The 144,179-nt window shown below is 44.2% G+C and overlaps 1 protein-coding gene across 2 annotated transcripts; it reads left to right on the top strand.

Annotated features, from left to right (window-relative positions):
* Nucleotides 1-596: 596 nt before the first annotated feature.
* On the top strand, nt 597-107,171 carry LDLRAP1 (low density lipoprotein receptor adaptor protein 1). Of its 2 annotated transcripts, none has more exons than XM_058195438.1 (9): nt 597-961; nt 43,961-44,103; nt 51,737-51,849; nt 66,285-66,399; nt 74,422-74,494; nt 81,927-82,007; nt 92,965-93,083; nt 98,718-98,752; nt 104,045-107,171. In XM_058195438.1, exons 1-9 carry the CDS (start codon nt 877-879, stop codon nt 104,193-104,195), a joined length of 915 nt encoding a protein of 304 aa, XP_058051421.1. In that variant the 5' UTR covers nt 597-876; the 3' UTR covers nt 104,196-107,171. The 2 variants fall into 2 exon arrangements, with proteins under 2 accessions (XP_058051421.1, XP_058051420.1); XM_058195437.1 differs by having other exon boundaries at nt 602-961; nt 92,962-93,083.
* Nucleotides 107,172-144,179: the final 37,008 nt, after the last annotated feature.

Here is a 144,179-nt window from a genome sequence, read left to right on the forward strand (position 1 = left end):
CAACTGAGCCCAAAATTTCTGTTGTTAAGTGAGACATTTGTTAACTGAGTTTTGCCCCATTTCACCACCTTTCTTGCCACAGTTCTTCACAGCAGGGGTCTCCAACCTTGTCCATTCTTTTCAGACTTGTGGACTTCAACTCCCAGAATTCCTCAGCCAGCAAAGCTGGCTGGGGAATTCTGGGAGTTGAAGTTCACAAGTCTTAAAGTTGACAAAGTTGGCGACCCCTGGTTCACAGCAAAGCTGGCTGGGGAATTCTGGGAGTTGAAGTTCACAAGTCTTAAAGTTGCCAAGGTTGGCGACCCCTGGTTCACAGCAAAGCTGGCTGGGGAATTCTGGGAGTTGAAGTCAACAAGTTTTAAAAGTTGCCAAGGTTGGAGACCCCCGCCATAAACAACCATAGGAGACGAACTCCTGCTCGCCTTGTTCTGTCCGGGACAACAAAAGCAACCGAAGGCCCCGAAAGATCGGAGAAGGCTAATCCGTTCCCTCGGCGCCCGGCTCGCTCAAGGCCCCCAGGGAGCTGACCCTGCCCGGCCCGGCGTAACTGGAAGCCGCTTCCTGCTGGCGCCGCCGCCGCCGTCAAGCGCAAGGCCGAGGAAGCGCTCGGTGCCTCCCGCCGCCTGGCACCGACCGGCCAGAAGCGGAGGAGATCGACCGACTGACCGGCGGCTCTGAACTCCAGTTCGGGCAGGGTTTTTCAACGCTGCGGAGCCTCCCGCCAGCCTCTCTGGGCGAAGGAGGAGCGAAGGCGGGGCGGTCCCGGAGCGCGCAGAGAGAGAGAGAGAAAAAGAGACAAGAGGAGGGGGGAAAAAAGAAAGTTTTGCCCGGAGTTTGTGCAGTGGCGGCAAAGGAGCGGCCGGGCATCTTGAGAGGATGGACGCCCTCAAATCCGCCGGCAGGGCTATCATCCGCAGCCCCAGCATCGCCAAGCAGAGCTGGGTCAGCGGCCGGCACAAGAGTAAGTCCGCGGGGGCGGGAGCTACGAGACGGAGCCCTTTCGCCTGCCGGGCTGCCTTCCCCGGCTCACCTCGGGGCCTTCGTGCTCCCCAGCTCCGCATCGCCGGCCATAGGGACGGCCGGGCAGGAAATCCGAAGCCTTTTTTTTTCCTCCAGGGAGGGGCAGCGGATAGGACGACGATGACGGCATTTCGCGGGGAAGGGTGTGGGGAGGGGGTAGAGGAAAGGGGTTTCCCCCCCACCCCGGTGGTCGGGGATCCCCTTGGATGGGGCCGAGAATCCCAGCGAAAGCGGAGACGTGGTTGCAGCTGAGGCGCCGCGCGCCAGCGAGTAACTTTGTGTCAGCCAACTTTTTTGCAAAAGGAGCCGGCGGCGGCTTTCCCAATTGATTTCCCGGCGCCCAGCCCGGAGTCAGTGGGGAGGTTTTTTTTTTAAAAGCACTTTCCGATTACGGAGGTGTCGATGTTTCTCGGCCTTTTGCAACTTTTAAGAGGCGCGGACTTCCAACTGAACCCCGCGCGCCTTAAAGTCACTAAAGGTGGCGGAACCTTGGCTTATATTATCGTTCTCTTTAACTTTCCGATTCTGTTTCTCTTCACACGCACACACGCCGCCGCCGCTCCTCCTCCTCCTCATGCGTTTTGGACTACCGTTCCCAGAATTCCTAGCAAGTGACTCTCCTGGCTGGTTATGCTGGGACTCGTAGTCCGCACCTGAGGGAAAGCGGGGTCTCCTTTCACAGGTTCTGCCATCGGGGCGCGCGTTCTTTCGAGCTTTAAAGCAGGGGTCTCCAACCTTGGCAACTTTAAGCCTGGAGGACTTCATCTCCCAGAATCCCCCAGCCAGCTTTGCTGTGAACCAGGGGTCTCCAACTCCCAGAATTCCTCAGCAAAGCTGTCTGAGGAATTCTGGGAACTGAAGTCCACAAGTCTTAAAAGTTGACAAGGTTGGAGACCTCTGGTTCACAGCAAAGCTGGCTGGGGGGTTCTGGGAGTTGAAGTCCACAAGGCTTAAAGTTGACAAGGTTGGAGACCCCTGCTGTGAGCAACTGTGCCTGTCATAAAATGGGGCAAAACTCAGTTTTGCTGGTTGGGGAATTCTGGGAGTTGAAGTCCTCCAGGCTTAAAGCTGATAAGGTTGGAGACCCCTGCTTTAAAAAGTTCTTTAAAAGGGGTCATCATTCAGCTGAAAAGTGAGAATGCAGAAACCGGACGTGTCAAAGAACCCAGCCTCCCTCTCCATTTGCAACCAACGTAATTGCCTATTGCATGAATGAGGTTGCTGTAATTTCTCTTGTTTTGCTTTGTTAACATTTCTACTGTGGGATTTTTAAAGCAGGGCTTTATCCTTTTTTTTTTTTTTGTGGCTCTCTGATTGATAGGACGGTATACAAATATTAACAAGAGTTCTTTGCCACGCTGAGTTCTCTGCTTGTCTCTGTGAAATATAAACGACTCTTTAAAGGTGAGCGATTCAAAGCCTCCTTTAGCCAGGGTGAGATTAAGCCACCATTAACCCCCTAACAGGCTAGGATTCTACACAATCCTTACCTGGAATCTTCCAGATTTACTCCATGTTTAACTTCCAGAACTTTGGAATCTGGGTTCTTGACATCCAAGGCATGGGCTCACAAATTCCCAGTTAAACAATTTTAAAAGAATTCTGTGAAAAGCAATCCATGGGAGTGAGTGAGCGTTTGATGTTATGAAATCAGACAGAACTTGGTTATCCCACAATGCCTATTATTCCTGGTTAGCAAATGGAGGTTTCCCGTTCATGAGAGCCAGCTGACGGTTGTGGTGGCTGGAATAGCAACAGATATTTCTGTATTGGAATTAAATGCTACTCCAGTCAGAAGTGAATCTTAAATGGCTTACAATGCTTCCAAACAGTAATAGGATTAAAAACAAAATGCAGCAAGTAATGTGCATTATCCAGACACCCAGGAACAACCAAAACAGATAGATGTTCATTCTCCTTAATGGATCAAATGCAACCTTGAAGACCCACTCAAGCAATCGGGATCTGCCTTAATTGTTTTCCCAAAAATTGACAGTGGTGGTCTAACCTGGTATCTGGGGAAGATAGCGCTTTAGAGAAAGGGGTATTTATGTTATTTCTTCTTCTGTGGGTTCTTATTATGGGCCTCACCCCTGAACTCCAATGATTGCGCTGATAAATTGTTGTTGTTAGTTGCGAAGTCATATCCGACCCATCGCGACCCCATGGACAACATTCCTCCAGGCCTTCCTGTCCTCTACCATCCTCTGGAGTCCATTTAAGCTCACGCCTACTGCTTCAGTGACTCCATCTAGCCACTTTGTTCTCTGCCATCCCTTTCTTCTTTTGCCCTCAATCTTTCCCAGCATTAGGGTCTTCTCCAGTGAGTCCTTCCTTCTCATTAGGTGGCCAAAGTATTTGAGTTCCCTCTTCAGGATCTGGCCTTCTAAAGCAGGGGTCTCCAACCTTGGTCCCTTTAAGACTTGTGGACTTCAACTCCCAGAGTTCCTCAGCCCGCTGGGAGTTGAAGTCCACAAGTCTTAAAGGGACCAAGGTTGGAGACCCCTGCTCTAAAGAGCAGTCAAGGTTGATCTCCTCTAGGACTGACCGGTTTGATCGCCTTGCCAGTCCAAGGGACTTGCAGGAGTCTTCTCCAGCACCAGAGTTCAAAGGCCTCAATTCTTCGGCGCTCAGCCTTTCTTATGGTCCAACTTTCACAGCCATACATTGCAACTGGGAAAACCATACCCTTGACTATATGCAATTTTGTTGGCAGGGTGATGTCTCTGCTTTTTAGTCTGCTGTCTAGGTTTGTCATCGCTTTCCTCCCCAGGAGCAAGCGTCTTTTAATTTCTTGGTTGCAGTCCCCATCTGCGGTGATCTTGGAACCCAGGAAAATAAAATCTGTCCCTACCTCCAGTGATAAATAAGGACAATGAAATAAACAGATTGGAATCCAGACAGCTGTGATCTTCATTCAACTGAATAGATCTAGTTTGAAAAGAGCAGGCTCTGTTGATCAGAATGATGTAATTCAGACTTTTCTATTTATAAAACCATTCGGTGTTGTCCTTCTTTTGATGTGTGATGTATTAATATCTAACAAGTGGCGACTTCTTGTGACTCTTGAGGATGCAAAGAACAATGGGCCATCATGCCCAAAATGTCCTGCAAATCTGAAAGGGTTATGAGCTAATGTTGCTAATTTATGTCTTTTGTTTTGTGAAAATGGATGGAAATAACATGAATTGTCCAGATTTCTTTTGGGGAGAGGGAATACAAATGTTGTTGATTAAAAGACAAAAGGAAATATGAAATCTTTGTTTAATCCAGGGCTCTCCAAATTTGACAACCTGTAGACTTCAGCTCCCAATTCTGGGAGTTAAAAGTTCACAAGTTTTAAAATTGCGAAGTTTGGAGACCCCTGATCTATAGTATTCAGAGCCCTGCAATGGTTTGCTAACTGTTAGCGTATTTTTTTAAGTTCATTTTTTTTAGACATGGGATGTATTTATCACCTAAATAGTAGGACTCAAATTTCAAACAATAACATGTAAGTAAGATAATGCTGTTGTTGTTAGTTGCAAAGTCGTGTCCGACCCATCATGACCCCATGGACAACATTCCTCCAGGCCTTCCTGTCCTCTACTATCCTCTGGAATCCATTTAAGCTCAATCTTTCCCAGCATTAGGCTCTTCTCCAAGGAGTCCTTCCTTCTCATTAGGTGGTCAAAGTATTTGAGTTTCATCTTCAGGACCTGGCCTTCTGAAGAGTAGTCAGGGTTGATCTCCTCTAGGACTGACTTGTTTGTTCGCCTTGCAGTCCAAGGGCCTCGCAGAATCTTCTCCAGCACCAGAGTTCAAAGGCCTCAATTCTTTGCCACTCAGCCTTTCTTATGGTCCAACTTTCACAGCCATACATTGCAACTGGGAACCCCCCCACAAAAAAAAGATAATGTAGTGGACATTAATAAAACCATTTGAGATCAGTGATTCCATCCTGATTCCATCCTTCTGAAAAAGCACACGCTTTTGAAGGCCATGACAGTGGGAACCCCCTGTGCCTGGGGAGTGTTGGGGGGGCAGACTATTTGAAAGGAGAGATGTTCCCATAGAAAGCATTGGACATCAAGTTCCCTCCCATCACATCTCTCAGGTGTTCCCTTTGCACAGCAGATGATGATTCAAGGCTTTGTCTCTCTCTTAGTCTCATCTTTTTCACATCTCATATCCTCCCGCTCCCAGCAACCAGATACATTGATTCAGACGGATAACAACCACCTTTGGAAAAGTTACTTTTTTTTCTGAAAAAACTTCTGCTTCCTAAAACCTCAAAATAGGAATCACCCTTCCCACCCATCCGTCCATATCTTGGTGTTTTGTTTTGTTTTTACTTAGCAAGTTATAATTAAATCTAAGTGAGCAGCTCTACTGCTGTGTGTCATATAAACACAGTCTTGATGACTGTAACCTATTCTCTTCCTGGAGATTTAAATGGCCTCCCTCCTCCTCTTTTTCATTCCCTCTCTCTTCCTTCTTCCCTCTCCGAGAGACATGAGTAGTTAAGAGTAGTATAAATAAATAAATAACATTGATTTCCTGCTCCTCTTCCTCATTATCTACCCTTCCTCCTCCTCTTCCTTCTCATTCTCCTTAAATGAAAATGAGAACTGCAAATTCATTCTGCAAAATGAAAATATACAAATAGAATGAGACTATTGCCTTATACATTGTAAGCCGCCCTGAGTCTTCGGAGAAGGGCGGGGTATAAATGTAAACAAAAAAAAAATGACACAGTATTTGGGGGTGTGACTAAATGTGGGTCACATCACGCACCCTGAGACCCCAGTGCTCCTCCCCGTCATTCATTTATAATTCAGTGTATCATGCAAACCCAGCTAGATCAGGAGTAAAATCCAGCAGGTTCTGACAGGTTCTGGAAAACCGGTAGTGGAAACTTTGAGTAGTTTGGAGAACAGGCAAATACCACCTCTGGCTGGCCCCAGACTGGGGTGGGACTGGGGATTTTGCAGTATCCTTCCCCCGGAGTGGGGTGGGGCTGGGATTTTGCCCACCAAGCCACGCCCATCATGCCACACCGCACCCCCCAAGCCACACCCACAGAGCCCGTAGTAAAAAAATTGGATTTCACCACTGAGCTAGATGCATTACTTGAATAAGCCATGATTAAGTTATCCCTGGGTATAACTTATTTATTTATTTATTAAATTTTTATACCGCCCTTCTCCCGAAGGACTCAGGGTGGTGTACAGCCAAAATAAAACGAAATATATACAGTTAAAACAACATTTAAAAAAAGCAAATTATAAAGGCTGATAATTAAAAATTTAGATTTAAAATTTTAAAATATTAAGAAAACCCAATTAAAATTCATCGCTAATTATGCCAGTCCCGCTTTAATGAATAAATATGTTTTGAGCTCACGACGGAAGGTCCGAAGATCAGGCACTTGACGCAGGCCAGGGGGAAGTTCATTCCAGAGCATCACTGCCCCCACAGAGAAGGCCCTTCCCCTGGGGGCCGCCAGCCGACACTGTTTGGCGGACGGCACCCTGAGGAGACCCTCTCTGTGAGAGCGTACGGGTCGGTGGGAGGCAAAAGGTAACAGCAGGCAGTCTCGTAAGTACCCGGGTCCTAAGCCATGGAGCGCTTTAAAGATGGTAACCAAAATCTTGAAGCGCACCCGAAAGACCACAGGAAGCCAGTGCAGGCTACGGAGCAGCGATGTCACATGGGAGCCACGAGCGGCTCCCGTTACTACTCGCGCAGCCGCATTCTGGACTAACTGCAGCCTCCGGGTGCACCTCAAGGGCAGCCCCATGTAGAGAGCATTGCAATAATCCAGCCTAGATGTAACCAGAGCGTGAGTGACCGTGCATAAGGCATCCCGGTCAAGGAAGGGACTTGACTATAACCATGATTAAGTTATGCCAGAGACAGTCTAGGTCTAGGTCAGCAAGGAAGGTTGGTCTGGAGAAATGTTAATGCTTGGAAAGGCCAAAGCAGCCAGCTCTATAAAGTTTTCATGTCATAGTAGTTGCTGGAGCCATTGGCGAGTCTCAAAATTTGAGGGGATTAGAGAACTTTTACATTTTAGCAGGGGTTTTTGGGGCATGATAATGATGGCTGACATAATACCTATAGATTTAATAAATGTAGGTTTGGTTTAGTTTAAGAAGCCTAGTTCTATAGGTTATTATCAAAGGCCCTTCTTGTCGTCTGAATAGTGAAGGGTGTGTTTTTTTTTCTTTTCTCCTGTAGTGGAGCTTCCAACAAAGACTCTTTCTGCCCTCTATAATGTCTTCCTACATTTATGTATTCAATGTATATAATCACCCATCCAAACTCACGGCTCTGCGCAGCTTACAAGAAGGACAAATACAATCTTAAAACATATGAAAGCATATAAAATCAATGCAGTACAAACGACCATCATTCCAGCTGAATAGCTGCTTTTGTATTCCGAGACTTGATAGCGTGTCCCGATTGTGCTCTTTTGATTAATTCTCCTTTTGCAATTTGCTGCTTTCACTTACCGCCACGCATTTCACATATATCTATTGTTATTTGTAGCTATCCTGATGAATTGCTTGAGTGGTAGAAGTTAAATCATGCCAGTAGTTTTTCTAAATGCCTTTTAAAACAGTGTTGTCTCATTGGCCCTATCTTTTAGCCTGTGTCTAAAGAGGGACGCTAGATGTGAGATTTTATAGCACAAATTAGCTGGGGCCAAGTTCCTGAAAGATCATTTCCTTCCATAATTGTTTGCCTGGAATGTAAGATTATCTTCATCCACATATCTTTTGGTTGCCAAGTTGGGGGAAAAAATCCCTAAAAGGATTGTGTTAAATATACTTACCACCTGTTTAAGATGCCTGCAGTCCAGGAATGGATAACCTGTTGCCTGCTGTGCTTTGTAAGACTAAGTCCCACAATGCTTCCTCATTGACTGAACCTGATGAGGCTACATTCAGAAATCTGGGCGTCATTATTTAATCTCTCTATGCCTTTATTATGCCCCATATTACTGATGGGAGGGACTTTATTAGTACAGTACAAGTGAGATTCAAACTAGAAATTTCCTGATCTTCCTGTTCCGGTTTTTAGTCACCTTGCTGTAATTTATAAGCTTCCTGTTTGGTTTTACAACGTAGCAGTTAATAGTATAGTCATAAAAGCAAATACATTATGAAACTCAGCTTCTGATTTTTCTTTTTTGCTGTACTACATGTATAACTTTTGAAGTGGTTTACAAAGCTATAGGTTAGCCTGCGAAGATTTTTAAAAAAAATCCAGAAGAATGGAGAATCACATCCTGTGGTACCTTTAAGAAAAAAAAATATTGTAGAGGCTCTAAAAATCTGTAAGTTCTTTATAAAACTGGAGTAAATGGCCAAACCTGAGACAATCAGTCAATGTTTCTTGAGTCTCAGATCTCTAGATTTTTAGTTAGTTGGATTCAGTTTCATGGCAATTTTTGCTAAAAGGAGTTTTGCTGTTCCTGTTCTCTTTTTCCTGTTCCCTCAAAAAAAAAAAAAAGTCATTTAAAATAATCTGGTGTGCGTTAAAAGTTGATATTGGAAGTCCCAAAGGTGCTTTTTTCAAGAGGCACCTGGACTTTCTGGTTTCTCTTTGAAGACATTTCGCTTCTCATCCAAAAAGCTTCTTCAGCTCTTTTCTTCTTCAAAGGAAAACCAGAAAGTCCAGGTGCCTCTTGAAAAAGCACCTTTGGGATAACCATGACCTGGATGACTGAGAAGATGTCTCCCTAGTGATATTGGAAGGCAAATTATTCAGACTGTATGCAGGTAGTTCTCAACTTACAATCTTTTGCTTAGCAGCCATTCAAAGTTACAACAGTTACTGAAAAAAAAGTGATTTACAACCGGCCCTCATCCTTACAACTGTTGCAGCCCCCAAAATCACATGATCAAAATTCACACACTTGGCAACCAGCATGTATTTTCATAATTTCATAATAACAGAGTTGGAAGGGACCTTGGAGATCTTCTAGTCCAACCCCCCCGCCCAGTCAGGAAACCTTACACCATTTCAGACAAATGGTTATCCAACATTTTCTTAAAAATTTCCTGTGTTGGAGCATTCACAACTTCTGCAGGCAAGTTGTTCCACTTATTAATTGTTCTGTCAGGAAATTTCTCCTTAGTTCTAAGTTGCTTTTCTCTTTGATTAGTTTCTACCCATTGCTTCTTGTTCTACCCTCAGGTGCTTTGGAGAATAGTTTGACTCCCTCTTCTTTGTGGCAACCCCTGAGATATTGGAACACTGCTATCATGTCTCCCCTAGTCCTTCTCTTCATTAAACTAGACATACTGAGTTCCTGCAACCGTTCTTCATATGTTTTAGCCTCCAGTCCCCTAATCATCTTTGTTGCTCTTCTCTGCACTCTTTCTAGAGTCTCAACATCTTTTTTACATCGTGGCGACCAAAACTGAATGCAGGATTCCAAGTGTGGCCTTACCAAGGCATTATAAATATAAACCATTTACGATGGTTGCAGCATACTGGGGTCTCACAATCCCCACCTGTGACCATCGTAGGGGGCTTCCAACAAGCAAAGTCAATGGGAAAAGCTGGATTTGCTTAATGACCACCTGAGCCACTTAACGATTGCTTAACAAGGGAGGGGGGAGAAAGCCATAAAATGAGGTGTGACTCACCTAACAACTGCCTGGCCTAGCAGTGAGAATTCTGGTCTCAATTGTGATCGGTTTGTATTGATTGGTCTCAATTTGCTTTCAGAACTACAGGATGTTTTTACTTTTAAGTATACAGGCTTAGATCAATCAGCTTGTGTTTTGAGTACATGATGCTCGGCTACGCATGCCTATAGTCATAGCCGGATCTAATGTCCCTGCTCTCTGGGGTTGTAAGAATCACTCACAACTGCTTTGTGACTCTTCCTTTCTTATCATGTATTGGATGCGACAGACTTCCAAGATTAAAAGTCTTGCCTTGAATTGTGATTCACATCCGTCGCTTCTCATTCTCTTTCCCTTCCTTTGCAGCTGACAATATGATCTGTAAAAGTTTACTGTGTGCTATGACACACAGTAGTTGTTCTCTGAGAAGTATAAAAAAATAATCTTGAGGACGTTTAAATTGTGCTCCTCCCTCAGTGCAGGATTTACAAGTGCTGGGTACCACTGTGAGCATCTCTGACAAGCAACTGTTGTGGCTTAAATAGATAAGCCACATTTAATGGCTTAAATCAGGAGTCACCAACCTTTCTGACTTCAGGGACCACTAAATTCATAATTTTAAATCCCGAGGACCACTAATATGATTTTTTAAAAAAAAGATAAATAGTATTTAGTGCAATATAAAAAATGCAAATAATTTTTCTACGGACCACCAAAATTTTCTCCCAGACCATCAGTGGTCCATGGACCACTGGTTGAAGACCATTGGCTTAAATGGATAAGTCACATTCAATGACTTAAATGTGTCTTAAAAAGTCCACATTCTGGACAGAGACGACTGCATGGCTTGGTGGGTGTGACTGGGGAAGGATACTGTAAAATCTCCATTCCCTCCCCACTCCAGGGGAAGGTTACTGCAAAATCCCCATTTCCTCTTAATCATCTGGGATTCGGGAGGCAGAGAATAGATGGGGGCGGGGCCAGTCAGAGGTGGTATTTACCGGTTCTCCAGACTACTCAAAATTTCCACTACCGGTTCTCCAGAACTGGCCAGAACCTGTTGAAACCCACCTCTGGATCAAAGAGGCATCTAAGATTGAATAGCCCTCTCTCAATGGAGGGAGAGCGATATAGACACCACCTATCTCCTGTCTACAACACAATACAAGTAGGCTCCACACCCATTTGCACTATTCAGGTGACCTTGAGGCAGGAGTGAAATCCAGCAGGTTCTGGAGAACCGGTAGTGGAAATTTTGAGCAGTTCGGAGAACCAGCAAATACCACCTCTGGCTGGCCTCAGAGTGGGGAGGGAATGGAGATTTTGCAATATCTTTCCCCTGGAGTGGGGTGGCAATGGAGATTTTGCAGTATCCTTCCACTGCCATGCCCACCAAGCCACACCCACCAAGGTACATCACGTCCACCAAGCCACGCCCACAGAACTGGTAGTAAAAATTTTTTTGATTTCATCACTGCCTTGTGGGCACAGATAAACCTCCCACTGGCCTCACCAGCTCTCAGAAAGAGTATTAACAACCAGATGACTAAGGAATATAAATCCTTCCATCCTCCACCATTCAGTCCGAACTGAAGAAGCTTCTTGAATGAGAAGGGAAACATCTTCAAGAAAAAAATAAAGCCCAGATGCCTTTTGAAAAAGCACCTCTGGGATAACAATGGCCTGGGTGATTTGAGAATCTCCATGGACATTTGGGGCTTAAACCTTTCTAGCAAACAATACTTTCCTATTGATTCTACTGTAGCCATTTTGGGCAGTGTTTCTCCAACTTAGTAACTTTAAAATGTGTTGACTTCACTTCCTAGATTTACTAATTTCTTGCTAATAGATTTGAAATATATTTGCGGGGTGGGAGAGACAGAAATGTGGAGCTTTAACATTTAGCATCTGTCCTTAAAATTACAATTGTGCGTGTAATTGGTGGGTTTTAGCAGGTTCTAATCAGTTCTGGAGAACCGGTAGCGGAAATTTTGAGTAGTTCGGAGAACCGGTAGTAAAAATTCTGACTGGCCCCTTTCCAATCCATTCTCTGCCTCCCATGTCTCAGCTGATCGGGAGGAAATGGGGATTTTGCAGTATCCTTCCCTTGGAATGGGGCGGGAATGGAGATTTTACAGTATCTTTCTCCTGCCATGCCCACCAAGCCACACCCACCAAGCCATGCCATGCCCACCAAGCCAAACTCACAGAACCGGTAGTCAAAAATTTTGAAACCCACCACTGGCGTGCATGTTTCAAAATGTACACCTTTCCCTCCCCCACTTTAACATTGTTATTATTACTATACTATGTTTTTGATTTGATGATGTTTGTTTAAAAGAAGAAAAGAAAGTAAATCTGGTATGCATACTTTCATATTGTCATTATTATTATTATTATTATTTGCATATCCATGCACTTACTATGATCAAGTAAAAGTGAGAATTGCTGCTGTGCATAGCTCAATATTACAAAACAGTTGTTGATACAGATCAGGAATCTTAACTTTCCTTCTTCAGACACTTTGCACAGCCAAATATTCTAAAAAAAGGATAATTTCCCCACATTTTTTTTTTTTTTGTTTTAAAAAGTTTTATTTTGACATTCTTATCCAATAACATATCCAATAACATATTTAATGTACCCTCATATACAATTAATCGGATCTGCCTGGTCACCACCCCCTTCCTTTTCCTTTTACTCTCCTTCTTTACCTTCTTCTACTTTCCATAACCATCCTCCCCCTCTCTTATCTACATCCTCTCCTCTTTCCTCCCTATTCCTTTCTTCTCCCTCTTCCCCTCTTCCTTCCTTCCTTTCCTCCTCCTCCTCTTCTCTTTCCTCCTTCTCTCTTCTACTCCTTCTTTCCCTTCATTCTAAAGTAGTAACCAGGCAGGTCCGATCTTACATTAATTATACATCTTCAATCATCTTTGTACATTAACTATCAATCCATTTTCTACCCCTCCCCTCCCTTCCCTTCCTCCCCACCCCCAGGACTTCCGAGAACCGAGTACAGGGTATAAAACTAACAACAAAATTAAAATCTAGCACAAATCATAATCCATAGTCGTTCCTTAAAACCTCCACTCCTTCCAAAGACAAAGAAGATACTTTTCTTCCACTCCATTATATATCAGACCATTCCACTCCTAGAATTCTCAAAGTTTCCAATTGAGTTAGTGTTTATTCTTGAATAAAGTACGTAGTTTTAATATCCAACCTTCATCAATCAATATCAAAACAACGTTCCATCTTCCAATATTCACCAAGGTTTCTTCTAAAATGTCTTTCTTCCTTAGCAATCTCTCAAAAATAGTTCATATTTCCAACTTAGTTTCTTTAATTTTTCTGTCCAACCTTCAGGGGTAAGCAATAGTCCATCTTTTCACATCTTTAACATTTATATATACAACAAATAATATTACAAATATCCAAAGTGTCAATTGTAATAATTAAAATCTTCACTTTACCTTACTTATGTCAAATAACATTGTTAAAATTACACCTATATCATCCACAATATATCTATTATAACAATTACATTCTAATTAACATTACATCCATCTCTTAAATATAATATTTAATCCAAGTTCCTAAATTTTACTATCTATCCTCCAAAATTAAACAATATTCCATCTTCCTATTCCTTTATACCTTTAATATATCATATAGTACCCCTAAAATTACACATTTATATCCACAATAAGTCATTTACAAAAATTAACCATAATCATATTTAATAAAGTTAAACATTCTCCTCCTTCTTCTATCTTACACATTTTCAACCATCTATTCACCATTCAACTTAACATCTGTTAACAAAGAATTCCCAATCTTTAATACATTAGTATAAAAATCTCGTGCTTTACAAATTGTATTGAGAAAATACTTTTTCCTTTATAATTCAGTGTTAAACCTGCTGGAACCTCCCATCTAAAATATATCTGATGTTTCTTAAGCTCATCCACCAGAAAGGCAAATTCTTTTCTCTTTCTTAACATTTTAGGAGGAATTTCCTTCATCATTATTATATCTTGTCCTAATATTTGAAATTTATTTTTATAAAATGCTTGCAAAATTCCATACCTAATCCTCTTATTTGTAAAATAAATAACCACATCTCTCGGTAAACACTTCTGCCTTGCCCACCAGGAATTAACACGATAAATTTTTCAATATTAACTTCAAAATCTTCTGGTTCCATTCCTCTATCTGGGCAAAGGCCTGAATAAAAATCTCTTTCAAATTTTCCTCTTTAAATTCTCTTAAACCCCTTACCCTTATAGCATATTCCATTAATTTATATTGTAATATAACCCTTTCTTCCTCTGCCTTATCAGCCTTAACCTGAATATCATCTATTTTATTTTCTAAATTCAAATTAATTTGAACTTCATCTATTTTCCTTTGCAAATCTAAATTAATTTGGTTAAATTCATTCAGTCTTTCTTCTGTCTGTGTACTAGATAACAATAATGGAGTAATTGATTCCTTTAATTTTTTCATCTCCTTACTCTGCTCTTCCACCAAATCTTTAAAATCCAGTATTTCTTTCTCCATTTCATTAAATTTTTGATCTATTTCTGAAAGATGAGCCTCCATAAGCTCCTGTAAAAAATTCCTTAGACTGTCTTTAATATCTTCTTTCAATTTCCGTACCTGAAGTGAAGATATTTCCAATAATTTAGAAGTGGTTAAATCTCTTTGCTTAAAAGCCATTTTTAAACTAAGTAATATCAAGAAGAAGAAGAAGAAAAAAAAAAAGAGGGAGGGAATAAAAAGAAAAAAAAACCCAATAAATTTTTCTTCTTAAACACTGTAAAAAAAAGATAATAAAAAAAGAAATAGATTTTTTTTTTTAAAAAAAAGAATTCCATTTAGAAAAAAAAAATCTTGTTATTTTCTTCTTAGAGGTTCCACACCAGCAATTGTAATCAGCATTTCCTTAGCTTTCACTTTCAAAACACAAAACGCCATCTTTCTTCATCTCCACTCTTCAAATAACTTCTCTGTCAGGGAGTTAAAATCATCTTACAAGCAAATGCCAGCCTTCCTGCTTTCGATTCTTCCGTGTTGAAAATTTATCATAAATCCTCTTCAGTCACGGAGATGGACGCTGCGTTTTGCTCTGCTTTTTGCAGAGGCGTTCTGGACTCTGGAGACTTCCGGTTTGGCTCCGCTGTGTTAATGGCGGCAATTTCAGTCCGCCCGTTCTTTGTGATTCTGTGAGAGCTGTTTAGACAGTGCTAATCTTCTGTCAACAGCTCGTAAATCTCTGCCTCGGGCAAAGAGGGGGAGATGAGCATTTGAACTGAAGTTTGAGCCCCCAAGAAAAGCCCCAGAATGATTTCTGGTGGTTTGATGGGAAACGCTCCTTCGATAGTTTATAATTTCCCCACATTTGATGCTTTTCAGATGTATAGAGTTACAGCTTCCAACATCCTTACGCCACGTGTCATTTGGCCATACAGGTTGCAGGTCATGGAACGTATAGTTCAAGACACCTGGAATAGTCTGTATTAAGGTTGTGGCTCTTTAATTGATTAGAGGTCTTCAATTTAGGGATACAATTGGGGCCAAAACTACATTGCTAAGCAAGGCAATTAAATGAGTTGGGCCTAATTTTATGATGGGTTTTCTTTTTTTGCCAAGGTTGTTAAGCAAATCATTACCGTTAAGGGGATCATGCAACTGTGAAACAAATTCAGCTCCCCCTACTGACTTTTCTTGTTGGAAGCTGGCTGGGAAGGTCTCAGGTGGTCTTCCCGTCATTTCAAGAGGCTGCAACCGTCATAAATACATGCCAAGCGCCCAAATTTTGATCATATGATTGTGGGGATGCTGCAGCGGCCATAGGGGGGGAGGACTGTTCTTAAGTCAACTTTTTCAGTGCTGTTGTAACTACCTCAAAGAATGGTTGTTAGTTGAGAACTACCTATACAGAGAAGAGGGATTGTTGCAGTTGTTTGCATCGGACCTTTGCATGTTTCACAATGTTTTATAATGTTTATAATGTTTTAATAAGGTTTATAATGTGTTAATATGTGATAGTTGTGTTAATATGAAGGGAAGATGTTATAGTTGCTTGCATTGGAAATTTGCATGTTTCACAATGTTTTATAATGTTTATAATGTTTTAAATAATATAGCGTTTTATATCATTTTAATGTATATATAATGCTTATAAGGTTAATAAGGTTTTATAATGTTTTAAAATGTGATAGTTGTATTAATGAAAAAGGGAAGATGTTACAAGGGTTATGTCTGCAGTCTTGGCAGGATTAGTTTAAAGATGGATTCCTTGACTCTGCCTTCAGCTGCTCCTGTGAGGTATTTTCCGGTTCCTGTCATATGTAGATAATGTAGACCTGTAATGATGGCTTGTTGTGCGTCTTTCTATGATTAAAACTACTTGAAACAGGGATCTGGGGTCTTTGTTAGTTCTTTTGTCTTGTCCAGCCAACTCTTATCCAAGTTATTTGCAGCTCATTCTTACAAACAAGGAGGCTCAAAATGTTTGGCTGTGCACTGTTCTTTGGCTGAGCCTGTTTTCTGTGGCTCTTGGCAAAGTTTAAGAAGCTCATGAATCAGAGTTCTGAAATTATAGGGTGGCCTATGATGAGTTGTGCCAGTGCTTAGTAAAAGGGATCCTTTTTAAGAATGGAGATTTTGCTTGATTGTAGCAATAGCACTTTGACTTATATACCGCTTCACAGTGCTTTACAGCCCTCTCTAAGCGGTTTACAGAGTGAGCCTATCACCCCCAACAATTTGGGGTCTTCATTTTACCCACCCACCTACCTTCCTTCCTTCCTTCCTTCCTTCCTTCCTTCCTTCCTTCCTTCCTTCCTTCCTTCCTTCCTCCCTTCCTTCCATTCCTCCCTCCCTCCTTTCTTCCATTCCTTCCTCCCTCCCTGTTCCTTCTTAGCCTGAATTAGGCATGAATGAATAACTATTTTTCTGCCAAGAGCTACATTCCTCAAGCTGTTTGAACAAGTGTGCCAGAGACAGGAATGGACTTTTTTTGACATGTTCCCTCCTCTTTAATACTGATTTATCTTACCTGTTCACTTGGTTTATATCCTTTCCTTCAAGAGTGGTATGGAGAACATCCTTTCCTCAGTTTCTCTATGCAGCAACATGTGTGATAGGTTGGGAAAGACCAACCAAAAGACCCAGCTATGGAGAATTGTAGATTAAGTTTTGAGATTTGAACCTTTACCTCCACACATATATTCTAATATTTTTACCACAACATCAGCCTGATTTCTTTCTCTACCTTTTGCTTTCCTTCATTTCTTCCTCTCAGTGGGTATCTAACAGAAAAGGCAAGTAGATTGGTTTCTTGCAAAATATTCATAAATTAGGCTGAAGGCCATGTTTCTCTTTTTAAATTGGTTTTAATTTTTATATTACTTGTTTTACTTTGGCTGTAAACCGCTCTGAGTCCTTTGGGAGAAGGGCGGTATAGAAATTTAAACAATCAATCAATCAATCAATCAATCAATCAATAAATAAATAAATTTAATAAGTCTTTAAGTTGCCCATCTGACTTAACATCCAAGACTAAGATTGGTAGAATAGAATAGAATAGAATTTTTTATTGGCCAAGTGTGATTGGACACACAAGGAATTTGTCTTGGTGCATATGCTTTCAATGTACATAAAATAAAAGATACCTTCATCAAGAATCATAAGGTACAACACTTAATGATAGTCATAGGGTACAAATAAGTAATCAGGAACTAATCAATATAAATATAAATAGTAAGGATACAAGCAACAAAGTTAAATCATATAGTCGTAATTGGAAGGAGATGGGTGCTGGGAACGATGAGAAGATTAATAGTAGTGCAGACTTAGTAAATAGTTTGACAGTGTTGAGGGAATTATTTGTTTAGCAGAGTGATGGCATTTGGGAAGAAACTGTCCTTGTGTCTAGTTGTTCTGGTATGCAGTGCTCTGTAGCGTCCTTTTGAGGATAGGAGTTGAAACAGTTTATATCCAGGATGTGAGGGGTCTGTAAATATTTTCACAGCCCACTTTTTGACTCGTGCAGTGTGGTAAAGAACATGTCCCCACTGAGATGGGGTTTGTATATGTTAAAAAGACACAAATGTTTAATTTTTAAGGTTATTGTGTTTCTGTTCTGTACCTTGTTGGGAATAGTTCTCATCGATCGAGTGGCATCTTACATTTGTGAATGGTATAAAAGCAGAGGTCCCTATTCCCCGGACTACAGCCCACTACCGGGCCGAGGCCTAATCACAACTGGGCCGTGTGCTGGTACACACAGGTGTGTGTGCAACTCAAGTCATGCAAGTGACAAGTCGACACGCATGTGCATGCAGGTCAACGTGTAGTCCAGTTGCGTGTGTGTATATGTGTGCCGGCCTGCTGCTTGTGCAGCCCAGTTCCCTTCTCCCTCAGCTGGGCCACCATGCCACAAAGGTTGGGGCCCACTAATATAACTGAAACCAAATGGCCCTTCATTTACTCGAAGAAAGATGCACACAGGACAAATTTTAAGCATCTCGTGATCCTGCTGGGTAAATTGCCTGTTGACCTTCAAAGGGGACCTGGCTCTGTTTCTTTTGAGAGTCTTTGAAATGTCACTTCTGGTGGGACGCTTGAGGAAAGGACAAGGACGTGCAATAAAGGGCCTTCAAAATCAATCAGCCAGATGTTCTCTTATCTTGCAAACTTCTGTTGTTTTCAGTCCTTGAGGATTCTTCAGAAGTTTTAGCCGCCTTCATCCCCGTCCTCAGTCATGTGCTTGTGCTGAGCCAGAGCAAGCTGGGCTATGGTAGGCTGCATGAATTGGAGCTGGTTAAGAGGATTGAATTCAGAGCCACAATCTTGCACAAGCCAGACTGAAATGGCTGCTCATTGTGCTGGAGCTTAGGTTGGTCCAGGTTTGGCACAAGAGAGGAATTTCCGCTGGATTAAACTTTCCTGTTCATCAGAATCCGGGCTTTATGCTTGGAATTGAGATTGTACCGAAGAAAGGTTTAAGAAAATGCCTCTCGCCTTCCCTTGCGGCTTTATTTCAATATACCGAAGAAGCACAAAGGCAGTAGGAAGAGTGGTGCAAGTTCTGACTGGTAGTGAGAAGTTAGTTTTTAAGAGTTTCCTTTTCTGCCTGCCTCTCTTTGGAAATACAAAAAGCACCTGTGCCTTTAAATAGAACGTTGGTATGCAGGGAACGTGCTGAGTCAGGAATCTTTTTAGCGGGCATGCTAGGGATGTGTCTGTAGTCCTCTCTACCTTTTCCCCGTCTCTGCAGAAGTTTGTACACTAAAATCTTAGCATATTGGTCAGAAGAAAGAATATTCTGCAATTTCCTGTCTTTGGTCGACTCGACAACGCATGGAGGCTGTTGTACCCAAAGCCAAAGGAAAGTCTTCTGCTGGTCTTCTAAGCAATAAACAACATACAATCCTCCCATTGGTATTTGTGTGTCCAAAAGTCTTTTCAGCCTGGCTGCTTAACCTTGTGATATAATATTTAAGCAGCAAATGTGTATTTTTGGATGCTTAAACGTTGGCCTTCTGCATCATTCTCTCCTTTAGATGGTTGGGACTATTACTTTTAGAATCCCCACCAAAAATATTGTCAATGAGTTCTAGGTTCAGTTGCTAGGGAGGGAGGGCCCCAGCCTTGAGAAGATTATGGTAAATCACCTGCAAGTCTTACTTCAAGGATTATTTTGTGAATTAAGGCAATGGATCAGCCTTTGGAAGTCTTATATGGACAATATATAATAAAATAATATATTATATAATATAATAATATATTATTATATTACATATAATATAATTTATATATACTATATAATAATATATAATATATGATAAAATATAATGTAGCGTGCCTACTGTCCCTGTCCTACTGTCCCCTTTTATTTGTAGTCATTTTATGTGCTCATGTCCATGTTTATACTTATACCTGTTATCTCATACATGTTTGACAAACTAAATAAATAAACAAACTAGTCTTCCACTGCATGGCAGTCAAGTTGACTTGGATCAAGGAAAGGACCATAAGAAAGAAAGATACAAGGCAAAGCTGATGGAGTCATTTCAGAAATGAGTGAAATTCCCTGTTTCTCTAGGAGCTGTTGACTCAAATTTTGTTAACCTCCATAAGGGAGTAAATAGCAATCAGAAACATTTCAGGGCTTATTAATTCAGACTAATTGGCATAACTACAATTTCTAGTCCTGAAATGCATGCAGAGTTTGTTCTTGGTTAGTATCTCTTTGGCTGAAAAATTGCCACATTATGAGATTCACGTTCAATTTTGGGAATGCAACCTGTTTAACACATTGCCTGAATTGCTTGCTGCTTTGTCTGCGCATAAAAACAGACGTTTTTATATACACGCCTCCCAATGCTCAGTCTTCCAGAAAGCAACGCAATGAAGTGTTTCCCATGAAAATGTGACTGGCAATGGGTTCATTATTTTCTAAGCAACGGGTTCATTATTGCTGCAGTGCTGTTGGTTAAAAGAAGAGATGCGGGAGTTGGGTACATCTTGTTTAATGAAGAGAAGGACAAGGAGTGACATGATGGCAGCGTTCCAATATCTCAGGGGCTGCCACAAAGCACCTCAAGGCAGGACAAGAAGCAATGGAGGGAAGCTATTCAAGGAGAGAACCAGCCTAGGAGAAATTTCCTGACAGTTAGAACAATTAATCAGTGGGGCGACTTGCCTCCAGAAGTTGTGGGTGTTTCAACTTTGGAGGTTTTTAAGAAGAGATTGGACAATCATTTGTCAGAAGTGCTTGAGCAGGGAGCTGGACTAGAAGACCTTCAAGGTCCCTTCCAATTCTGTTATTCTGTTAAAAGGGCAAAGCTAACAAAACAAACTACTAGCAAAAGTGGCATTTGATCACACGAGTGATGTCAAGCTGGCCATGCCCATCCTGGCTACACCCCTGGCCCCCGAGGTCAAATACAACCCTGATGCGGCCCTCAATGAAATCGAGTTTGACACCCGTACTCTAGTCCAACCCCCTACTCAAGCAGGAGACCCTATAACATGCTGGACAAATGGCTGTGTAGTCTCTTCTTGTTGTGTCTTGCCCGCCCTCAGAGCAGCCGGGGCCTTCTTATCTGCTCCCGAACACGGAGGAATGTATGCCTCCCGTCCCCAGTCCTGGCTCCATGCCCAGACAAACTGCAGAAGAAGGAGCACCTCCCTGCCCCAGCCCTGACTCCATGCCCAGGCAAACGGAGCAGCTAGACCCCTCCCCCTCCTCCACAGCATGTGAGCCTGAGGAGGGTTTATTACCAACAGCTGATTGGAGTGACCCTCGCATCAGAAGACTGGATAGGCGGAGGCAACAGAAGGAAGGGAGGGGCAGGCCTTAATGAGTGCTGAGTCATGGAGCCACACCCCATGGCCTATATAAAGGAACTACTTTCTGGCAGTCTCTGAGTCAGGCAAAAGTCGAACTTATCTTGCTGAAGTCACTTACTGGTCTCCTGCCTGCTCTGAGGACTTTGCTAGGACTTTGGGCAGAGCTGCAGAGGCAAGCCTGATTCGGATTTCCCTGACCCGGCCGTCAGCGGAGGAGTGGGACACGACACTTCTTGAAAACCTCCAGTGATGGACCATCCACAACTTCTGGGGGCAAGCGGTTCCTTTGATGAATTGTTCTGTCAGGAAACTTCTTCTTAGTTCAAGGTAGGATCTCTCTTTAAGGATTGTTTTTTTGTCCAGCCTTCAGGTGCTTTGGAGAATAGACTGACCCCCTCTTCTCTGCGACAAGTATTGGAAGGCTGCTTTCATGCAGCGGTGGGATTCAGCCGGTTTGGGCCAGTTTGGGCGAACTGGTAGTTAAATTGCTGGCTGGCCCCTTCCCTTCCCACCTCACCCCTTCCAGGAGTCCCCACACGCCCATTTTTGGCTCCCAGGAAAGTGCAAGGAGGCCTACTAGGCCTAAAAAGGAGTGTGGGGATATGCGGTGCCCCCCTGCGGCCTGTTTTCACTCCCAGGTGACTGCAGAGAGGCCTACTAGGCCCAAAATGGGGTGCGGGGGAGGTGCGGTGTGCCCCCTCATGGCCTGTTTTCGGTCCCAGGGAGGCGCAGGAGGCTGAGTGCTGCCTGTCACACCCACTGGCCACGTCCACCATGGCCACGGCCTAGTGGTGGGTTTCAAATTTTTTTACTACCGGTTCTGTGGGGGTAGCTTGGTGGGCGTGGCATGGCTTGGTGGGCAAGGCAGGGGAAGGATATTGTAAAATCTCCATTCCCTCCCCAATCCAGGGCAAGGTTACTGCAAAATCCCCATTTCCTCCCCATCAGCTGGGACTTGGGAGGCAGAGAATAGATGGGGGCGGGGCCAGTCAGAATTTTTACTACCAGTTCTCCGAACTACTCAAAATTTCTGCTACCGGTTCTCCAGAACTGGTCAGAACCTGCTGAAACCCACCTCTGCCACGGCCACACAGCCAATCATTAGGGCAGAGAACCAGTGGTTAAATTATTTGAATCCCACCACTGCTTTCATGTTACCCCTACTCCTTCTCTTCGTTAGACTTGTCATATCTAGTTTCGAATGTATAGTATCTTCTTCTCTATTTTTCAGGAATCTGCTATGGTTCTCTTTTTAAGTTGCCCCATCACCAATATTTCAAAATCCTTTCCCATCACGTTCTCACTTTTCACTCTTTTATCCAGCGATCTGTGGTTACCGTTTGGATTTACATAATTGCATTGAGCCATGGTTTAAACAGGAGCGCTAGTTAGCTGAGTTTGCACAACACATAAAGCTACAAACTGAGCAAATCACAAGATTGCTTAGCAGGTTGCATGAAGCTAACAAGACTCTGATTTTCTCTGTATTAATTGGTTTTCCGATTTATGACCACAGAGGTCTGAAACTCTGGGCCGAATGTAGTCTTTTGATTCTATTTTTGCAGCCCTGTCACTATCACATTACCTCGCCATGCAAATACGTATTATTGATTCTAAATATAGGACTTCCTCTCTGAACCTGCACAAAAGTCTTAACAGATCTCTGTTTAGCACCAAATATTCTTCTCTATTCCTTCTATAGAAGATTCACTTATATTCATTGCATTTTAATTCCCAGCATTCCACTCCACTCTATATATATATCTTTTCCTTAGTTTTTTAATATGATATGGATGATGTATGATACTCAGCATTTATGGATAATAATTCATCTCACTGAATTATTATGCTGCTTTCCCTAATTGGCTGCATAATGTTCTTGTATATGCCTATTGTAATTTTAGATTTTCACAAGTCAAACTGAGAATTTGTCGATGAATGGAAAGGACGAAATGAATATCAAAAATTAATGCAAGCCGCCTCTTTATCTTCTCTACAGACAGGCCTCTAATTAATGTTTAGTAATAGCTCAGACAGTTCTAGGTGAGTGAGAGAGAAAAAATCTTCCATGTAGAGGTGCAGAGAACTACTTGAAAACTCTTCTGCTCAGGTTTAACTTTTCAAAGCATTTATTCATAACCAGGATGGAAACGGTTGACATAACTTCGTGGAGTTGAGGTTGCTAATGGGAGGAAAATGAATAAGGCCTCATTTTTTTTAGGGACGGGGCTTAAACTTCTCCATCTACTTTATAGCTCTGAGAATTGCTGGGGGTCTTGTCTAAGTGCTCACAGGGATATCCGGCTCAGCTTTTTGCAGGGGTGGGCTCCTGGGGGTTCGGCAGGGTTTGGGCAATCCTCTAGCCAAGGATCACTGGGGTTCACTGAACCCCCAAATGCCACCCCTGGCTGGCCATGCCACGCCATGCCAACCCCACCCCATCCCTCCACGCCCCTCCCCTCCCAGGAGTCTCCACACGGCTCGTTTATCATTCCAGGCAAGTGCAGGGGCTGCGCAGAGAGTCTGGGAGGGCAAAAAATGGCCCTACCAGAGGTTCCGGAAGTTCAGAAACGGGCCTGTTTCAGGCCTCCGGTGGTACTCCGGCCCCAGGGGAAGCAGTTTTCGCCCTCCTGGAAGCTCAAGGAAGGCCTCTGGAGCCTGGGGAGGGTGAAAAACACTCCCCCCCCACTGTGGCGCAGGCAGCTGATTAGGCTACGCTCACCATGGCCATGCCCACCAAGCAACGGGGAAGCGAACCCATTGCTAAATGATCTGAAGCCCACCCCTGGCTTTTTGGAAACCCCCTGTGTTGAAGGCACTAGGACAAAAACCAGGAAACCATGAATTTTAATTCTACTTTGGGGCAGGAAGCCCACCGAGTGATCTTGGTTGAGTCCTTTTCTCAGTCCTGGGAAGGAGGCAATGGCAAGCCACTTCTGGAAAACATTTGCCTTGCCAGAAAAACTGTAAGAACTTCTCCAGGCAGTTGCCAGGAGTCAACACTAACTTGAAGGCGCCCACGTGTGTGCACACACACACACACGCACACACACACACACACACACACACACACACATTGAAGTGTTCCTGTTGGCTGGTTTTGCTTTAATTGTGATTGCTGCCCATTGTTGACCCTCAATAAATTCATTATTCTTTTGCTTTGGCAGTCCTTTCTTTCTCACTTTGGCAGGGAGGAGATGGATTAGGATTTATGGGCGGTTATATTATATCTGCTTAAGTTTCTAGTTCTGGTTCTCCCCCCCTCCCCCAGTACAGGTCTAATTAAATTAATAAACCAAATAACATTTCACTGATGGAGAAGGCAGCAGCAGCAGCAGCAGTAGCAGCGGAGAGGCCAGGCCAAGCAATTATTTTCTTTATTAATTTGGTTACGGAAAGGATGCCCCAACTTTTCAGCAGACAGGATCAAAGGGGCTCAGATGGCTGTAAAAAGATTAGAGGGCATTGCTGGAACTGGGGCTGTAGGTTATTCCCCTTTGCTTTGAGTAGCGTAGTTTGAAAACTTAGTTTTTGTTTTTCTAGCACCCTGGGGCAGGGGTGAAATCTACTTACCTTCCTTACTGGTTCGGAAGTGCTCACATGCGCGCATGCATCACATGCATGTGCAGACCTTCTGCGCATGCGCAAAACCTTCAGCGCATGCGGAGAAGGTAAAAAACACATTACTTCCTGGTTAAAACCAGGAAGCAATGACGCCCGGGCGGGTGGGCGGAGCTTTACTCCGCTCTCGCTACCGGATCGCCGAATTACTAGCCATGATCACTACTGGATTGCACGATCCGGTCCGATCCGGGAGCATTTCACCCCTGCCCTGGGGTTATGTTTATCTTTACACCCCTCTTTTATAATGTGCAGGGTGTTGTGGGTGGAACCCCTTTGCACATCCAACTGAAGGGGTATGTGGCAAGGTGTGAGTCCTTTGCCATGATTTCTGCTATCAGCAGTCAAGATATACGAGGAATGTGGTTGCTCTGCCCTATTGTTGCAGCATTCTTCCCTCTGTGGCCTTCCTGTGTTGAGCATTTCCTGCAGTGAGATCACATTGAAAGGCTCTGAATCACTGGCTGGCTTTCTCCATCTGCATTCGGCATCCAGCTCCTGGATGTCCATGCTGAGGATTGAAAACTTGAGAGGGACGAGCAATAAAATGCAATGATTAAAGCGCTTCCATTTCGTTGTTGTCAAGGTTGTTGATGACTCCATCCTTCCATCCTTCCGAGGTCGGTAAAATGAGGTCCCAAATTGTTGGGGGCAAGATGCTGACTCTGTAATCTGCTTAGAGAGGGCTGTAAAGCATTGTGAAGCCGTGCATAAGTCTAAGGGCTATTGCTATTCTGTTCTTTATTTTCCGTGAAGGTGCAAGGATCTACTAAGGCCACCAATCCTACCTCCCTTAACAAATGCATGAAGATTGGAAGAGGGCTTAGGACTTTGATGGCGAACCTATGGCACGTGCACCAAAGGTGGCATGCAGCACCCTATCTATGGGCACGCAAGCCGTTGCCCCAGTTCGGGGCCCCCCTGGGGTGGGGCGCATGTGGGGACCACATGTGCCAGGGTGGTGTGCGTGCAGGGGGCTGCATGTGCATGTGCAGGGTGTGTGTAGGGGGTGCATGTGCAAGCACGGGAGAAGGCATGCAGGGGTCCCATGTGCGCATTGCATTTTGGGGGTTCGGGGGTTCACACATGCATTTGTGCTCGCACTTTGAGCACTCGGTCCAGAAAAGATTGGCCATCACTGGCCTAGGAGGTTTTTGAATGGATACTGAAAGTAACACTTTGTTCTATTTAATCTTTAGTAAGCTTCTCTGAACATTAGATGCTGCTTCTGGTACATAGGATAAAAGTGTCTTAAATAAATAAGAAATGTTAATCAGAAATCAAGGCCAATTGAGGCCTTTGAACTCTGGTGCTGGAGAAGACTCTTGCGAGTCCCTTGGACTGCAAGGTGATCAAACCAGGCAGCCCTAGAGGAGATCAACCCTGACTGCTCTTTAGAAGGCCAGAACCCGAAGATGAAACTCAAATACTTTGGCCACCTAATGAGAAGGAAGGACTCACTGGAGAAGAGCCCAATGCTGCGAAAGATTGAGGGCAAAAGAAGAAGTGGACGACAGAGAACAAGGTGGCTGGATGGAGTCATTGAAGCATGAGCTTAAATGGTCTCCAGAGGATGGTAGAGGACAGGAAGGCCTGGAGGAACGTCGTCCAAGGGGTTTCGATGGGTCGTACATGACTTAGCAACTAACAGCAACAACAATCAGAAATCATGCAATCCAAATATAACTTTACTACTCCAGTGGCTAGAAGCTAGATGCCACCGGGGTGAAATTGAAATGTCTGTATGGATAAGGGGAATGAAAAAAATAGCTGAAGTATCTTTATATTAATTGTCAGGATCCAGCCCTATTAAATATTTCTTCAGTCTTAGTCTGTTCCCTCAGCTTAGATTATTTTGTAGTTCTACTAAAATGCATTGTTGGGGTTTACTTTCAGCCATAAAGACCAAGATTTTCTAGACAAATCTCCAAATCACTAATGTATTTCCTTTTTTTTTTTTTTTTGCTTTGTTGTAGTGTGCATCCTTTGCTTGATCTATTGCTTTCACACATCCAGCTCCCCTTCCTAGGCAGGGGAGGAAAATCTGTCTGTTTTATATTTGAATATGAATTCAGTTTTGAACTGAAACACAGTTATTATACTTCAGAAATGATTCTTTTCATGGATTATGCTAAGTAGATTGTTCAAAAATGCCTTAAAAGCATATGTTAAGGATAATTATACAAACAGAGTATACTTATCAAAACAGTGCATAAAAAGGGAAAAGCTCAGAAATACATACATTGGGTAAAATTCTTTACAAAGATGCCCATGTTAGAATAAAATACTGATAAAAGGCATAGAGAGGTTTGGTGTAGGTTTATTGAAGGAAACGCAGAACTAAGATGACAGAACAGTATGTTGTCTGTTTGTTAGGCAAAGCTACCTTTCCTATGGGAAAAGTTCCCTAGTTGGACTCTTTCTTCGCAAAAGGATTTATTTCAGATTCTCAATATTTGCTTCTCTTCAAAAGGTGGAATACAGGAAGTCTTCAACTTCCAACCAGCAAAAAGGATGATGAGGGGCTCAAGCATAACAAAGAACAGTTGCAGGAATTGGGAATTTCTAGTCCAGTGAAAAGAAGGACCAGGGGAGACACAATAAGTCTTTCAATATTTGAGGGGCTCCTACAAAGATGAGAGAGGGGCGGTCAACCTATTTTCCAAAGCACCGGAAGGCAAGACAAGAAACAATGAATGGAAACTAATCAAGGAGGGAAGCACCCTGGAACTAAGGTGTTGTGTCTGCGCCCCCTGAGCTGGGCCCCCTGCCAGAAAGTGACTTGGAAAGTGAGGGGGAAGGGCCATCAGGACTTAACCTCTGGAGCACCGGCTTCCCTGGCTCAGCTCCAGGAGCCAGAGGCAGGCCAGGTGGAGGAGATAACGAGGCTTCCGTCCCCTGACTCTTCCCCCCCCACAGGCCATGCCTCCAGACCCAGCTGATGGCAATCAGGCCTGGCTGGACCCTAGGTTTCGTAGGCAGGAGAGGCGGGAACAACAGAAGCAGGGGTGGGGCAGGCCTAGGAAGTGCTGAGTCACGGAGCCACACCCCACAGAGTATATAAAAGCAGTCCTGGCTGCTCTTCTGCTCCATGACAAGCAAAAAATTGAGCTGAACTCTTTGACTCAGAGAAGTGAGCTGAACATTCCACCTGGACTGCTGACTTCCTGGTTGCCTGGCAACCCCAAGATAAAAGGGAGACTTTGGCAGGCAGCTGCAGATTCCCTGCCAGGACTGATAGCAGCCGTGAACCCAATTACTGGCTCATTTAACCAGCTCGCGTGGCTGAGGCCGGGAGGGGACGGAACATGAGAAATTTCCTAATGGTGAGAGCAATCAATCAATGAAACCAACTTGCCTTTAGAAGATGTGGATGCTCCATCACTGGAGGCTTTTAAGAAAGGATTGGACAGCCACTTGTCTGAAATGGTATAGGACTGTGATGGCGAACCTATGGCACGCGTGCCAGCGGTGGCATGCAGAGCCCTCTGTGGGCACGCGCACTGTCGCCAGCTGCTTTTCTTGTTTCCGGTGCACAGATGTGTGCCATCCAGCTGGCCTTTGCGGGTGCTGGAGCACCAGAAAACAGCCTGAAAAACGGCCAAAAAACAGGCTGGTTTTGGGCTGTTTTCTGGACCATTTCCAGGCCATTTTTCAGGCTGTTTTCTGGGCCATGTTCTGGGCCATTTTCAGGCCATTTTTAGGCCCAAAAAACCAGCCTGAAAAGCGGCCCAAAAATGGCCTGAGAAACAGCCCAAAAAACAACCTGAAAACAGCCTGAAAAAGGCCTGAAAAACAGCCAAAAATCGCCAAAAAATTGGCATGCTCTGGTCTTCGAGTTTCCGGTGCTCTGCTGTGCGCACATGCACACATGTTCCGGTTTGGGCACTAGGTGCCGAAAAGGTTTGCCATCACTGGTATAGTGATCTCCTGCTCGAGCAGTGGGTTGGACTAGGACAGAGGTCTCCAACCATGGCAACTTTCAGCCTGGCAGACTTCAACTTCCAGAATCCCCCAGCCAGCAAAGCTGGCTGGGGAATTCTGGGGGCTGAAGTTGCCAAGGTTGGAGACCTCTGGACTAGGAGACTTCCAAGGTTCCTTCTGACTCTATTATTCTATATTCTATGTTGGCACTGGAAAAAAGCGACTTACGACTGGTCCTCACATTGTAGCATTCCCACGGTCACATGATCAAAATTCAGGTGCTTGGGTAACTACCATATATTAATGATGGTTGTAGTCAGTGGTGGGATTCAGCCAGTTCGCACCACTTTGGGAGAACCGGTTGTTAATTTTCTGAGCAGTTTGGTGAACTGGTTGTTGGAAGAAATCATTAAGGCAGAGAACCGGTTGTTAAATTATTTGAATCCCACCACTGGTTGTAACATCCCAGAGTCATGTGATCACCGTTTGCAACCTTCCCACCCAGCTTTGGACAAACAAAGTCAATGGAGGAAGCTGGATTTGCTTAATGATGGCTTGAGTCACTTAACAACCGCAGCAATTTGCTTAACATCTGTGGGGGAAAAAAAGTTTCGATATCGGGCATGGTTCGCTTAACAGCTTAGCAATGGAAATTCTGATGCCAATTGTGGCCCTAAGTTGAGGACTACCTGTCTATCTCTGGAATTTGCCGGTTTAATCATAAAGAGTCAGAAGAGAGTTGGAATCCTCCAAGTCAGGGGTTTTTAAAGTTGGCAACTTTAAGATATGGGGACTTCAACTGCCAAGCTTAAGAAACTGTGTAGTCGCAGTGTTTTTCTCAACCGTGTCCATTTGAAGATGTCGGGACTACAACTTCCAGAATTCCCCAGCCAGCAGGGCTGGCTGGGGAATTCTGGGAGTTGAAGTCCCAACGTCTTCAAGTCTGGAGAAAGTGCCTACTTCTTCTCTGAGTAGGATCTTCCACTGCTTAAACAATCGTTGCCATCAGAAAATACCTTTTTGTATTCAGCCTTTGAACTTATTTTCTTTTAAATTAAGCTAAAGTATCTGCATTGGGTTTGGATAGACTGGGTGACAGCTGGTGCAAAACATGTCAACCTGGAGATTCACAGAACTGTCACAACAGTTGTTGGCGTACACTCCTGTAAGATGGAGAATATGTGACAGTGTTCAAGTGAAGATAATCGAGGTAATAGCGGAATATCACCTGTGTCTTCTGCGCCTTTTCTCAAAGAACGTTAAACAAATCAAGTTCATGGCTCACCGAGCATCATCTATCTCTTCCAAATGTTGGGAACAAATCATGATTCGCTGTAGTTGTTGAAGTCTTAGTGGACAACCAATTAAATATGAGCCAACAGTGTGTGGCAGCAGCCAAAAAAGCCAATGCAAACCTAAATTGGATTAACGGAGAAATACAATCAAGATCAAGGGAGGTACTAATAGAATAGAATAGAATAGAATAGAATAGAATTTTATTGGCCAAGTGTGATTGGACACACAAGGAATTTGTCTTGGTGCATATGCTCTCAGTGTACATAAAAGAAAAGATACGTTCATCAAGGTACAACATTTGCAACACAATTGATGGTCAATATATCAATATAAATCATAAGGATTGCCAGCAACAAGTTATAGTCATACAGTCATAAGTGGAAAGAGATTGGCGATGGGAACTATGAAATGATTAATAGTAGTGCAGATTCAGTAAATAGTCTGACAGTGTTGATGGAATTATTTGTTTAGCAGAGTGATGGCCTTCGGGAAAAAACTGTTCTTGTGTCTAGTTGTTCTGCTGTGCACTGCTCTATAGCGTCGTTTTGAGGGTAGGAGTTGAAACAGTTTATGTCCAGGATGTGAGTGATCTGCAAATATTTTCACGGCCCTCTTATACCAATCTATAAAGCCTTAGTAAGACCACACCTAGAGTACTGCATCCAGTTTTGGTCACCACACTATAAAAAAGATGTTGAGACTCTGGAAAGAGTGCAGAAAAGAGCAACCAAGTTGATTAAGGGACTGGAGACTAAAACATGCAATGAAAGGTTGCAGGACCTGGGCATGGCTAGTCTAGTGAAGAGAAGGATATGATAGCAGTCTTCCAATATTCGAGGGGCTGCCACAGAGAGGAGGGGTCCGGCTATTTTCCAAGGCACCCGAAGGCCAGACAAGGAATAATGGATGGAAACTGACCAAGGAGAGATTCAACCTAGAAATAAAGAGATTTTTTCTGACAGTGAGAACAATCAACCAATGGAACAGAAATTGCCTTCAGAAGTTGTGGGAGCTTCATCACTGGAAGCTTTCAAGAAGAGACTGGACTGCCATCTGTCAGAAATGATGTAGTAGGGTCTGCTTGGGAAGGGGTTGGACTAGATGACCTACAAGGTCCCTTCCAACTCTATTAATCTGTATCTATCTATTCAAGGTGATATAAATAAAACAAGGCTTTAGGTGGATAGTTTCTACTTCTAAATGTGTTGTCAAATGTAAAGGAGGAAATTTTGGTCTATGATAATTATACCAGACCGTGAAAAAAGATAACGCATGTAATCTTCCCGTTATGACTACAATAAGTGAGGCAGTTGTTAAATGAGTCATTCCTGATTTTATATCTTTTTTGCAAATAGTTCAACAAATCACTGCAGCTGTAAATTGATTCATGTGGTTTAAGGGGCTGCCATAAAGAAGGGGGGCGGTCAACTTATTTTCCAAAGCAGCAGAAGGCAAGAGAAGAAGCAATGGATGGAAACTAGCCAAGGTGTAAGAGCTAAGAACAAATTTCCTGACGATTAGAACAATTAATCAGTGGAATGGCTTGCCTTACATTTCACCACTGCCCTGCCTCCCTATACCATTCCAGACAAGTGGCTCTATTAAATCTGTGACTAGTGGGTACAAAAGAGTCTCACAAAGAGGTTGTAAAGAACACAACCTTTATTCAACGCAACAACTGATCACAACAAGATAACGTATTTCACTCCAAACTAACTCTCCAGGTGACAGCCCTTATATACTGGCTGCCTCAGGAACTTTAACCAATGACAGGACTTCCAAACTCCCGCTTCTTTCCTCCGGCGCGTCTTAGCCAATCAGAGACCACTTGGCTGTTGTCAAGGCTCAGCCGCGTCGTAACTCCGAGGACTTTGTTAGACATAACAGGCTCTCCTTAAGTGCAATGTGGCAAGTGCAAGTGGCAATGGGTGCCCCGTCAATGGAGACCTTTAAGGAGAGCCACTTGTCTGGAATGGTATAGGGAGGCAGGGCAGTGGTAAAATGTAAAAAATTTTTGCTACCAGTTCTGTGGGTGTGGCTTAGTGGGTGTGGCTTGGTGGCGGTGGGGTCATGTGACTGGGCGTAGCCAACTTTTTTTTCTTTTTTTTTTTTTAACTTTTTAAGCAATTTTTACTACCTATTCAACCAAACCGGTAGTAAAAAAATGCTTTAAAAAGTAAAAAAAAAAAAAAAAGGTTCCGACGATCACAGCTGTGCCACGCAATCGTCAGAACATTTTTTTTTTACTTTTTTAAAGGATTTTTTTACTACCGGTTTGGGTGAACCGGTAATAAAAAAAATGCTTTAAAAAAGTAAAAAAAAGGTAGTAAAAGTAAAAAAGAGGTAGTAAAAAATGCTTAAAAATAAGCAAGATACTTTTTATCACTACCGGTTCTCCTGAACCGGAGTGAACTGATAGCATTTCACCCCTGGGACACAGCCACCCCAGCTCCGCGAATGGGAAAAATGTCGTGAAACATCTCATGTCAGCATCGTGACGTGGCGAGTTTGACACCCGTGGTATAGAGTCTCCTGCTTGAGCAGGGGGTTGGACTAGAATACCCCCAAGGTCCCTTCCAACTCTGTTGTTCTGTTCTGTTCTCTTGTTAAGCAAATCAAATTTCCCCCATTGATTGCTTGTTGGAAGCCAGTTGGGAAGGTTGCAAAAAGCAACTACATGACCATGAGACACTGAAACTGGCCTAAATACCTGCCAGTTGCCAGGTGTCTGAATTTTGATCCCATGATTGTGAGGATGCTGCAACAGTTATAAGTGAGAGGGACCAGCAGCAGTAAATCATTTCAATGCCATTGTAACTCTGAGCAATTGATAAATGAATGGTTATAAGCTAAGAACTACTTCTCTAGAACATGGAATGGCATATAGTTGTAGAAATTAATCTGATTTTGTCTGAGAGTTCATTTCTGGGTTATTTCTAGGTTTCTGTATTAATCCCTGCTGAGCCATAATGTCCCCAGCAAGTTATGGAAGGCGGCCAGGAAACAAGGAAGCCTCATCACATGTTTGTTCCCAAACAGCGCTTTTTAAGTGCATTTAAGTCCTGAATGGGATATATTGTAGATCAAAGTTTCTTTGTTTTTCTAAACAGGGCTTAGATAACGGAACAAACTGCAGCTGAAGTTTGTGAAAATCCCTTCTTTTTTTTGCAATTCAGGAGGTTCAACATGAACATTGTCAAAAAAATTAAATTTTTCAAAAGAGTTTCCATCATTTCCTGATTTTTTGTAAATTGCTCACAGATAATGGGGGTTAGACAGTTTTATAACTGCATGGCGTATATACAGGTAGTTCTCAATTTACAACAGTTTGTTTAGTGACCATTCAAAGTCCTAATGGCGCTGATAAAAGTGACTTATGATCATTTTTTTTTACACTTATAGCTATTGCAGCGTCCCCTGCGGTCATGTGATCCAAATTCAGATGCTCGGCAACTGACTCATATTTATGACGGCTGCAGTGTCCCCTTCTGCGACGTGATCCCCTTCTGCGACCTTCTGAGAAGCAAAGTCAGCGGGGAAACCAGATTCACTTAACAACCGTGTTACTAATTTAACGACTGCAGTGATTCACTTAGCAACCGTGGCAAGAAAAAGTCTAAAAAACTCACCTAACAAATTTCTCAGCAACTTAAATTTTGGGCTCAGTTGTGGTCATCAGTTGAGGACTGTATCAGTGGTGAAATCCAATTTTTTTTACTACCAGTTCTGTGGGCGTGGCTTGGTGGGCGTGGCAGGGGAAGGATACTGCAAAATCTCCATTCCCTTCCCACTCCAGGGGAAGGATACTGCAAAATCCCCATTCCCTCCCCACTCCAGGGAAGTATACTGCAAAATCTCCATTCCCTCCCCACTCCAGGGGAAGGATATTGCAAAATCCCCGTTCCCTCCCCATTCCAGGGGAAGGATATTGCAAAATCTCCATTCCCTCCCCACTCCAGGGGAAGGCTACTGTAAAATCCCCATTCCCTCCCCACTCAAGGGGAAGGCTACTGCAAAATCCCCATTCCCTCCCCACTCCAGGGGACGGATATTGCAAAATCTCTATTCCCTCCCCACTCCAGGGGAAGGATATTGCAAAATCCCCATTCCCTCCCCACTCCAGGGGAAGGATATTGCAAAATTTCCATTCCCTCCGCACTCCAGGGGAAGGATATTACAAAATCTCCATTCCCTCCCCACTCCAGGGGAAGGATATTGCAAAATTTCCATTCCCTCCGCACTCCAGGGGAAGGATATTACAAAATCTCCATTCCCACACCACTCTGGGGCCAGCCAGAGATGGTATTTGCCGGTTCTCCAAAGTGCTCAAAATTTCTGCTACCGGTTTTTCAGAACCTGTCAGAATCTGCTGGATTTCACCCCGATCTATACACATTTAAATCTACGTATCGTTAATATGTTGATGTCAGGGGGTTATGAGTGCAGCTAATTCTACCCAGAATCAAACTGTAAAGTTATTGGTGTTTTTTTTTTGGATCCAGAACACACACCCCCACAGTGAAATTGGGTTGATGAGCCTTAGGAATAGGCGGGTGATGATCTAACATGGGTCTCCAGCTTGACTTAACACAACGGCCTCATAGCCTCTGAACTTGTTGCCTTTTCATAGTGGAACTTTCCGTCTTTAATATGTAATAGTGCAACCCAGAGCATTAAATCCGCTGATCAATATCAAAACGAAAAGCAATCAAGTTAACGTACCCGTCTTTGCCAATCCCAGCTGTTCCTTCTGCTCAGAGTAAGCACTGTTCATCCCTATCAAAACGCATTCCCCGGTGGGGGAAAAAAACTGTGATTGTTTTTAGGCACAAATTTAGCCCCAGGAATATTAACGTCCGTTCGTGATTCACTTCTCTGTTTCACCAACACAGCCTTCTAAGGAAGATTTGGAAAAGATGTCGGTCAGCTTTCCAAAACCTGGTGCCTTCCTGGTGAAGGCGGCTCCCCGTTATTCTCTGAAAATGCGGCGTGTGGCTATTGAAAGCTAAAAGCGAGAAGGTTATCTTCTAATGTGTGTGCAACTCCAGGGAATCCTCTGACCCCTTGTAATGATATCTGTGAATCACCTTGGGAGATGGAGGTCATGGGGCGGGAGCGGGGAGAGGGTGGGAGAGAGAAGGGATACTATCTAGGCCAGAGGTCTCCGAACTTGGCAACTTTTAAGACTTGTGGCTGGGGATGGCTGGCTGGGGAATTCTGGGAGTTGAAGTCCACAAGTCTTACATCTTCCCAAGGGGAAACACCCAGTAGTGGGATTCAGCTGGTTTGGGCAAACCGGTTGTTAAATTGCTGGCTGGCCTGGCCACGCCATGCCCCTTTCCAGGAGTCCCCACATGCCCTGTTTTGGCTCCCAGATAAGTGCAGAGAGTCCTACTAAGCCAGGGGTGGGTTCTACTTACCTTTACTACTGGTTCGCAGCAGGACCTTGGCAGTGGTGAAATGTAAAATTTGTTACTACCGTTCTGTGGGCGTCGCTTGGTGGAGGTGGTAATGTGACTGGGTGGGTGTGGCCAACTTTTTTTTTTTACTTTTAAAAGCATTTTTTTTACAGCCTCTTTGGCCGAAGAGGTTGTAGAAAAAATGCTTTTAAAAGCCTCTGACGATTCCAGCTGAGCCGCGCGATCATCAGAAGCTTTTTTTTTAACTTTTAAAAGCATTTTTCGGCTCAGCTGGGCATGCGGGGGGTGGGGGGGCAGGGATTTCACTACTGGATTGGGTGATCCGGTCCGAACCGGGAGCATTTCACCCCTGGACGTTGGTTATCAGAAACTGGTTGTGAACATCTGAAATGGTGGTCAGGTGATCCTGGGACCATGATGACGAACCTATGGCACACATGCCAGAGGTGGCACGTGATGCCCTCTCTGATGGCACATGAGCCATCGCCCCAGTTCAGCTTCACTGAGCATGCGTGCGCACCTCCTGCCAGCCAACTGGTCTTTAGGTCCCTGCCGCGCATTTGTGTGGGGCAGGGGGCATGCAGGTAGGCCTGTGCGTATGTGCAAGGGGTGGGGCGCATGCAGGGGCCCGTGTGCATGCTTGGGGGGTGGCAGCATGCACAGGGCCACACACACATTGTATTTTGGAGGTTCTCGCGCACTTTGGGCACTCGGTCCGGAAAAGGTTAGCCATCACTGCCCTAGGAAGCTGCAACCATTGTAAATACATGCTGTTTGCCAAGTGCCTGAATTTTGATCATGTGGCCATGGGGATGCTGCAACACTCATGTGTGTCAGGATTGGTTACTTACAAAATGGATAATGATACCATAGTCCAGGGGTGTCAAACTGAACGGCCCACGGGGTGCTTAGATCAGGCCTGTGGGCCTGCCATGGAAACAGCAAAGCCCAAGGTGCCTCTGCTAGCGAAAATGGAGCTTTGTTTTTGGCCGCGATGGCCTTCTGCAACCCTCTGCCAGCAAAAACGGAGCTTGGGGAGCTTGTGTGTGATCTTGCTGGCAGAGGGTTGCAGGAGGCTGTCGTGGCCAAAAAATGGAGCGTTGATGAGTGACGTCGAGCTGGCCACGCCCCCACGCCCCTCCACCGCGATGTCAAACACAACCCTGATGCAGCCCTCAATAATATCTAGTTCGACGTCCCTGCTATAGTCACTTTTAAAGCTTATTTTTATCCTCCTTTTTAAAATACAACTCAAGGCAGTGAATATACAAATATTCCTTCCTCCTCCTATTTCCCCCAAATCGACACTGTGAGGTTGATTGCACTGGGAGAGAACGAGTGGCCCAAAATCGCCCAACCAGCTTTTCATGCCTAAAGCGCAACTAGAACTCACAGCCTCCTGGTTTCTAGCCCAGCACCTTGACCACTACACCAAGCTGCCTCTCTTCTTCTTCTTAATCGTCTCAAAATTTTCAATCTTCTTGATCTTTTCCTTTGATACTGTTCAATTTTTTTTTAACCTTACCTATTTTGCTACTTTATTTGTTACTAGTCCATGATTATATATATTTTTTAAAAATCTATTTATGGAAACACCTCTTATATCTCCTTGGCTTTGCTATGGAAAGCTTGCAGGGGATCTGTTTGCAGGATTTTCAGACAGGTAAAAATATCCCTCTCTGTCTCTTCCCCCTTTCAAATTGGTGCTAAAAGATAAATTCATTTGAACTCAACTGCTGGCAACTTCAGGGATGCATCCCTGCAGGTGTTCTTGACAGCAGCATAGAAGAGAATTGGCATCTGGTTTTATTTCAGTCCCTCGTTAGACTAATTTCTAATCTCTCTCCTGCCATCGTTTAGAATGTATTTTTGGTCAGGGCAATTGTGTAGCCCATTGTGGGTGCCTTCCAGGGATAAGGGACCTGCATTGCATGAGGCTTTTTGTCTAGCCTTCCTGGGCTCAGAGCAGTTTTCTTCTTCACCAGCACACATTGTATGTGTGTGCGTGAGAGAAAATTAACAGCTTCGCAAAAAGAATGGGTGGTTTTTTTTCCTGCTGTCCATAATTGGCTTTTAGGCCATGGTAGTTTTCTCCAACCTGTTGTGCTCCGGATGTGTTGGACTTCAGCCCCATCCAAGGCATTGGGAAAGCTGACCAAGCACATTGTAAAAGATTAATAGACCATTAGAACAATTAATCAGTGGAACGACTTGCCTCCAGAAGTTGCGAATGTTGTGAACATTCGCTCCAGAAGTTGTGAATACTGGAAGTTTTTAAGAAGATGTCTGAAGTGGTGTAGGGTTTCCTGCCTAAGCAGGGGGTTGGACTAGAAGACCTCCATGGTCCCTTCCAACTCCTCTATTCTATTCTATTCTATTCTGTTCTGTTCTGTTCTGTTCTGTTCTATTCTATTCTATTCTATTCTATTCTATTCTATTCTATTCTATTCTATTCTATTCCATGTTCAAGTGGTGCTTCAGTTGTTCAGGGATTGCACCCAAGGTGCCTGTTACTATAGGTCCCATCTCTGCTTTCTTTTGACACAGTTGTACTGCTTCTATTATTACTGCTGCTAAATTTATGTTGCTAAGCAAGACATTTGTGATGTGAATTTGGCCCAGTGGTGAAATCCACATTTTTTTTACTACTGGTTCTGTGGACATGGCTTGGTGGATGTGGTGTGGCTTGGTGGGTGTGACTTGGTGGATGTGGCAGGGGAAGGATACTGCAAAATCCCAATTCCCTCCCCACTCCTGTGGGAAGGATATTGCAAAATCTCCATTCCCACCCCACTCTGGGGCCAGCCAGAGATGGTATTTGCCGGTTCTCCGAACTGCTCAAAATTTCTACTACCGGTTCTCCAGAACCTGTCAAAGCCTGCTAGATTTCACCCCTGGGTGTAGGGTTTCCTGCCTAAGTAGGAGGTTGGACTAGAAGACCTCCAAGGTCCCTTCCAACTCTGTTATTCTATTCTATATATGTAACAAGGTTTAATCCTAGTTGCTGGAGATAGACGCTGGTCCTCATCCTCATCATTTAGCTCTCTGTCAATGTGGACAGAGGATTACAGGATTTAGAGTTGGACATATCTGGAGAGGTCTGGATTAAGAAAGGCTATTTTGGTAGAAGAATGAAGGTCAGGTTAAGGACTGGTAAGAAATGCGAAGCATTTCCCAATCTAGAGACCACTAGAAGTGAGCTAATTTGGTGGTGTAAGTGGCTAAGGCACCAGGCTAGTAATCAGGAGTCCGTGAGTTCAAATCCTGCCTTAGCCATGAAAGCCGGGCCAGTCAGGCACATTGGCAGCCTTGAGTTAAGACTAAGTCATTGTGTACGTGTATCCATGTAAAATCATCTTGGCAGTGTCTATTCCAAAATAAATTTCAGTGGTTTAAAGAAGATTTGTTCACAAGTGACTGTTTTTGGGGGCAGTGAGTCCAACCAATTTGCATCCATGATCTGGGTCTTTGCAACATGCTGAGCCTTGGATGAAACATCAGGATAGTGTTCACATAGCATGCAGGCAAATCAGTGGCTTAAGAGGATGGTCTGATTCCCACAGTTTGCTGAGGTGTTGGCTGGCTTCCCATATCACAACCAACCATTCCCATTATAACCTTCTCCAGTGTATTGTGTGAACCCAGTTGTATTGTGCCATAATATCAAAGGAGTTTTTTTTTTACATTGGCATGGTCAAGCTTTTATTTTCCTGCCAAGAGTTGCATTGCTTGAAGGTGTGGTGTTGTCACCTGCAGGCTGAGAGCTGACAGAGGAAGCAGAGCCAAAATCATGTCTTGTTAGCACCATTTCTTTTCTTCAATTTACTTTGAACACTTTTTCTCTCTCCCTTCCAAGCAGTAGGTCCCCAGGGGAAGTTCTTCCTAGGAATCTGATCGGTTGCAAAAAAAAAAAAAGTTTTGAAATTAGTTCAAAAACTGTTTCAGGTTAAGGCAAGAGTCATACATACCCAGATTTAGCAGGATATGATAATAGCCATCAGCAGCCACATAGAGGTAAACAACATCTTCATAACATTCAAAAGAGACAACCAAAAATCCCAATAGGAAACAAAAGTCCAAAATAGGTATCTTCAGCAGCAAACAATGCCCATATGAGCAGAGATTTACACCAATATTAACACTGGATCAACAATCAAATAAACTATACCACAATCTAAACCTAGGAACTACCAACTCAAACAAGTGTGCTAAGAGTAAACAACAGCTAATCAATGAACCACCAAGGATATAAAAATAAGAGCAAACCCCACTCTGTTCTAGCACTGATGATGTTATCTAGTATGGTGATGAAACATCTGTAAGAAGATAAACAAGCTCAACCAATTTCGTTATATACGTGATGTACAATGACAATAAAGGCTTTGATTTTGAGCACCAAGGATCTCACAGTTCAACTCTTGAGCTATACCTATTCTCTTCTATCGATATAAAAATTGTAATTGGGGAAAGGGAGAAGAATAAAAATAGATGCTGCCATTTGAAGCAGGAAAGATTTCCATTTTTACATTATACGTGTTAAATTAATCTTCTCATCGTTCCCGTCACCCATCTCCTTCCATTTATGACTGTAACTTTGTTGCTTGTATCCTTACGATTTATACTGATATTGATTGTTTCCTGATTGCTTATTTGTAGCCTATGACTATCATTAAGTGTTGCATCATTAAGTGTTAAATTTGTATCCTATGACTATCATTAAGTGTTGTAAGTGTTGTACCTTGATGAAGGTATCTTTTCTTTTATGTACACTGAGAGCGTATGCACCAAAACAAATTCCTTGTGTGTCCAGTCACACTTGGCCAATAAAAAATTCTATTCTATTCTATTCTATTCTATTCTATTCTATTCTATTCTATTCTATTCTATTCTATGACTATCATTAAGTATTGTAAGTGTTGTACCTTGATGAAGGTATCTTTTCTTTTATGTACATGAGAGCATATGCACCAAGACAAATTCCTTGTGTGTCCAGTCACACTTGGCCAATAAAAAATTCTATTCTATTCTATTCTATTCTATTCTATTCTATTCTATTCTATGACTATCATTAAGTGTTGTAAGTGTTGTACCTTGATGAAGCAATGGGTGGAAACTGATCAAAGAAAGAAGCAACTTAGAACTAAGGAGAAATTTCCTGACAGTTAGAACAATTAATAAGTGGAACGACTTGCCTTCAGAAGTTGTGAATGCTCCAACACTGGAAATTTTTAAGAAAATGTTGGATAACCATCTGACTGAGATGGTGTAGGGTTTCCTGCCTGGGCAGGGGGTTGGACTAGAAGGCCTCCAAGGTCCCTTCCAACTCTGATGTTATGTTATGTTATGTTATGTTATGTTATGTTATGTTATGTTATGTTATGTTATGTTATGTTATGTTATGTTATGTTATGTTATGTTATGTTATGTTATGTTAAGGTATCTTTTCTTTTATGTACACTGAGAGCATATGCACCAAGACAAATTCCTTGTGTGTCCAGTCACACTTGGCCAATAAAAAATTCTCTTCTCTTCTCTTCTCTTCTCTTCTCTTCTCTTCTCTTCTAAATTTTTCCCATTTAATTATTCATAATAGGGAATGCAGTGTTGCCTGGTAACAGTTATGGTGGCCATGTTCCTGCCCTGTCTGCTGTAGGAAGGACGGGTAGACCTTGCCATCTACAGGCATACCACAATTCCTGAGATGATCCCTGGTCACCTCTGCGGTTTCATGGCTGTGATAAAGGCTGGTGGCTTGTCTCTCTTGAAAGCACAGTGAGGTGTTCCTCTTGTGCCTCACTGTCTGTTTTCTCCACCAAGACTACATCCACTTTATATGATAAGGGAAAACCTTGTATAAATCTTGAGTTTGATAAAGCAGGAATCCCCAACCTTGGCAACTTTAAGCCTGGTGGACTTCAACTCCCAGAATTCCCCAGCCAAAGTCCTCCAGGCTTAAAGTTGCCAAGGTTGGAGACCCCTGCTCCAGAGGGTTAACATCATTGCCCAGAGGATCATTGGTTGCCTTCTCCCCTCTTTGAATAGAATAGACTAGAATTTTTATTGGCCAAGTGTGATTGGACACACAAGGAATTTGTCTTAGTGCATATGCTCTCAGTGTACATGAAAGAAAAAATACCTTCATCAAGGTACAACATTTACAACACAAATGATGGTCAATATATCAATATAAATCATAAGGATTGCCAGCAACAAAGTTACAGTCATACAGTCATAAGTGGAAAGAAATTGGTGATGGGAACGATGAGAAGATTAATAGTAGTGCAGATTTAGTAAATAGTTTGACAGTGTTGAGGGAATTATTTGTTTAGCAGAGTGATGGCCTTCGGGGGAAAACTGTTCTTGTGTCTAGTTGTTCTGGTGTGCAGTGCTCTATAGCGTTGTTTTGAGGATAGGAATTGAAACAGTTTATGTCCTGGATGTGAGGGATCTGTAAGAGCTTGATAGCTCCCGCTGCCTTAAGAAAGGTCAAAACATTCTTAAAGATCCATCTCATCCTGGGCACACTTTTTTCTGAACTATTACCATCTGGCAGATGGTACAGGATAATAAAATAGGCTGAAAAGCAGCTTCTATCCCAGGGCAATAACCATATTGAATTCTATGTTATAGTGCAATATCGGGTTTTCAATTTCAATTATATAGAATGTAAAGGATTTTGTGTTTGTGTGGGTTTTTAAAAAAAATTGTTGCCAAGATTGGGGACCCCTGTGATAAAGCATTTTGTAGAAATGAGTCTTCACTGATGCTGTACAATGACCTGCCATGGGTCAGTTACTGTTTAATTGTTCCGACTTAACAAAGTCGAAAGTTGGCCATTGGACCCAGGTTAATATGTTCAGATGCGGTGACACTTATTTTCATGAGCAAAGAGTCATTTATTCCTTAGTCAAGGGGTGTGCGTGCTTTTTTTGCTTGACTTTTGTTCTAGAGCAGGGGTGGCAAACCTAAGGCCCGTGGACTGGATCCCGCCTGCGATGTGGTTGGATCCGGCCTTCAGGGCTATCCTGGAAAATGTAAGGGGTTGGCCTGTATCGCGTGAACCCGGTCTACCCAATCCAAAGAGGAAACATGCCAGCAGTTTGGGGAGTGGCGTCAAGCTGGCCACGCCCACCCAGTTGGCCACACCCACCCAGTTGGCCATGCCCCACCCAGCCCACCTGAGGTCAACCACAGCCCTGATGCGGCCCTCAATGAAATTGCGTTTGACACTCCTGTTCTAGAGGTTGATGGATCTCTTTGTGTCTCCCTCTAGAAGCCCTGGGAATGGGATCCATACTGACAGCGGCCACTGTTTCTAGGAAAAAACAATTCTTTTATAAGCAAACCAAATTACCCATAATGCATTTTATAGTAACAAAGTGAACGTAGAATAATAGCCAGTGAAAGAATACAAGTAGTCTTCAACTAATGACCACGATAGAGCTCAAAATTTCAGTTGTACATCTTCCTCCCCCTGTCCTTACCACTTTCTATAGAGTACATCTTCCTCCCCCTGTCTATAGGGTACATCTTCCTCCCCCTGTCCTTACCACTTTCTATAGAGCAGTGATGGCTAACCTTTTTGCCATTGCGTGCCAGGAGGGGGGCGGGGGGGATCGCGCGCACGCATGCCCACACCCATCATTTTATGTGCCCTGCCCCCGCACATGCATGCGCGACTCTCCCCTCCCCCCCCACTTTTGACATGTGATGGCCCGGTATGCCCATTTTTCTCTCAGCTGGCTCCAGAGCCTCTCTATGAGTCTGAGGGTGGTGGAAAACTGCCTTCCCCATCTCCCTGGAGGTCCTCCGGAGGCTAGAAATCGACCGTTTACCAACTTCTGGTTGGACAGGAAGTGACATTTTTTGCTTTCCCCAGCCTCCAGAGACTCCTAGAGTGGGCCGCATCAGGGTTGTGTTTGACCTCGGGGGGCCGGGGGGACATGACCTGCTTGATGTCACTCGTGCGAGCGCTCTGCCAGCGAAAATGAAGCTTGGCAGAGCCATGCGCAGCCCTCCCAAGCTCTGTTTTCACTGGCAGAGGCACCGCGGGCCGATCCTTCGCTGTTTCCAGGGCAGCCCCATGGGCCAGATCTAAACGGCCCGCAGGCCTTGAGATTGACACCCCTGTCTTAGAACAATTAAGTGAGTTTTGCCCCACTTTATGACCTTTCTAATCACAGTTGTTAAGTGAATCACTGCAGTTAAGTTAACAACATGGTTATTAAGTGAATCTGGCTTTTTTGCTTGTCGGAAAATCATATGACCCCAGGACGCGCATCCATCGTGAACCAGTTGCCATGCATCCAAATTCTGATCATGGAAATGCTGCGACAGTTGTAAGTGTGAAAACTGGCCACAAGTCCCTTTTTTCAATGATGTCACTTCGAATGATCCCTAAACATAGAACATAGAATAATAAAGGGACCTTGCTTCAGCTGAAGACCTTATACCATTTCAGACAAGTGGCCGTCCAGTCTCTTTTTAAAAGCCTCCAGTGACGGAGCACCTCATTTTTGAGGACTACCTGCGCTAAAGGAACAAGTGTTGCATGCATTTGCACACAAATTGGGTGTGGCTATTTCCAGCCAGTGAGAAAATGCCAGAGCTCCTGTATAACTGTTCCGTTCTTCCCAAAAGTCATTCCAAGTGGTCTCGATAATAACAAAAGTTCTTTTGATTTTATAGAACTCCCTGAGAACTGGACGGACACCCGAGAGACCTTACTGGAGGGAATGCTCTTCAACCTGAAGTACCTGGGCATGACATTGGTTGAGCAGCCCAAAGGAGAAGAATTATCGGCAACGGCTGTCAAAAGGATTGTGGCAACGGTGAGGGACCAAGGTCCAGTTTCCATTCCCGTCCTCCCTAACTGTCTTCTATTGTCCCTAAGCCAGTGTTTCTCAACCATGGCAGCTTTAAGACGGGTGGACTTCAACTCTGGTCTGCCCATTTTGAAGTTGCCAAGATTGAGAAAACGCTTCCCTAAGCAAGCCAGGTCGGTGACCCATTGTTGCGAACAGGGCAATAAGAATAAAATATCTTACCGTATTTCCACAGCTCTCCATACCTAACACTGGCTGGATGTGAGAGGTTGCCCTGAAAACATGGGTGGCGAGAGGGTTTTCAGTCTGCTTAAGATCTATAATTTAAAACTAATTAACATTTTTATCACCGGCTTTAAAACGCTTTCCCCCCCTCCCCTCTCCATTGTTGTTTCTTTGCCCTTTATGGACTTCATAAATTTTTTACTGCCTGTGACTGGATTACTCTGCTCATGTAGGAAGAATTTCTTTTCTAATCTATTCTGGTTAACCTGAGTCACCCAATCAATGCACAAAAAACCTGGCTTTGTGTGTCTTGCTTGACTTACGACTGCAATTGAACCCATAATTTCTTTTCCTAAGTGAGACAGTTGTTAAGTGAGTCTTGCCCCATTTTATGACCTTCCTTGCCACAGTTGTTAAGTGAATCACTGCAGTTGACGCATTTAATAACCTGATTGCTCCCCCATTGACTTCACTTGTCAGAAGGTCACAAAAGGGGGTCGCACGACCCAGGGACACTGCAACCGTCATAAATATGAGCCAAGAGTCTGAATTTTGATCATGTGACTGTGGGGATGCTGCAACGGTTGTAAGTGTGAAAACCGGTCATAAGTCCCTTTTTTCAGTGCCGTTGTAACTTTGCACGGTCACTAAATGAACTGTTGTAAGTCGAGGACTACCTGTATTTGTGTTTCTATAGTTAGCCCTCGACTTACAACCATTTGGTTTGCAGCTCGTTCGTCATACAATCAAAATTCAGACGCTTGGATCATATTTATGATGGTTGCAGTGTTTCCTGGGTCATGAGATTCCCCTTTTGCCACCTTTCGACGAGCAACGTCAGAAAATCTGGAACTGAAAAACGTGTCTTATGAGTGGGCCTCGCACTTATGACCATCGCAGCATCCCCATCAGTGGTGGGATTCAGCCGGTTCGCATCGGTTCAGGCAAACCGCTTGTTAAATTACCACCACCCATCAAAGTGGATCCTGGACGCGGCAATGGAGAAATGGGAAACGGCGCTGCCGGCATGAGGGAAGGAGAATTGCTGCTTTCCCTCTTTCTTCTCCCTGCTCCTCCTTCCCTCGCGCCAGTCACTCAATTGCCCAATTCTCCATTGTAGCACAGCGCCCAGGATCCACTTTGATAGTGGGTGGGGTGGTAATTTAATGACTGGTTTTCCCATCATCAGGTTGGCCATTGTGGGAGGCTCATTCCACATGTGTGGCGGAGATGGAGGGCGGAGATGGACCACAGCAGGTTTTGACTAATTCTGGAGAACCGGTAGCAGAAATTTTGAGTAGTTCAGAGAACCAGTAGTAAAAATTCTGACTGGCTGCGCCCCCATCTCTTCTCTGCCTCCCAAGTCCCAGCTGATGGGGAGGAAACGGGGATTTTACAGTATCCTTCCCCTGGATTGCGGAGGGAATGGAGATTTTAAGAGTATCCTTCCCCTGCCACGCCCACCAAACCACGCCCACCAAGCCACATCCACAGAACCGGTAGTAAAAAAATTTGAAACCCACCACTGGACCACACCTGCCATGATAGCCAACCTGACCTTTGGCAAACAGGTTGTTAAATTATTTGACTCTCGCCACTGATTCCCATGGTCCTGTGATCAGAACTTGGGTGCCTGGCAACTGGTAGATATTTATGATGGTTGCAATAGCTCAGGGTCACTCCCAGCTGGCTTCAGTCAATAGGGAAAGCCGGATTTGCTTAGCAACCACATGGTTCGTTAACAACTGCAGTGATTCGCTTAACAACCGTAGCAAAGAGGGTCGTAAAATGGGTGCAACTCATTTAACAACTGCTTTGCTTAGCCATGGAAATTCAGGTCCCAACTGTAATCATAAATCCAGGACTATCTGTAAAGTATTGATTGCATACCTATATAAGCACAGCGCATATACATACAGCCTTGATATATCCCCATTTAGCCAGTCTGGTTGGAACAGACAAAATGTTTTCATGTCACTCCCAATAATGAACATTTTCACTGGCTCTGTCAGATTTAACTGGCCTTTTTTAGTTATCAGCCACCCTTTTTCCAAACAATCCCTAAATTGAGCTTTTACTGTAATGCAAATTGTCATGCCAGTCATACTGTGTTCACCTTGAGAAGAAAAGTATTTGTCAATTTAAAAAAAGTTCAGTGACATTTTTCATTTGTTCCGTTATTGTTTCAAAAAGTGAAGCTTAATCAATTTTTTACAGGGCATTTTAATATAGATTTAGAAATCCATTATAATCCATTCTAAATTTAAATAAGTCTCTTCCTAGCAAAACAATGCTTTTTCGGCATACTGCTATATAGAAAACAAAAGTGACCACATTTGCTAGATCTTAAGAGCATTTTCAGGGTTTTTTCTTTCACTGCCTGTTAATTTCTTGTATTACAACTAAAATCAGGTAGGAACAAATCAACTCTTACCTTTCTTGATTAATTGTTGGGAGACTTTTTAATTCACCAGAATTTCAGTTGTCAATTACACCAATTAATGCTTGCAGTCCTGATTTTATCTCATGTTATCTACTTTCTTTATTGAGCTGGGGTTTTGTTTTAATGACTTACTGAATTGTTGCATTCGGAAAAAGACGCATTGTGATTGGAATAGTTTTGCTCCTTCTGCAACAATTATTATTTATTTTATTTATTATTTAGATTTTTATACCGCCCTTCTCCCGAAGGACTCAGGGCGGTGTACAGCCAGATTAAAACAGTACAATATACAAATTAAAACCACAGTTAAAATAACCTATTCTATAAATGGCCGAAAATTAAAACCGTCAAATTTGACCCATAAATAAAATACCCCAATTAAAATTATTAAAATTCAAAAAATTTAAAAAATTAAGCCAGTCCCACTTGGGTAAACAAATGCGTTTTCAATTCACGGCGAAAGGTCCGAAGGTCAGGTAATTGACGCAAACCAGGGGGAAGTTCGTTCCAGAGGGTAGGTGCTCCAACAGAGAAGGCCCTTCCCCTGGGGGCCGCCAGCCGACATTGCTTGGCGGACGGCACCCTGAGAAGAGCCTCTCTGTGTGAGCGTACGGGTCGGTGGGAGGCATAAGGTAACAGCAGGCGGTCCCGTAAGTACCCGGGCCCTAAGCCATGGAGCGCTTTAAAGGTGGTAACCAACACTTTGAAGCGCACCCGAAAGACCACAGGTAGCCAGTGCAGACTGCGCAGGAGCAGTGCAGACTGTGCAGGATTTGCATATCCTATAGCTGTGATGGCAAACCTATGGCATGCATGCCACAGGTGGCGCACGTAGCCATATCAGTGGGCACGCGAGCTCCGCTCTGGCGCGCATGCGCACACTGACCAGCTGATTTTCAGGCCTTCTGGACCCACCAGAAGTAAGGAAACAGGGTCTCGGGGTAGGGGGGAAGGCCCATTTTTTTCTCACACCTGGCTCCAGAGTCTCTCTAGGCCTTCCCCCCCACCCCCCAGAGGTCCTCCGGAGGCTGAAAACATTTGCCAACTTCCGGTCCCACCGAAAGTTGGCAAATGGGTCATTTCTGGCATCCAGAGGACCTCCAGGGGGTGTGAAAGACCGTTTTCGGGGGGCCCCCAGACTCCTAGAAAGGCTCTGGAGCCAGGTGTAAGAGAAAAACGGGTCTATCGGGCCATCATGTACCAGGAGCGGGTGGTGGTGGTTACGCACACATGCACAGGGGTGGGGCGCATAGAATTATAGGTGTGGGCACGTGCGCACGTGACCCTCCCCCGTCCCCCTGTCCTGGCACGCAATGGCAAAAAGGTTAGCCATCACTGCCCTATAGAGAAGGCCAGCATTCTATAGCAGGGGTCTCTAACCTTGGTCCCTTTAAGACTTGTGGACTTCAACTCCCAGAGTTCCTCAGCCAGCTTTGCTGGCTGAGGGACTCTGGGAGTTGAAGTCCACAAGTCTTAAAGGGACCAAGGTTGGAGACCCCGTTCTATAGAGTGGGCCAGCACAACATAGAGCCTGCGGATCATACCTAGCCTGCTAAGAAGCCTTTGGTGACCCAAAGACATTTTTTTAAAAAGTCACTAAATTTGCTGCCTCCCAAAAGATCCCCTTAACGCCTGCCAGCCTTGCGAGGTCGGCCAGACAAGAAGCACACCCAGAATTACTAGCTCCTGTCTTTGTATTGTAAGGATACATTAACAGAACCTTGCAAGTCTGGGCGTACATTTCCCCCCCCCCCCGCCCTCACCTTTACAGTCCAAGAAACTAGAGAGGGTCCCTTTTGAGACATTAGCTGCAATCCCATTTACCAGTAGTCCTCGATTTACGACCACAGTGGAGCCCAACGTTTCTGTTACTAAGCGAGACTGGTATTAAGTGAGTTTTGGCCCTATTTAAACAACCTTTCTCACCACCGTTGTTGAGTGAATCATTGCAGTTGTAAATTAGTAGCATGGTTGTTAAATGAATCTGGCTTCCCCATTGACTTTGTTTGTCAGAAGGTTACCAAAGGGGATCGCATGACCCCCCCACCCCCCGCTCCGGCCATTGCAATTGTCATAAATAGGAGTCAGTGGCTAAGGGCCTCTGTGGCTCAGACTGGTAAGACAGTCTGTTATTAACAGAAGCTGCCTGCAATTACTGCAGGTTCAAGCCCCACCAGGCCCAAGGCTGACTCAGCCTTCCATCCTTTATAAGGTAGGTAAAATGAGGACCCAGATGGTTGGGGGCAATAAGTTGACTTTGTATATAATATACAAATGGATGAAGACTATTGCTTAACACAGTGTAAGCCGCCCTGAGTCTTCGGAGAAGGGCGGGATATAAATGCAAAAAAAAAAAAAAGTGTCTGAATTTTGATCATGTGACTGCAGCAGTGGTGGGTTTCAATTTTTTTTTTTACTACCAGTTCTGTGGGTGTGGCTTGGTGGGCGTGGCATGGCATGGTAGGCGTGGCAGGGGAAGGATACTGCTAAATCCCCATTTCCTCCCAAATCAGCTGGGACTTGGGAGGCAGAGAATAGATGGGGGCGGGGCCAGTCAGAATTTTTACTACCGGTTCTCCGAACTACTCAAAATTGTCGCTATCGGTTCTCCAGAACTGATCAGAACCTGCTGAAACCCACCTCTGGACTATAGAGATGCTGCAATGAAAAAGGTTCATAAGTCACTTTTTTTAGTGCCGTTCTAACTTTGAACGGTCACTAAACAAATTGTTGTAAGTCAAGAACTACCTGTATTCCTGTGGGCTCAGCTGCCTCTTTCCTATCTGTTTTCTAATCTGCAGCTCTTCCTCTCGTCTCCCAGGGCGACTCCTTCCTACCATTACACCACTACTCTGTAGAAACGAAATGCGGGGAAACCTAACCACAACCATACTAAGGAATAGGAAGTAGTGAATGACTATGGAATACTAATCAGCTGTGTTTACAGAACTCACTTAACCTAGTTACTTTTCTGGGGTTGCGCAACACAGTGTGATGTAATTGAACGGTCTGGATTATGTAACTCACAAAGCCACCCACAGACCTAACTAGGATTTTAAAAAAAACTAATCAAGCTTAGCATGTACTGGAAGTGTGTTTGTAGATATTTGCTTGAGCTATTAAGGATGCAGTGTGAACACAACCAAAGAAAGTTAAAAGGGGATGCAAAGAAATGGGAGAGGAATGCAACGGAACGTCAGAATAACACCAGATCTTCCATGCAGCAGCATTTTGTTAGATGTTCCACTTGTTAATACTTAATTGTCATGTGCTTGAAAGGGAAGTTGAAGGACACAAGGTAGAAACATGGTTAATTAGCTCTGAAAGCCCACCAGAACTCACATCATAAAATAGAGCAGGGATGTCAAACTCGATTTCATTGAGGACTCATCAGGGTTTGTGTTTGACCTTGGAGGGCCCGGCGGGGGGGGCGGGATGTAGGTGTGGTCATGATGGGTGTGGCTGTGGCTATGGTGGGTGTGATACGAGACTCGTGTCGGGGCACCTGTGGTGCTAATGCAGGACTTCCCTGAGACCCTCCCTTACTCTCATTTTAATCTTCCTTCCTTCCTTCCTTTTTTTCCTTTTCCTTCCCTCTTCATTCTCCTTTCTTCTTCCTTCCCCTCTTTCCTTATTTTTCCTTCCTTGCTCTCTTCCCATCTTTCTTTCTTTCCCTTTCTCTCTTTCCTTTTTCCCTTTCTCCTTTCCTGTCCCTTCTTGCATTCTCAAATGCAAAAGGGGAAACATTTCTCCTTTTGTTTTGTTTTTAGTTTGTTTTGATAGCCTTCTGCCAGCGAAAATGGAGTCGGGGTGGGGGGAGGGCGTCTGGCCCACCGTGCTCCGTTTTCACTGGCAGAGGGCCGCAGGAGGGCGTCGTGGCCAAAAATGAGGCATGGGGTGCAGGGGTGAAATCCAGCAGGTTCTGACAGGTTCTGGAGAACTGGTAACAGACATTTTGAGCAGTTCGGAGAACCAGTAGCAGAAATTTTGAGCAGTTCGGAGAACCAGTAGCAGAAATTTTGAGTAGTTTGGAGAACCAGCAAATACCACCTCTGGCTGACCCCAGAGTGGGGTGGGAATGGAGATTTTGTAGTATCCTTCCCCTCAGGAGTCCTGAGGGAATGGGGATTTTGCAGTATCCTTCCCCCAGGAGTGGTGAGGGAATGGGGATTTTGCAGTATCCTTCCCCCCAGGAGTGGGGAGGGAATGGGGATTTTGCAGTATCCTTCCCCTGGAGTGGGGAGGGAATGGGGATTATGCAGTATCCTTCCCCTGGAGTGGGGAGGGAATGGGGATTTTGCATGGGGATTTTGCAGTATCCTTCCCCTGGAGTGGGGAGGGAATGGGGATTTTGCAGTATCCTTCCCCTGCCACGCCCACCAAGCCACACCCACAGAACCGGTAGTAAAAAAAGCTACCCACTATGGGGGGCTGCAAAGCCCTCCCCAAGCTCTGTTTTCGCTGGCAGAGGCACTGTGGGCTGGCTGTTTTAGGGCGAGCCCCAAGGGCCAGATCTAAGCACCCAGCGGCCCCTGGGCCTTGAGTTTGATACCCCGAAATAGAATGTTATTCATAAAACAGTTGCAAATTTAGAGGATCAGACTCTAGCAAAAAGTTGATGGATTATAGAAGGAGTTTAAAGCTTGGCTGAATAAAAGAAGCTTCATCTAACCTTGTTCTCTGTCAAATAAAGATGAAGAGTGTACCTTTGATCCTTCCTAATGCCCTTGGCTAGTCAGGAGAATTTATAGGGAGGAAAGGTTTTCATGGGTTCTCCGAGTATCTCTTTAATGATGCGAGCAGTTTGCTTTGGTTTGGCAATATTTCTGTCTGTAGGCGAAGAACCATAAAGGAAACTGCTTAGAAGTAACTCTACATGTCTTTCTTGGTTTGAGGGGCCTGACAGTAAGATTTTGAATTGATTTATCTTTGTGGCGACATCTAAATTTCCGTTCTTTTCTCTATTCCAAGGCAAAGGCCGGTGGGAAAAAACTCCGAAAAGTGACTCTGAAAGTATCGCCCAAAGGGATCGTTCTCAGTGACAGCATAACAAATGAATCCATTGAAAATGTGTCAATATACAGGTACTCCTCATCCATACAGTTTCAAATCTTCAGAGCAAATAACTTAAGCCCTCTCCTTCCCCGAAGAGCTAACGTTCGAAGGGTTAATGCTTGAAGCTTTGCTGGCTGAGGGACTCTGGGAGTTGATGTCCACAAGTCTTAAAAGAGCCAAGTTTGCAGACCCCTGCCTAAGGCAGGGGTGTCAAAATTGCGTCGTCACGTGACGTATCGTGACTTCCTCCCCCCTTTGCTAAACTGGGTGTGGGCGTGGCCAGCGTGTGACGCATCAGGCCCGCAGGCCGCGAGTTTGACAGCCCTGCTCTAAGGCAATCATATCATGGAATATTAGGTATCTATTATAGACATGTCATTGCATCGAAATAACGTTGTGTTAAAACGGAGACGATGGAGCAATAGATGGTCAGTATGGAGAGATTTAATCATATGTTAAAGAACTGAGCTAGTTTTATATGACAGTTAGAACAATTAATAAGTGGAACGACTTGCCTGCAGAAGTTGTGAATGCTCCAACACTGGAAATCTTTAAGAAAATGTTGGATAGCCATCTGACTGAGATGGTGTAGGGTTTCCTGCCTGGGCAGGGGGTTGGACTAGAAGGCCTCCAAGGTCCCTTCCAATTCTGTTGTTATATTATTATATTATATTATATTAACCTTTTATGGATATACTTCTTTCCCCCACAAGTGTCACTCGTTCATTATTCTATTTTTGTTCTGATTTTTTTAGCACATATATATTTTTGGTGATACTTCATCATATCTTCTGATTGATACACTTACCCATAGATGTTACCTGTGTGTGTGTGTGTGTGTGTGTGTGTGTGTGTGTGTGTGTAGTACCTTCCATTACTTAGTGATACAGTCATTAAGTACCATATTTTTCGGAGTATAAGATGCACCTTTTCCCCCCCAAAAGAGGGTGGAAATGTTGGTGCATCTTATACACAGAATACAGCCATTTATGGCCTCCCGAAGCCCCACCGCGCTTGTTCCATTTTTGCAAAAATCAAGCCCGTTTTTCGCCCAATTTTTGCAAAAACGGGCCCTTTTTGCCCTCCCACAGCCCCCATGAGCACTCTGCAGGCCTCCCAAACTGTCTGTGCACCCTGTTTTTCACAAAAATGGACCCATTTTTCTCACGTTCTTGCAAAAAATGGGGCGCGCAGAGGGTTTGGGAGGCCTGCAGAGTGCTCCTGGGGGCCAGGGAGAGGAAAAAAAGTTTTTTTTCTTACTTAGCTCTTCAAAATCTTGGTGCGTCTTACAGTCTGAAAAATATGGTAAGTTGTGCTGAATTATTGATCTTGTTTGCAGTGATCGTTAAGGAAATCCAGCATTAAATGATTTTAAACCTTTCTTGCTAAGGTTGTTAAGTGAATCACAGCCATTGTTAAGCTGGTAACACGATTGTTCAGTGACTCTGGCTTCGCTGATTTTGCTTGTTGGAAGGTTGCAAAAGGTTGACCACATGACCCCCAAGACACGGCAACTGTTGTAAATATGAGTCTGTTGCCAACTGTCTGAATTTTGATCAGGTGACCATGGTACTAAGTCACTTTTTTCAGTGCCCTTGCAATTTCGAATGGTCACTAAATGAACTGTTGTAACTTGAGGACTATCTGTAATGAATTGGATTTTATGACAAGCTTGTTTAGGCTGCTTTTAAGAAAGGAGTCAACTTTACGAGGTTGACCAGATGGGAAACAACACAATCGGATAAACTAATTCTAGATGGGCTCCAGCATGACTCTGAAAGCTTGGAAGACTAAATCTCTGGACCCAGATTGGATCTTGAAACTAATTCTACTTTCCTGTAAAGGTGAAATTCAATTTTTTTTTTTACTACCGGTTCTGTGGGTGTGGCTTGGTGGGCATGGCAGGGGAAGGATACAGCAAAATCCCCATTCCCCCCACACTCCTGGGGGAAGGATAATGCAAAATCCCCATTCCCTTCCCACTCCTGGGGGAAGGATACTGCAAAATCCCCATTCCTCCCCACTCCTGGGGGGAAGGATACTGCAAAATCCCCATTCCCTTCCCACTCCAGGGGAAGGATACTGCAAAATCCCCATTCCCTCCCCACTCCAGGGGAAGGATACTGCAAAATCCCCATTCCCTCCCCACTCCTGGGGGAAGGATACTGCAAAATCCCCATTCCCTCCCCACTCCTGGGGAAGGATACTGCAAAATCCCCATTCCCTCCCCACTCTGGGGGGACGGATATTGCAAAATCTCTATTCCCTTCCCGCTCTTGGGAGACGGATATTGCAAAATCCCCATTCCCTCCCCACTCCTGGGGGAAGGATACTGCAAAATCCCCATTCTCTCCCCACTCCTGGGGGAAGGATACTGCAAAATCCCCATTCCCTCCCCACTCTGGGGGGAAGGATACTGCAAAATCCCCATTCCCTCCCCACTCCTGGGGGAAGGATAATGCAAAATCCCCATTCTCTCCCCACTCCTAGGGGAAGGATACTGCAAAATCCCCATTTCCCTCCACTCCTGGGGGAAGGCTATTGCAATCTCCATTCCCACCCCACTCGGGGGCCAGCCAGAGATGGTATTTGCCGGGTTCTCCGAACTACTCAAAATTTCCGCTACCGGTTCTCCAGAACCTGCTGAATTTCACCCCTCCTGTAAAGCTACATTAACAGAATCTTGCGAGTCTGAAAGGACAGTCCTCCTTCTGTCACCTTTATAGCCTGAGAACTTAGGGGCGGGTCTCTTCTGAGCCTCTTGCTCCGCCCACTATGCAGCTGCAGGCAATGATGTCTCTTATCTGACTAGGCAACATCTCCTTGCCCCGCCTCCCAGGCCCTTTCTCATGTCCCATTAGGAAAAAAGGAACCTTCCAACCCCAATGATGAGAAAGGGATGGGACTAATATGCAACACCCCACCCCACCCCCCCAAATTGAAAACCCAACAAAGAAAAATTCTGAGACCAGTAGGCAGATGCAGAGGAACAATCTACGGGCTTGTTTAAGAACAAGGAATTCTTCAAGGACTTCCTGAAAGCAATTAATGAGGCATGTAATCCTTGGAGAGAACCAGTGGCAAAGCTCGGCCCTCTTGGAGAAATAACGGACCCACTCATTACTGCCAATTTTTGACACAACACTGAACACATTTCTGTTGCAAATCCCATGTGTTTAATGGACCACACTGGGGCAGAATAGTCCTTCCTGCTGTTTGTTTTTTTTTTCTTCCCCTAAATAATTCCTCAAATTGAAATATGGTGTATTTCTCTCTCTATGTCGTCTTTCGTAAAGGAAAATTAAAGATGGGCTGACTTGTGAATAACACTGACTATGAAATGCCTTGAAGACACAGGCGCTTAAAGTAAAAATTGTTTCATAGGTTGGCTTGTTTGGGACGGTAACATTTTGTCCAATTTTGATTTTCACTATAATTCAAATAGTAAGAGAAGGGAGAAATGTCTGGTCCCTTTGTTAAGGCTTATGAAAAATTTGTTTTTAGATTTTTTTTGCGTCCAGCCTTTATTATTTTTATAAATAGAATAGAATAGAATAGAATAGAATAGAATAGAATAGAATAGAATAGAATAGAATAGAATAGAACAGGACACACAAGGAATTTGTCTTGGTGCATACGCTCTCAGTGTACATAAAAGAAAAGATACGTTCATCAAGAATCATAAAGTACAACACTTCTTCGGCCGAAAAAATGCTTTTAAAAGTAAAAAAAACAAGTTGGTCATGCCCACCAAGTCACATTACTCCCCCACCACATTACTCCCCCACAGAACCGGTAGTAACAAATTTTACATTTCACTGCTGGAGTGGACCATGGTGAGTTGTCTGTGGCGAATTGTCATAGACCATGGACTGTATGTTACCTTCGCCCTGCTTTGAAGTTGCCTGCATTTCTTCTCTCGGGTGTTTGACATTCCTTTTTTGGGAGGATGTCCTTTATTGCTCTTCCATCAGTTCCTCTTACCATATATGCATCAAGGGATTTGCAGAGCTGCAGACAGGAGCTTCAAAATGAGTGATCTCCAAGTGAGCCAGAGCCCAGATCCTCCTGTTGGATGCGCCCGCCTTCCAAGTTGCCTTAGAAACTAAATGCATACTAAAGCAGTGTCATCTAAACATTGGCAGGCGATAAATCTCTCCCTCCCACATCGTGGTGAACTGTTGCCTCCCTTCTCTTCTTCTGAGAAAGGTTATCGGATTGCTAAGGCTGCTTTGTCCGATTAAAAAAAAAAGCAATTCAGAAGATACACTGACTTACATTAAAGTTTGTTGTGGCTGTTCCAGAGAAATGAGTGCTGAATGCTGCTTAGTCATGTCCTTCAGGTAGAGCCTAATTCTAGGCTTGGTTAGGGTTAGGGTTAGGGTCTGGTCTGAGCATGGTGTTGTGACCCAGGCCCAAGTAGGTAGTAGGAAACTCAGTCAGTGAAAAAACAAACAAACTTTATTTGAACAGCTGAGAATTACTTCATTCCCAGCGTAGTTAAACTAAATTAAAGCAAATTTCTCCCAACACAAATTCCTCAGTCCTATCGCAAACTTTGGTCCAATTAGGCAAACTGCCAAAGGCCTTTCTTGGCAAATGTTCAGAAGTCACAGATACAAAAATAAATGCAAGACATAGATGAAGAAGACGAAGCTACCAATGTTGTTTTCCAGCAAAGCCCAAATGCCGTTGCTGGTCTGTTTTAAGGCTTATGGGCAGGGGGCAATCATTTCTTGGCCTTACTCCCAAATTGTCCTCTTTGCTTGAGCTGCTCTTGCCTTCTGGCAGCTCTTTATTTATTTATTTATTATTAATGAGCTCTTCTCATGCGTGCATTAAGAACAAGCTCCTCCTGTTTCTCTGCCTCACTACTATCAGTCTCTGGAGGCTCTGGAATCCGCACCTCACTCCCTGATGGCCCTGGCCTCACCTCAGCCATTCCACTCCATTGCCAGCTCCGCAGGCTGCTGGCAGACCACAACACATGGGTGGGCCATGCTCTTAAGGCCAGACTGCTTTCCTAAGCACCTGGAGCCCATTTCTTAGGCAACCTTCTGGAGAACTTCTGGCGATCTTCTCCTATTCTGAACCTAGACCAAAGGTTCACATGTGACTTGGGTGATGGTGAGAGTCATGGTGACAGTCAGTGGATCTAAGACAAAGAAATGGGATCACAAAAATCCTTCCTGGAATGGAAAGGCTTAGAATGAATCCCAGAAGTAGGGATTTTCTGTTGCTTCAGAAGCCTGCAAGCATTCCTCTCATTTTTAGCTCTGGAATGGGGTAGAACCAGGGATGGGATGCTGGGGGTTCATAGGGGTTCGGGAGAACCTCTAGCTAAGATTCTGTGCAGTTCAGAGAACTCCCAAATCCCACTCCTGGCTGGCCCCGCCCACCCTGGCGCACCCTTTCCAGGAGTCCCCACACGGCCCGTTTTGGATGCAGGTAAGTGCAGGGCACCCATGTGACCAACCCAATTGTATGTCCTTGTGTGCAGTGGCCATAAAGCAAGTCAATTGAAGTCTGGAACTGGCTTGTAAGTACCTCTTGAAGGGGTCCATTGTAATTATGAACAGTAAGCAATGGGTCATGAGAAATCAGCTCCAATTAGGATATTGGTTATCACTTACAAAGTCCTTGATGGTTCAGGTCTTCGTTATCTTCAGGACCACCTGACCATGGTAATCGTTATCTCCATTCTGTACAGACCAGAAGGCAATTAGAGAATTCCCTCCCCAGAAAAAAGCAAAGGGGAGGGAACCAAGGAAAACGCTTCTCAGAGGCTGTCCCCTTTCTTAGGCCATCCAGAAAATGAGAATAGAACAGGATCAGAGAGTTGGAAGGGACCTTGGAGGTCTTCTAGTCCAACCCCCTGCCCAGGCAGGAAACCCTATATCATTTCAGACAAATGATGGTCCAATTTCTTCTTAAAAACTTCCAGTGGTGGAGCCTTCACAACTTCTGGAGGCAAGTCATTCCGCTGATTAATTGTTCTAACTGTCTGAAAATTTCTCCTTAGTTCTAGGTTGCTCCTCTCCTTGATTAGTTTCCATCCATTGCTTCTTGTGCACCTGCCCTCAGGTGCTTTGGAGAATGTTTCTTCTCATGCCCTACAGGTGCTTTCCCAAAAGGCAACTGGACTTTCTTGGGTTTTTTTTTCTTGCAAACATTTCACTTCTCATGCAAGAAGCTTCTTCAGTTCTTCAGAACTTCTTCAGAACTGAAGAAGCTTCTTGGATGAGAAGCAAAACGTTTTCAAGGGAAAAAAAACCAAGAAAGTCTGATTGTCTTTCAGAAAAGCACCTTTGGGACAACCATGACTCGAATGATTGAGAATCTCCATAGATGTTTCTCCTCCCATGTCTTTTTAGAAAGCTGTCAAACCCAGATTTTTTTTCCTTCAGAAATAGGGCCTTTAGGATAGGACAGGGGTCTGCAAACTTGGCTCTTTTAAGACTTGTGGACTTCAACTCTGGGAGTTGAAGTCCATAAGCCTTAAAAGAACCAAGTTTGCAGACTCCTGGAATAGAAGATGCAACTTAGTTAGAAACAGCCAACCCAGGAAGCAAATAGTTGTTTAGTTCAGAGATAATATGTGATTCTTTCCTTTTTGTCAAACAACTTAGAGCAGTGATGGCTGACCTTTTTGCCGTCACGTGCCAAAAGCGGGGGGTCATGTGCGTGCATGCCCATACCCATAATTCAATGCGCACCACCCCCGCACATGCATGCATGACCCCCCCGCATGACCTCCACTTTTGGCACGCGATAGCACTATGGCCGTGGTAGGTCCATTTTTTTGTCCTCCAGAGGCTTTCTTGGAGCCTGGGGAGGGCAAAAATGGCCTTCCCCCACCCGGAGGTCCTCCGGAGGCCAGAAACGGCACGTTTCCAGACTTCCAGTTGGCCTGGAAGGCTCAAAAATCAGCTGGCCAGCGTGTGCATGCACGCTGGAGCTGAGCTAGGGCAGCGCTCGCATGCCCACAGATATGGGTTGCCATAGGTTTGCCATCACGGATCTAGAGTCTTAAGGAGGCACATTTGAAGAATTGTAGAAATAAGTAACACTGACATTTCATGGGAAACAACACTGACCATTTTAGAGGATCCCTCCCTGTCTATTTAATCATTTTCCCCATCTGGCACATAAAAATTAGAATTTGGCATGATTAAAAGAATCCTCCCTGTAAGACATCGTGGGAGGATCACACACCTCTGCAGTGGAAAAACCCTTTATAAAAGAACCAAGTTTGCAGACTCCTGGAATAGAAGATGCAACTTAGTTAGAAACAGCCAACCCAGGAAGCAAATTGTTATTTAGTTCAGAGATAATATGTGATTCTTTCCTTTTTGTCAAACAACCTAGAAAAGTGATTGCTGACCTTTTTGCCGTCACGTGCCAAAAGCGGGGGGTCATGCGCGTGTGTGCCCATACCCATAATTCAATGCGCACAACCCCCGCACATGCATGCATGACCCCCCCCCCGCATGACCTCCACTTTTGGCACGCGATGGCACTATGGCCGTGGTAGGCCCATTTTTTGTCCTCCAGAGGCTTTCTTGGAGCCTGGGGAGGGCAAAAATGGCCTCCCCCCACCCGGAGGTCCTCCGGAGACCGGAAACGGCACGTTTCCAGACTTCCAGTTGGCCTGGAAGGCTCAAAAATCAGCTGGCCGGCGTGTGCATGCATGCTGGAGCTGAGCTAGGGCAACGCTCACATGCCCACAGATATGGGTTGCCATAGGTTTGCCATCACGGATCTAGAGTCTTAAGGAGACACATTTGAAGAATTGTAGAAATAAGTAACACTGACATTTCATGAAAACAACACTGACCATTTTAGAGGATCCCTCCCTGTCTATTTAATCATTTTCCCCATCTGGCACATAAAAATTAGAATTTGGCATGATTAAAAGAATCCTCCCTGTAAGACTTCGTGGGAGGATCACACACCTCTGCAGTGGAAAAACCCTTTATAAAAGAGCAAGATTTGCCAGCGTTGCTGGAGCTTAAAACAATGGCCGTTTCTCTTTTTATTCGGCCCCTCATTTCAAGAATGAAAAACAATGCTCCTTAGAAAGCAGCAGTTTGAGGAAGATGAATAGCTGCTTGTTTTCCCTTATTCCCCCAATGTTATAAGATCTCCCACTAGAAAATTCTATCGCTCTGTCCGCTTTGATCTAATAAACTTTATGAATCTGTAGCTGAGCTTTCATTTTTCTCATCGGTAAAGCAAACTTTTACCGTGGAGCCTCTTATTAAATATTGAAGTCAACAACTACCCAGCTTCCGCTTAAGCTTCTAGTCCTTTTGGTTTTAAATATTAACATGAAAAAAAGGGCCAGGGAGAGACGTTAGAAACCAAATTAAAAATGATAGTTGTGAGTTTCACAGTCTTGATAGTTTCTTTCCTCCAGGTCTGACATCTTAAAAACCATTTGAAAGGGTCTCATTCAGGGGCGAAATGTAAAATTTGTTACTACCGGTTCTGTGGGCGTGGCCAACTTTTTTTTTTTAACTTTTAAAAGCATTTTTTCCTATAACCTTTGGCTGAAGAGGTTGTAGAAAAAATGCTTTTAAAGGGTTCTGACGATCCCAGCTGAGCCGCGCAATCATCAAGGCTTTTTTTTACACTTTTAAAAGCATTTTTTTGGCCGAAGAAAAAATGCTTTTAAAAGTAAAAAAAAACACCCTCTGATGATCGCATGGCTCAGCTAGGCATGCGGGGGGGGGAGGGGCAGGGATTTTTTCTACCGGTTCTCTGAACCACCCGCTGTCATCGCTACCGAATCAGGCGATCCGGTCCGAACTGGGAGCATTTCACCCCTAGGCTCATTGGCTCAAAGTGCAGAGAAACCTTCCTGTCTTGTGTTTTGTGTACATACCGTTTTGCAAAAAGCAACAACTCTTCAGTTAATGGTATTATTAAATGCCTATTTTTTTTCTTTTTCCTTTGTCCCATCGACACCGGGGGATCTAAGGGATTAAAAGATAGAACTGACACATTCAATGTGTTTGGCCCATCTAAGAATTCTTAGTGTGTCCCATATATGCCATGTGGGACTCTTGGGGTACATAGTTAGTACTTGTTTATTGATTAATTGTCTGGATTTTTATTTTGCCTTTATTATTTTATAAGTAACTCAATGCAGTAAACATACCTAATACTCCTTCCTCTTCCTCTTCCCCCCCACAATAGTAACCCTGTGAGGTGAATTGGGCTGAGAGTGATTGTCCCAGAGTCCCTCAGCCAGTTTTTTTTTTTGCCTAAAACAGGATTACAACTCACAATCTCCTGGTGACTGGCCCAAAGTCACCCAGTCAGCTTTCATGCTAAGGTGGGACTAGAACTCACCATCTCCTGGTATCTAGATTAGCACCTTAATCACTACCCCAAACTGGCTCTCTGTCCAGTAGTGGGTTTCACTTACCTCCGCTACCGGTTCAGAACTGTGAATGCACACACGTGCGCACTTGCTTCACTCGTACATGGTGCTTGTGTGCATGTGCAGAGTGTTCATGATGACGTCCGGGCAGGTGGGTGGAGCCTCCAGTTTTCCCAAACTGGGGTGAACCGGTAAAAACCCACCACTGTCTCTGTCATTGTTGCTGGGTAGTGGCCCTCAGTTTGGCGGTACAAGTGAGGTTCTATTAGCACTGCACCAACCATCACTCCATGAGGGTGCTAAGGAAAAACTCATGCACTGTAATGGAATATAGTAAAGAGATGAATCCTCAGATGGGTGGTGATGCATTCCAGAGGAGGAAGAGACAGCTCAGTCCAGATATTTTGTGTGAGAGAAAGAGGGTGAAGACAGTCCCTCCCTAATAGTTCACAGAGTATATGTTTGAGGTAAATATAGTAGAGTGCTTAATCTGGCAAGATTCTGTCTATTGGTTTGGCAACAATAATGAAATCAGCTTGGAAGAATCGCCACTGTGTCTTTCTTGGTTCTTTGGACTCAAGAATACATTTGATGCTGTTTCACGACGACGGATTGTATCATCACTTGTGGTCACTGTTTCATCAACTTTATTTTGTGGTTTGTGTTTGTGCATTCTTGTACTTTATCTTTTATTATAACTACTGAAGAATTTAACAAAAATAAAAATGATACAATGGTGACAATACTTTAACAAAGCATAATTTCAAATGGAATTTAAGAAAAAGAAACAAAAAAGAATCATATGGTCATAATGTACAACTAGCTCAGTCTTTTAACATAATAGAAACACTGTGCTCTCTCTTCCCATTATTACAATGTAAAGACACTGCAGAAAATCAACCAAGAACACATCTTCTCTTTGACATCTGGAGTTGTCTTTCCACATCTATAGAATAATTCTCTCAGAATCTCAAATTCTGTATTGGGGGGTATAATTCAACATCATGTTTGCCTCTAAAACCAGGGGTGGGCTTCTGGGGGTTCACAGGGGTTCAGGAGAACCTCTAGCTAAGATTCTGTGCAGTTTGGAGAACCCCCAAATCCCACTCCCACCCCACCCTGACCTTCCTAGGAGTCCCCATGCGGCCCATTTTGGTTGCAGGTAAGTGCAGGGTCTACGTGGAGGCTCAGGGAGAGCAAAAAACAGGCCTACCGGAAGTTCAGGAAGGCTGGAAACAGGCCCAGAGGGCCTCTGGGGCCTGGGGAGGCCGTTTTTGCCCTCCCGGAGGCTCAACGGAAGCCTCCGGAGCCCGGTGAGGGCAAAAATGCTCCCCCCGCCGTGGTACAGGAGGCTGACTAGGCCACGCCCACCATGGCCACGCCCACCCAGCAACCGGGCAGAGAACCCCTTGCTAGAATTTTTGAAGCCCACCCCTGCCAGCATGTATCTATGATGGTTGCTGCATCCTAGGGTAATGATGTGATCACCGTTTGTTAACTTCCCTGATGGCTTCTGAGAAGCAAAAACAATGGGAGAAGCCAGATTTGCTTAACGACCTCATGATTCACTTAACAGCTACAGCAGTTCGCCTAATAACCGTGGTAAAAAAGTGTCTGTGGAGATTCTCAGTCAACTAGGTCAGGGGTCTCCAACCTTGGTCCCTTTAAGACTTGTGGACTTCAACTCCCAGAGTCCCTCAGCCAGCTCTGCTGGCTGAGGGACTCTGGGAGTTGAAGTCCACAAGTCTTAAAGGGACCAAGGTTGGAGACCCCTGAACTAGGTTATGGTTGTCCCAAAGGTGCTTTTTTAAAATGCAAAACTGGATTTCCTTTGTCTTTCCTTGAAGATGGTTGGCTTTTCATGGATGGATGAGAAACAAAACATCTTCAAGGAAAAACAAAGTCCAGGTGCCTTTTAAAAAGGCACCTTTGGGGACCTGGCAAACAGATAAGAAAACCAGCCGCGACTCACTTAGTAACTGCCTTATCAAGGTAAATTCAGGTCAAAATTGTGGTTGTAAGTTGAGGACTGCACAAAATCAAGGTCCAGTTCCAAGTTTCCTTCTCAGCCTTGCTTCTACCTCTGGATTGTACAGTTGCTTCTCCTTAATGGCTTTCGGATATCTTTTGATACTTTTCTTGAGGTCAGCTCTACTTCCTGATCAATAGACTAGAATTTTAATCTTAAATTTAATTTAATGGGGTTTTATCATTTTAATTGTAATTTTAAATTTTGGCCTATTTAAATAAGTTTTTAATTAGTGTTTTATCTTGTATTATATTTGTATTTTTATCGAGGTGTAAACCGCCCTGAGTCCTTCAGGAGATAGGGCGGTATAAAAATTTGATTAAATAAATAAATAAAATAAATAAATAAATAAATAGGAACTTGTAGTATTGGTTGGCTGATTTTTGAGCCAATGGGCAGGCCAGGCCAGGTCAAATCCAAATTTTTTTACTACCCATTCTGTGGGCGTGGCTCGGTGGGCGTGGCAGGGGAAGGACACTGTAAAATCCTCAATCCCTCCCCACTCCTGGGGGAAGGATATTGGAAAATCCTCATTCCCACCCCACTCCAGGGGAAGGATACTGCAAAATCCCCATTCCCACCCCACTCCAGGGGAAGGATACTGCAAAATCCCCATTCCCACCCCACTCCAGGGGAAGGTTACTGCAAAATCCCCATTCTCACCACACTCCAGGGGAAGGATACTGCAAAATCCCTATTCCCTCCCTACTCTGGGGCCAGCAGAGGTGGTATTTGCCGGTTCTCCGAACTGCTCAAAATTTCCGCTACCGGTTCTTCAGAACCTGTCAGAACCTGCTGGATTTCACCCCTGGGCCAGGCTTTCTATATTTGGGCAATAGGCTGGCATTCAGACCTGGCTAGAAAGGGTCATGTTTAGACTTTTAAATGACACTTTAACAGGAAAATGGGAAAATCAATAGGCAGCCAATTGCAATGGTGTTGTAAGTATTGTATGTTTTGGCTGCTCAGCTCCCACACTTGAACAGCTGTGTTTCCAAATCATTTCAAGGCAGCTTCACGTCAAACAGGTTGCTGTGATCAAGAATGTTTGTGGCTGCCTGATTCATTCTCCTAACGAGAAGAGCAGAGCTATGATTTTAAGACAGAAATGTTTAATCTAAACACACCATCGGAGCAGCTGACAATAGGGATGGTATTGTACGTTTAAATGATCTTCTAGCGCGAGGATGAGGCACCAGTATTGCTGATTTGCCTGTGAAGCTTTAATGTCGGAATTTGGAAATGATGAAGGATTGCATGTGTGTGTGTGTTTAGCCCAAAGGATGTTGGTCATTTTGATGATCATGTTGATCATTTTGATGGTCATGTTGATCTTTGTGATCATATCTCAAGTAACTGTGTTCTCTTTGCTGATGATGTCAAACTCCTTAACACCACTGACAATACATCTTCAATTCAAAAAGACCTTGATCATCTAACCGCTTGGTCTAAAATTTGGCAACTATAAATCTCTACCAGCAAATGCTCAGTCTTACATATTGGAAGAAAGAACCCAATCACTAAGTACATGCTTGATGGACATTACCTCACAGATGACCCCCACCCTGTCAAAGACCTTGGAGTTTTTATATCTAACGATCTAAGTGCCAAAGCCCACTGCAACTATATAGCAAAAAAGGCTCTAAGAGTTGTTAACTTAATTCTACGTAGCTTCTTTTCCAAAAACACCACGCTACTGACCAGAGCATATAAAACATTTGCTAGGCCAATTCTTGATTACTGCTCGCCTGTCTGGAACCCATACCATATATCTGATATCAATACAGTTGAGCGTGTCCAAAGGTATTTTACGAGAAGAGTTCTCCACTCCTCCGTAACCAATAAAATACCTTATTCCACCAGACTTGATATCCTGGGTCTAGAAAACTTGGAACTTCGTCGCCTTCGACAGGACCTGGGTTTAGCTCATAGAATCATCCGTTGTAATGTCCTTCCTGCCAATGACTACTTCAGTTTCAACTACAATAACACAAGAGCTACCAACAGATTTAAACTTAATGTCAACCGCTCCAGTTTAGATTGCAGAAAACACGATTTCTGTAACAGAATTATCTATGCTTGGAATGCATTACCTGACTCTGTGGTCTCTTCTCATAACCCCAAAAGCTTTATTCAAAATCTATCCACTGTTGACCTCACCACATTCCTAAGAGGACTCTAAGGGGCGTGCATAAGAGCACAAACGTGCCTACCGTTCCTGTCCTATTGTTTCTTCCCCTATATATATATATATGCTTATACTACCTTGTTTCTCCTCATATATATGTTTATATATTATATAATCTTTTGTGTTATGCTTGTGTATATTGTTATGACAAAATTAAATAAATAAAAAAAATAAAATAAATAAATAAATTTTCCTCTCCTTGCTGAGTTGTTAACATCTTTGCTTTTCCCTTTCTATTTTCTTTTGCCTCTTTTCTCCTTCTCCTTGTCCTCCTCCTCCTTTTATTTCTCCTTCTCCCTTTGCTTCTCCTTCTCCTTCTCCTTCTCCTATTTCTCCTTCCTCTTCCCCTTTTTCTTCTCCTTTTCCTTTTCCTCCTTCCTTCCTTCCCTTCCCCTCTCTTCCTCCTCTCCTTCCTTCCTCCCTTCTCCTCCCTCAACCCCTTCCCTCCCTCCCTCCATCCCTTCCTTCCTCTCTGCCTTCCCTGCCTTCTCCCTGCCTTCTCCTTCCTCCTCCTCCCTTCACCTCCCCTCCCTTCCTTCTTTCCTCCCTCCTTACTTCCTTCCCTCTCTGTCTCTCCTTCCTCCTCCTCCCTTCTTCTCCTTCCCTCCCTTCCTGCCTCCTTCCTTCCTTCCTCCTTCCTTCTTTCTCCTTCTCCTCCCTCCCTCCCTTCCTTCTTTCCCTCCTCTCCCTCCCTTCCTTCCTCCTCCTCCTCCTCTCCCTCCCTCCCTCCTCCTCCCTTCTCCTTCTCTTCCTCCTCCTCCTTCCTTCCTTCCTTCCTCCTCCCTCCCTCCCTTTCCTCCTTCCCTCCCTCCCTCCCTCTCTCCCTCCCTCCCTTCCTTCTTGTTCTCAATGTTCACAGGATATCCTACTGTACAGCAGACAAAGTACACGACAAAGTGTTTGCCTACATTGCCCAAAGCCAGCACAATGAGAACCTGGAGTGTCATGCTTTCCTCTGTTCCAAGAAGAAAATGGTCAGTATTAAGTGGGAAAGTCACTGGGGTCTTCATTTATTCCATCCATATGGCTGCCCATACAGCATTTCCAGTTTTCGGTAAAAAAAAAAAAACCCACCCATTGGTTCACTTAACAGCCGAGGCATTCACTTAACAACCGCAGCAGCCAATGTATGTCCATTGTGTTTGCTTAACAACCGCCTCAAAAAAGGTCATAAAATGGGGTTCAGTCCCACAACCAACTTTCAGAACTCCATTATAGTTCTAAGTGGAGAACTACCACTTAGTGGAGGGGGTTAGCTTTTATTTGCTTTGCTTTGCGAGATCAACCCCCACATCGCACTCACAAAAGGACAAAAATCTCCCTAATAGCTATTTCTAATTTCGGTGTGGCTTTTGAATGTCCTTGAAAACTTTCCCTGCCAAAGGTGTCTTCCCTCTCCTTCTTTTATTCCCCCCCTAGACAAAAAAAATTGCCTGCTAATTTGACATTAACAGAAATATGAAGACAGGGTGCACATCTTCAGGGCATGGACTCTGTATGTCTATTTTTCCACATCTCCGGCATATAATTACTCTGTATTTTTAGCGCCTGGGCAATTCACAACATTATCTGGGTCTATTAAACTTGATTTGAATGTGACAGCTGAAATTGTAAACAGCTGTGAAGAGTTTCATACTTAATTACCATATTTAAGGAGGTTTTTTTTCTTTTTCCCCCTGATAAAAAAATACTTTGCTCCTCCACCAAAGATTTAAATGGCTCTGACAAAACCTTTTTTTCCTTTCATGTCACACTAGTACAAATTTTGTCTGTTCTTCTATACAGCCCCTTCGCTCGGGTTTGTCCAGCATGCCAGCCAGTTAACGGGTGGGAGGTTTTACAGATTGGCATCCAAGTGTCTCATCAGCATCGTACAACTGGATTTTTTTTGGCTGGTTTATAGCATCCATTAATCTATAAGAAAACAAAATGTGTGCGCAAAATTCTCTACCTATCTATTTATTTGTCATAACTTTCTCAGAGAGAGCTGCTGCCTTCGAGTGAATTATAGTTCTTGTTCAGGCATCTTGATAAGCCATAATTTTTCTGACTGCATCCAGTTTTGGTTACCATGATGTAAAAAAGCTGTTGAAACTAGAGTGCAGAAAAATAAAGATGATTAGGGGATTGGAGGCTAAAACATATAAAGAATGGTTGCTGGAACTGGGTATGCCTAGTCTGATGAAAAGAAGGACTGGGGGTGACATGATAGCAAGTGTTCCGATATCTCAGGGGTTGCCACAAAGAAGAGGGAGTCAAGCTATTCTCCAAAGCAACTGAGGGTAGAACAAGAAACAATGGGTGGAAATTCATCAAGGAGAGAAGCAATTTAGAACTAAGGAGAAATTTCCTGATAGTTAGATCAATTAACCAGTGGAAGAACTTACCTCCAGAAGTTGTGAAGGCCTCCAAGGTCTCTTCCAACTATTCTATTCTATTCTATTCTATTCTATTCTATTCTATTCTATTCCATTCCATTCCATTCCATTCCATTCCATTCCATTCCACTCCATTCCACTCCACTCTACTCTACTCTATTCTCCTTTCATTGGGTTCCTCCAATGCTGTTGGCTAAAAAAATTGTTAAAACCTGAAATGAAGAACAACCTCTGCCAGCGAAAATGGAGCTAAAGGGCAGAGGCCCAGCAGACCGGTCCTTTGCTGTATCCAGGCTGGCCCCGCAGGCCAGATTTAAGCATCCCGCGGGCCAAATGCAGCCCACACGCCTTGAGTTTGACACCCCTGTTCTAGAACCTTATTTATATGAGGCTTCAGTCATGTCCCCCTTTCCTTTCTGTTCTCTAGGCTGTACGTACTCAGTTCCTCCAATCTGTCCTGCTAACGTTTGTTCCTCAGACCTTGTGCCATTTTTGTTGCCTGTCTCTGGACTCACTCAATCTTATCTTTTATTAAGTGTGGTCTCCAGAACTGATCACGGTATTCCAAATGGACTCTTGACTGAAGCAATAGCAATAGGACTTAGACTTATATACCGCTTCATTGTACTTTACAGCCCCTCTCTAAGTGGTTCCAGAGTCAGCATGTTTCTCCCAGCAATTTGAGTCCTCATTTTACTGACCTCGGGAGGATGGAAGGCTGAGCCAACCTTGAGCCGGTGAGGATCGAACGCTTGGCAGTCAGCAGAATTAGCCTGCAGTGCTGCATTCTAACCGCTGCGCCACCACAACTCCTTGCCCTTTATAGCAAGGTTTGGACCGCTTTTCTCTGATGATGCATCCCAGAACTTCCACTCATTTAGGATGTGAGGGAACCTCAGTATTTGGAAGGATTAACTTTGAGTGTGGTATATCACCCAGAGTCACTTTCATATGAGATGGGCAGCTATATAAATATAATAACAAGGCCTGTGATCAATCAATCATTCATTCATTCAATCAATCAATCCCTCCCCAGTTACCACTAAGAGGGTTCAGCCTGTAAATCTAAACACATAGTAGTAATTTATGGTTGGTCTCCCTCCCCCGCTCTCTCTCCCTCCCTCCCTCCCTCTCTCTCTCTCTCTCTCTCTCTCTCTCACACACACACACACACACACACACACACACAAAACACACGCAGGGCATATTCCACACTTCAGTTGTGAGTTGAGGTATTAATAGAGGTGAGAAGAGAAAGAAAAAAGTGATATTCAAAAAGAACCCAGCAACTACATATTTATTTCCGAAAACGATCTCTACTAGGCCAGATAGAAGTCTAGAACGTATTTGCAGAATATTTCAGGTTTTTATCTTATTTCAGAGGAAAAATAGACTCTTTTTAACAAACCCTGTAGGCCACATGGAAGGGATTGGCTGGGAAGAATCTTTGAATGAGAAATTACACGGTAGTTCAATATGCTGGATAAGTGAGGTGGTAGAATACATGTATTTGATTTGTATTCCGAAATTTGTATTCAGTATTTTCTAGACTGACAATGGCTTATAAGAAGTTACTAAAATGCAATAAAACTTTGCACAGTGCAGAAGAATAGCATAATACAGTATACCACAAGGGCATATGAATAATAGCTAATAATAAATAACCGAATAAAGGTAATGAGCTATTATTTCCTAAAAGCCCCTGGAAGAGCTATGCTGAGTGAATCACTGCAGTTTTTAAATTAATAACAGTTATAAAGTTTGCTGGTCAGAAGGTCTTAAAATGTGATCACATGATCCCAGGACACTGCGACTCTCATAACTATGAGTCAGTTGCCACGCCTCTGAATTTTGTTCACATTACGACAAGAATGCTGCAATGGACATAAATGTGAAAATTGGCAACGTTACTTTTTGTTGTGACCCAGGCCCAAGTAGGTAGTAGTAAACTCAGTCGGTTTAAAAAACAAACAAACTTTATTAGAACAGCTGAGAATTAACTCATTCTCAGTGTAGTCCAAACTAAATCAAAGCAAATTCTTCCCAACACAATTCCTCAGTTTTATCACCAACCTTGGTCTTAGTTAGGCAAACTGCCGAAGGCCTTTCTTGGCAAAAGTTCAAAAGCAGAAGAATCCGATAAGAAACAAATGCAGCAAGACAAAGCTATCAACGTTGTTTTCCAGCAAAGAGCCCAAACGCCGTTGCTGGTCTTTTAAGCCTTATGGGAGGGACCAATCATCTCTTGGCCCTACTCCCGAGTTGTCCTCTTTGCTTTAGCTGCTCTTGCTTTCTGGCAACTCTTCTCATGTGTGCATTAGGAACAGGCTCCTCCTGTTCCTCTGACTCACTACTATCAGTGTCTGGAGGCTCCGGAGTCCGCACCTCACTCCCCGATGGCTCTGGCCGCATCGCTGCCTCCGACACAGAGCCCTCATCCGGGCCTTCCCCAGCCTCCAGGACTGGCCCATTTTCTTCCTCAGCTTCATCGCTGTCTGACTCCGTTGCCAACTCCACAGCCTGCTGGCGGACTACAACACTTTTTTCAGTGCTGTAGTAACTTCAGACGGTCACTAAATGAACTTCTGTAAGTCGAGAACTACATGTACTCAGGGGCTTCAGATCTTTTTATCTCAAGGAAGTAAGGTACCATGAGTAGATTCTTCTGGGAGGATCTTCCCAAACAGGTCAAATCTGTTTAAAGTGGGTGGTCTTGCAAGTAACTCGATGCCTAGCCATACAGGACTTAATGTAAAAGTTTATTTTGAGTCGCACCTGGAATCTTATTAGTAGCCAAAGCTAAGTAACCCCAGTTAGGCATAATACGATAATTGGAGACTGGTGTCAGTCATTAAGCAGGTCAGTTTGGACCAACAGCAGCTTCCAAGTAATTTTTGAGGGCAGCCCAGGTAAAGCATATTGTAGTAGTCTAATTGCATGGTGAGCTGTAAGCCACCCAGAGATGGTCTGATACAAAATGAGCAGCAAATAAATTTAGTAAATAAATAAAAATAGTGATGAGTGCACGGAATCTGTATAGCCTAGTTCTCCTGTTTCAGGAAAGGCAGCATCAGATACACTAATTGCACTGATAGAAAAGAATATTTGCAGTTCAGGGTTGAGCTGTGGGCTTCTTGGTGCTCTCTGAGTTCAGCTAACACTGATGATGTTTATTTATTTTATTTTAGGAAATTTATATTGCTGCCTATTCGCACGTGGGGACTCAAGGCAGCTTACAGGAATATATAAAACAACAAAACTAGTAAAAGAGAATAATCATATAATAAATTAATAAATTAATAAAATAATATAATATCATAAAATAAACCCCCCTCCCAGCAACAGCACATCACACGAGCCATTTAATGGGCTCCATCCCGCTCTGGGATCCCCAGGCCCGCTGGCAGAACCAGGTCTCCAGTGCCTTCTGGAAGAGTATTAGAGTGGGGGCTGTTCTAATCTCTGAAGGAATGATGTTCCAGAGAGAGGGAGCCTCCACAGAAAAGGCCCTTCTTCTGGGTCCCACCCGGTGTATCTCCCTAGGCCTAGCGGACAACATTCCTTGCCTCCCCGCTCTGGTGGGTCGGGTAAATATGATCGGCAAGAGATGGTCCCTCAGATAACCTTAAATTGTTATCTAGTTTGGTACTGAAACCAGCAGCGGGTTTCACATCTTGTTACCACCGCTTCGCCCTGTGCGTGCACGCTCGCTTTGCGCTCACGCCTTCTGTCCATGCACTTTGCTCACATGCGTGCCTTCCGCGCATGCGCCTGGCCTGAAAAATGTGCCTAAATAGGACAGCATAGAGCCAGGGCGGATGGGTGAGCCCATCCACGATTTCCGCTCCCGGTTCGCCCGAACTGGTCTGAACCGACTGAATGCCACCACTGACTTCAAGAAAACAACCAAGCTCAGAGAGCACCAAGGACCTCATGTACTAACTGTAACTGGGCAAAGAGCCTCCCAACAATGGGTTCCACTTGTCATGAATCAGGACAATCTTTTAAGTCCTGAATGTGTGCTCTGAGGTGTAAAAGAAATGAACAAGGTTACTCCTGGTGGAAAGGAGTATTTATATGTCTGTCTGTCTAGAAAGAGAGACCGCTATGTGTGTACTGTATATATGGTGTGTATGGGGGTAGGGGTGGGAGGGATTTCATCTTAAAGACCCATAAGACATGGAGAAATCAAGGTGATAGGACTGAAGATGTTCTCTTGATGTCCCACTCCTTATTGGCCGACATCTTGTTTTGGTTTTTTCCTTCTCAGAATGCATTTCTTTCTGTTCATTTTTTTACTTTCCAGTTTTCCCAATGTTCTGTTATTTATTTCTTTTCCCACCGGAAATTGCACCACAGCTGTTCAGCAATTTTCTGTTGAATTTGAGCTGTTTAGTCCTGCATGAGGCGAAGTTGAAAAGAAGAAAACAAGCCCAGTAACCACAGGTTGTCCCTTCCTTGATAGGAATAAAGAGTGAATAACTGCAGCCGGCCCAAGCTGTTGTAGGACTTAAGAACAAGGGAATTGAGGAAGCTTAGTTAAGAGCTTTGGGGCGCCATGACTCAGTAGTTAAAGATGCTGAACTTGTCATCTGGAGAGCTGACAGCCCAGGTTCGAGACCCGAGGGCTGCATGACGGGATGAGCTGCCGTGCCTTGCTCCACCTCCTGCCCACCTAACAGTTCGAAAGCGTACAAATTAGGGGTGACATGATAGCAGTATTCCAGCATTTGAGGGGCTGCCACAAAGAAGAGGGGGTCAAATTAATCTACACAAAGTATCAGAAGGCATGATTGGAAACTAACCAAAGAGAGAAGCAACCTGGAATTAAGGAGAAACTTCCTACCAGTAAGGACTCAATTAATGAGTGGAACAGCTTTGCCTTCAGAAATTGTGGGCGCTTCATCACTGGTGGTTTTTAAAGAAGAGACTCGACAGTCACTTGTCGGAAATATTGTAGGTTTTCCTGCTTTTGCAGGGGCTGGACTAGAAGACCTCCAAGGTCCCTTCCAGATTCTATTCTATTCTATTCTATTCTATTCTATTCTATTCTATTCTATTCTATTCTATTCTGTTCTATTCTATTCTATTCACAAGTAAATAAGGAGCTGTGGTGGTGCAGTGATTAGAAAGCAGTATTGCAGGTTAACTCTGCTCATTGTCAGGAGTTCAATCCTGACCGGCTTAACGTTGACTCAGCCTTCCATCCTTCTTAGGTCAGTAAAATGAAGACCCAGATTGCTGGGGGGGGGGCAATATGCTGACCCTATAAACAGCTCAGAGTGGGCTTTAGAACCGTAATTGAGCCAGGAATTACATTTGTAAGTTGTTATGCTCATAAGTCAAGGCATCCCACCTCTGGATTCAAAGTTACAACTGTTTTGTAAAATGGCCACTAAATTCCATGGTTGTTAAGTGAATCCCCTTTTCCCAGTGGGGGTGTTTTGCGGAAAAACCAGAAGTAAAAACTGGAAGCTTGCAAAAAAAAAAAAAAATCACAAATTTCAATCACATGACTGTGGGATGCTGTGATAACAGCCATAATAACAGTGAGCTGATTGCCAAGCATCCAAAATATGATCCCATGAGCATGGGGGGCAGGTCTGTGCGGCCGTTGTAACTCCCAAAACAGGGTGTAAGTAGCTCTTGGGGGGTTAGTTGTAACTCTGGTGGCCTCTGGTGGCTCAGACTGCTAAGACAGTCTGTTATTAACACAGCTGCTTGCAATTACTGTGAGTTCAAGCCCCACCAGGCCCAAGGTTGACTCAGCCTTCCATCCTTTATAAGATAGGTAAAATGAGGACCCAGATTGTTGGGGGCAATAAGTTGACTTTGTATATAATATACAAATGGATGAAGACTATTGCTTGACATAGTGTAAGCCGCCCTGAGTCCTCGGAGAAGGGCGGGATATAAATGCAAATAAAAAACAACAACTCTGAGCAGTGTTAAGCAACCAATTGTAAGTCAGGACTATCAGTAACAGAATTGGAAGGGACCTTGGAGGTCATCTAGCCCAACCCCCTGCTCACGCAGGAGACCTCTACTACTAGGGATTCGAACCACTGAACTGCCAACCTTTCTGATTGACAAGCTCAGTGTCTTAGCCACTGAGCCACCTAGTCAGGCTATCATATCCCTCTTTCCATTTTTCGGGAATCTCTCAGTGATGTTGAACTGAGAGTTGAAGAGACTAGAACAAAGCTGTTTCCTTCAAATTTGTAACAGACCTATTTTAACTACTGCACCATGTTGGCTTACATGCTTGCTTAAAAGGCGGGGATTTGATATGAACTTTCTGTAGGCAAAGCAATTCTCTATAAACTCCCCTCTTTCTCTTTGAAGAAAAGAAGACAAGCCTTCCAAATAATTGTGTGAATTCACCCAAGGTTTTCTGCAGCTGCCTCCAAAGTCTCTGTAGCCAAGACTGCCAGCTTCGCTATTAAATTAAGTCTTAACTGGTGTGGGACCGACAGAGCTGTAGAAGGAGGAACGAGGCTCTTGGTTTAACATTTCTCCTTTGCTGTCTTCAGACCCGTAAAAGGAGCTGCCTATTAGTGCCCCATTATAATTGCTGTTGTATCTGTGTTTTTTTCCCCCTCCCTCCTCTCCCTCCAGGCCCAAGCCGTCACACTCACAGTTGCTCAGGCTTTCAAGGTAGCATTTGAATTTTGGCAGGCGTCCAGGGAAGGTGAGTGCGAAATTCAGCTGCTCCTGATTATCTCCTTATAGTTAAATAAGAGGGTTGAGAGCGGTCGTGGTTTTGCTTTTTCCATTGTTGTTCTTCACGTTTGAGTTTCTTGTGGATCATTGTTTATTGCTGTTGTGGTCCGCCAGCAGCCTGGGAAGCTGGCAATGGAGTTGGACAGTGATGAGGCTGAGGAAGAGCGTGGGCCAGTCCTGGAGGTTGGGGAAGGCCCGGGTGAAGGCTGTGTGGTCGGAGGTCTGAGGTGGGGCCAGGGCCATCGGGGAGTGAGGTACGGACTCCAGAGGCTGACAGTAGTGAGGCAGAGGAACAGGAGGAGCGTGTTCCTAGTGCACGCATGAGTAGAGCTGCCAGAAGGCAAGAGCAGCTCAAGCAAAAAGAACGACTTGGAAGTAGGGCTGTTGTGCCTTGCCCTCCCTCCTCTCCTCCTGTCGCCTCTTGGGCCTGCTATCAGATTCAGAGTCTGATAATGAAGAGGAACGGCCTGGCATGCCTCCAGCCCCCAGCCTTGGCCCCATGCCCGGACAGAATGTCAGGAATGAACAAACAAACCTCACTTCTACAGCGTGTGAGCAGGGAGCCAGCTACATGCTAGAATTACTGGCAGCAGATCCAGAGGAAGGGAACTCACAGTGGACGGATCCCCGCTTCTGGACATCTGAGAGGCGACGTCAGCAGAAGGAAGGGAGGGGCAGGCCTGGATAAGTGCTGAGTCATGGAGCCACACCCCACAGCCTATGTAAAGGATCAGCTTGAGTCAAGCAACTTTGAGTCAAGCAAAGTCTCCTTTCGTTTGCTGAAGTCACAACTTGGATTCCTGCCTGCCCTGAGAAATCTGAAAGGAATTTGGCAAAACTGCAGAGGCTTCGTGGCCACGCTTGATACGGACTTCCTAGACCCGGTCGTCGGAGTGGGAGGGAGACACGACAAGGGCCAAGAGATGATTGGCCCCTCCCATAAGGCTTAAAAGACCAGCAACGGCATTTGGGCTTTGCCGGAAAACAACAATAGCTTCGTCTTCTTGCATTTATTTTGTATCGGTGTCTTCAGAACGTTTGCCAAGAAAGGCCTTTGGCAGTTTGCCTAATTGGACCAAGGTTTGCGATAGGACTGAGGAATTTGTGTTGGGAGGAATTTGCTTTAATTTAGTTGAACTACGCTGAGAATGAAGTAATTCTCAGCTGTTTGAATAAAGTTTGATTGTTTTTACATTGACTGAGTTTCTTACTACCTACTGGGGCCTGGGTCACAACAATTGCTTTTTTTCCCCCCAGTGTATTTAGGACACTGCAGGGAAATGCGTTGCATCAAATTTGGACAGTTCTGTTCCTCTTTAAGTACAGATAGTCCTCGACTTACGACCACAATTGAGCCCAAAATTTCTATTGTTAAACAAGGCAGTTAAGTGAGTTTTGCCCCATTTTATGACCTTCTTTCAGTGGTGGTATTCAGCTGGTTCTATCCAGTTTGGGTGAACCGGTAGCAGCGACTGTGGGAGGCTCCGCCCACCCATCCGGACGCCCTCACGTCTTGTTTTTGAGGTGGCGCGTGCGAGCGAAGCAAGCACGCACGAGCACGTTCCCATTTGCGAGCCAGTAGCGAAGGTAAGTGAATACCATCCCTGCCTTCTTTCTCACAGTGGTGAAGCGAATTACTGCAGTTGCTAAGTGAATCATGCAGTCATTAAGCAAATCTGACTTCCCGCAGTTGACTTTGCTTCTCAGAAGCCGGATGGGAAGGTTGCAAATGGTGATAAATGACACCCCCCCCCCAAAAGACCGTGCAGCTCTCAGAAATTTACATGCCAGTTGCCACATGCCCGAATTTTGATGACATGATTTATGGGGATGCTGCAATGGTCCACAAGTGTAAACACTATCATAAGACACTTTTTTTTCCGTGCTGTTGTAACTTCGGTCACTAAACAAATCCTTGTAAATCAAGGATTAATAATCTGGTTTTTCAGGATTCTGGTGGAAGATTGGTGGGCGATTGTGGTGCTGCAATACCCTTCCCCCCCAATTCCTGCAACCTGGAAATTTATCCCTTTCCACCTTTCAGTAGGTTGCTGGTATTTAATGCTTAGGATAGCTTTTCATTGTTGCTGTTGTTGTCACCTGGATGATGTAGGTGACTCAGGCCCAGGTCAGCCCTCGCACTTGGCCTAGAACAGGGGTCGGCAACCTTAAACACTCAAAGAGCCACAGGTCATAACTGGAAGCCCCCTGTTCAATTCTGGAGCCGACCAGAAGTCTGGTTCCCCCACCATAGAGTCTTCTCCCAGTGCGGCATCTGTTTTTCCTTTGCTGGCCAGAAGTCCAGTCCCATCCCTCCCGCCACCATAGAGTCTCCTCCTAGCATGGCATCCTTTTTCCCTCTACCTGTCCTAACTGAAAGCTCTATCAATTGTGGAGCCAACCGGCAGCAGGAAGACTCAGCAGAGGGATGAAAGAGCCACATGCGGCTCCAGAGCCGCAGGTTGCTGACTCCTGGCCTAGAAGCTCCTTCATTGATTAGCTCCCAAGCCAAGGTCAGAGTTTTGTTATTGTCATCCAAGCCCTGCTCAATTTGGGACCAAGCCAACTTGAAGGTGTCGTGATCCAGCTCTCCAAACACGACGAACCCTCTGAAGTGAACTCAAAGATTCCTTTAATTAGGAGTGCCGGCAGCCCTGGCAAAAAAGTTTCTCTCTCAACACAAGCTAGCAAGGCCATCTGGCTGGAAAATGAATAGTTGTCTGCCATATCTATTCATCTCCTGCCCCTGCCTTTTATCCCCAGAGCTAAGATGGGGTTTCATTAGCAGCGGTGGCTCTTCCTTCCCAAGGACCGGCCCATGGATTTCCACTGCTCTCCTCTCCTCTGCCTTCTGCTCATCCCCGTGTCAGGCACAGGACCCAGCTGTTCCTCCTCTTCCTCATCAGCCACCTCCAGACCTGGGGGCTGTTGACTCTCCATCTGAGGGTTGACGGAAAACCCAGATTCTGCCTCTGTCTCTCTCTGTGCCGGCTCCACTCCCTCTTCCCCCTTGGAGCTCTCAGGTTGCCTTGATGTTGACCCTGACTCCCACGCCTCCTTCTCGGATTCGGCTGTTGGAGGGGCCTGCAGCCAACAGGCCACAACAAAAAGCTAAGGTCAGCTGGAGAGATCATCCTGCGTAGAGGTGTGCAGAATTTAAAATTGCACAGAGTTCAGTTTTGAAAAGGGCGATCTGACCATAGTACAGTTGTGTCAGTGCCCTGTTCCAACCCTTTTGAAGAGTTCCTAGTTAGAAAGAGGCATTTCCAAATTGGAAAGGAACGTGTTGAGCTTGGAATATTTCTGAAGAGCCTGAATCACTTGAACCCCAGTTCTTTCAAGCTTGAAATGAAGTGCTTTGAGTTCAGACCATGTCAAATGCCAACTAATTTGTGCACCGCTATTCATGCACGTGTCAAGAGTGGGCAACTTCTTGGAGTCAAGCAGTACCTACTTCTAGGGTTCTACGTTCTAGTACCCAATGCTACCCACCTGAGGTAGCACTGATGATGTTACCAAGATGGGTAATTAAACGTCTGCAAGAAAGTAGCCAAGCTCAGAGATCACCAAGGACCACACAAGGCCCGTTTCTACCTTTTACCATCTCCACAACCCCTCTACCACACATCATCCTAATTCACCACAAGCTGGCCAAATCTAACACTTTAGTGGGAGGAGAACTAAGACCTGTCTTCCAGAGGCCTCATTCTGTGATTTACATCCTTAACTGGGGAGAAAAAGAAAACTGATGCGGTCCAAACAGGTTATTTTGCTTCCAAATTTAAGGGGAGCCATTTTTGCATGCTGGAATCTTTCTTCACTGTGAGGCAGGGGTCACCAATCTTTCGGACCACTAAATTCATAATTTGAAATTCCTCGGACCACTAATATGATCTGCCTAATGACCGGCCGGGTGGGAGTGGCTAGGTGGTCATGTGACTGGGTGGGCGTGGCCAGGTTGATGTCACTCACATCGAGGGGCACCTCGCCAGCCTCTACTCGCCCCTCCCCTCCCTCTCAGCCACTCCTCGCTTCCCTAGCAGCCTCCTTAGGGCCCTAACAGGAAGCAGTTGTTGGAGCTAAGCAGCCACCATGAGAGTGGGGTGAGGTGGAAAGGGAGATTTTGCAGTATCTTTTCCCTGCTGCGCCCGCAGAACCAGTAGTAAAAAAAATTTGAATCCCACCACTGCTTCCATCCTTCCAAGGTCGATAAAATGAGGACTCAGATTGCTGGGGACAATACGCTGACTCTGTAAACCGCTTAGAGAGGGGTATAAAGCAATATGAAGTTCTATATAAATCTAAGTGCTGTTGCTTAAGGTGATCACATGACCCCAGGTCATAAATACATGCCAGTTGCCAAGCATCCAAATTTTGACCAAAGGGATGCTGCGAAGGGGTTGTATAAGTATGAAAAACGGCAGCGTCGGGTTTTTTCCCAGTACCGTTGTCATTTCAGACGGTCACTAAATGAATGGTTGTAGGTAGAGGACTGCCTACATCCCTCATCCTTGCACACACATGAACTAACACGCTTCCTTCTGCTATTGAGGAAATGTATTCAGCCAGGGCTTCTGGCTACGGCTGACCGCCTGGTAGCAATGGAGAAGTAGGCAAGACAGTGAACCATCTGTCTCTTTGTCAGCGGTGGATTGGTTGGCAGGCACGTCGGCCCCCCTTCCAGACTGCATGTAGTTGTGATTAAATGGCTTCCCCAGGCTTGGCATCACGCTGGTAGGAGAAGGCCCTCCCTGTTGGCTGCTCTTCCTTCAACAATCACAAAGGCTCAAAGGTTGACAGTGTGTCTAGGAGAGAGATGGGCTTGGAAATTTTTTTTTTCCTCCCTGGAAGTTCTGTTCCTCCTGTTTCTCTGCCATTGAATAGCCGCAAAGGGGCTCTTCCCCCTCTGCCTATGGGGAGCTCCGGGCTTCCCAAAAACATTTTCCACTAGGAATCCTCTCTTGCCGGAAATCCACAACAGCACATCTCCATGAAATTGCTTCCTTCCTCAGTTGATGTTAGACCATCTTTCTCTTCCCTCCCTCCCTCCTTTCTTCCTTCCTTCCTCCTTCCACTCCCCTCCCTTTCTAAAATAGAAACCTTTTCTTTCTTTCTTTCCTTTGCTCTTTTTTCTTACGCTCTTCCTTGCACTCTTTTTTTTCTTGCACTCCTTCCTTCCTTCCTTCTTCCATTCCCCTCCCTTTCTAAAATAGAGATCTTTTCTTCCTTCCTTCCTTCCTTCCTTCCTTTCTTTCTTTCTTTCTTTCTTTCTTTCTTTCTTTCTTTCTTTCTTTCTTTCTTCTTTCTCTCTGTCTCTCTCTTTTTTCTTGAGTTCTTTCTTGCACTCTTTTTTCTTGTCCTCCTTCCTTCCTTCACCTTCTTCCCCTTCCTTCCCCTTCCTTCCTTATTTGTTTACTTACTCCCTTCCTCCTCTCCTTCTTTTCTTCCTCCCCCCTTCCTTCCTTCCTTCCTTCCTTCCTTCCTTCCTTCCTTCTTTCTTTCTTTCTTTCTTTCTTTCTTTCTGTCTCTCTTTTTTCCTGCACTCTTTCCTGCACTCTTTTTTCTTGTGCTCCTTCCTTCCTTCCTTCCTTCCTTCCTTCCTTCCTTCCTTCCTTCCTTTCTCTTTCTGCCATTTTCATTACTTTATAAATAAATCAGCAACAGAACTTTTCAAGTAACAGAAAGTCACAGTCTCCTGGTTTCTAGACCAGCCTCTTAACCACCAGACAAACTGGCTCCTTAGGAAGTATAACTAGACCAGTGTGTGTTCTTTCCCTGATTTAAGACAACCAAAATGCAAAGTGAGGTCTAGATTCAACTTGTATAGCTAATTGGACTATTTAGGATGTAATCGGTGTCACATATTCTAAAGTCGGCATTCATTTCTATTCATGAATAGGTTTGCACACTAGTAAGATTTTTCTTGGGAAATTATTCCTTTTAGGTTAGCATTACTGGAGCATTTACCAACAATTGTTCCCAGCCTCCCCTTTAAAAATGTTTTCCCAGTGCTCAGTCAGATATTTACCATTTTTATTCTCCCACAATTCCCGTATGGCTTGCCAGGCTGGAACATATGATCTATAAGGAGCTATTGTTTCAATTTCCTGCAATGCAGTGCAGGAGCAGTGTTATGTGTTGGCTGATCCACTGGTTAGCCTATCATAAGAAGGACACCATCCCAAGAAGGAGGTTCTTGTTCCAGGTGTCCCATCCTTCCAGTCTGGGGTTAAACTTGAGAGCCCAGTGGGTATGTCTGTGGTAGAAATCACTCTGCAGGTTTTCCTTCCTGGAGAAGGAATAGAAAATTGTTAAGATTGTGGTGGGCACGTGCAAACCCCCAAGAGTCCCATTGGTATACACTGGGGTGAAATCCAGCAGGTTCTGACAGGTTCTGGAGAACCGGTAGCGGAAATTTTGAGTAATTCGGAGAACCAGCAAATACCACCTCTGGCTGGCCCCGCCCCCATCTATTCTCTGCCTCCCAAGTCCCAGCTGATCGGGAGGAAATGGGGATTTTGCGGTATCCTTCCCTCAGGAGTGGGGAGGGAATGAGGATTTTGTAGTATCCTTCCCCTGGAGTGGGGAAGGAATGGAGATTTTACAGTATCCTTCCCCTGGAGTGAGGTGGGAATGGACATTTTACAATATCCTTCCCCTGCCATGCCAAGCAAGCCACGCCCACCAAGCCACACCATGCCAACCAAGCCACGCCCACAGAACCCATAGTAAAAAAAAATTGAATTTCACCACTGGTATACACCAAGTTAGATGGAGACAAAATGAGGGCCTTAAATCCTGTAGAAACTGAAAGCAAATCATTGCCCCACCCCCACCCCCCCGAAAACCAACCCTCCTCAAAATGAGCTAGTTGTCTCCCACTTTGGGTAGATTAAGAGCAAAATGGAAGCCATATTTCACTGCAAAATGTAAACTACCTTTTTGACCTCTAAACCAGGGCTGGGTGACTATGGCAATTTTATGACTTGCAGACTTTAAAATCCCCTGCTGGCTCAGGAATTCTGGGAATTAAAGTGCACAGGTTGTAAAGTTGCCATAGTAGCCTAGCCCAGTTCTAAATCTAAGGGGTTTTATGCTCCTACAAAAAAGAGATTAAACTGTCTGCTCCTTTCACGCTGGGGATTGTGGTTCCCTCTTATAAACTCCCTAGGCCAGAGCTTTGCTGGCTGAGGGATTCTGGGAGTTGAAGTCCACAAGTCTTCAAGTTGCCAAGGTTGGAGACCCCTGCCCTAGGCCTAGGCCAAAAACAGAGCACAGGAGCCAGGAACAAAACTCCCCACCTTCTTTACCTTCTTGTAGGTTATAATGCAGTTTTGTGGATTGTGGTCTTAAAACTGACTGAGAAACTGATGAGATTTTGTGTCCTGTTCCCATGACAGAGAAGGAGAAGAGAGACAAAGCCATCTTGGAAGGAGAGACCGCCAGCAGCCTAAATTCAGATACTTCCTCCCCAAAAGCATGTAAGTAACCAAGGATTCAGTAAAAAAGGAAAACTTGTTGAATTTACCAAGTTTAATTCTTGGAAAGAAAGCACAGTCTGAAAGTAGAATGTAGGAACTACATTGTTTGGCCAACATACTACATGGGTATGTGCTACATGGGGTATATTCAGTGGTGGGATTCAGCCTGTTCAGGCCAGTTGGGGCGAACCGGTTGTTAAATTGCTGGCTGGCCCCGCCCTCTTCCTCCCCTGCTCATTCCGGGAGTCCCCATACACCCTGTTTTGGCTCCCAGGTAAGTGCCGGGAGACCTACTAGGCACAAAAAAAGGCACTGGGTGGGTGGTGGTGGTGGTGAGGCCCTCTGCAGCCCGTTTTTGCTCCCAGGAGGCTGCAGGGAGGCCTACTAGGCCCAAAATGTAACGAGGGACAGCCTCCCCCCCCCCGCATCCCGTTTTTGCTCCCAGGGTGTGCAGGAGGCCGAGTGCTGCCGATCACCCCGCCTGGTCATGCCCACCAAGGCCATGCCCACCCAGCCGGTCATTAAGGCAAAGAAGCGGTTGTTAAATTATTTGAATCCCACCACTGGTTATAACTCTCTTTTGAAATCAATATAGATTCTGAAGTCTCCAGGGAGATGAATGTATCATCTGTGAATTATAACACAGGGGAGATTACAGGCAGTCCTCGATGTATGACTACATACATGAGTCTAGAATTTCCATTGCTAAGCAAGACAGTTGTTAAATGAGTTGCTCCCCATTTTACAACTTTTTTCGCCACAGTTGTTAAGCAAATCACTATAGTTGCTAAGTGGATCATGCGGTTGTTAGGTAAATATGGCTTCAATTGACTTGAAAGTTACAAGGGGTGGTCACATGACCGCAGGACAGTGGTGCCATCATAAATACATGCCAGTTGTCAAGCACCTGAATTTTGATCATGTGACCATTGGGATGTTGCAATGGTCATAAAGGTGAAAACCAGTCATGTCATTTTTTTCAGTGCCGTTGTAATTTGGAACAGTCACTAAACAAATGGTTCTAAATCCAGGATTACCTGTACAGATCCCTTGGATCAGGAATGCTTCCAATATTCTAGGACAGAGATTTCCAAACTTGGCAACTTTAAGCCTAACTCCCAGACTGGGCCTCTGGTGGTTCAACGGACTAAGTCTGTCTGTTATTAACACAGCTGCTTGCAATTACTGCAGGTTCAAGTCCCACCAAGCTCAAGGTTGACTCAGCCTTCCATCCTTTATAAGGTAGGTAAAATGAGGACCCAGATTGTTGGGGGCAATTAAGTTGACTTTGTATATAATATACAAATGGATGAAGACTATTGCTTAACACATTGTAAGCCGCCCTGAGTCTTCGGAGAAGGGCGGGATATAAATTCAAATAATAAAAAAAAAAAGTCTGCCAGGCTTAAAGTTGCTAAGGTTGGAAACTCCTGTTCTAGGTTTTAGTGAAGGTTGACCCCAGCCCTCATGACATATGGCAAGAGAATTTGAGAATTACGGATAGTCCTCAATGTGCAACCATGATGGAGCCCAAAATTTGTGTTGCTAAGTGAGAAATTTGTTCAGTGAATTTTGCTGCGTTTTATGACTTTTCTTGCCACATTTGTTAAGTGAATCGCTGCATTTGTTAAGTGAGTCACACAGTTGTTAAGTGATTCTGGTTTCCCCCATTGATTTTTCTTGTGAGAAGGGGATCACATGACCCCGGGACACTGCAACCGTCATGAATGTGAGTCAAGTTGTCAGGCATCTGAATGTAAATCACATGATCGTTGGGATGATGCAATAGTCATAAGTGTCCATAAGTGTTTTCACAACATAAGTGTGAAAAATAAGTCACTTTTTTCAGTGACCTTGTAACTTCGAACAGTCACTAAGCGAGGACTACCTGTATTATCCCAGACAAATCCCTGCTCTGCTTTATTTGTAAGCTTGATAACAGAAGCTGTTTTACAACACTTCTTTGTGATCTCTTCTAGGAGCTGTCTCTTTCTCTTTTTTAAAAAGTAAAGCTTATTATAATATAAAATACAAACAGAAAGAAAGATAATGCAGGAATGGGGAAGGGAAGGAGAGAGCGGGTGCAAGGTAAGAGCGAAAGAGGGGAAAAAGCAACGACTTTCCCACGTTTTTTCTAAAACCTTTAGAATTTTCAGCCAGCATGGTCTTCAGATTAGGAATTCTGGAAGACGTAACCTCACAACTTTGAAGAATAATAAGCCGGAGGAGGTTAGGAAGCTTCTGATCTAAGGCACCTCTTCAGTTTTTAATTTGTGTAGCACCCCAGTTCAAGCACGCATGAAACTAAATTAAATTCCGGTTATAGGGCTGGTTGTCTTGAAGGAGGAGGAGCTGGGTGTAGTTTTGACCAGCATACAAATAGCTCAAATGAATAAGATATTCATCTTCACAGACTCTTAAGGAGCATATTATTTATTTATGTATGTATTTAAATTTAAATGCTTGCAGGGCTGAGCATACAAGAACTAGCTTAGACTGCCAGGATGAGATGGGGGGGCATTCCTCATCATTTGTGAAGATGGGCAGAGCGGCAAATTCTTAAGCCTTTGCAATAACTTTTCGGAATTAAAAAAAAAAAATCCAGTTGCTTCTTTTTTAAAACAAACAAACAAACAAGCAAAGTGGATAATTTCTGCTGTCTATGCCAGGGGTGTCAAACTCGATTTCATTGAGGGCCACATCAGGGTTGTGTTTTTCCTTGGGGGGAGGCAGGGTGGCGTGGCCGGGGGGGGGCATGGCGAGCTCAATGTCAGTCATGTTGGGGGCACCTGTGGTGGCCCGAGCGCTCTGCCAGGAAAAACGGGTTTCTGAGCTCCGTTTTCGGCTGTGACAGCCTCCTGCTACCCTCTGCCAGCAAAAACAGAGCTCCCAAACTCCATTTTTCGTTAGCAGAGGTACCGACTGCAGGCCGGTCCTTCGCTGTTTGCAGGGCGACCCCGTGGGCCAGATCTCAGCACTCCATGGGCTGAATCCGGCCCCCAGGCCTTGAGTTTGACATCCCTGGTCTAAGGGTTGGGATGGCCTGTTTGGAAAAGCCAGAAGCTTCATAAGCAGAGAAGCTGATTTGTTAGATCATAAATGTTTGGGAAGCGAGGATTTCATGTTTTCTTTCCCTGATGTTGTTTGATGAGCAAAAGGATCAGTTGAAGTGTTTCTTTGTTGATGCTGTTGTGTTGTTTCAATCATGAAGTTTAGTTTACATTCAGATTACAGTTCTTGCTTGGTGCTTGGCTCCGATGGAAAATACAGTGATGCTGAATTAGACAGCCTGGAGTCGGGGTTACCAAAATTGGAGATAACAAGGCTGCGTGAAATCCGGACCCTAGGTTCCCCTCCTCTTCCCCTCTAAAAAGATGTAATTACATACTGCATTTTTCGGAGTATAAGACGCACTTTTTACCCCCCCAAAAGAGGGTGAAAATCTGGGTGCATCTTGTAGTCCGAATGTAGTCCTGCCCAGCTCCTGAAACGGATGTTTCAGAGCCTGAAAAAAGCCTCTGAAACCTCCGTTTGAGAGCCTGAAAAAAAAGCCTCTGAAACGGAGGTTTGAGAAACTGAAAAAAAAGCAAGGCACAGCTCACAACCAAGGAACCTGTTGCTAAAATTCACCTCTGGGAACAGCTGATTGGGGGTATTCCGGGAGGCCGATCTACCCCCAATCAGCTTTTTTCTTATTTTCCTTCCCAAAAACCAAGGTGCGTCTTATAGTCCAAAAAATACGGTAATTACTGTTTTACGAAAGCTTGCATCTGGAGAAACAAAAGGCAACTGTGCGCTCTTTTTTAAATAAATGATGCAAACGGGCCTTGTAGGTTTCAGTTTAAGGATGCTTGCCACTCTATTCTATTCTTCCATCACTCTCTTTTAGACGTTCCCCTTTCTATCTAGCCAGCATTCATCAGCTCCTAGATATCCTGTGATAAAATATAGTCTGGATTCCCAGGAGTGAATTCCAGAGGAGAGAGAGAGACAGTTTAGATCAGATAAACCCATAGTGGTGCAGTGGTTAGAATGCAGCATTGCAGGTTAATTCTGCCGATTGCCAGCAGTTCGACAGTTTAGTTCTCACCGGGCTCAAGGTTGGCTCAGCCTTCCATCTTTCCGAGGGCCGTAAAATGAGGACCCAGATTGTTGGGGGCAAGAGGCTGACTCTGTGAACCTCTTAGAGAGGGCTGTAAAACACTGTAAAGTGGTATATAAAGTCTAAGTGCTATTGCTATTACTATTGTGTGAGAGAAAGAAGATGAAGACCGTGCCTCCTTAACAGTTCCCAGAGTATATGCTTTTTGCTGATGGAGTCTGCTTTAGTTTGGCAAGATTCTGTCTATTGGCGAATAAAGAAATTTGCTTGGAAGAATCACAACGTATCTTACCTGGCATTCGGAGCATGACCAATCCTCTTTGAATTGGTTTTCTTCTTTCCCCTTCACGTTTATTTAGTGGTGTATCGATACATTTACCAACCTTGAAATTTCTTAAGCTGACAGGGGTTCTCTCCCAACCCTCCACACCCTGCATGTGGTTGGGTGGCAGTGTAAGCAGTGGCACCCAACTTCCCAACACTGGAACAGTGGTTGGTTTCAAATTTTTTTACTACCAGTTCTGTGGGTGTGGCTTGGTAGGCGTGGCTTGGTGGCCATGGCAGAGGAAGGATACTGTAAAATCTCCATTCCCTCCCCAATCCAGGAGAAGGATACTGCAAAATGTCCATTCCCTTCCCAATCCAGGGGAATGATACTGCAAAATGTCCATTCCCCCCCAATCAGCTGGGATTCGGGAGGCAGAGAATAGATCGGGGCAGGGCCAGTCAGAATTTTTACTACCGGTTCTCCAAACTACTCAAAATTTCTGCTACAGGTTCTCCAGAACTGATCAGAACCTGCTGAAACCCACCTCTGCACTGGAAGCAGTACGTTCCTATATTTATTTATTTATTTATTTTACTTATTTATTTTGTGGAGCACATATTAGATAATACATATAAGTATAAGTATGAATTGAATACATAAAATGAATACAATTAAAGGGAACATTAGGACAGGGACTGTAGGCACGCTGATGCTCTTACGCACACCCCTTACAGACCTCTTAGGAATGGGGTGAGGTCAACAGTAGATAGTCTTAGGTTAAAGTTTGGGGGTTTTGGGATGAGACCACAGAGTCTGGTAGTGCATTTCAGGCATTAACAACTCTGTTACTGAAGTCATATTTTCTGCAGTCGAGATTGGAGCGGTTCACTTTAAGTTTGAATCTGTTGTGGGCTCATGTATTGTTGTGGTTGAAGCTGAAGTAGTCACTGACAAGTAGGACATTTTAACAGATGATTTTATGAGCTATGCTCATACAGAAGGCGGCGTAGTTCTAAATTTTCTAAACATCTTTAGAAAAAGATCCTTTGCATCTTCTTACTCTTCTTGAGCTCACAGGTCATCCTTAGGAGCTCCTGTAACACTTCTGGATAAAATTCATGACACGAGACAGGCGTCTGATAGATATAAAAAGAGGAGGGAGCTGCATTTGTATTTTTCAGTTGGATTCCTCCCCACATTGACTTCCTGGAAAACGCTAAGGTTCAGATGCCTACCGTGTGCACCAACTAAGTGTGTGCCAATGCCGTTGACACCTGATTGAAATCCATCATGGGCTTAGCAGGCCCTTGTGACCTCTTTGGCTTTGTCATCATGATTCCTGTATATGTGTTATCCTTCAGGGGGAAGAGAGGAAGAGAGAGGGTTAGCCCTCCACTTTCTCTCCAGCAGCTTTCCCTGCGCTGTTCCAAGGACCCATTAAAATTTTTACAGCCTGGATCGCGCCGGCTTGCAAAATGAGGTCATGTCTTCTGAGTATTGTGTTTAAGTGACACTCTCCTTGCGATCCGTCTCGCGGCAAAAATCCATCTCCAAAAGCCAGCATGGTGCAAATTGCCTTAAATTAAATGGCCAGGTAGAGTAGTCTTAGGTAGGGAAAACTACAGTGACCTCCCATCTTCTACAGCAGGGGGTCCAAAGCCTAATTGCAAATTGACCCCGAGCGATTTGTGCGCTCATTCCGATCAGCGTGGTTGTGTGTCTCTGACTGTGTGCATCTACTCCTCAACGTACGACAATTGGGTCCAGAATGTCTGTTGCTAAGGAAGGAGGTGGTTAAATGAGCCGTGCCTGGTTTTCTGACCATTTTGGCCAGGGTTGTTAAATGAACCACTGCAGTTGTTAAGTGAATCATGCAGCTGTTAAGCAACTCCATCTTCCTCCCTTGTCTTTGCTTATCAGAAACTGGCAGGGAAGGTCTCGGATGGAGATCGCATGAACCCAGGACTCTGCAACTGTCACAAATACATGCCAGTTGCCAAGGAACCAAAGTTTGGTCATGTGACTGTTGGGATCCTCCGATGTGTGCAAGTGTGCGAACCGGTCGTAAGTCACTTTTTTCACTGTTGTTGTAACTTCAAATGGTCACCAAATAAGTGGCTGTAAGTCAAGGACCACCTGTATATGATTCACTCTAGTTTAAAATGCTTTCTGGCTAACATAGATATAACAGAAAACAAAATAACAGAGTTGGAAGGTACCTTAAGGGTCTTCTAGACCAACCCACTGGTCAAGCGGGAGACCGTATACCAGTAATAGTGAACCTATGGCACGCGTGCCAGAGGCGGCATGCAGCGCCCTCTTTGTGGGGACGCAAGCCGTCACCCTACCTCAGCTTTGCCATGCATGCGCGCGGGCCTCCCACTGGCCAGCTGGTCTTCAGGTCTCTGCCGTGCATGCGTAGGGGTGGAGCGCGGTTGGGGGCACGTGCACATGTGCACGGGCGGGGCATATGCAGGGGCGCTCATGCATGCGCAGGGGGCTCATGTGTGAGGCCGCACGTCCATTGCATTTGGGGGGTTTGGGCGTGCGCACTTTGTGCACTCGGTCCAGAAAAGGTTAACCATCACTTCGCTATACCGTTTGAGACAAATGGTTGTCCAGCCACTTCTTAAAAATCTTGTATGTTGGAATACCAACAGCTTCTGAAGGCAACCTGTTCCATTGATTAATTGTTCTCACTGTCGGAAAATTCCTCCTTAGTTCTAGATTGGTGATTAGTTTCCATCCATTGCTTCTTGCCCTGTTCTTTAGTGTTTTGGAGAATAACAACAACAACAACAACAGAGTTGGAAGGGATTTTGGAGGTCTTCTAGTCAACCCCCTGCCCAGGCAGGAAACTCTACACCATTTCAGACAAATGTTTATTCAACATCTTCTTAAAAATGTCCAGTGTTGGAGCATTCACAACTTCTGGAGGCAAGTTGTTCCACTGATTAATTGTTCTAACTGTCAGGCAGTGTCTCCTTAGTTCTAGGTTGCTTCTCTCCTTGATTAGTTTCCACCCATTGCTTCTTGTTCTACTCTCAGATGCTTTGGAGACTAGTTTGACTCCCTCTTCTTTGTGGCAGCCCCTGAGATATTGGAAGACTGCTATCATGTCTCACCTAGTCCTTCTTTTCATTAAACTAGACATATCCAGTTCCTGCAACCGTTCTTTATATGTTTTAGCCTCCAATCTCCTAATCATCCTTGTTGTTCTTCTCTGCACTCTTTCTAGAGTCTCCACATCTTTTTTACATCGTGGCGACCAAAACTGAATGCAATATATTGCATTCAGTAGGTTGACCCCCTTCTTTGCGGCAGCCCCTTTAGTTACAGTATTAGAACAATGCTATTATGACACCCCTAGTCCTTCTTTTCATGTAAGTCAGGGCTCCCCGAACTTGGCAGCTTTAAGACTTGTGGACTTCAACTCCCAGAATTCTCCTGCCAAGTTTGAAGACCTCTGATGTAAGTCATTGAAAGCTGTGATGTACTGGAAGGGCTGAGGGCTGTCTCATAGTTGGCATCTTCGGGATCCAACAACCTGAAGTTGCATCCACCTTTACCTGTGGAAGTTCACAGATGACTCTGAGCCAGTCATTAGCCCAACTGACTGCAGAGGGTTGCTATGAGGCTGAAGTTAGAAAACGAGTATCAAGTATCGTATGTGCCTCCTAAATCTATAAATAAAACGGGTGATTCACCTGAGTCGGTCACGATGTGCAATGTCACTTTTCAGGATTTTCAGTTTTTTTGTATCTGTAATCAGTTGGAAATGCGACAGCCAGAACTGGGGATCTTTTGTGTGCAATACAGATGTGCTACAACTGGGCGGTGAAGAGTTTTGGATGCCGTGAATAATGCTAATGTGTAAACGGCAGCTACTGAGGGACAGGCTGGAATTCATGGATATGATTTCCATGCAAAGAAAGCCTAGCTAAGATATCAGCATCTCCTTGTAGAACTGAGGAAGATCCTGGAGTAGATTCTTGGAGAGCAAACAAACAACCTTGAGCTATGTAGGTGGACCAATGAGTCTAGCTTGGTCCAAGACAGCTTTCACTGTTCCTGGATTTCTATTTTTTTTTAATAAAGTCCTATCATTAAAAGAACGACTTATTGCAGTCTTTTAATAACCTCCTTTTTTGTTGTCTAATGCACAAGAGCAAACTTCAATCTCACTCTGCCTTGACAGCAGGGGTGAAATGCTACCGGTTCACACTGGTTCGGGTGAACCGGTAGTAAAAAAACCCTACCATTTCAGCCAAACTGGTATTTCCGACGATCAGCTGTGCCGCTCGATTTATATTGGCAAGAAAGCAGGAAATCCTGCTTTCTAGCGAATCTAAATCGCGCGGCGCAGCTGTTTCCCCCCCTTGCTGTTCTACTTACCTTCTTAAGCCTCCTTTTTCCGCGTGCAGAGTGAGTTTGGCATGCATTGTTCATGCACGCGCAGCGTGCATTCGGCATGCACTGCACAAGTGTGCAGCTTGCATTTGGCAGCCACTGCGCATGCGCAGGCAGTGAACTGATGGCAAACCGTGGAAGATTTCACCACCTCTTCACAGCCTCCAAAAATCACATGAGAATGGGAGGTGTTTTCGCAAATAGTTGTGGTCAGATGTTGGTGAACACTGGCCTGTCACCCAAAGCAGCGTGGTGTGTCACCTTTGACATGCATGTCATAGGTTCACTGTCATTGCTCTAAGCCATATCAAGAACGTGCAGGCAAGCTTCACCCCTGTCTGCCACCACTTTCTGTGGAAATTAAACACGGACAGTTGACTTAGACAACACAGCATGAGGCAGGCGGATGATCTGGGAAACGTTTTCTGCATTGATTTGAACACACACATTGTTCATGCTTCCTGTTGTTATGCTTCAGTTAAAACAAGCTTCTTGAACTGGTTTATGGCCCTCGAGATGCTTGGGCGGGGCGGGGGGAAGCAGGAATAGGGCAAGAGAAGAGGTCAGTGATGGAATTCAATTTTTTTTACTACCAGTTCTGTGGGCGTGGCGTGGTTTGGTGGGCGTGGCAAGGGAAGGCTACTGCAAAATCTCCAATCCTACCCCACTTCAGGGGAAGGCTACTGCAAAATCTCCATTCCCACTCCACTCCAGGGGAAGGATATTGCAAAGTCTCCATTCCCACCCTACTCCAGGGGGAAGGATATTGCAAAATCTCCATTCCCTCCCCACTCCAGGGGGAAGGATATTGCAAAATCTCTATTTTCCCCCCCACTCCAGGGGGAAGGATATTGCAAAATCTCCATTGCCACTCCACTCAGGGGCCAGCCAGACTTGGTATTTGCCGGTTTTCCCAACTGCTCAAAATTTCCGCTACTGATTCTCCAGAACCTGTCAGAACCTGCTGAATTTCACCCCTAGAAGAGGTCTGTTTTACTTCTCGGTCCTCAATCATAAGAAAGAGCAGTGGAGAAGGAAGGGGTTTAAAAAGGTTGCCGGTCCACGTTTGTCAGCTCACAGAAGAAGCTTTTCTGCAGTTCTCTACAGATTCTTGCAAAAAAGTTGGGACTAGCTCAGCCTACCAGATTGAGAGATATTATTGTGGGTCTGTGATTTTTTTCCTCTTTCTGGAAAATTCAAGAGAATTCTGTGACTTTCGATGCAACTTTGCATCCCACTCCAAGTTAGAAAGAAAACCTTAACTTAACCCTTTTCTCTCCTAAGCTTCATCATTAGCAATAGCACTTCAACTTATATACTGCTTCACATTGCTTTACAGCCCTCTCTAAGCGGTTTACAGAGTCAGCCTATGGCCCCCAACAATCTGGGTCCTCATTTTACCCACCTCGGAAGGATGGAAGGCTGAGTCAACCTTGAGCCGGTCAGGATCGAACTCCTGGCAATGAGCAGAGTTAGCCTGTAATAGTAATAGCACTTAGACTTATATAGTGCTTCACATTGCTTTACAGCCCCCTCTAAGCGGTTTACAGAGTCAGCCTATTGCCCCCCCCAATAATCTGGGTCCTCATTTTACCCACCTTGGAAGGATGGAAGCCTGGGTCAACCTTGAGTCAGTGAGACTTGAACTGCCAAACTTCTGGCAGTCGGCAGTCAGCAGAATGAGCCCGCAGTACTGCATTCTAACCATGGCTCTTGCAGGTAGTGCTTGACTTACAACAGTTTGTTTAGTGACCATTCGACGTTACATTGGCACTGAAAAAAAGTGACTTATGAACATTTTTCACACTTATGACCGTTGTAGCATCCCCATGGTCATGTGACTTACATTTGGATGCTTGACAACTGATTTATACTTACAATGGTTGCAGTGTCCAGGGGTCATGTGATCTCCTTTTAGCAACTTTCTGACAAGCAAAGTCAATGGGGATGACAGATCCACTCAACAACCATATTACTAATTTAGCAACTGCAGTGATTCACTTGGCAAATGTGGCAAGAAATGTCACAAACTGAGGCAAAACTCACTTAAATTTCTCACTTAACAACATAAATATTGGGCTCAACTGTGGCCGTAAGTTGAGGGCTTACTTGTATTCTTATTTCTCATTCTTATTATATCTCATCCTTATTTATTTTTTCCTTTCCACACGCAGCAGTCACCGTAGAAAACCTGCTAGACTTGGAAAACGTCACCAAAACGCCTTTGAGCACAAATTCTGTGCACGCGGATGGCCGAATCTTTGGGTCCCCTTCGTCAGAAAACAACAATGTGTGGGTAAGTGTGTGCGGGACGCCCTGGCTGATCTTGGCAAAAACCTCATTTAGCAAGTGTGTGCTTCCCACCCCGCTCTAGTGTGGCTTGTGTGATTTTCGGATGGAGTGTCGTTGATCACTGTTCATTGCAGTTTGCCTGGATTGGATTGTAACGTAGTGCGTTGTGCGGTCTTAAATCAGCTGTGCATTCTTTAATAAACTGTAATTAAAATAAGCCACAGCTTTGCACAACAGGTAAATCGGAACAGCACTGTGTTGTGTCTCGTCCGATCGCACCACCACAGCCGGGGCCTGCTTATCTGCTTCCGAACACTGAAGAATGTCCTAGCATGCCTCCCGGCCCCAGCCCTGGCTCCATGCCCAGACAGGCTGAGGAGGGGGCATCTCCCGGCCCCAGCCCTGGCTCCATGCCCAGACAGGCTGAAGAAGAGCAAGTATCTCCAGCCCCCAGCTCTGGCTCCATGCCCAGGCAAATGGAGCAACTAGACCCCTCCCCCTCCTCCACAGCATGTGAGCCTGAGGAAGGTTTATTACCAACAGCTGCCGAATGGAGTGACCCTCGCTTCAGAAGAATTGATAGGCGGCGGTGTCAGAAGGAAGGGAGGGGCAGGCCTGGATAAGTGCTGAGTCATGGAGCCTATATAAAGGATCTGCTTTCTGGCAGTCTCTGAGTCAGGCAAAGTCTAAACATATCTTGCTGAAGTCACTTTCTGGTCTCCTGCCTGCCCTGAGGACTTTGCTAGGACTTTGGCAGAGCTGCAGAGGCACACCTGATTCGGATTTCCCTGACCCGGCCGTCAGCGGAGGAGTGGGACACGACACACTGTAACTTGCTATTGAGTTACAGGGCATCTTCTGAAAGAACTTTTCCATTTTGCTGATGGAATGGGAGCCAAATTGCCTTTTGCGTGTGTGCATGTGTGGATCTGGAGATCTGCAGTATGTTTTATTGTTTCCCCTAGGCTGCTCCATCAAGTTGAGGCACCTTTCCTGCCTCTTCTGCACTTTGCTTTACGGCTCAGACACCCCAACCTTTTCTGATCAAAGAAAGGGAAAAAAGTGGCTTCACTTCACTTTCACTTTGGTTTTTTCCCCCCCTCCTAGTAATAGAGCAAATAGGGTTTACAGAGTGGCTCAGAGGCTAAGACACTGAGCTTGTCAATCAAAAGTTTGGCAGTTCAGCAGTTCGAATCCCTAGTGCCACGTAATGGGGTGAGCACCCGTTATTTGTCCCAGCTTCTGCCAACCTAGCAGTTCGAAAGCACGTAAAAAATGCAAGTAGAAAAACAGGGACCACCTTTGATGGGAAGGGAACAGCGTTCCATGCACCTTTGGTGTTGAGTCATGCCGGCCACATGACCACAGAGACATCTTCGAACAGCACTGACTCTTTGGCTTTGAAACGGAGATGAGCACCGGCCCCTAGAGTCGGGAACAATTAGCACATATGTGCGAGGGGAACCCTTTACCTTCTTAATAGAGCAAGTCAGGGATAGGGAAAGATCGAGCTATGGCATCACACTGTGGCAGAGTTGTGAAACCATCAATCCTTTCCCATAATTACAGTGGCCTAGGTTAGCATTCTGTGGGTCACTGCAGGTAGTCCTTGACTTAAGAGCACTTTTGGGAACAATTTCCATCACAAAGCAAGGCAGTTAATGAGTCTTGCCTGATTTTACAACCTTTCTTGCCTGTAAAGCGAGTCACTGAAGCAGGGGTGAAATCTACTTACCTTCCCTATTGATTCAGAAGTGGACGCATCACATGCGCGCACAGACCCTCTGCATGTGCGCAAACCCTTCTGCACATGCGCAGAGGGTAAAAAATGATGACTGGGCAGGTGGGTGGATCCTTGCACCACTATCGTTATTGGTTCGCCCAAACTGGTCCGAACTGGTAGCATTTCACCCCTGCACTGAATCTTGTGTGAATCTTGAAGTCATTAAGAAAACCTGACTTCATCAACTTTGCTTGTCGGAAGCTGGCTGGAGAGGTCACAAATGGTGATCACGTGACCTCAGGATGCTGCAACCATGATAAATACATACCGATTGCCAAACATCTGAATTTTGATCACGTAATGGTGGGGATGCTGCGACAGTCGTAAATGCGAGTACCAATTACAAGCCCCTTTTTTCAGTGCCATCGTAACTTGGAACAGTCACTAACTGAGTGGTTGTAAGTCAAGGATCGCCTCTCCTCGCTTGGCAGGCTGCCTAACAGATTGTCTCTTCTCCTTTTTTCCAACTGATTCTTCAGGATTGTCTCATTTTTCCATTAATGGTCAAGTCCAAGTGGTTTCCTTGTATAATTGTATCATTTCTGTTCCTTGCTTGTTTCCATATCTACGCTGTACAAGTCAGGAAAAGGCAGGGTCAAACACCGAATACCTAAAATTCAGCAATTCAGAAGTATAGTAGGCTTGTCATCAGGGGTGAAATAATAATAATAATAATAATGTATTAATTTGTATACCGTCCTTCTCCCAAAGGACTCAGGGCGGTGAACAGGCAAATAAAATACAAACAGAAACATACACAATAATTAAAACAACCCTTAAAAAACTAATTCAAATTTGCCAGAAAATTTAAAATAACATTACACCCCATAAAAGTACAGAAATTTAAAACCCATCAAAATTCAATTAAAATTTAAAATTTAGAATTTAAAATCAGGCCAGTCCAGCCATACGAAATAAATAGGTTTTAAGTTCGCGGCGAAAGGTCCTAAGGTCAGGTAGTTGTCGAAGCCCGAGGGGAAGCTCGTTCCACAGGGTAGGAGCCCCCACAGAGAAGGCCCTCCCCCTGGGGGCCGCCAGTCGACACTGTTTGGCTGACAGCACCCTGAGGAGTCCCTCTCTGTGGGAACGCACCGGATGCTGGGAGATAGAGGCTGGCAGTAGACGGTCCCATAAGTAGCCCGGTCCTAAGCCATGGAGCGCTTTAAAGGTGGTAACCAATACCTTGAAGCGCACCCGGAAAACAACAGGTAGCTAGTGCAGTCTGCGCAGGATAGGTGTTACGTGGGAGCTCCGAACCGCTCCCTCAATAACCCGCGCAGCCGCATTCTGGACTAGCTGAAGTCTCCGGGTGCTCTTCAAGGGGAGCCCCATGTAGAGAACATGACGTCCGCATGGAAATCCAATCCAGAAATGCTCCCGGATTGGACTGGATCGTGCCATCCGGTAGAGATCGTGGCTGGTAGTTTGGTGATCCAGTAGTGATGGTAGAGCAAAGCTCCGCCCACCCACCAGGGTGTCATTACTTCCTGGTTCTCACCAGGAAGTAATGTGTTTTTTACCTTCTGCGCATACGCAGAAGGTTTTGTGCCTGCTCAGAAGGTCTGTGCGCAAATGTAATGCAGCATGTGCACTTCCGGACCGGTAAGGAAGGTAAGTAGATTTCATCCCTGCTTGTCATGTTGTGCCACGTCCTCTCTTTAGGGGGCTTAAGTTCAGGGGAGTGAACTTTCTCTCCCCAAAGGTGCTTTTCAAATGCAAATGGACTTTCTCCGGGTTTTATTTTGTTATTAATGGTTTGCTTTAATGGTTCAGCAAGAACTGAAAAAGCTTCTTGGATGAGAAGCAAAACATTTTCAAAGGGGAAAAAAACCCAAGAAAGTCCAGTTTCATTTGGAAAAGCACCTTTGGGACAACCATGACCTGGATCAGGGGTGAAATTCAGCCAGTTCCTACCAGATTGTGCGATACAGAGAGGCTGACTGCGCAAAGCCCTGCCCATCCATGCGGACGTCATGACTTCCCTTTTTTGCGACAATTTTCAGCCTCTGCGCATGCACAGAAGGCTTTGGGCACGTGTGGAGTATGGCGCGTGCGAAGGAAGCACACACGCGTGTGGCACGCGCACATTTGCAAATTTTTAGGGAAGGTAAGTGAATTTCACCCCTAACTTGGGTGATTGAGAATCTCCATAGACAGTGGCTTTCTCCTTGTGGCAAATAGACTGTCGGGGTTCCAAGTAATAAATCCATAGCAAGTGAAACTCGGAGGGATGTAGATTCCTCAAAGAATACTTTTATTTGGAATTATCATATTCGCATGACACTTGTAAAAACCGATTCTAAACGTTCCTGCTGCTTTCACCTAATTAAAAGTAAAAGTATCCCCACTTTTTCAAAATGGTCAGTCACATGGTCCAATCATAGAATGGGCCGGCAGCCGGGTGGCCCTCTCCGCCTTCTTCTGACCAGGTGTGAGAATGACCTTGGTTCCCGAGAGAAAATACGTTGTTTTGGCTATCTGTTCCCCTCTATCTCAATTCCCTCTTCTCTATCCCTCAGCTCCAGTGTGGCAACACTGAAGCGGACAAAATGGCTTCAGTCAGGTCAGCTTCAGGGTTGACACAGACAACTGCATGAGCACCAATCAGCATTGGTGGAGAGGAGAAGTTAGTCATTGTAATTTGGGCATTCCTGGAGCAAGTGAGGTTCCCCCACCTCTCTGATAGTCTCTACATGGTTGTTGCTTTCAATTTCTCTGCATTTATTAACGGGTGGACTCCAGGGCTTAAAAAACCCACAGGAGAAGGAATTTTTTTAGGCGATCTGATCTGTAATGAGAGCTAAGAGCATCTCCTATGAGGAATTCGAAGATCTTCAATGAAGAATAGCAGATCATTTTTTTGTTTTCACTGTTAGAATCATTAAGACTTGGAAGGGACCACTCAAGCCATCAAGACCAACCCCTGCTCAAGTATAACAAGGACGGATCCAAAACAAATGGCTACCCTGATTCTATTGGAACCCATCAATCAAAGGACAGCCAAGCACTTCTCTGGGGAAATTGGTTTCTCTGTCCAACTGCTTATATCAGTATTTTTTCAACATGGGCCACTTTAAGGTGTGCGGACTTCAACTCCCAGAATTCTGGGAGTTGAAGTCCACACATCTTAAATTTGCAGGTTTGAGAACCACTGGCTTATATCATTAGACAGTTTTATCGCACACTGAATTGCAATTTGCCTGGATTGCTCTAATGCAGAAGAGAGGTCATCAGTTAATAATAATAATAATAATAATAATAATAATAATAATAATAATAATAATAATAATAATAATAATAATAATAATAATAATAATTATAATTATAATTATAATTATAATAATTATAATAATTATTTAATTTTTATACCGCCCTTCTCCCGAAGGACTCAGGGCGGTTAACAGCTCCCTGAAGAACTTCAGCAAGTTTCCCTAAAGTTGCTTTGTAGCTTTTAGTGCCAAAGGGGCTACCATGCATGGGAGAGCTGGAACTAAGCACGTGGCTTCTCCACGCCATCCTATTCAACTTTTATGGAAAACAAGCAGATGGACAGAAGGTGGTTGGAGAGGTTCAGGTTTACCTTGTCAGATGCCTTCTCTGTGAGCATGAATATGCTGCATTGTCCTTTTGTCACCTAATCAAGAAGGATGGGCTATTGACCTTAGAACCAGCTGGTAAAACTCTACTAATTTTTTAAACCTATGGTAGTTTCCCTCCCCTTTAAAGAAGGAATTCCAAATACAATAGAAAAAGCACTTGGTTAAGCCTATGTGATATTTGAATTATTTTTTTTTTCATTTCAGTTGGATTCATAGTTTTATTTCTCTTCCCCCCCCCCTTCTTTTTATAACAAAGGCAATGAATGACGAACTGGATGAAGCATTTTCAAGGTAATTATGATCAAGTCTTCCAGGAGCATCTTTCTGCTAGGGGCTGCTTGGCCAAGAAATAGATTTGATTAATAAACCTTCCCTTCTCTTTCTCTTAAGCTAAACTGTCAACAGCAGCCCAACCCTTCATTGGTGGTCTGTTTGACCAATTGAACAAGGGATTCCGCTGCTCAGATAAATCAAATGTTTTGATAACGCCTTAGGGCAGGAGCTAATTTGTGTGTACAGGTGGGGATTAAATCCCTTAAATGTGTCAGCCTCTTGGCGAATGCTTATAAAATGGAGGTTGCTGAAACTGGACGTTCTCACCTTCTAAGATGGAGGGTAACCAGTTTGAGTCTCGGCTTGCATTTCAGTTCCTACAAAGGGAGAAACTGGGGAGACAATTTAATCAGTGATCACGTAGCAGCATACACTGGGGAAAAAAGTGCAGACTTTTAGGTTCTCTAACATTCTTCATCAGGTGAGGTATTGACAAAATACCAGGAAGAATCCCATAAAGCAGGGGTGTCCAAACTTAGCAACTTTAAGATTTGTGGACTTCAACTCCCAGAATTCCTCAGCCAGCTTTGCTGAGCCAGGAATCCTGGGAGTTGAAGTCCACAAGCTGGCTGAGGAATTCTGGGAGTTGAAGTCCACAAGTCTTAAAGTTGCCAAGTTTGGACACCCCTGCTATAAAGCCATCAGCTGGCCAGCTTTCAAAGGCAGTAAACCTGGCGATGATGAACTGGATGTATTTGTAGGGTCATTTCACACAACCTGCAAACATAAGACACCCCTTTTACCACTTTTGGAAGAGTCACTTAGAGACTTAGAGTAACTTTATTGTCACTTTGAATGTACACTAGTAAGCATACATTAAAATGAGATTTTGTTGCATACAGCTCTCAAAGGGTCTCCACCTCTAATATACACTACATAAACATGACAAAATAAATAAATACAAAATTATGCATATACCCACATATATTATATTACACGGAGAAACAACACAGTCTAGTCTGGATATATACATATACATGGCGAGAAAAGCGAATCTTGCAAGTTTACCAGATGGATGCCATAGGAAACAAAGCTGTTACAGAATCTGGTAGTCCTGCTAGAAATACTTCAAAACCTCCTCCCAGAGGGGAGCAACAGAAACAGACGGTGAAGTGGGTGTGTGGGGTCTCTAACAATGCTTTGAGCTCTAAGCACATAGCGTTTATAAGCAGCATCCTGAATGACGGGAAGTGAGCTGCCTATAATCTTCTCGGCTGTCCTTAACACTCTCTGTATGGACTTTCTATCTGAGGCACTGCTCCATGAAGCAGTTTGTTAAAACGCTCTCAATCATGCCTCTGTAAAAAGTGGCCCAGACAGAAAGAGAAAGATGTGGTCTCCTCATCCAATGCAGGAAATGCAGACGCTGGTTTGATGATGTGTGGAGAGACCAGTTCAGATTGTTAGTTATCTGTACCCCCAGATACTTAATACTGTTGACCAACTCTATAGCTGCATCCTTGATATTGAGTGGAGTATGACCATGCTGGGTCTTTCTACATTCTTCATGATTCATTTTTTGGTCTCATTCCTGGCTCATCATGGAATTTCCCAGATAATACCTATAAATGCCTTCTTGGTAGTGGCCCCAAACCTGTAGAACAACTTACCCCCAAGCTATTAAATTCATACAGATGGTCTTCAAGTTACGACTGTAAGAGTCATAAGTCATGATACTTGTAAAGGGGGTGAATTATGTCTGACCTGATTTTACGAGTATGAGAATGGGACCAACCAACCTTAGGAAGAAATAAGCATAATAGAAAACCATAATTCTTCTAGGTCCACATAGGTGGTTCACGTATTTGCGTCGTCTCATCAAAGTTCACAGCACCTAGAGCCAAGCAAACTGTTTTGGCACCTAAGGTGGAAAACTTCACAGGTCCAACTCTGCTTTCCAATCTGTAAAAATGCAATGAGGAAAGATTCCATAAATAACACTGACTTTTACACTGACATTCCTAATCAGCTACTGTCCCCCAAACTTTGGCAACTGTCAAGCTGAGCACAAGTCAACTCAGGAATTTTGAGCTTCTATCTAGGTCAGGGGTCACCAACCTTTCGGACCTCAGGGACCACTAAATTCATAATTTTAAATTCTGCGGACCACTAATATGATCTGCCTAATGACCGGCTGGGTAGGAGTGGCTAGGTGGTCATGTGACTGGGTGGGTGTGTCCAAGTTGATGTCACTCACGTCGAGGGGCACCTCGCCAGCCTCTACTCACTCCTCCCCTCCCAGCCACTCCTCGCTTCTCTGCCAAAGCTCCTTAGGGCCCCAACAGGAAGCAGTTGTTGGAGCTAAGCAGCCACCATGAGAAAGAGTTGGCAAAACAGCTCAGTTCAGATTGGATCTGACTGAGAAGGAGGCTCAGTAGAAGCACCTCACTGAGGACTATGAGCATAGGGAAGACCTGTGGGAATGCAAGGCCAGGTACCGGCGCCTGGAGGCTCAGCGGGCTGAGATGGTCAGCCAGTTCCAGGCCATGAGGCAGTCCCACTGGAACAAAGCCCTCCGGCTCTTCACCACCAACGGTGCTTCACTCCAGCCTTCACCCAAAGCCCCGCACCAGGAGGCCGAAGCAGACGCTGAGTTGGAATTTTTGCCTCTCTCCGACCCCCACAAAAAGACCCCGAAGGGGGAGACTCTCTGCAGCAACAGAAATGTCCATTGCATGTATCCATCCCAGGGGCTGTAGTTTGAGGACCTCTGTTTTAGTGCAATATAAAAAATGCAAATCATTTTTCTGCAGACCACCAAAATTTTCTCGCGGACCACCAGTGGTCCAGAGATCACCAGTTGGTGACCGCTGATCTAGGTGATGGCCATGAACGCTCAAGAGAGGCTTCCTTGCCCGCAAAGCCACTTGAGTACCCTGACTTACGGTGTTACACATGCACATGTAAGAAAGTGCATGCCGTCCATTTAATAGATATATCAGTGTTCCTCAACTTTAGCAACTTTTAGACAGGTGGACTTCAACTCCCAGAATTCTCCAGCTGGCAGCGGCAGGTTTAAACTGCCATGAGTAAAGGAAGCTAATCAACTGCTCAATGGGTTTCACCCTAGTTGTACAGGTAGTCCTTGACTTACAACCACAAGCGAGTCCAAAAATTTCCATTGGTAAGCCGGACAGATAAGTGCATTTCCCCCCGTTTTATGACCTGTCTTGCCACCCTTGATTTAAACAGACGCGTATACCTGAATTGAAATACCTACTTATTAGGGGCAGATGATTATCCCCCAAATTATAATACGTGTATCAGTTGTGACTATAACACGTCACCGCCATCTGCTTCCTAGCCAAAAGCTTGCTTTCCTTCTGGGTCAAAGGAAAAGCTTCTTAACCCAGGGAAATGTAATCTTTTCAGCTTCCTGAATCATGCTTTTTAATCAGGCGCTTCCAAGCAGATGACACCTGGCTCTTTACTATAATCAGGAGCTGGTTATAATGATGGCTGGCTGGAGAATTCTGGGAGTTGAAATCCACAGGTCTTAAAGCTCCCCAGGTTGGACACCCCTGGCTTAAATAGAAATGCTCTTTTCCTGGTACTCCACTCTGTAATATCACACATGTTTCTGCCTGTAGTATTTTGTGGTCTGAGTTCTCATCTTTTGGCAAAGGGCCATTTATTTTTTGCATGCAGAGCGTTGGATGATACATCTATGGAGATGCCTTCGGAGTTGTGTCTTTCCCAGGTCTGCTAGGCTGAGAAACTGCTAAAATGCTTTCCGAGATTTGCCCTTATTACCTCATGGGCTTGCAAGAAAGTTTCCGTTGAGGATCGTCCTTCCGGGCAGGGAAGATGTTCTCACAAATCCTCCCACGTGACATTATAAGCACATGAGGAACACACCCCTGTTTTCTCATGAGGTCATCTGGTGGTGGCTTTGGACCAACTGCTCCCTCTGCTGGCCAGACATTGCACAGAGGCATGATGAGGGTTTTCAAAAGGATGAAGCGGGCATGAATGGATTGATCCATTTCACTCAAGGGTCTCGTTTTATTTCAGCAGCAGCGTTTTCTCATTTTGATACTTTGGAAAAACTATTAATCTTGGCACATTGGACTTCAGATTATTATTATTTTTTTAATATATTAAAATCGCAGTGCCTGTTGGGATGAGCATCAAACGAACATTTTCATTCATAATTTCCTTGATGGATTTTTTTTTCCCCTGACAATTATTTTTTTTTAAACATAATCCAGATTTCCCTAGAATACTTTTTGGTGAACTGCGTTCAAACTCTGAGAACTGATCATGTTGGAGAAAAGACCAGCCCAACATAGACATTCTCTGATTTCTTTTCATATTGTAAACATCTTTCACCTTGTTACTAAAGATTGCCCTTCCTGTAGAAGAACCAGATTTTCCAGCCTAATAAGATGGTTAGCCATCTTTCCTTGTCAGTGACTTTTTTTTTCTTTCCTGGAATTTAATTCTATATTTCTGTGAGGGAGCTTTCTAGAGCAGGGGTCTCCAACCTTGGCAATTTTAAGACTTGTGGACTTCAACTCCCAGAAGTCTGGCTGAGGAACTCTGGGAGTTGAAGTCCACAAGTCTTAAGTTGCCAAGGTTAGAGACCCCTGCTCTAAAGTATGCCCTGTGTTGTGGTCCGCCAGCAGCCTGCGGAGCTAGCAACGGAGTTGCACAGCAATGAGGCTGAGGTGAGGCCAGGGCCATCGGGGAGTAAGATGCGGACTCCAGAGCCTCCAGAGACTGACAGTAGTGAGTATTCCCTGTTCCTAATGCACGCATGAGAAGAGCTGCCAGAAGGCAAGAGCAGCTCAAGCAAAGAGAACAACTCGGGAGTAGGGCCAAGAGATGATTGGCCCCTCCCATAAGGTTTAAAATAGACCAGCAACAGCATTTGGGCTTTGCCGGAAAACAACATTGGTAGCTGCTTCTTCTGCTTCGTCTACGTCTTGCATTTATTTTTTGTGACTTCTGAACGTTTGCCAAGAAAGGCCTTTGGCCTAATTGGACCAAGGTTTGTGATAGGACTGAGGAATTTGTCTTGGGAGGTATTTGCTTTAATTTAGTTGAACGACGCTGAGAATGAAGTAATTCTCAGCTGTTCGGATAAAGTTTTTTTTTTTCACGGACTGAGTTTCCTACTACCTACTTGGACCTGTGTCACAACAGCCTGCCTGTACCAGAGAGCTATGTCTTCCTTCTCGTCTTCCTTGGCAAGCCAGCACTAACACCTTCCTTCCTTCACCTTTTTGTCTTGCCATGTCATTCCAGGCTGGCCCAGTCCCGAACCAACCCACAAGTCCTTGACATCAGCCTGACACCTCAAGACATCCAAAGTGCTCAGATCCTCTCGCCGGTTGACTGGGACAAAGTAGATTCCACGACGGAGACCGAAAAAGACGACCAACTCTTTGAGTTCTGACATCTTTTTTTTTTTCACTCATTAAGCTTTTTTCTCCTCGAGTAAGATAACCTCTAAGAACCTGATGCACTGTATTCTGCTGACTGTAACTGGAAAGGGTTAATGAAAAGAGAAGAGGCCCCAAAGCCTTGATTTGGTTTAGGTAGGGGTCATATTGACGCCCTTCAACTTCTGACCAAAGTTTTACTTCAGCTTTCCCCCCCCCTCCCCAAGTGTCTTCCAGATATATTAGGACTATAGGAAGCGTTATCTGGTGGATGCCAGATTGGGGAGGTTGTAAGAGATACTTTTAATACAGCTTTTTATGTATGACCTTTTTGGGTCGTTGCTTTTATGGAGATGACAAGGTGCTCCTTGAGCAGATTTATTCAAAACGCTTTCAGATTTGCATCTATTATGGAGATGATATAGCATCATGTAGCTTAACATTATACGTTGGACAGTTTTCCCCCTTGGGATTGCATGTGACAAGCAGTCGTGACAATTGTGCTTCGTGAAGGACGCAGGATTTCCTTAGCAATATCAGGACCTTCAGATATTTTTATTTTAGAAGAGCTGAACTAGCTGGAGTGGGCTGGAGAAATAATGTTGGGCTCCTTAGAACAGAACTGATAGTAGCTACCCAGCTGTTAGACATGGCAAAGCTAAAGAAGGATCTTGATTGGGTTCAAGAATGAAGTCGATCAAACCATTTGAACGTCCTTGGCCATCATCAGAGTGAGTCTCTTCTTACATCCTTTGTTGTTCAAATCCATCTCTTATTTTTCCTGCTGCTTCTGCATCTTAACAGACAGCTTGCGTTTATATTTCTCAGCCATAATATTAGGAGAGCAGCTAATTGTTACCTTGAGCAACTCTGAGTTTAAGCTTACTTCACATAAGTAGGATGCTACAAGCTTGGGACATTGTCTTATAAAAGATGGGAGCCATCTTTTATACTTTTGCACTCGGAGCCAACAGTTCCTGGCATCCTAATCTAGTTGATGGCATCCCATAGCCACAGACAGCCCAAGACCTCTCCCAGGGAACGTCTGACCAAAGGCTGAAGGCAAACCACCCAAACTTAAGAATTGTGAGATCCAGAAAATGGAACCAAACTGAGCTTTGTGGAGGAGCTGTGAATGTGACTAGTTGGAGTAATGAACACTCTTCTTTATCTCAGCATGTCTGATAACCATCTCTTCCCCAGGTCAGCCTCTGGTCCTGTTTCACTATATTCCTTCCAGGAAAAGGTAAAAGTGCTCATCTCCATTTTTTGGCCGAGGGAGCTAGCATTGCCCAAAGACAATTTCTGTGATCATGTAGCCAGCATGGCTACATCCCAAAGGCTCATGGAATACTGTTACCTTCCCACCAAAGTGTCAGAGCGTTTGCAGCATGACTACTATTAGGAGAAAACCCAGGAGCAAAACACAGCACACAGAGACTTGGACATTTAACAATGGTTTATATACAAGACATATGCAGAAATATACGTGGTTGGCAAATACCTTACAAGCAATCAGACTTCTTCTTAACTCTACGTGAGGGACTCTGCAATGAATACCAGATAGAATAGAATAGAATAGAATAGAATAGAATAGAATAGAATAGAATAGAATAGAATAGGAGTTTGATTGGCCAAGTGTGATTGGACACACAAGGAATTTGTCTTGGTATGTATGCAAGGAGAGAGAATACGCCCTCTCCTGGCTGAAATTTATAAACACCTCTTAAAGGGGTAAAAGACTTATGTGGACCCCGTCAAGAGTCTTAAAGAGGTTACACCATTGCTGATTCCTTCTCATTGTATCGGCCTTATATTTCATCAGCTTTACAGTTGCATTAGCTTTACATTGGCTGGTCAGCTTTAAATGTTCATTACCCTGACACAAAGTGAATGGGGGCACTTTTATCTTAGTAGAATTTATGATACCATTTACGGTATCATATATATGATATCATAAATCATAAATTTATGATACCATTCTTACGATTATCAGTGGGGGTTTTCTAATGGGGTAATTCCTTCTTCTCCTTTAAGAAATCACTGGAAGCGCATTGGTTGTCATGTCAGGTCTTCAAGGAATCTGTCAAACCTCAGCATGCTTTCATAAGGCACTCATTGTCCCTCTTCTATATTCCTTGGAATCTAGTCTGAATCCTCTTGGCAGCCAGTGGCACATAGTTTTCAACTGACAGTGAGTTGAACTCAAACAAAATTCAGAGAATGGCATTTACCCTGGTTGCATTTTCGCTTAAATCATAGGCTTATATTCAGCTGAAGTTTTAGAACCAGTGTTTCTCAGCTTTGGTAAATTGAAGATGACTAGACTTCAACTCCCAGGATTCTCAGCAATATCTATGCTGGCTGTGGAATTCTGGGGGTTGAAGTCCATATACCTGGAAATGGCAAAGGTTGGGAAATCCTATATTAGACCTTAGGTGGATGAGTTACACAATGAAATAGTTTTAAAGAAACTCTTTCTTAATATACAGGTAGTCCATGCTTAGTAACGGTAATTGGGACTGGTATTTCTGTTGTTAAGTGATGTGTTTGTAAAGTGTCACTCCATGTGACCTTGTCACTTAGTGATGGAAATTCCAGCACTTCTGGTTGCTGTTGTCAAGCAAGTGCAACACTGAGACCGACGTAAGTATGAGGACTGGTCATTTCTACCACTTATTCAGCACGGTCATAAGTTCAAACGGTTGTTGAACCAGCGGTAGTTAACAATGTACATGATGGGAAGATGCTTTCGAGTTAGCCATTTATCAGGACACACTGATTTTCCAAGGATTGAGAAATTGGAGGAAGGAAGTGGCGTTTGGATACAAGGCTGCTACTCTGCAGCCTTGGAAAAGTGACGATGATTTCCCTTTCGTGTCCTTTTTTATAAGGATGCAATTCCATTTTATAAACAGATTTGCATTTTAATTAACACTATATACATATACATTATATACATTTACATATTTATATATATATAAATATATATATATATATATATATATATATATTTATATTTATATTTATATATATATAATATATATATATAATATATATATATATATATATATTATATATATATATATATATTTTTCTGAGATTTTCGCAGGTATTTGTATGTAGGTCTTTGGTTATTTGGGTTTTCTCCTGCGTAAAATTGGAAGTGTCTTGGAGACGTTTCGACGAAGTCTCATTCGTCATCTTCAGGCTTCAGCTTCGTGCTTCTGGGAGCAATGTGTGATCGCAGCTGTTCCTTCCTTTTAACTGCTAGTGGGGGTTTGAACTGATTGGGTGGGAGCTTGGCTGTGCTCTGATTGGATGGGGGGGTTGTGCTCTGATTGGATGGGGGTGTGTCCTGTTTGGGTGGGGGCTTGGTTGTGCTCAGATTAGTCTGAGTTGTAGAGGGATTTGAGCTGGTGAGCTGCATTGCTGTTGTTTGGCTTCGTATTCGTGGTCGTGCTACATCTTCATAGTGGGTGTCAGTCTGCTGCATGTATGGATTGGAGGGGTTTGAAATGGCTAATGTTGCAGCTGCGGTCTGGCTTCTGGTCCTTGGTCGTGCTTCACGACCAGTGTGGGTTTGGGTCCGCTTTCTGAGCACCAATCAGAGCACAGCCAAGCTCCCACCCAATCAGTTCAAACCCCCACTAGCAGTTAAAAGGAAGAAACAGCTGCGATCACACATTGCTCCCAGAAGCACGAAGCTGAAGTCTGAAGATGACGAATGAGACTTTGTCGAAACGTCGCCAAGACACTTCCAATTTTACGCGGGAGAAAACCCGAATAACCAAAGACAGACAGACATATATATGTATGTATGTATGTATGTATGTATGTATGTATGGTTATTCGGGTTTTCTCCCGCGTAAAAATATCTCATATATATATATATATATGAGATGAGCACACCTTCGACGAACTGGAAGTATTTTGCGGAATTGCTTTTTAGCTCATACCTGAGTGGATGATCTGGTAGTGGAGAGAACAGAAGGCAGAGTGATGTGATGCTGGGAAAGGCAGAAACACAAGAGAGAATTTGTGTGTTTGAGAGAGAGGAGGGGGGGGACAGTTGCGATAAGGGGCAGCCATGGGAAAGAACCCGACTGCCATTTCAAGTCTTCAAACTTTCAAAGGCAGAATTTTGCCTTTCTTTTCTTCCTCCGCCAAGTTGAGATCATAGCCGGCACACTTGGCATTTTGGAAACGGGACAACAAGAAGCAAAAATGAGTGAAAATAATGCAGGTAGTCCTCAACATATCACCATTTGTTTAGTGACTGTTTGAAGTTGCAACAGCACTGGAAAAAAGTGATTTACTTACGATCAGTCTTCATGCTTGATGATCATTGCAGCATCCCCCACGGTCAACTGATCAAAACCGAGCATGCAGCTTTCCAGGTGGCTTCCAATGAGCAAAGTCGGTGGGAGGGAAACCAGATTATTCACTTAACGACCGCGTGATTTACTTAACAACTTCAGGGATCTGCTTAACAACTGTGGCAAAAATGTCATAAAATAAGGCACGGCTCACTTAACAATAGCCTTGCTTAGCAACAGAAATTCTGGCTGGCCCCAATGGTGGCCATAAGTCAAGGACTACCTGTATTTCTTTCCAAAGGAATATAAACCAGCTGTTAGATAACCTTCTTTCAAAAAAAAAAAAGAGCTTTTCTAGAACAGCAGCAAAATGATCAGTGTCGCCTCTCATGCTGGCAGAGTTGATGAGCATTTTTTTTTTTCCTATCTACTATCGGGGGGGAAATCTCAGACAATGTAGATACTTTTTAGGCGACAGCGGTCCTTGTGTTTCTTTATCTTCTTAAGCCCTTTTTTCATTTTGCCTTGATTAATTGGGTTGCGCCCAAGTATTTAACCCTGAAAGATGCCAATCTGGATTTTGGAAGCAGATGTATGTTTTTCTTCCCTCTCTCACTGACTTGCAACCGTGTGAAAAGGTGTTCTCCCACCTAATTTCTCGTTTTATATTCTGGATTTAGAAAAAGCAAATAATGGGAAAACCAGGATTACTGCTATTAAAAGATTATATTTAACAGTGATTTTTGGATAACGGAATAATCACAGTTTCTCATATTGGTGACCTTGTGGGAAATATAATAAGCCATAATTGGCTTTTAAAATGCTAATGTTCCTTCCTGAAGGGACATAAATGCACTTTTTAATATGTCTGTAAATAGTACATTCTTGAATCCAAAGTTCTACTTGGGTCGTTGAACCGGAAACCACGCAGTTTGAATTTTGCCCCTTAGAGATGGATTGAGAACATTGTGTTTCAATCTTGCCAACTTTCAGATGTGTGTTGGCTTCAACCCATCTGAAAGTGGCTAAGGCTGAGAAGCATTGGATCTAGGAAAACCCAGAGGAGAAGCCTTCGAACTTCCTTTTTTTAATTTTATTTGCATTTATATCCCGCCATTCTCCGAAGACTCAGGGCGGCTTACACTATGTCAAGCAATAGTCTTCATCCATTTGTATATTATATACAAAGTCAACTTTTATTGCCCCCAACAATCTGGATCCTCATTTTACCTACCTTCTAAAGGATGGAAGGCTGAGTCAACCTTGGGCCTGGTGGGACTTGAACCTGCAGTAATTGCAAGCAGCTGCTGTTAATAACAGACTGCATTAGTCTGTTGAGCCACCAGAGGCCCTTCAGGGTGCACAACCCAATTAATCAAGGCAAAATGAAAAAAAGAAGATAAAGAAACACAAGGACCGCTGTCGCCTAAAAAGTATCTACATTTTCTGAGATTTTCCCCCGGTAGTAGATAGGGAAAAAAATCTTCTTCTGAGCAAAGCTAGCTGTAATTTCATGTCCCAAATTGACGCTTGTCTGTCACACCCAAGCAGGCTGAGATGGCCTCAATGAAGACATCAGAGTGTAAGGCAGTATAGTGGCCATGCTAACAAGCAATTCCTGAAGGGAAATGTCTAGCAGAAACATCATGGCTCCAATCTATATCTTCTTTGAATAGAATAGAATAGAATTTTTATTGGCCAAGTGTGATTGGACACACAAGGAATTTGTCTTGGTGGAGATGCTCTCAGTGTACATAAAAGAAAAGATACCTTCATCAATAATTACAAGGTACAACACTTAATGATAGTCATATAGAATAGAATAGAATAGAATAGAATAGAATAGAATAGAATAGAATAGAATAGAATAGAATAGAATTTTATTGGCCAAGTGTGATTGGACACACAAGGAATTTGTCTTGGTGCATATGCTCTCAGTGTACATAAAAGAAAAGATACGTTCATCAAGGTACAACATTTACAACACAATTGATGGTCAATATATCAATATAAATCATAAGGATTGCCAGCAACAAGTTATAGTCATACAGTCATAAGTGGAAAGAGATTGGTGATGGGAACTATGAAACGATTAATAGTAGTGCAGATTCAGTAAATAGTCTGACAGTGTTGAGGGAATTATGTTTAGCAGAGTGATGGCCTTCGGGAAAAAACTGTTCTTGTGTCTAGTTGTTCTGGTGTGCAGTGCTCTATAGCGCCCTTTTGAGGGTAGGAGTTGAAACAGTTTATGTCCAGGATGTGAGGGATCTGCAAATATTTTCACGGCCCTCTTCTTGATTCGTGCAGTATACAGGTCCTCAATGGAAGGCAGGTTGGTAGCAATTATTTTTTCTGCAGTTCTAATTATCCTCTGAAGTCTGTGTTTTTCTTGTTGGGTTGCAGAACCGAACCAGACAGTTATAGAGGTGCAAATGACAGACTCAATAATTCCTCTGTAGAATTGGATCAGCAGCTCCTTGGCAGGTAGTCCTTAACATACAACTTACAAGTGAGCCCAAAATTTCCACAAGAGTTGTTAAGTGAATTTTAACCCCATTGGATGACCTTCTGTTGCCACAGTTGTTAAGTGAATCGTGGCAGTTGTTAAGTTAGTAACCTGGTTGTTAAGTGAATCTGGCTTCCCTACTGACTTTGCTTTGCCAGAAGACTGCAAAAAGATAATCACATAACTCTGGGACACTGCAACAATCATAAATACATGCCAGTTGCCAAGTGCCTGAATTTTGATCACATGAACCATGGAGATCCTGCAACGGTCACTAAACAAATGGTTGTAAGTCGAGGACTACCTGTGCTTTGGGCACAAGCCTGAAGTGGTACATATGTTATCATCTCAGATCTCATTTCTTTGAACGTGGTGTGGTGTGTGGTCTTAAAGAGAAAGGAAGTTGTGGTCATTCTCAGAATTGTTGAAAGAAAGTTTCATCTCCTGGTAAATATTCATTCCTCTATTCCAGTGGTAGTCAACCTGGTCCCTACCGCCCACTAGTGGGCGTTCCAGCTTTCATGGTGGGCGGTAGGGGTTTTGTCCGATACTGAAGCACTTTCCTTTTTTTTTTTAAATTGAATTGAATTTTTTAAAAATTTCCATAGCATTATTTAAAAACATTTTCATTAGGTTTTCATAAAATTCCCCATGACAATTTAAATTTCTGAAAATATACTATTTGTATCGCCCGCGCATAAGTTTAGTTCACGTTATGTAAGTGAAACTAAATGGCGCTATAGTGCGACCGCAAACAAAAGAGCTCGTCCCAGAATAGCTCGCGCATCTTCCCCCACACCACCCAGCTGTAACAGACAAGCAGAGCTGGTAGCCGGCGCCCCTCCCGCAAACCCAATCCACGATGCGCGAGAGGCATGCGCAGACAACGATACACTTTATAAATCACCATTACTGTGGAACCAGTGGGCGGTTAGAAAATTTTACTACTAACAGAGATACAAAAGTGGGCAGTAGGTATAAAAAGGTTGACTACCCCTGCTCTATTCCGTTTTTCAAAGCTTACATAATATACATAATATGCCTATGTATTTAAATAAATATATGCTGTAAAAAGTACTTACTGCTGTTGAGAAAATAAAATTTGTACTTATTTTCCACATGGATGTGAATGTTGATTGATTTTCTTTTTCCTGCTGGGTACTAGAAAACCCGAAACATTACAAACTAAACAGTAATTAACCAAAGCCTGAAATCCAATCGAACATGCAGTCCCTGGATATTAATTTGCACCTTCACTCTTGACTTTTAAGAAGCATCCAAAAACCTTTCTTTGAAGTCCACTGGGGAACAAGGATGGTCATTTTAAAGTCTATCCCTAATCATTTTTTATCAGCATTACTGTTTATACTGTACAGTAAGGTGGCGGTTGAGCTTCTGGTGCATCACAGATTTGTAAGAGAGAGCAGTATAAATAATGATTCATTAATAAATGAAGGATGAATGAAGCAGCTCTGTAAAGCAGCTGTACGGGTCTGGATGGGGAGAAACAGACTCAAGCTCAATCCCTCCAAGACGGAGTGGCTGTGGATGCCGGCATCCCGGTACAGTCAGCTGCACCCGCAGCTGACTGTTGAAAGCAGTTAGTGGCCCCAAAGGAGGTGGTTCGCAACTTGGGCGTCCTCCTGGATGGACGGCTGTCTTTTGATGAACACCTGGCGGCCGTCGCCAGGAGGGCCTTTTACCAAGTTCGCTTGGTTCGCCGGGATGCCTTATGCACGGTCACTCACGCTCTGGTTACGTCTAGGCTGGATTATTGCAATGCTCTCTACATGGGGCTGCCCTTGAGGTGCACCGGGAGGCTGCAGTTAGTCCAGAATGCGGCTGCGCGAGTAGTAACGGGAGCCGCTCGCGGCTCCCACGTGACATCGCTGCTCCGTAGCTTGCACTGGCTTCCTGTGGTCTTTCGGGTGCGCTTCAAGATTTTGGTAACTATCTTTAAAGCGCTCCCTGGCTTAGGACCCGGGTACTTACGAGCCCGCCTGCTGGTACCCTTTGCCTCCCACCGACCCGTGCGCTCTCACAGAGAGGGTCTTCTCAGGGTGCCGTCCGCCAAACAGTGTCGGCTGGCGGCCCCAGGAGTAGGGCCTTCTCTGTGGGGCAGTGACGCCTGGAACGAACTTCCCCTGGCCTCGTCAAGTGCCTGATCTTCGGACCTTCCGTCGTGAGCTCAAAACATATCTATTTATTAAAGCGGGACTGGCATAATTTGTGTTGAATTTTAAATTGGGTATTCTTAATATTTTTAAATTTTTAAATCTAATTTTAATAATCAGCCTTTAAAATTTGCTCTTTTTAAATGTTGTTTTAAATTGTATATATTTTGTTTTTATTCTGGCTGTACACCGCCCTGAGTCCTTCGGGAGAAGGGCGGTATAAAAATTTAATAAAATAAATAAATAAATAAATAAAGTTGGAAGTTACAACATTGTAACTACAACATTGAAGAGCCGTGGCATTCTAACACCGCAGTGGTTAGAATGCAGTACTGTGGAGTACTTCTGCTGACTGCCAGCTGCTAGCAGTTCGAGTCCCACAGGCTAAAGTTTGACTCAGCCTTCCATCCTTCTGAAATGGGTAAACTGAGGACCCAGATCGTTGGGGCCAATATACTGACTCTGTAAACTGCTTAGAGAGGGCTGTAAAGCACTGTGAAGAGGTATATAAGTCTAAGTGCCATTGCTATGGTTCTGAAATTTGTCATAAGTCTCTTTAGAAAATCCTCAACAGGTACTCCATTTGTTTAGTTTGACATCTCACTGACACTGAAAAAAAGTTAAACTTAAAAGCATTGCAATATCCGAATGATTATATGGTTAAAATTTGGATGATTGGCATTCAGCGTATAGGTATGATGGTTGTTGCGTCCCAGCCAGCTTACAACAAACAAAATCAATGGGGAAAACTGGATTGAAAAAAACTGAACCGCTACTTTTTCTGGTTTAGCCTGCATTTGACATTTGCATTGTGTTTTGTTATATATTATACGTATTGCACACTTAAAGGTAAAGGTAAAGGTTCCCCTCGCACATATGTGCTAGTCGTTCCTGACTCTAGGGGGCAGTGCTCATCTCCGTTTCAAAGCCGAAGAGCCAGCGCTGTCTGAGGACGTCTCCGTGATCATGTGGCTGGCATGATTCAATGCCAAAGACGCACAGAACACTGTTACCTTCCCATCAAAAGTGGTCCCTATTTTTCTACTTGCATTTTTTACGTGCTTTCAAACTGCTAGGTTGGCAGAAGCTGGGACAAGTCACGGGAGCTCACCCTGTTACACGGCAGCACTAGGGATTTGAACCGATGAACTGCCAACCTTTCGATCGACAAGCTCAGCATCTTACCCGCTAAGCCACCGCGTCCTTATTGCACGCTTAAATGAGGCAAAATAAATAGATCATGAGGTCCACATTAAAAGTCTTTCCCACAGATACATTTCAGATGGGCAACATCTTTTGGGCTAAAGGCAAGTCTCGATTAATGCTGATAATGAATCCCACGAAAATTCCAATTTGCACAATTCAAAATGATATTTCTATGGAAAATAAGGTAATTGGGTTTTACCTGATGGACACAGGCAATGAAAATGATTAAATTTTTATATGTTTAATAATGAAATATAACAAAGATTAAAAGAACATAATTACAACTTACATGTATTTTTGAACAAAGTCATAAAGTAATTATAGAAGGCAAAATGAAAAAAAAACCCACTAGTTTTATCTTTTAGATAGATTTCATAAATATTTAAAATAAATCAAGTGAACAAAAGGCAAGCAGGAAAATAAACCCGTATCCAAAATGTATCTGCTGTCTCCTGTATTCTGCTGTAGTGCTTCAAAACAAACTTATTTTTTTGAGTCTTCCTTGAACATAACACTTTCCCTCCTCCATTTTGCAAATGTGACAATTAGCGTCATAAAACCCCAACAGCAACTACATGCGTGCTAGTCTCACAATAATTGAACGTTGGCTTGTGTTAAATGCAATGTGGGATTAATATATTTTACTTATCAAGTCGTGTCTGACAATGTTCCTCCAGGCCTTCCTGTCCTCTACCATCCTCTGGAGTTAAATTTAAGCTCACGCCAACTGCTTCAGTGACTCCATCCAGCCACCTCATTCTCTGTTGCCCCCTTCTCCTTTTGCCCTCAGTCGTTCCCAGCATTCGGCTCTTCTCCAGTGAGTCCTTCCTTCTCATTAGGTGGCCAAAGTTTTTTGAGTTTCATCTTCAGGAACTGGCTTTCTAAAGAGCAGTCAGGGTTGATCTCTTCTAGGACTGACTAGTTTGATCGCCTTGCAGTCCAAGGGACTCGCAGGAGTCTTCTCCAGCACCAGAGTTCAAAGGCCTCCATTCTTTGATACTCAGCCTTTCTTATGGTCCAACTTTCACAGCCATACATTGCAACTTACATTACAGATATACCGTAGTTGGGCTAAATCAAATAATGGCACTATTTGAACTTGCAATAATTGTGATCTAGCTGTACTGCTTATCTTTCCTACTCCATCCCTCCTGCTCCCTTTTTGCATAATAGGAAGGGAGAAGCAAAAACTACAGGTAGTCCTTGACTTACAACAATTTGTTTAGTGACCATTCAGAGTTACAATGGCACTGGAAAAAGTAACTTATCATCGTTTTTCGCACTTACGACTGTTGCAGCATCCCCATAGTTACGTGATCAAAATTCAGATGCATGGCAACTGGTTCATATTTATGATGGTTGCAGTGTCCCGGGGTTATGTGATCTTCTTTTGCGACCTTCTGATGAGCAGGATCAATGGGGAAAGCACCTTCACTTAACAACCATGTTACTAACTTAACATCTGCAGTGATTCACTTAACAAATATGTCAAGAAAGGTCATAAAATGGGACAAAACTCACCTAACAAATGTCTCACTTAAGAACAGGAACTCTGGGCTCGATTGTCATACGTCAAGGATTACCTGTATAATATATATATCGAAGAACTAGTGGCGGCCTGGGAACAGGCCGCGGCTGGGGCTTTGGACCGTGTCGTGCCTTTGCGGCCTCTGACCCGGCGCAGATCTCAATTAGCTCCTTGGTTCTCTGAGGAGCTGAGAGAGATGAAACGCCGGAGAAGATGCCTAGAGAGTGCTTGGAGGTCCAGCCGTTCCGAAGCTGATCGGACACTAGTTAGGTCTTTTTCAAAGACCTACCTAGTGGCGCTGAGGGTGGCGAAGCATTCCTACGTTTCCTCCTTCATTGCGTCGGCAGATAACCGCCCGGCCGCCCTGTTTCGGGTGACCCGTTCCCTCCTACATCAGGGGGGACGGGATGACCCTGTTCTGTTTCCCTTCCCCCAATACTCCCAGCAAAGAGTCCGTCAGAGGCCTTCCTTTTTTCCTTTTATTTATATAGATACATGTCCTGGCCACGTCTACCCACGGGCCTGCCAAGTTTCTGGAGATAACGAGGAAATTATAGATAAGGCCAGAATTACTCACGAATATATTCTTCCCTCCATTGAAACAGTTAGCTCGCGCCAATTCATTAGCTCGCGCCAACTCATTACTTTGTCCAAGACAAAAAACCAGGAAGTCCCGCCTCCTATTTATAGTCTCTGCAGATGTCACTGCATGACAATTATGACTTGGCTTTGTCCCAACTCTTCCGCTGCTGCGCACGGCGATCACGTCTACGTAATCTTGCATCACTCCAAAACTGTTCTTGGGGCGTTGCCAAATCAGCAGGAGGCTCCATGGAATCAGGCTGTGCCGGCCCCTCCTCCTCCCTTTGAGTGGGTGCCAGGGAGGGAAAGGGCTCAAGAGAAGCAGGGCTGGCCAGGTCTTCTCCCTCACTTTCTGAATCATCCGAGTCCAGGAGTCCGGGTCCAGGAACCTGGGTCACAACAGACCCCTTACAGGGACGTGCCGAGGAGTTTAGTGGTTATCTATACGATAAAATCACTCAGCTCCGGGATAGCTTGGACCAAGATTGCGATGATCCGGATGAGATGACTGAGGCACGTCTTGTTGATGTTGTTTGGGATGAGTTTGATTCTGTGGCTCTCGAGGACGTGGACAGGTTGCTGGGGAGGCTGCATGCCACTACATGTTTACTGGACCCGTGCCCCTCCTGGCTGGTGCTGGCCACTCAGGAGGTGACACCGCCCTGAGTCCTTCGGGAGAAGGGCGGTATAAAAGTTTAATTAAAAAAATAAAATAAATAAAAAATATATTTTTTTATTATTGGGGATACAGGTAGTCCTCAAATGATAACCATTCATTTAATGATTGTTCAAAGTTACAAGGGCACTAAAAAAAAAAGAGACTTATGACACCTGCAGCATCCCCAGAGTCACGTGATCAAAATTTGATTACTTGGCAACCAGCATGTACTTAAGACGGGGGCACTATCCCAGGATCCCAGGATCACAATTTGCAACCTTCCCAGTCGAATTCCAACAGGCAAAATCAATGAGGGAATCCAGATTGGCTTTCAGTAAACATGTGAATTGGTGCAGTGATTTGCTTTCAACCCTGGCAAAAACGGTCATAAAATCAGGAGCGGTTCACTTAACAACCTCCTTGCCTAGCAAAGGAAATTGGGGTCATAAATTGAGGACTACCTGTAATGTATTTTATTTCTTTCTTTCTTTCTTTCTTTCTTTCTTTCTTTCTTTCTTTCTTTCTTTATTTATTTATTTATTTATTTATTTATTTATTTATTTGATTTTTATACCGCCCTTCTCCCGAAGGACTCAGGGCGGTTTACAGCCAACATAAAAAACAAAATTTATAAATAGAATTAAAAACATTTTAAAAATCTTATTCGATTTGGCTAACCCCATTTAAAACTATAATAAAGAAATGATAAAAAGCCCCAATTAAAAACCATAGTATATTAGGCCAGCCCTGCGCGGTAAAACAGAAAGGTCTTGAGTTCACAGCGGAAGGTCCGGAAGTCGGGGAGTAATTGTAACCCCAGAAGAAGCTCATTCTAGAGGGTAGGTGCTCGCACAGAGAAGGCTCTCCCCCTGGGGGTCACCAGCCGACATTGTTTGGCTGACGGCACCCTGAGGAGACCCTCCCTGTGTGAGCGCACAGGTCGGTGGGCGGCAGCAGGCGGTCCCATAAATAGCCTGGTCCTATGCCATGGAGCGCTACAGCCTACTTCTGCAATTTAACTTACTCCATTCACCCCACTTTCTTTCTTGAATAACAGGAGGGGAGAAGCGAGGAAAGTATTTTTTTTTTAATTATTGGGGATAATGCGTTTTATTACCTCTGCAGTCAGAAACATTCCTTTGAAGTGAGAATCTATTCCCCCCACCCTTCCTCTACCCCTCTTGTTCCCTTTCAAAAGTGCTGAATTCTGAACAAGCCAAATTAACCAAACCATACTATTTTGACTGTGCTGTATCAGTGTAGAATAGGTCTTAAAAGCTAATTTTACTATTTAAATAGGCTGCTCCGGTCTAAGGATACGTTTCAAATGAATACTAAACGTCTCCAGCCCAGCCTCATGAATAAGTGATGGTGGTGGCTGTGGAACAAATTGATCTTTCAATTTTGATTTGACCTTTTTCAAGCTTCTGGGCTGGAATTTTAGAATCCCAATATGCTGTCTCTTAGACCCTGAGCAAATCCGCTCCTTATTGATCTATGTATTTATCTTGCTCCAACTTTTCTCAGCCAGTAATAAATTAAAGATTGTACAGATTAAAAGAAGAAGAAGAAACCCCCCACCGCCCAACTCAAACCCATCCAATCTAAAAAGTATTTGATGAAAGTTTGTAAGTCCTGCCAAGATGGGAGGGGGGAAAAAAGTAGAATGGGAGTTTCAAATTAAAAGCTGTTTCTCAATTGACAGTGGCCTGTGTGCTACATCAGGGGTGTCAAACTCAAGACCTGCGGGCTGGATCCAGCCTGCGGGGTGCTTAGATTTGGCCCACGGGGCCACCCTGGAAACAACGGACTTGCCCATGGTGCCCGCCCCACGCCCAAAGGGTGAAATGCTCCCGGTTTGGACTGGATTGCCCGATCTGTTAGCGATGGCGGCGGGTGGTTCGGAGAAGCAATAGCAAAAATCCCTGCCCCCCCCATGCCCAGCTGAGCCGCACGATCATCAGAGGTTTTTGTTTTTACTTTTAAAAGCATGTTTTCTTCGGCCAAAAAATGCTTTTAAAAGTAAAAATAAAAAGCCTCTGATGATTGCGCGGCTCAGCTGGGATTGCCAGAGGCTTTTAAAAGCATTTTTTAACAATCTCTTCTCCAGTGAGACAGTTGTGAACTGAGTATTGTCCCATTTTATGACCTTTGTTGCCATAGTTGTTAAGTGAATCACAACAGTTGTTAAGTGAATCACAACAGTTGTTAAGTTAGTAATCACAGTTGGTAAGTGAATCTGGCTATCCCCTGACTTTGCTCATCAGAAGGTCAGAAAATGTGGAACTTTGCCTGTTCCTCTTAGCTGCCCGAGATGCCTCTCCTTCTTCCCCATCCCTACAGGGCGGTTCCAGTCCAAAGACCACCCCCCCGGGCAGCGGTTCATATGGCTGGATTTTGCCAGGCTCGTTAGAGCCTAGTATTTTCCCAGCCAATCTCACTGCGACGCTTCCGGTCTCCAATCGCTTGATGGGCCCATTTCCAGAGGGCCTCCGGGGCCTGGGGAAACCATTTTCGGCCTCCTGGAGGCTCAAAAAAAGCCTCCGGATCCTGGGGAGGGCAAAAAGCCCCACCACCACCACCGTGGTGCAGGAGGCTGACTACGCCACACCCACCCAGCAACCGGGCAGAGAACCCCTTGCTAAAATTTTTGAAGCCCACCCCTGGTTTGAGCCCATTGAGAGATACCTTCCTTGCCTGTTGGTTGAGATGAATGTTACAGACCAAGCTTTGGAAACACTGCAAGGGATCAGGAAGGAGTGGGCAGGAAGGTCAAGGGGCAAAGGCCTTAGTGATGCCTTCTTGATGAAGGAGATGATCCAGGCAGGGAGAAGAGTATCCTGGGAGCGACCAACTGTTGTGCAAATAGGGTCAGTGGTTAAGATTCATGTATTTCAATAATGGGATACATTTCTAAGTTGAAGGAGGTCTAACAAGATAAGACCTGTGTCCACGAGTTCTATGTTGAAAAGGCAGCTTGTGTTGTGGGTAGCTTTGTACTGCATCCTAGGGGTGGGGAGATAGAGAAACCCCTAAGCAGTCTGATGGCAAACACGAGGAACAGGCTTGAAAGAGAGAGGCAGGATGTTGAAGCCTTCCATAATGAATACGTGGTCCTCAACTTACAATCATAATTGAGCCCAGAATTAGTTGCAAATCATTGGGTGACCAGAGCCAATTTTTCGGCATTTTTTGCAAGTGGTCCTTAAGTAAACAGCATGGTTGTTAAATGAATCCATTTTACACAATGGGCGTCGTTTGTCAGAAACTGGAAGTAAACGCCAGAAACCATCTCCCGAAATGTCAAAAACCGTGGTTACGTGACCACAGGACGCTACAAATAGAATAGATAGAATAGAATTTTTTATTGGCCAAGTGTGATTGGACACACAAGGAATCTGTCTTTGGTGCAGATGCTCTCAGTGTACATAAAAGAAAAGATACCTTCATCAAGGTACAACATTTACAACACTTAATGATAGTCATAGGCTACAAATGGCAGTAAAATATGCCTGTTGCCACATGCCCAAAATACAATTGCATGATCATGTCTTTGTGTATGTGTGTGTGTCTGTGTGTGTGGTCACTGCAACTTTGAATTCATGTTGTGAGTAGCTTTTGGGGGGACGCGGTGGCTCAGTGGCTAGGACGTTGAGCTTGTCGATCGAAAGGTCGGCAGCTCAGCGGTTCGAATCCCTAGTGCTGCCGTGTAACGGGGTGAGCTCCCGTTACTTGTCCCAGCTTCTGCCAACCTAGCAGTTTCGAAAGCACGTAAAAATGCAAGTAGAAAAAATAGGGACCACCTTTGGTGGGAAGGTAACAGCGTTCCGTGCGCCTTTGGCGTTGAGTCATGCCGGCCACATGACCACAGAGACGTCTTCAGACAGCTCTGGCTCTTCGGCTTTGAAATGGAGATGAGCACCTCCCTCTAGAGTCGGCAACAACTAGCACGTATGTGCGAGGGGAACCTTTACCTTTACCTATCCTAACTTTGGTTGCTAAGCGACTACCTGAATACAAATACAGGAAGGGATAGAACAAAGAGTTTACTGCTTTATATTAGGACATGAGGGTGACTTAATGAAGGAAGGTGAATATAATTTAGTAGACATTCCTGAAACCTAGTGGGATGAAATTTGTTAGCAGAATTAGGACTAAAGGGTACCATTTATTAAAAAGGAACAAATCAGAGAAAACAGAAGGTGGTCGAAAATTGGAAGGATGAATTAATGAGAATATCCCTCCCTGACAAAGGTTACAAATGGTTGGTTGTTTTTATAACAGCTGCTGATTATCTGTTTGGTACTGTTTGGGAGGAAGTTGTCCGTAGCTTCTCGGGATCGCTTTACATGGACAGCCATATAAATTAAATAAATGTTGGTTAAGACAATCAAAATTCAATCCATGGCTCCCATTCAGATGTCAACCCTATACTTAGCTTGTCATGAAAACGAGGATGTATTGCATTCCACTGTTAAAATATGGCTGTTATTTCAGCATTTATTCAATATATGGAAGGTTATGGATGAATATTTTATGCAAATCTGGGCCATCTTTTTACTGCTCTTTGACTGATAAATAGCGACCACCGTATATTTCAGCCACGCTCGATGGTCTTTAGAAGCCCCAGATTTCCTATTCTTGGTTGTACGAACAGAATTGAAATTAAAGCAAAACAGACCGTCAAACCAACAAGAATATTAAATGGGCCATCCTTCTTCACATGGAGGATCTGCTCCACTGCATTGTGCAAAAATTAGAAATTGTCAGAAGCAGTAAAAATACCCAGATAATTAGAGCTTTGGAAACCAAGCTGTACTGATAGTTAAAAATAGGACAAAGTGCTCCCATCATAATCTTGCTTGAGTTAATTTCTCTCTTTTCTGATTATCATGCAAGGGTTTTTTTTTTCTTTCCCCTCCAACTTGAAATGTTGTCAGTAGATAAAATGCTCGGAGAAGCCAAGCTTGAGATCTTAGCTCAGAAACTATTTCGCTGCAAGCAGTTCATTCTATCTCCCCGTTTCCAATCTGTAGAAAGGGAAGAAAAATGTCCTTTCAGGATTGTTGTAAAAAATGAGCCGGTTCAGGAAACGGTTGTGCATTTTGAGGTAGAAAGATGAGGCTATCTATGAGCTTAGCCATCTAGAAATGCTCAATTTGGTTAATCTCTTCAATACGCAGATCGCAGACTCCAAAACAAGTCCCTAGGTCAGTGATAACCTTTTCGGCACCGAGTGCTCAAAGTGCGCACATGCGCACACCCTTAATGCAATGCACGCACACACACACCGTGCACCCTGCTCTCCATGCATGTGCGTGTGCCCCCTGTGTGCACTCTGCCCCCTGCGCATGCATGGGTGACCCAAGTGTGTGCGCCCTGCCCCTGCATGTACACCCCGCATGCGTGGCAGAGATCCGAAAACCAGCTGGCTGGCGGGAGGCGCATGTGCATGCATGGCGGAGCTGAGCTGAGGTGACAGCTCATGTGCCTGCAGAGAGGGCTCTGCGTGCCACCTACGCATGCCATAGGTTTCGCCATCATGGTCCTAGGTTAATATTTTTCAACCAGGTAATTTTAAGATAGCTGGGCTTCAAATTCCCAGAATTCCCCAGCACGGAAGTGGAAAGAGTCAAGTAAGTGTTCAAGAGCTCTTGTCAAGGGATCCATTATAGAGCGTGCTCAAGTTACAACCACAATGGACCCTGCCCATCACAGTGGTAAGTTGTAACAGTTGTAAAACGGATTGGCCCCATGATCTGTCCAATTTTACAATGTTTTTTGCAGCAAACCAGGGATGAAATGCTCCTGGTTCGGACCGGATTGCCCGATCCGGTAGCGATGGCGACGGGTGGCTTGGAGAACTGGTAGCAAAAATCCTTGCCCACCCCTCCCCCCCATGTCCAGCTGAGCCAAGTGATCATCAGAGGTTTGTTTTTTTAGCTTTTAAAAGCATTTTTTCTTCGGCCGAAAAAATGCTTTTAAAAGTAAAAAAAAAGCCTCTGATGATCGTGCGGCTCAGCTGGGATCGTGAGAGCCTTTTAAAAGCTTTTTTTCTACAACCTCTTCGGCCGAAAAGGTTGTAAAAAAAAAAGCTTTTAAAAGGCTCCTCTGGTGATCCCAGCTGAGTTGCCTGATCATCAGAGGCTTTTAAAAACATTTTTTAAAAAGTATAATAAAAAACTTTTAAAAAATGCTTTTAAAAGTTAAAAAAAATAACCTCTGATGATCGCGTGGCGCACCCAGTCACATTACCCCACCATCACCAAGCCACGCCCACAGAACTGGAAGTAACAAATTTTCCATTTCACCCCTGAAACAAACACCATGGTGGTACAGTTTTGCTGAGAACTGGAAAACTGGCAAAACTGTCATAAAATATAGTGACGTATGTGGGGGACACTGCAAACAACTGTATTATCGAGCACCCAAAGTGCAATCATGTAACTGCGGGGAGAGCTGTTAAAACTTTGGATTTGTATTGTAAGTCCCCCTTTTCAGGTAGGTTATAACTTCAAATGGTCGCGAAGTGACAAGTCCTAAATTGAGGATTACCTGTACAGCCTTGTTGTATTCACAGAAATGGATTACCATATTTTTTGGAGTATAAGACGCACCGGAGTATAAGACGCACCCTTAGTTTTTGGGGAGGAAAATAAGAAAAAAACTGATTGGCAGGTGGATCGGGCTCCCGGAATACCCCCAATCTGCTGTTCCCAGAGGTGAATTTTAGCAACAGGTTCCTTGGTTGTCAGCTTTGTGCCTTACTTTTTTTTTCTGCCTCTGAAACTCTGTTTCAGAAAAAACTTTTTTCTGCCTCTGAAAGCCTCCAAAACAGAACTTCAGAAAAAAAAGCCTCTGAAGCTCTATTTGGGGGCTTCTTTTCTGAAGCTCTATTTGGGGGCTTCTTTTTTGAAGCTCTATTTGGGGGCTTCTTTTCTGAAGCTTCTTTCAGCCTCTGAAACCTCCGTTTGAGAAGCTGGGTGGGGCTCCATTCGGAGTATAAGACGCACCCAGATTTTCACCCTCTTTTTGGGGAGAAAAAAGGTGCATCTTATACTCCGAAAAATACGGTAATTACTGAGGAGCACCATCTGTAGCACAAAGCACTTTGTCAGGTACAGGTAATCCTCAACTTACAATAGTTCATTTAGTGACCGTTCAAAGTTACGACGACACTGAAAAAAGTGACATGATCATTTTTTCAAACTTACAACTGTTGCAGCATCCCCATGGTCACCTGATTAAAATTCAGATGCTTGGCAGTTGACTCGTTTTTATGACAATTATAGTGTCCCAGGATCATGTCATCACCTTCTGCAAGACAAGCAGAGTCAACGGGGAAACCAATTCACTTAACAACCATGTTACTAACTTAACAACTGTGGTAAGAAAAGTCATTAAATGAGGCAAAACTCCTTTAACAAAAGTTTCACTTAGCGACAGAAATTTTGCGATCAGTTGTGGTCATAAATAGAGGACTACCTGTACTGGAAAGCACTTCTTCATGGGCCTTCTAAGTACAGAGGACATAGGTCTCATTAATACATTAATATAATCAACAGTGTAAAAAACACTCAGTCTTCCCTAGAAAGGTAATTTTATTTAATCTCGTAAAATGATTTGTGGTCAATAAACCCAGGAAGCAAAGAATAAAAGCATTGCATCTGTTCCCTTTTAGAAAGAAAGAAAAAAAATTATTTAATACCCTTTGTTTTTGTTTCTTCTTCATACTGAAAATTTAAATTATAATCCTTTTGTTTTGTATAAATGTATCCATAGTAACAAGTAAATCTACAATTATTACTGTATGGTTGATAGTTCCACATTTATTTATTTATTTATTTTATGGAAGGCATCCTGCATATTTCTAAAATATTCTCCAGTACGGTCTTCCAATATTTGAAACAAAGCAAAGCAAAACAAAAGCTTTTTGCAAATCAACTCTACAAAGGAAAACTATTATTTTATCATCCCCTTCCCCCTTCCCTGCCAAGCGCAGGAAACACTGCGGTTCTATTTATTTATCTCCTGCCTTTCTAATCACTATTCACTTTGAGCTACAGATCTAAATATGTAAACAATTTGATTACAGTATGGGTTTCTCTCAGGATTAGTATATTTTTTAATGCAATCTGGTTTGTGACCCATAATAAAGTTTGACTTAAAATGGACTATGCATACAGTATTCTGAGTGTAGACAGGAAGGGCCACGTTTTAATGTAATTATTGGTGTTTCAAAAGCAGCCCCCACCCCAAAAAATAATCCTAGAAAGGGAACTTCATCCGACTCGATCTCAGATTTCATTTTAGGACCTTCAATCATGCCTATCCCTTCCCTTCTCAACCCCAAATCTCCAAGGTTTGGACTGTGAAGAGGAAAATTCCCTATTTATGAGTGGAGACCAGGGGTGAAATGCTACTGGTTCGGACCAGTTATAAATATAATAAACCGGTAGTAAAAAAAAATGCTACCAGTTCAGGCAAATTGGTATTTCTGACGATCAGCTGTGCTGGGCGATTTATATTCGCTAGAAAGCAGGAAATCTAATTCGTGCGGCGCAGCTGTTCCCCCCCCTCGCTGTTCTACTTACCTTTGCCAACTTAGAAAAGGCTTCTTAATTCTCCTTTTTCAGTGCTGCGTGGTAGTGCCTGTGGCACGCATGCACACAAAGCATGCATTTGGCATGCACCATGCATGCGTGTGCAAAGCAAACAAGTAGCGAAGTGAACTGGTAGCAGACTTCAGAGCATTTCACCACTGGTGGAGACCGCATGATCTGATTGACTCAAGTTTTGAACATCCCTGAAGCCAGACCAAACAGTTCTTGCCTCTGATGGAGGGTACAACCTTTGAATGCCAATGGAAGAAATATGTGTAGCTCAGCAGTGGTGGGTTGCTACCGGTTCTCCCCGGTTCGGGAGAACTGGTAGTGGAGATGTTGAAGTGACAGCAAACCGGTTCGCTCCAACCGTTATCTGGGCTCTCCCACCTGCCCCTGCGCTATACTTACCTTTATTCCTCCATTTTTAGCCCAGCTGAAAGCCGCGGCAGAGTAGATTGCACTGCCTCAGCTGTTCAGAAAATCAATGCGCTTGCGTGAACCACAAGTTTGGCATGCATGTGAGCAAAGCGTGCACTCGTACGCAAAATGCGAGCGGGAAGCGAAGAGGTGGTAACACCGGTTAGAACCCACCACTGACCTCAGGGTTTAGCTGTGGAGTCATTAGTGCTCCCTGAGTTAGGTTGTTCGCTTGCAGATTTTTATTTATTTATTTTATTTATTTTGTCACAACAATATATATAAGTATCATATAAAAAGATTATATAGTGTATAAACATATATATGAGTAAATATTAGGAGGAATAAGCATCTATATATATAAGAAGAAAAAAAAGAAAAACAATAGGACAGGAACGGTAGGCACGTTTGTGCGCTTATGCACGCCCCTTATGGTCCTCTTAGGAATGGGGTGAGGTCAATAGTAGAAAGTTTTTGGTTAAAGCTGTTCCCTGTTTACAGGCTGGGGAATTCTGGTAGTTGAAGTTGCCCATCTTAAAAGTGGCCAAGGTTGAGAAACACTGTTGGAGACCTAAAGCATGTAGCTGATAAATTCTGGGAGCTGAAGTCCACCACATCTTGAAAGTTACCATCAGCATCGAAGATGTTACCTTGTTGGGTAATGACACATCTGCAAGACAACAACCAAGCTCAATACCAAGGACTCCACAATCTTTAAATAGTTGTGTGATAAACACCAATCAAACACTGGTAAACACCCATGCTAATCATCTTATTTTCTTGATAATTTGATCGATATTCTCCTTTATAGTGAGAACTATAATTAATATCGTTAATAGAGTGGAGGTTGGTAGTTGTTGTGATTGGTTACTTCTTAATTCCCATTTAAGAATGCAAATGCTGATTTCAAATAACTTCTGAACCAACATCTGCAAATGCCTAGACAAACTATTAAACTCTGCCCACCACCTGGAGTTCGATCCTGGCTGGCTCAAGATTGACTCAACATCCCATCCTTCTGAGGTTGGTAAAATGAGGACCCCAATTGTTGCACTATGTCTAAGTGCTACTGCTCTCTTAGTGCTATTTAAGAGGTTTACTTGAGTGTAGGGGCTTTGGTAGTTTAAAGGTCTTGGTTCAGATATTTATTTTACTCGTTCAACTGGAAGAAACTGGGGTCTCTTCATCAGCTGTACACTGAAAGGTGAAACCAGGATATCAGTTTCTCTACAGTCTTGCTCAGTTCAAAAGACTGCAGACATGTTCCTCTCAAGTTTTTAATACCCTGTTTCCCCCAAAATAAGACATCCTCTGATAATAAGCCCAATTGGGCTTTTGAGCGCATGGCAATAAGGCCAAACGCTTATTTCAGGGTTGAAAAAAATATAAAACAGTGTTGTGGTCCGCCAGCAGCCTGCGCAGCTGGCAGTGGAGTCGGACAGTGAGGAGGCTGGGGAGGATGATGGGCCAGTCCTGGAGTCAGAGGAAGGCCCGGACAAGGGCTCTGTGTTAGAGGCAGAGGTGGGGCCAGGGGCCAGGGCCATCGGGGAGTGATGCGCGGACTCAGGAGCCTCTAGAGGCGGGCAGCAGAAAGGCAGAGGAACAGGAGGAGCCTGTTCCTTGTGCACACATGCAATGAGCTGCCAGAAGGCAAGAGCAGCTAAAGTAAAAAGGATGACTCAGGAGTAAAGCCAGGAGATGATTGGCTCTTCCCATAAGGCTTAAAAGAGCAGCAATGGCTCTTCGGCTCTTTGTAGGAAAGCAATGTTGCTACAATTGTTTCTTATTTCCTGTTTCTGAACTTCTTGGGGTTCTTGCCAAGAAAAGCCTTTGGCAGGGTGCCAAAGAAAACAAAGGTTTGTGATAAGGCCAAAGGACTTTTACTGAAGGACTTTGTTTTGGGCTTAATTTGGACTAAGCTGAGAATGAAGTAATTCTCAGATGCTCTAATAAAATATGTTTGTTTAGGACTGATTGCGTCTGGTAATAACTACTTGGGCCTAGGTCACAACAGACAGGGTCTTATTTTCCGGGAAACATGGTAGCAATAGCAATAGCAATAGCACTTAGACTTATATACCACTTCAAAGTGCTTTACGTCCATCTCTAAGCGGTTTACAGAGTCAGCCTATTGCCCCCAACAATCTGGGTCCTCATTTTACTGATCTCGGAAGGATGGAAGGCTGAGTCAACCTTGAGCCTGGTGAGATTTGATCTGCCAAACTGCTGGCAGCCGGTGAGCAGCAGAAGTAGAGAGAGGGAGGGGGAGGGAGAGAGAGGAAGGGGGAGAGAGAGAGGAAGGGAGGGGGAGAGGGAGGAGAGGAGAGAGGAGAGGAGGAGAGAGAGGAAGGGAGGGAGAGGGAGGGGAGGGGAGATGGAGGAGGGAGAGAGAGGGGGAGGGGGAGATGGAGGGAGGGGGGGAGAGAGAGAGGGGAGAGAGAAGGACTACTAAAAGGAGGGATAGTTTAGCAGCCTCAGACAGTTCCTTTAAAACCTATAATAAAACTTAAGGAGCAACAATAGGATCAGGCCAAAGAGTTCAAATAATAAATGTTTAAATAGAATAAACTGCCAAGAAACACTCTGAGGTCAATAGAGCTCGGCTTTAATCTTTCTTCCCCATCCCTTTATCACAAGTGGTCTATCAACCTTGATCAGCCTCATCTAGCTCAGAAGCTACGGCAGGTCAGGCCTGGTTGCTACCTGGATGGGAGAGCAGTTCTGAGCGGTAGGCCAGAATCGGCATTTTCTCAACCTTGGCAACTTTAAGATGTGTGGACTTCAACTCTTGCCTGCTGGCTGGGGGCGGAGAAACAGCTCATCAATTTCATAAGCTAGAGCAGGGGTCTCCAACCTTGGCAACTTTAAACCTGGAGGACTTGGGAAGAGAAAGACAGCCCTTCCGCTTTCATTACAGTCTGCCTGCTTCCTAAGATAGGTTCCCTCGACTTATAACAGTTCGTTTAGTGACTGTTTGAAGTTTTGCGGCACTGAAAAAACAGGGGCTTCTGATTATTTTTTCCACACTTAGGCGCGTTGCAGCATCCCCTATGGGCATCGGATCAAAATTCGGCAATTGGCTCATATTTATGAATGTTGCAGTGTCCTGAGGTCATGTAATCAACTTTGGCGAACTTCTGACAAGCAAAGTCAATGGGGGAAGCCGGATTCACCTGACAACTGTGTTACGAATTTAACAGCTCCAGTGATTCACTTAACAACCATGGCAGGGAAGGTTGTAAAATGGGGCAAAGCTCTCTTAACAAATGTCTCACTTAGCAACAGAAATTTTGGGTTCAAATGTAAGTCGTAAGTCGAGGACTATCTTGGCCTATCGTATCTGTTGGATTATGAACTATCCTAAACCTGAGAGCTGAAAATCGTCAAGTCTGCAGAGCATCGAACTGATTAGATTAAGAAGGTTGCTCTATGCCAGGGATGTCAAATTCAATTTCACGGAGGGCCACATCAGGGTTGTATTTGACCTGGGGGGGCGTGGCCGGGGGGGGCGTGGCCAGCTTGATGTCATTCATCGAGGCTCTGTTTTTGGCCATGACGGCCTCCTGCAGCTCTCTGCCAGCAAAAACAGAGCCTGGGGAGCAAAGGAGAGCAGAAGGCCGACACAGCTGAAAATGCAGCCCTCCCAAGCTCCATTTTCGCTGGCAAGAGGCACAGCAAGCCAGTCCTTCACTGTTGCCAGGGTGGCCGCCCGGGCCAGATCTAAGCATCCTGCGGACCACATCCAGCCCACGGGCCTTGCATTTGACACCCCTGCTCTATGCAGATGGTGTTACCCAGTGGTGGGTTTCAATTTTTTTTACTACCGGTTCTGTGGGTGTGGCTTGGTGGGCGTGGCATGCCATGGTGGGTGTGGCTTGGTGGGTGTGGCAGGGGAAAGATACTGTAAAATCTCCATTCCCTCCCCACTCCAGGGGAAGGTTTACTGTAAAATCCCCATTTCCTCCCGATTAGTTGAGACTTGGGCGGCAGAGAATAGATAGGGAGGGGCAGATAGAATTTTTACTACCGGTTCTCCGAATTACTCAAAATTTCCGCTACCGGTTTTCCAGAACTGGTCAGAACCTGCTGAAACCCACCTCTGGTGTTATCTATGCATCCATGGACAGTGGCTCTTGAATACAGTTTCTGCTTGTTTTGGTATTTTTGCCAAAATAATGTCTTTGAGGGGTTGCGTAGCTTGGAGTTTGAATAGGTAGAGCGGGAGGAAAACCATTTATTAAACTGAAGTAAGCCTGAGATAAACCTCTACCAAGATCAAAGTAAACGACACTGTATTTTCTTGTAAATGAGGGCAGGAAGGCAGGAAAAATTACTTTCGCCAATCTCCACCGATTGGTTCCTTCTTTTAGTATCCAGTTTGCCTCTCGAAGAGATAGTCGCTTCTAGCACAGAAGTCTCAAAGATGGCATATGACCATGATGGCGAACCTATGGCACATGTGCCACAGGTGGCACATGGAGCCATATCAGTGGACACATGAGCGTTGCCCTAGCTCAGCTCCAGCGCACATGCGCACGCCAGCCAGCTGATTCTGGGCCTTCTGGGCCCACCGGAAGTCAGGAAACATGCAGTTTCTGACCTCCGGAGAGCTTCCAGTGGGACCGGAAGGCCCATTTTTCATTCTCCCTAGGCTCCAGAGACTTTCTAGGAGCCTGGGGAGAGTGAAAACGGCCTTCCCCACCCCCCGAGAGGCCCTCCGGAGGCCGAAAAACGTGTCAAAAGCAGGGGGAATGCAGGGGGATCATGTGCACATACGCAGGAGCAGGGCACATTGAATTATGGGTGTGGAGGCATGTGCGCAACCCCCCTGCGCTACCCCCACTTTTGGCATACAACAGCAAAAAGGTTAGCCATCCCTGGTATATGACATCAGTGGCTACATAGGGGTCAACTTCCCGTCTGGTTCATTTTTCAAAAATTGTTCAGAAGGTGGATATTGTCATTCTTTGTGCAATCCAATTGCTCCAGGAGATACAACCGGACCCTTCGCTTCTGACATTTGGGGAAGCATTAAAAGCTGCCCCTTTTCAAGGTACTTGGGTTTTTAACAAGGAAGATCTAGCGGCCTTCTGTTCTTCTTTATTTTATGGTTTAGTGATCTTAATGTGAGTTTTAAGGCTTATTTTTAGATACAGTATTGCACTTATTGACGCTTTTATTGAAGGCCAGCCCGATAAGATCGGACAATCTACAGACAGTTTAAATAAATGTACGGTATGTGACTGGAATAGAACACGTTTTGGATTCTCCGCCATAAGCCGGAGAACTTGCTGATCCTATCCGATTGGCAGATAAAACCTTTTGCAAGATAGCTTTTTGTTCAGAACGCATAAAGAGGCTCTTTGGAGTCCTTTTTCTCGGTCGGTCCAGATTAGATGGAGAGGCCAGCCGTTAAATTTCCAAAGTTAAAGTCAAATCCCATCATTTGCAGATGATGGGAACGTGCTGCAGAAATCTACATGCAGGCAGGGCACCTTCAGCAGTATTTGAGTTTTAGTCAGCTGCTTAACAGAGGGAGAAAAAGATAATTCTCATTTGGCATAGAGGTGGCTTCGATAATTTGATTCTCTCTGAGGAATGACTGTAGGAGAGCATGTGCATGCGTTTGTGTATGTGTCTCTGTGTGTGTTTCTAATATTTGCCATCGCTTCTTTTCTTCCATCTACAGAGAATTCCGTTCACCCAAGAATAATCACCTCCCTATAACATACCCTGCACCAGGAGTGAAATACTCCTGGTTCGAACCGGATCGCCTGATCCGATAGCGATGGCAGTGGGTGGTTCGGAGAACTGATAGCAAAAATCCCTGCCCTCCCCCATATCCAGCTGAGCCACGCGATCATCAGAGGTTTTTTTGTTTTCTTTTTACTTTTAAAAGCATTTTTTCTTTGGCTGAAAAAATGCTTTTAAATGTTAAAAAAAAAGCCTCTGATGATCGCACGGCTCAGCTGGGATCATCAGAGCCTTTTAAAAGTATTTTTTCTACAATCTCTTCAGCCAAAGATGTAGAAAAAATGCTTTTAAAAGTTAAAAAAAAAAGTTGGCAGCGCCCACCCAGTCACGTTACCCACCACCACCAAGCCACGCCCACAGAACTGGTAGTGACAAATTTTACATTTCACCCCTGCCCTGCACCTACATAATAATAATAATAATAACAACAAAGTTGGAAGGGACCTTGGAGGTCTTCTAGTCCAACCCCCTGCCCAGGCAGGAAACCCTACACCATCTCAGACAGATGGTTATCCAACATTTTCTTAAAAATTTCCAGTGTTGGAGCATTCACAACTTCTGCAGGCAAGTCGTTCCACTTATTAATTGTTCTAACTGTCAGGAAATTTCTCCTTAGTTCTAAGTTGCTTCTTTCCTTGATCAGTTTCCACCCATTGCTTCTTGTTCTACCTTCAGGTGCTTTGGAGAACAGCCCGACTTCCACTTCTCTGTGGCTGCCCCTGAGATATTGGAACACTGCTATCATGTCTCCCCTAGTCCTTCTTTTCATTAAACTAGACATACCCAGTTCCTGCAACCGTTCTTCATATGTTTTAGCCTCCAGTCCCCTAATCATCTTTGTTGCTCTTCTCTGCACTCTTTCTAGAGTCTCAGCATCTTTTTTACATCGTGGTGACCAAAACTGAATGCAATATTCCAAGTGTGGCCTTACCAAGGCATTATAAAGTGGCACTAACACTTCACGTGATCTTGATTCTATCCCTCTGTTTATGCAGCCCAGAACTGTGTTGGCTTTTTTAGCAGCAGCTGCACACTGCTGGCTCATATCTAAATGGTTGTCCACTAGGACTCCAAGATCCCTCTCACAGGTACTACTATTGAGCAAGGTACCACATATACGGTACCTGTGCATTTTGGGGTTTTTTGCCTAAATGTAGAACCTTACTTTTTTCACTGTTGAATTTCATTTTGTTAGATAGCGCCCAATGTTCAAGTCTGTCAAGATCTTTCTGTAACTTGAGCCTATCTTCTGGAGTGTTGGCTATTCCTGCCAGCTTGGTGTCATCTGCAAATTTGATGAGTTCCCCATCTATCCCCTCATCCAAGTCATTGATGAAGATGTTGAAGAGTACTGGGCCTAAAACAGAGCCTTGGGGTACTCCACTGCATACTTCCCTCCATGTGGATGTAGTTCCGTTGAGGACTACACGTTGAGTGCGGTTGGTCAGCCAGTTACGAATCCATCTGGTGGTGGTGCTGTCTAACCCACATTTTTCTACTTTATCTAGTAGTAGGTTATGGTCTACTTTATCAAATGCTTTACTGAAGTCCAAGTAAATTATATCGACAGTATTCCTCTGGTCTACTAATTTTGTCACTTTGTCAAAGAATGCAATAAGATTAGTCTGGCATGATCTGTTTTTGACAAACCCATGTTGGCTTTTGGTCATTACTTTGTTTGCTTCTTTTCGATGATTCTTTGCTTGATTATCTTTTCCAGAATCTTCCCCGGTATTGAGGTCAGGCTGATAGGTCTGTAGTTTCTGGGATCTGTTTTTTTCCCTTTTTTGAAGATGGGAACTACATCAGCTCTTTTCCAGTCCTCTGGCAGCTCTCCTGTGCTCCAGGATCTTTGAAAGATATAGTTCAGTGGTTCTGAGATTTCGTCTGCCAGTTCCTTCAGAACCCTGGGGTGTAATCCATCCGGTCCTGGTGATTTGAACTCGTCTAGGGTAGACAAGTGTTGTCAGTTCACCACCAGTAATGGACTAGCCCAGTGATGGAGAACCGTTTGGAGCTCAGCATGACAAACATTAAGAAAATAGGAACAGCATTTAGACTTATTTCCTGCTTCATAGTGCTTTACATCCATCTCTAAGCGGGGTATAGAGTCAGCATGTTGCCCCCAACAATCTGGGTCCTCATTTTACTGACCTCAGAAGGATGAGTCAGTCTTGAGTTGGTCAGCAGACCTGAGGAGAGGAGAGGGGTTTTCAGCCAGTACATTATTCCTGGGCCCATGGAGCTCATGAAGGGGAAATGTAATTTTTTTTTTTTTACAAAACCAAATTTTTAAAAAGAAAAACAAGATTGGATATATACCTCATACTCTATACTTTGTGTGTATAGCAGCCTTGTTTGACATAAACCTTTACTAATCTGAAACTCAGTGAACAGCTATTTATGTAATTTATTGAATTTGGATGTCCATGTGGCTGTCATACACTTAATTTGTGTAGAAATGGTCCGGGTCTATGCTACGCATGCGCGGGGAGCGTGGGGGGGGGCACACCAGAGTTGGGTTTCAACAGGTTCTGACCAGTTCTGGAGAACCGGTAGCGAAAATTTTGAGTAGTTCCGAGAACCGGTAGTAAAAATTCTGACTGGCCCTTCCCCCATCTATTCTTTGCCTCCCAAGTCATAGCTGATTGGGAGGAAATGGAGATTTTACAGTATCCTTCCCCTGGAGTGGGGTGGGAATGGAGATTTTACAGTATCCTTCCCCGCCATGCCCACCAAGCCACACCCACAAAACCATGCCACGCCCACCAAGCCACACCCACAGAACCGGTAGTAAAAAAAATTGAAACCCACCACTGGCCCACACATGCATGCATGGGGGGTCATATTAGTCTTGTTCCAGCACTTAATAATCCTCTCTGCGGCCCTGCAGGTCAGGATCGAACTCCAGACTGTGGACAGAATCAGCCTGTAATACTGCATTCTAACCACTAAGCCCATTGATCCACTCCAGTGGCGAAATCTGAACCAGTTTACTACCGGTTCACTAGCTGTACATGCGCAGCGCGCACCAAGTATCAAATGCAAGGTGCATGCGCGCAATGCACGCCAAAAGGAAGCATTGGGTAAGCAGAAGAGCGCGCGGGGGATGATCAGCTGTGGCACGCGATCTTTTTTTTTTTTTTACTTTTAAAAGCAACCTATTTGGCCGAATAGGTTGTAAGAAAATGCTTTTAAAAGTAAAAAAAAAAGGCTCTAACAATCACATGGCTCAGCTGTGATCGTCAGAGCCTTTTTTTAATCTTTTTATTTAATTTAATTTAATTTAATTTAATTTTTTAAAAGAAGCAGCAAGCAGGCAAGCAGATGACTGGGCGATTGGGTGGGCATGGGTGGGGGGGGAGGCAGGTATTTTTGCTACAGGTTCTCCGAACCACCCGCCGCCATCGCTACCGGATCAACCGAACAGGTCCGAACCGGGAGCATTTCACCCCGATCCACTCATCAAACAAATGCCTTCCCTAGTTTGCTGATTGGCAGCAATTTTGACTAGCAATCTAGCCACCTTTGTGATTGTTTCTTTTTTTCCCACTGTGTTTGCTTAAAAAGGAAAATCAAAACCACAGTGATCCAAACGGGGTTGGAGCTATTACGGATAGAGGAAATGGGCTGGGATCCCTGTTTTGCCAACTCTGAATCCTGGACAGAATGACATGGGAGGGAAACCGAGAGGAAAAGTGGCAGAGTGGCTTCGGTAGCATAGTATGGCTGCTCTAGCCTCCCGTCTCTATTTCCTGAAGATCAAAAGAATGCAAATCAGTCTAGAAGGCTGAGCTAACCTACAATAAAAAAAAAAATTGGTTGCAAACTGTCAGGCACTCAGACTGTTTCCTTGATCTTACAAATTGGCTTAGCAGGCTCTGGGAACACAGTTGAACATTGATGTCCTGGAACCAGCGGTGGTTGTGCCAGGTACCACCCAGTATGGTGAGGAGAAAATGGGCAAGGGAGGGTTGGAGGAATGTGGGCCCTGCAAGGATTAGTTGGGAAGGGAGGAGGATGAGGAGGTAATGTGGAGGACAAATGCATTGAGGTATTCTGTTTTAATGTGTATATTGTGGGTTTTTATTATCTGGCTATACACTGCCCTGAGTCCTTCGGGAGAAGGGCGGTATAAAAATCTAATAAAATAAATAAATGAATGAATAAAATCCCAAAGGTGCTTTTTCAAAAGGCAGCTGGACTTTGTTTTTCCTGCCAACTGAAGAGAAGAGAAGAGAAGAGAAGAGAAGAGAAGAGAAGAGAAGAGAAGAGAAGAGAAGAGAAGAGAATTTTTACTGGCCAAGTGTGATCGGACACACAAGGAATTTGTTTTGGTGTATATGCTCTCAGTGTACATAAAAGAAAAAGAAAAAAAACCTTCATCAAAGGTACAGTGCAGTGAACTGAAAAAGCTTCTTGGATGAGAAGTGAAACATCTTCAAGGAAAAAACAAAGTCCAGTTGCCTTTTGAAAAAGCACCTTTGGGACAACCATGACCTGGATGGCTGAGAATCTCCATAGATATTGAGACAGGGATTAGTCAGAGAAGACGGAGGAGGTGGCCTATCCAACGCCCATCTCCTCTTCTGGTGCAGTTACCTTAAATAATGGCTAGGTAATCCTCACACCAGGGTGCTAATGCTAAATCCTTTCCCCTCTCCCTCCCTTCTGTCTTATTTTTCCTTCCTTCCTTCCTTCCTTCCTTCCTTCCTTCCTTCCTTCCTTCCTTCCTTCCTTCCTTCCTTCCTTCTATCCATCCATCCATCCATCCATCCATCCATCCATCCATCCTTTTATTTCACTTCTCTTTCTTTTCCTTCCTTCCATCCATCCATCCATCCATCCATCCATCCATCCTTTTATTTCACTTCTCTTTCTTTTCCTTCCTTCCTTCCTTCCTCTCTCCATCCATCCTTTTCATTCTTTCACTTCTTTTTTTCCCTCCCTCCCTCCCTTGATTTGTTCTCCCCCCCTTTCCCCCCCTTCTCTCTTCCCTTCCCAATTTTTTTTTCTACCAATGGATGTTCTTTCTCTTCTTCCCCAGCCATGTTTGAGGCATCCTTAACATCGGAAGAGGTAATTGATGTCTTAGGAGAACACAGCTTGACATGATCTTCCTGGCACCTGTAAAATAGCCTGGAAGCTTACATCCATCTTCACATAATTGCCCCAAAGATTGCAATTGACCCCACTTTACTTTGCAACTGGAATTAGGAGAAAGATGACAAATGGGTTTAGCCAAGGCTTAGTGGTCCCCCGAGAAGACACCAACAGGTTTTTCCCCTGAAAAAAAGGACTGACTGATTTTTCAAAACTCCTTTGGAAATCTTGCTAATGCCCTGATTGACTCAAGGGATAGAAACTTATTTTCCATGGTGGGGATGAAGGAGCTTTGTTTTTCATAGTTCAAAGCTATTCAGGTGAAAGGGAAATTAATTTAACTGCTCGGAGGGAAGGCCAAGAAATCTATTTTTCTCCAAAAGATTAAGCATTCCGCTTTACACTTCGGCTGATGCTCAGAGAGGTCGGTGTGTGCAATTTTCTGCATTGTTAAGTGAACTGCCTTCTTTTCTGAACTGGAGTGTTGGTTTTGTGTGTTTGGTTTATTTTGCAGGTTGATTTTATTCTCTGCACAGCAGCTGGGATATTGGGAAGGGTTAACGTTGCAGTGGGGTTTAGCTGAGGATTGGGAAACCACACACAGTCCCGGCAGTTTTGGGGCTAAACTGAACAGCACTGAAAAAAGTGACTTATGACTATTTTTCACACTTATGACCATTGCAGCATCCTCATGGTCGTGTGGTTTACATTCAGATGCTTGACTCACAACTGGCTCACAGTTATGATGGTTGCCATTTCAAAGGTCGCGTGATCCCCTTTTGTGACCTTCTGACAAGCAAAGTCAATGGGGAAACCAGATTCACTTAACAACCATTTTACTGATTCAGATGTGGCAAGAGAAGTCGTAAAATGGGGCAACTTAACAAATTTCTCACTTGGCAACATAAATTTTGGGCTCAGTTGTGCCATAAGTTGAGGACTACCTGTATAGCCAGCTTCACCTGACCTCTGTCTTGCCATGTGTATGTTTATATAAAAATCATTAAAAACTCTGGCATTCTGCAAAGGGCCTGCCTCTAAAATCATTTTAATTGGACATTACAGTCATTCCAATTCCCATTCATTCTCTCCCCCTCTCTCTCTCCCCCTCCCTCCCTTCCTCTTTCTCTTTCTCTCTCTCTCTCCTTCCCAGCTGGGAAGGTTGCAAATGGTGATCACATGACCCCAGAACACTGCAGCCTTCGTAAATACCTGCCCAAGCACACAAAATCACATCATGTGACTATGGGAATGCTACAACAGTTGTAAGTACAAGGACCAATTGAAAGTGACTTTTTAGTGTCCTTGTAACTTTAAATGGTTACACGCAGTGGGGGAGTTTCAAATTTTTTTGCTACCGGTTCTGTGGGTGTGGCTTTGTGGGTGTGACAGGTGAAGGATACTGTAAAATCTCCATTCCCTCCCCACTCCAGGGGAAGGATGTTACAAAATCCCCATTTCCTCCTGATCAGCTGGGACTTGAGAGGCAGAGAGGCAGGGGGAAGACCTAGGAAGTGCTGAGTCATGGAGCTACACCCCACAGGATATAAAAGGCAGCGAGAGCTGCTGTGTCTCTTTGTAACAGGCAAATCCACTGATTAAGAGCTGAAGTTTGTTCCTGGGTGACTCACCAGCATCGTGGAAGATAACGGAGGCTCTTGGCAGACGCTGGCTATTCTGCTGCCAGAGCTGATAGTGCTGGCTAATTAAGCCATCACTCGGACGGAGGCGAGGGAGGACAGAACAGAGTGCTTCAGTCTGGAACTAAGGAGAAACCCCTTGACAGTGAGAACCCTTAACCAGTGGAACAGCTTGGCTTCCTCAGTTGTGGGTGCTCCATCACTGAGGCTTTCAAGAAAGGATTGGACAACCATTTGCCCAGGATGATGCAGGTTTCCTACCATGAGTAAGGGGCTGGACTAGACTAGAGACCTCCAAGGTCCCTTCCAGCCCTGTGATTCTATGTTTTTATATTTTTAGGTCAAAGAACTAGATCTGGATTTGAACAGCATGCCGAACAGTTGTTGTTGTTTTTTGGTGGCATAGCATATTGCATACATCCAGCCTGTTTGTTTAGTTTAAGGTAAAGGTAAAGGTTCCCCTCGCACATATGTGCTAGTCATTCCCGACTCTAGGGGGCGGTGCTCATCTCTGTTTCCAAGCCAAAGAGCCAGCGCTGTCCAAAGACATCTTCGTAGTCATGTGTCCGCCATGACTAAATGCCAAAGGTGCAGGTACTTTGTATTTTTTACATGCTTTTGAATGGCTAGGTTGCCAGAAGCTGGGACAAGTCATGGGAGCTCACCCCATTACACGGCACTAGGGATTCGAACCGCTGAACTGCCGACTTTTCTGATCGACAAGCTCAGCGTCTTAGCCGCCGAGCCACTGCGTCCTTCTTGTTTTAGTTTATAATGCGATAGATATGTGAATCCAAATCGTGAATTAATTGAATAACTTAACCAAGTGGTTTGAAGATGGCCAGCCTATATATTAATGCACCAGAATGTCTTCTGCAGAAAAGGCATAGATACCAGCTAAGGAAATCCTTACATTTGAACAAATGAGATGATACTCTTTGATTCCCATCAAAGTTTCCAAATTGCTTGCTTTCCTCAATTATTAGGGGAGGCTTCTGCCTTTCTTGTCTTCTGCTTTGTTCTTTCCTCAGCTTCTCGTTGCCATCTTGATTTTTTTTTTTTATCCCTTCCCCTCCTGGGACAACTCTATCAAGTTCATTGAAGCTTGGTTTGGCGCATATAATGAGGGAAGCCTCTTAAGGATTCTGAGCAATGTTTTTTTTAAAGGTTCCATCCTCGTCCTCGGCTCACCTTTCAAAAAGCAAATTATCTCCATTGAGAATCTTGCTATTTCTCCTACCTGCCTGGAATATAATTACTACGTGGGCCGAAAATCAAGGATGTAGAACACATCGGTCACATCATGTACCTAGCAAGACCCAGGGTTTATGAAGGAGCTTATTGGGTCGGACTAGCCAATATTTCTGTCTCTTTAGAAAACAACAGGGAAGCAAACTGTGCAGAGGTAGTATTCAGCAGGTTCTGACCAGTTCTGGAAACCTGGTAGCGGAAATTTTGAGTAGTTCGGAGAACCGGTAAATGCCACCTCTGACTGGCCCCGCCCCATCTATTCTCTGCCTCCTGAGTCCCAGTTGATTGGGAGGAAATGAAGATTTTGCTGTATCCTTCCCCTGCCACACCCACCAAGCCACACCCACCAAGCCAAGCCACGCCATGCCATGCCACGCCACACCCACTAAGCCACGCCCACCGAACCGGTAGTAAAGAATTTGGAATCCCACCACTGAAGCTAGGTTTATGTGAGCCAAACTATCTTGCCACCCATATTGGAGAATTCAATCTTGTAGAAGATCTATTCCCCCCTTTTAATGGCTATTTGAGAGATAAAACCTTGTTTAGACGACTTTGGGATACAAAAGGCTTGATGTGCTGATTTGTGGTTCTGTCTAAACACACTGAATTTTTTATTGCTCGAGGATGTTTTAATTGCTTTAATGGCTGTTGGCCTTCAGTGGGTTTTAACTTATTGCCCTGAACAGACTTCAGCTCTTTATCTTCAAGGGAAAGGCAGATAATAAATGAACAGATGCCAAAATTTAAGGTGATCACACACAGAGAGATACACACACAAACTCTTCTCTCAAAGTAGGGTAAAAATAATGTGAGGAGCTTAAAGTTTCGTAGATAAAACTTTAAAACAAAAGATCTTTGAAATCATAATTTCTGCTCTCTTGCACTCTTGGGATTAAAATCTCTTTGGCCTCCCTTCACGTATTTCTCAATAAGCATGCACACCTGAAAAATAGTGTTTCACTAGTTGTCTCCTGATCAACCTAGATTGTGTTCACACAACCCAGTCAAAATCTAGTTCGTTGTACATCATTTAGAATATTATGTGAATCCAACCTGTGTGGTTTGTAAGTTATAGTTTACGATTTAGTGATTGTGTGACTTGAGCCAACGGTAATTTATTCAACAAATCACAACTTAATGTGTAAAAACAGCCTTGCTATATAAACATGGTCAATGGGTCATCTTCAAGAGACAAAGGCTGAAGTGTGTGTTGTCCCCCACCCACCCCAGTATGTCTCGCCTGGGAAATATTTCCTATTTCAGGTCTTTAATTTCCATGCACAAAAAATTGGAAAGATTTGGAATTATCCACAATGGAGGAATGGTGGTTGAATACCATGGAAATGGAAGAGTTGTCCTCTTCCTGTCAGCTCTAGAAGCCCAGAGATAAAAATCAGGAATTTGTTAAATTTTTATTGCAAGGTACTACACATAGCACTTCTTCCTTTTATTTTCCTCAAGACAGCACTGTGAAGTAGGTTGAACTGAGAGGATGGGACTAGTCCACAGTCTCCCAGAGAACCTCCATAGCTGAGTGGGTGGGAATTTAAACCTGGAAGTCCCCATTCCTAATTTAACACCTTAATTATAGCTATCTCAACAAACTCCCTCTGTTTGTTGGCTTACTCCAGAGAGCTTAAAACTTAGCAGCTTTAAGACTTGTGGACGTCAACTCCCAGAATTCTCCAGCCAGCAAAGCTGCCAAATTTGAAGACTTCTGGCTATGTACACACATGGAAACCAAGGTTTCCATAGAAGACCTACTGGGGATTTACATTTTTCATAGGTAAAGTATAAATGGTTATGGTGTTTCTCAAGCTTGGCAACTTTTAAGATGGGTGGACTTCAACTCCCAGAATTCCCCAGCTGGTTAAAGTCCACCCATTTTAAAGTCGCCAAGGTTGAGGAAACATTGAGTTAAGGTATAAATGGAATGTCCCTGATTTATGTGTAACTGGGTTCTACTTTATCCCTTTGAAGATGGATCGCATTTGTTCCCCCTCAAGTCATTTGGTTTTTCGTTGCTTCTCTGGGATTCCTCAACGTTAATACAGAAAAGGACCATCCATTAATTCTTCAAGTATTTTAGGATGTCTTTCAACTAGCCCTGGAGATTTAAACTCATTTAAAGTAAAAAAATAAAGTACTTCTTGACTGGACTTCTATCAATCTCAAGCTTTAATCCTGCCACTTCAGCAGGCTTCTCTCAATTTTCCTGGTGCCACAATTTGTGTGTGTGTGTGTGTGTGTCTGTGTTTGTGTGTTGGAGAAGCCTGAACTAAAATGAGAAGACAGTATTCCTCTTGGCCATTTTTTGGATACTTGTTAGTATTTTAACATCTTCATCAGGCAATTGGTATATTTTCCCCTTCTCTTTATTCTGAACTGTAGGACAAAAAGACCCTTTACTCACTTAATAATATTTATTTATTAAATTTGTATGGTGGCATCTCTGTACTTCCAGCTACCTCCCTCTATCCTTCCAGATTTGTCTGTTTCTATGGGTCCTTTTTATGTTTCAGTTTTTCATTAAGGATTTTGTGTAGCTCCATTGGGTTCTTCTAAGGTTCCCCCCACCCTCGTTGGATTTGTTCTTAGCTGTCCTTTTGGCATTTGCTTTTTAAGGCAGGGGTCTCCAACCTTGGTCCCTTTAAGACTTGTGGACTTCAACTCCAGAATTCTCCAGCCAGCAAAGCTGCCAAGTTTGAAGACTTCTGGCTATGTACACACATGGAAACCAAGGTTTCCATAGAAGACCTACTGGGGATTTACATTTTTCATAGGTAAAGTATAAATGGTTATGGTGTTTCTCAAGCTTGGCAACTTTTAAGATGGGTGGACTTCAACTCCCAGAATTCCCCAGCTGGTTAAAGTCCACCCATTTTAAAGTCGCCAAGGTTGAGGAAACATTGAGTTAAGGTATAAATGGAATGTCCCTGATTTATGTGTAACTGGGTTCTACTTTATCCCTTTGAAGATGGATTGCATTTGTTCCCCCTCAAGTCATTTGGTTTTTCGTTGCTTCTCTGGGATTCCTCAACGTTAATACAGAAAAGGACCATCCATTAATTCTTCAAGTATTTTAGGATGTCTTTCAACTAGCCCTGGAGATTTAAACTCATTTAAAGTAAAAAAATAAAGTACTTCTTGACTGGACTTTTATCAATCTCAAGCTTTAATCCTGCCACTTCAGCAGGCTTCTCTCAATTTTCCTGGTGCCACAATTTGTGTGTCTGTGTTTGTGTGTTGGAGAAGCCTGAACTAAAATGAGAAGACAGTATTCCTCTTGGCCATTTTTTGGATACTTGTTAGTATTTTAACATCTTCATCAGGCAATTGGTATATTTTCCCCTTCTCTTTATTCTGAACGTGTAGGAAAAGAAGACCCTTTACTCACTTAATAATATTTATTTATTAAATTTGTATGGTGGCATCTCTGTACTTCCAGCTACCTCCCTCTATCCTTCCAGATTTGTCTGTTTCTATGGGTCCTTTTTATGTTTCAGTTTTTCATTAAGGATTTTGTGTAGCTCCATTGGGTTCTTCTAAGGTTCCCCCCACCCTCGTTGGATTTGTTCTTAGCTGTCCTTTTGGCATTTGCTTTTTAAGGCAGGGGTCTCCAACCTTGGTCCCTTTAAGACTTGTGGACTTCAACTCCCAGAGTTCCTCAGCCAGCTTTGCTGGCTGAGGGACTCTGAGAGTTGAAGTCCACAAGTCTTAAAGGGACCAAGGTTGGAGACCCCTGTTTTAAGGCATTCCTACCCATCTTGAAAAAGGGATGCGGTGGCTCAGTGGCTAAGATGCTGAGCTTGTCTATCGAAAGGTCAGCAGTTCAGCAGTTCCCAAGTGCCGCGAAATGGGGTGAGCTCCCGTGACTTCTCCCAGTGTCTGCCAACCTAGCAGTTCAGAAGCACGTACAAAAATGCAAGTAGAAAAATAGGGACCACCTTTGGTGGGAAGGTAACGGCATTCTGTGTGCCTTTGGTGTTTAGTTATGCCGGCCACATGACCACGGAGACGTCTCCAGACAGCGTTGGCTCTTTGGCTTTGAAATGGAGATGAGCACCGCCCCCTAGAGTTGGGAACGACTAGCACATATATGCAAGGGGAACCTTTACCTTTACCCATTTTGACTTCTTTTCTAATAGTGAGAGCACTTTGTGAATGAAAGGAGAATATCTGAGGAACTAAGAGAGGTGAGGGTAACCAATCATCACTTACTCGTAAATTTTTGATTGATCACGTCAGTGG

Source organism: Ahaetulla prasina, chromosome 10, assembly GCF_028640845.1.
Source record: "Ahaetulla prasina isolate Xishuangbanna chromosome 10, ASM2864084v1, whole genome shotgun sequence".
Lineage (NCBI taxonomy): Eukaryota > Metazoa > Chordata > Lepidosauria > Squamata > Colubridae > Ahaetulla > Ahaetulla prasina.

Coding starts and splice junctions, on each gene's coding strand:
- LDLRAP1 (XM_058195437.1), top strand. CDS start 877: ATGGACGCCCTCAAATCCGCCGGCAGGGCTATCATCCGCAGCCCCAGC. Junction 962..43,960: donor GGTCAGCGGCCGGCACAAGA/GTAAGTCCGCGG, acceptor TTGATTTTATAG/AACTCCCTGAGAACTGGACG. Junction 93,084..98,717: donor CAGAAAACAACAATGTGTGG/GTAAGTGTGTGC, acceptor TTTATAACAAAG/GCAATGAATGACGAACTGGA.